Below are 119,216 nucleotides of genomic sequence, written 5' to 3' on the forward strand. Positions count from 1 at the left end.
AAATCAGATGGTAATGTGGAGCGGTATAAAGCTCGGTTAGTGGCCGAAGGATATACTCAAGAGGAGGGATTGGATTACATTGAAACATTCTCTCCTGTAGCAAAGCTAATTACAGTGCGGTGTTTAATGGCTGTTGCTACGGCTAAAAGTTAGGAATTACATCAACTTGATGTGAATAATGCCTTTCTCCATGGTGATTTACATGAGGAAATATACATGATCCCTCCCCCTGGATATTTACCATCTGGTGACAAGAAGGTTTGTCGACTTCGTAAATCTCTCAATGGTCTTAAACAGGCATCCAGGGAGTGGTTTTCTAAATTAACTCTTGCTCTCAAACAATATGGTTTTATTCAGTCTCAAACAGATACTACTTTATTTATCCGGAAGACTAATACCAGTTTTCTTGCAGTTTTGGTGTTTGTCGATGATATGATAATTGCAGGAAATGATTCCTTTCAATGCCAAAAATTTAAACAATTCTTGCATGGACAGTTCCATTTGAAAGATCTTGGCCCCTTAAATTCTTTCTTGGCCTTGAAGTTGCTAGGAATCCTGAAGGAATTTTTTTGAGTCAGCGGAAATATGCTCTAGATATTTTAACGGATACTGGTCTTAGTGGTGTAAAACCTAGTTCGATTCGAATGTCTCAACAACATCAATTGGGGGGTTCAACCAGTACACCCTTGGCTGATCCCTCGTCTTATCGTCGTCTTGTGGGTCGACTTTTGTACCTCACTATCACACTACCAGATATTCTGTATGCTGTTAATATTTTGAGTTAGTACATGCATTCCCCTACATTAGATCATCATGATGCAGCAATGAAGGTTCTTCGATATATTAAGAATTCTTCAGGCCAGGGATTATTTTTTCCTTCTCAGAACAATTTTCCAACTCACAGGTTATTGTGATGCTGATTGGGGTGCTTGTCCTACGACGCGACGCTCTATCACGGGTTATTATATTTCTCTTGGGAACGCTCCTATCTCCTGGCGTACTAAGAAACAACCAATTGTGAGCCGCTCGTCTACTAAAGCCGAATATCGTGCCATGGCTGGTACCACTAGTGAATTGTTATGGTTACGAGCTTTATTATTTGATCTCACCATTCCTCATTCGCAGCCGATGCATCTGTTTTGTGACAACCAAGCTGCACTTCATATTGCTGCCAATCCTGTCTTCCACGAGCGTACCAAACATATTGAAATGGATTGTCACTTTGTTCGTGAACGGATTCAGTCCAATGAGCTTTGTACCCATTTCATTCGTTCAGAGGATCAACCTGCTGACTTGTTCACCAAAGCGCTTGGTTTTAGTTCTTTTCAACGATTGTTGCGCAAGCTTGGTGTTTCGTTCCTTCACACTCCAGCTTGAGGAGGGCTGTTAGCGTACCTCATCCGAATTAGTCTTTGTGTTCTTATATAAAACTAGTTGTACAATAATACTCCAGTACGTCTAGGAGAATTAGTCTAGGAGTCTATTGCTTAGACTAGTAGTCTGCTACTAATTTTATATATCTTCCGATTGTACCAGAGGACAAATTGGGGTTCTTCAATGAATAAGATTACCGTTTCTTGACAATTATTCTTAACACTTTCACAATTCTTACGATTTATAATTCATAAATTTGAAAACAAGATTAATAAGGTTTTGCAAATATTCTTAGCCCTTTTTTACTATATACTCAAGCAATTAGATCATAAATCATGAAAAGAGTTCATATTTCATGATTCATGAATCATGAATAGAGTTCTTGCTTTCTACTCCGCAAAACTACATATTGAATCCATGAATTTGTAATTATTCTTACCAATTATTGTTAACACTTTTGCGATTCTTACACAATATTTGATTTTTTTTTGCAATGATTCTTGGTCCTTTTCTTTGCAACTATACCTGATACTATAGGATGAAGTTACGTGATAAGCAGCAATACATTAGAAAATGAAAAGTTAGCCCTGATACATGATCATTTCCTTACAATATCTTGTTCTATTAATTTTATCATATATTTGCAATACTTTTTAAAATTATAAAAGAAATGTAAATTATCTATTCATGACTTTGTTTGTCCAACATGCAAAGTTATAATCTTGTATTCGTCCCTACTAAAAATTGTTCTTAATTGTGTCATGATAGTCTAACCAATACCAGTTCTTAAATTTAAGCATGTATACATCAATACTGTATTTGTGCAGCATTATTGGGTATGATACTTGCAGCATTATTGGGTATGATACTTTCTTCTTCTTCTTTTTATGCAATCATAACTAGCAATAATTATAACTGCATAGTTAATTAGCCTTGAACTTATTGAATGAAAATACTAATTTCTCAATTTAATGAATGCTACGTAGTTTTCTTAGTACAAATTACAATAAATCCTTTATAAATTAACAATCTAGGAGTTATACAAATTCTATTAATTTAAAATTAATTAATAAATTAGTAATTTATTAATTTATTGAGTGTGCTTACAATTCAAATAAACACTCGTTTAATCAACTAAAGTTTTATTTTATTTTTATAAACATATGAATTATTCTAGTAATAAAAAGATGTTAAAAGTCTAAATATGCAAACTAGCTATTGGATTATCCAGATGATGAAAATGAGACAAGTTTAGAGGTCTCCAGTTTAAAAGAGATTATTGTTGGCATTACTGAAATTCATGCTAATGATGAAAGTTAGAGATGATATAGTAACTTTGGAGCCTATTACAGAAAACGAAGCACTTAAAGCATTGTTAACTCTTCATAATTTATTGCAATATGAGAATTCATGTCCAAAACAGTTAGATACAATAAGGAAAATTAGGAATGAGGTTTGGATAGATTTAAATTTCAAGATAAAACAAACAACAATAGACTTATGTTTCATAAATTTTTATCTCCTTTTTCCTAAAAATATGTTCAAGTTCAGGAGTACCAACTGTAAAAGTTTTTTATGTTATTTGAAAGAAAATTATTCATTCATTAGTAAATTCGGGCATGTCATCTTGTATTATATTATCCATGAAAGTATATGGAATACTTTTAGTGTGAAGATTGTTTGTTGTCCTACTTTTAGAATAGACAATGAGAAATTATGTTTATGTATTTACTCTTATTAAAAATATTCTTAATTGTATCACTACATAGTCCAATCAATACGAATATTTGATTTCAAGCATGTATACATTAGTACAGATACCATTAGTATTACTAGTGATAAAGAGCACACTCAATCTATGCGTAATTTAAAACAGTCACTGTTTATATGGAAGAAATTGGTATAAAATTTTAATAAAAAAAACCTTTGATAGAAAATTTGAGAGAAAATTTATGGCTGGTTATCGATGAAAGTTAGTTGTGCTATTGGATGACAATAGATAGAAATATGCTAATCAAATAATAAAAATATAATTAAGTGATTATGATGATAATGTTGAAAATTTAAAAGTGACAAGTATGGTCTAATTAAATTTCACCTATTTGCACTCCGGTTATTATGTCATCAATTCATTCTCATTAATTTGGACTAATACCATTACGAATGCATTTTTTAAACATTTCTCTATGTTCTACCCGCAAATATAATAAAAGAATCATATTAATTACTTATCATATAATAAAACAACATATTACTTCTCCTACAAATATTCCATCTCAACTAATTAATTAACCATTCATTTACTCCTTTACAATTATTAATTCCTATTATTGGTTTAATTAATTGTACATATTATTCCAAAATTTCTTCCAAAATATTTAAATTATCTACTCTTTTGTCAATTTATGTAATTAAATGAATCAAAATTTATCTAATTCTGCACATACATATATCATTTATTTTTTCTAATTTCTTTTCAGTTATGTATCTAACTTTGCATGTTCTTTTTTTTTTTTTTTAAGATCCGAAATGAAATTCATTGCTAAGTCATAAGTTACAATGATCTAGTTTCGCACGCCAGTACATGAGCTTTCGTTACTAGTGTTCTCTCAACCCTAACAATCTGGACTGCAAAAAAGAACTGACCAATACATAAAATGTCTTCGATTATTGAGCGAACCTGTGGAGGACAATTGTCTGGTTTAGCTAGAGCGTGAAGTAGAAGGAGAGAATCAGTTCTAACAAGAACAGGTTGGCAGGAAACGGTGCACAGGTGCCTGAGAGCCAACAAACATGCTAGAGCCTCCGTCTGCAAAGATGTCAACGCATGAACTTTAGTGGAGTGCTGAAAAATCACATTACAAGTTCTATCTTCAACCACCCATGCTATGGCTGCCTTATGTATCTGAGTTGTTGCTTTAAATGATCCGTCAATGGTTAGTACCAGCTGACAGTTGTGATGATTTGTCTGTATTCCATCAAAAAATAGCTCTAGATTCCTTATATTGATTGGCTTCTTGCAAGCGTTAAAGTTTGAACCGTGTTGGAATTGACTCTCCTCTTGCCATGGCAAACCCTTTCGATTCATGCTCTGCACTGCCTGCAGTATCTGCTCTGGGCTAGATTGTACACCTTCCCATATAAATTTATTTCGCTCCAGCCAGATATTCCATAAGATGTGGATAGATAAGATTAAGTCCTCGTCCTCAGGGGTCTCTATTATCCATTGTTGCAGCCAAATAGATAATCCATTGTTGCAGCCAAATAGATAAAGGAATTGGCCGGCACACCTGTCTCGAAGTTAAATCCCAGCCGTGATGCTCTCCATAGTCTAATTGAAGTTTGACAATGCAGGAATAAGTGGGAAGACGTTTCTTTATGCTCGCCACAACGCAGATAAACCGGGGACGGACAGGAATTTCTTTGGAACAAAGCCGAATTAATAGGACAAGCATTATGCAATAATCGCCACACAAAGAACTGGATACGCGAAGGAATGCTTGAGCTCCAAAGCCTCTTCCAAACCCTATGTGGAATCGATGGCCCATCAGATGATGAGGATGATGACGCACTCTGGCTTTGAGCTATAGTTTGGGCCAAATGATAACCTGACTTAACTGAATAATCCCCGCTTCTTTCGAACTCCCATATCATATGATCTTCTCCTCCAGACTGTGGGATATAAATGGTGAGAATTTTACGGGCTATCTGATTAGGGAACAACACTTTAATCAATGACTCCCTCCAGTTCCTAGAAGAGTCAATCAAGTCCGCAACTTTCATATTTAGCAATTGGGGCAGATTGGAAATGTCGCAAAGGGGGTTTTGGCAATCAGGAATCCAGTTGTCCTCCAACTTTATTTTTGTTCCATTTACCACTCGCCACTTTAGCCCCAGCTTTAGTAGGTCTCTTCCCCACAGGATGCTTCGCCATCCCCATGTTGCATTAGTTGCACAACGCACACTTAGAAAGTCAGTTTGTCGACAGTACTTGGCTACAAACAAACGGCTAAACAGATTCTCCGGCTGAGAAAGTATTCGCCAAGCTGTTTTGGCAACTAAGGCACTGTTCATTTCTTCTGTGGACCTCATTCCTAACGCCCCTCTGAATTTGGACCGAGTTAGAATAGACCATGCTTTCCAATGAATTCCACGCCCATCAACATCCCCCGTCCAAATGAATCGCCCTATATATTTATCAATTGACTTGGCTATAGTGCGCGGAACACGGAACATTGAAAGGGTGTACTGTGACAGTGCACTTAGCACATGTTTTGCTAACACGATTCTGCCCAAAACTGAAAGATTGGATGACCTCCATTTCCCAATGCGCTTGGAGATTTGTGATTTGAGATGAGCAAACAACTGAGATTTTTCTTGGGAAAAATCCATATTGAGCCCTAGGTATCTTCCCATTCCTTCTACCACTTGAATATGAAGTATTCTTGAAATGGCCATTTTGATTTCAGCGGGCGTGTTGGGGCTAACAGCAAGGCTAGACTTAGCAAGGTTAATTTCCTGCCCTGAAACATCTCGGTATATATCAAGCGCATCTTTTAACTTCCCAGCCACCTCTATGGTACATTTAAAATATACCGTAGTGTCATCTGCAAATATCAAGTGGGATAGAGGGGGACCACCATGACAAATCCGTAGCGGCGGGCATGAGTTCGTCTCTGCAAGATTTGTTAGGAGAGAGGACAGAGCTTGTTGGCATATAATGAATAAATAAGGAGATAACGGACAGCCTTGACGGAGACCTCGAGTGGGATAAATGATAGGTGAAGGCACCCCATTAACAATAATTGGGTAAGAGACTAAGGATATGCATTGTGAAATGATCCTGATCCAAGAATCTGGCAAGCCCATTTTATGAAGCATTGCTACTAAAAATTGCCAAGATACCCTGTCATAGGCTTTGCTGATATCGAACTTTAAGGCCGCTAAATAGGTATTACCCTGCTTCCTCTTCCTTATAAACTCCAGCACCTCATGAGCTATAAGGACATTATCCGAGATTAGTCTTCCTGGGACAAAAGCATTTTGATAGGGGGCCACCAACTTTGTGATCTTATGCCTTAGCCGATTGACCAACATTTTGGTGACAATTTTGTACAAAACATTACAGAGGCTTATCGGTCGAAAGTCTGAAACCTTTGTGGGACACGGTGATTTTGGGATGAGGACAACATTTGTGTGATTCAAACCTTCTGATGCCAGCCCCGTATGGCAAAACTGTAAGACTGCTTTGGTGACCACTGGACCAACTATGTCCCAGTAATGTTGAAAAAATCCCGCCGGAAACCCATCTGGTCCTGCGCCTTACATTTGCCCATTTCGAAAACTGCCGCTTGAACCTCATCTTCAGTAAACTCCTGTTGTAAGAAACTTCTGTCTTCATCATTTAAACAACCATTTACACTGGCTAAGATAGGCTCAAATTCAGCCAGTCTTTCCTGATTTAGGGAAAGGTCTATAGAACCTCTGGTTGTTTGGCCTCGATATAAATTCAGAAAGTAATGCGAGATGTGATTACTGATGGCAGTTGGGTCAGAAATCCAGTTACCGCCGTCATCTAACGAATTGGAGATATGCGTTTTAGCTCTTTTTTTGTCATCCATTGATGATAAAACTTTGTGTTACGGTCCCCTTGTGACGCCCATCTGACAGAAGATCTTTGAGCCCAGTAATCTTGTTTGCAATCCAATAAGAAATCCAGATATTTCCTCAAATGGCAGTCATACTGAATTGCCCTTGTATTGTTGATTTGACCCTGGAGCCATTGTAGGTGCAATTGGGTTTGATTGATCTTATAATCCAAATTACCGTATGACGACCTATGCCAACGGGTTAGATGTGTAATAGTATTCTGAAGGTTCTTAGTTACCCCTTGCATTTTATTGCCTGCATTTTGCACATCTGGGTTCCTCCATACCATGCTAACAATGGTTCTACATGCAGAATCTCTGGCCCAAAAGGATTCAAATTTTAAAATTCTATTCATTCTCTTAGATGCCTGTTTCGTATCAAGAATTAGTGGACCATGATCTGAACGCATGCAGAATCTGGGTTCAAATTTTAAAGGATTCAAATTTTAAAATTCTATTCATTCTCTTAGATGCCTGTTTCGTATCAAGAATTAGTGGACCATTTTATTGCCTGCATTTTGCACATCTGGGTTCCTCCATACCTTGCTAACAATGGTTTTACATGCAGAATCTCTGGCCCAAAAGGATTCAAATTTTAAAATTCTATTCATTCTCTTAGATGCCTGTTTCGTATCAAGAATTAGTGGACCATTTTATTGCCTGCATTTTGCACATCTGGGTTCCTCCATACCTTGCTAACAATGGTTTTACATGCAGAATCTCTGGCCCAAAAGGATTCAAATTTTAAAATTCTATTCATTCTCTTAGATGCCTGTTTCGTATCAAGAATTAGTGGACCATGATCTGAACGCATAATTGGGAGATTTCGAAGCATTGGATTGGGAAATAATTGCAGTCATGACTGAGTGACAAAAGCCCTATCTAATCGTTCAAAGGTGGCATGAGAACCTGACCTTGAATTTGTCCATGTATACCAGACGCCCAGGTGTTGTAACTCTGACAGCCCCAAGTCGGACAAAAAGGAGCGAAATTGGTGCGAACCCTTTGGAGATCTTTTGGAAAAGCTGAGTCTATCTTGATCATTTAAAATCTGATTAAAGTCTCCCACAATGGCAAACGGTTGATTACAAGGGAAAAGTTTTGACTTTACTTCTTGCCAGACATTGTGCCTTTTTTGCAAATTAGGATGACCATAAAAAAGAAACAGGACCCATTGGAGGCCAGAGAGCTCAGTTACCTGTACACAGAAATAATTAACATGCTTTGAAATAACTTGGACCTTAACTGAGTCACACCAAGCTAAACACAAACCGCCACCACCTGCAGTAGTGGGAGGTACCAAATCCCAAAAGGAGAAATAAGAGGCGTCTAACCAACTAACAAGCCTTTTAGTCGTGCATTTGGTTTCCATGAGAAATAAAACGTTAGGTGCATGAACCCGGGGCAAGTTTGACAGAAATTGAAGTGTAAGGGGTTGACCCATCCCCCTACAGTTCCAGCTTAAAATCCTCATGGGGCATGAGGTTGGTGTTCTGGGACAACCACTTGCAAACCCATAGCAGATTAGTCAAAATGGCCCAGAGTGAGACTGTCCAGATTAGAGCCAAGTTCACCAGATAGACAGGCATGCCCAATTGGAGCCTGACAAATTGTGAGCGAAGACTAGAAATTAGGCAAGGGATCCAACAGCAATTAGATTCTGCCTCCGCTTGAGCTTTCCTCTTCGTGCCTCGAAGAGTTGGGAGTTCAGCTTGGTGACCGAGCACTTGGAAAGTGGCATCCGGTGGACATGAAGACCCCCGTTAGGAGCATTTTCTTCATTATGTCTATTGTTCATAAATTAGAAAACAATATTAATAATGTCTTGGGTCTTTTCATCTGGGTTAACGATGAGTGAACCCATAGTGAAGGTGAAGGGATACCTTTATGGTGGAACCTGCCTATGGTAGGAAGACGGAGACGTTAAATTGTTGTACAGCGCGTGGAGAGGAAATATACGAGAACTGTCTGCGGATGCAACCAAAAAGTACACTGACTTCCGTACGAGTTGGGGCAGGAAGTGTTTTTGCATGTTAAAACCAGAGGCATTTATGTATTTGTAAATGTACCCATTACGACTGGAAAAATGTTACAAATGCCTTGGACAAAAAATTTGCATAAAGAAGGTACCGAAATTTTAAGAAATAATACATGATTATCGCACACGCGTGGGGGATAATAATTTGGAAGAAGGAAAAGTAGAGGTAAACGAAAGGATTCAAGCCTTCATTATATTTATATACATATATAAATTTAGTGACCAAGTGTTCAGCTTAAGTATCCGGAAAAATGGTCCCATGACTATCGTTATGGTAAAAAAACTTATTATAATAGGTTATAATAAATTTAGCAACCATTTGATTACCTGTTGGACTTATCCACTTGAATAGGATTATGCGTAAAAATAAGGAAGTAAGTTTGTCATCTAAAATAGTAAGTTAACGTAATAAACTAGTAATTTTTGCAGCCCAAAACGTGAATTGAAAGTATTACGAAACATAGTTTTTAAAGAGATAAATTACAATTTTTATCCTCAATATACTTTTGAGGGAGTAAGTTTATTCGAAGTAATAGTATGTTTTTATACATAAATAATCATTTTTACTTATAACATAGTAAATTTCATTAATGACAAAAACATGCTAATTTATGGCAAAAATTCTCTATTATACTTAAAAAACTTATGCCAAGCCCATATTTTATTGTTATTTAAAATAACACTAAAATGTTTTATTAATGATTAAAACTGAGTACCTTACTTAGTAAGTAATGTTAATATACTTGTATAAATACTTGATAGTATGTGAAAAAATTAGTATTTTTGAAATTTATACATAATTAAATTTTTTCTATTGTAGTTTAAAAAAAAAGTAAGCGAAATTTTTTTTGCGCAGAGCACCAAAATCCACAAGTCAAAATAGTTGGTCTGAAAGGGAAAGATACAGCTGATTAGCATTGTTTAAAGCACCAAATAAATAGATGTAAAATGCTGGTTAAAAGCTGGTACTTTGACATATAATAAAGGAAAGTCATAAAAATCAGGCCATTTATGGAAAAAGTTTTCATTAATAAAAATTCCAGCTCTTCACGGCTTTCTTACCAGTCCTCCAAAGCATGAGCAAAGTGCCAATAATTGAAATAGTAATTTTTTCGATTTATACAGAATTAATTTATTTTTTGCAAATAAAAAAATAATTGAAATTTTTTATCAAAAAGCACATAAGTCAAAAGTATTGGTCTAAAAGGGAAAGGAATAGCAGATATGTACAGTACTTGTATTTCACGTTCGAAGGACTACAGTGCTGTTTTTGACAATACCCCGAAAAATATGTAATGCAAACGGAACTGATTCTTCATTATTTAAAATACCAAATCTGTGATTGTGTTTTAACTGTTATCCATTGGTATTCTAAAGTATCATTTTTTCATCCAATATCACCTTTTTAACACCCGTTTTCCCTTAAAAATTTTATTTATTGGATGAAAAAAAATAAACCTTTTATGCAATAAAACACTAGCTCTTTGTAGCTTTCCTCCATTATAAGAACAGAGTACCCATTTTTTTATAAAAAAATTTATTTATCAGATAAGATAAAAATTAACTCGTTTTTCAATAAAACACTAGTTATTTATGGTTTTCGTCTATTATAAGAACAGAGTACCCATTTATAAACAAAAAAATTTATTTATCGAATAAAATAAAAATAAATCCATTTTCCAATAAAACACTAACTCTTTATGACTTTCCTTCATTATAAGAACAGAGTACCCATTTTTGCATAAACAAAATTTATTTATCGGCTAAACTAAAATTAAATCCATTTTTCAATAAAACACTAGCTCTTTATGACTTTTCTCCATTATAAGAACAAAGTACCATAACAAAATTTGTGGATAAAATAAAATAAAATAAATCTATTTTTTAATAAAACACTAGCTCTTTATGACTTTCCTCCATTATAAGAACACAGTACCTACCTTTCCATTAAAAAGTGTAGTTATCGAATAAAATAAAAATAAACCTGTTTTCTAATAAAACACTAGCTCTTTATGACTTTTCTCCATTATAAGAACAAATAATCCATTTTCGTATAAAAGAATTTATTGGATAAAATAAAAATAAATCCATTTTTCAATAAAGCACCAGCTACTTATGGCTTTCCTCCATAAATTATCTATTTTCATACGTTAATTTATTAGTTAGATAAAATCAGAATGAAATTAGGTTGAACAACAAATTACCCTTTACGATGAAATTGAAATACAGAAAAGTAACCCATAGCAAGTTTTAACTTCATTTCCAATACAAAAATATGCTACAAATTCTTTTGGCAAACGCAAGACACCTCATTCATAAAGTCTCAAGAAACCTTTCCAACCATTATGCAAAAGCAACTTATTCATTCTAAATTTTTAGCATCAATTTGATTATCAGTTGGACGTATCCACCTGAATAGGATAATATGTATTTTCTGGGACACGAGACATAATAGGAATTAAACTTGTATTAATGTAGACCTAACAAAATGAGAAAAATAGCATAACAATTAATAAGAATAACAGAGTTGGTATAACAAAATTAGTTTAGTCTACAAATTTATTTTTTTCTGCAGATAGTTCGCGAATATGACATTCAACCACTAAACAAAAGACATCTATATCTGTCTATATGTATTGCAGAGAGAATTTTAGATAAGGAGCTTTTCAAATTGTCAAAAGTTCGAATACTATTTTATTACAATTTTGCATTTCTAAAATTAAGAAATGTTTATCTCACAACTAATCCTTTAACTGCTCGTACAAATCCTATAATCGTGCTCATGTTTTTCCCACATTTCCCTCACATTTTCCCCACTAACCAATAAAATTAAAACTCCCAAATTTTAACTAACAGATAATAACCAACCATGTCAAATTAATATCTTTAAATTCCAATTAACATCTCACATTTACTGCTGACTTTACTGATAGTATTAACTAACAGTTATTTCTGACATTCACATCTCACACTTACCACATTACTCATAGTAATAACTAACTGTTAATTTAAGATATTCGCAACAACGAAAGTCACATATCCAAAATTTAGGAGCATGTTGAAATTATAATTTTCACAATTCAATGTATTTTATTGCCATAATATAGTTAACTCTCGGAATCATTCACAAAACTGCTGCACACTAATCCAATTGACCCCATTTAATTTGCCATCATATAAATTCAATACAGTGAAAAAATTACGTATCATACATTTTTTCACTAAGGATAAATCTCAGTTACAAACATTTCAGTCAGTGACAAAGCCAAGATTTTTTTTCTAGTGAGGCTAAAATGGGTACTCAGTTTTTATAATGGAGAAAAGCCATAAAGAGTTAGTGTTTTATTGAACAATGGATTTATTTTTATTTCATCCAATAAATAGATTTGTTTATGCAAAAATGGGTACTCTGTTCTTATAATGGCGGAAAGCCATAAAGAGCTAGTGTTTTATTGAAAAATCGAATTTTCATGTATTTTATCCGACAAATAAATTGGTTTATGGGAAAATTGGTGTTAAAGAGGAGGAATTTCTCTAGAGGGGTTGAAATGGGTACTCTGTTTTTATTTTTATTTCATCCGATAAATAAATTTGTTTATGCAAAAATGGGTACTCTGTTCTTATAAAGGAGGAAAGCCATAAACAACTACTATTTTATTCAAAACCGAATTTTCATGTATTTTATCCGATAAATAAATTGGTTTATGGGAAAATTGGTGTTAAAGAGGTAAAATTTTATGGGAAAATGATACTTTAAGATACCAATGGATAACAGTTATAACACAATCACAGATTTGACATTTTAAATAGTGAAGAATCGGTTCCATTTCGATTACATATTTTTCGGGATATTTTTCAAAAATAGCACTATAGTCCTTCGAACATAAACTATAGGTACTGTACGTATATGCTATTCTTTTCCCTTTTACACCATTCCTTTGACTTATGTGCTTTCTCATAAAAGATTCTCATTCATTTTTTTAAATGGAAAAAAATTAATGAAATATGTATAATTCGAATAAAATAGTATTTTAATTATTGCCATTTTGCTCATATGTTGCAAGACTGATAAGAAAACCGTAAAGCGTTGCTATTTTTATGAATGGCAACTTTTCTCGTAAATGGCCTGCTCTTTATGTCTTTCCTTTATTATATGTCAACGCACCTGTTTTTAACGAGCATTTTACATCTAATTTATTTAGTACTGTAAACAATGATATTCAGAATGTTTCTTTCCCCTTTAGACCAAGAACTTTGACTTGTGGATTTTTGTGCTCTGAGAAAAAAGATTTTCGCTTACCTTTTTTTTTAATTGCAAAAGAAAAAATCAATTTCCCCATAAATCTCAAAAATGCTTATTTATACACAAACCATCAAGTATGTATACAAGTATAATAACCGTACTGACTAAGTAACGTACTCAGTTTTAATCAGTAATAATACATTTTTGTGTTATTTCAAATAACTCTAAAATATGGGTTTCGTATAAGTTTTTTAAGCATAATACAATATTATGGCCATAAATTAGCATGTTTTTGTCATTAATCAAATTTACTATGTTATAACTAAAACTCATTATTTCTGTATAAAAACATATTTTTACTTCAAATAAACTTACTCCCTCAAAAGTATATTTGGGATATACTATTGTAATTTATCTCTTTAAAAAGTATGTTTCATATTACTTACAATTTACCTTTTCGACTGCAAAAGTTACTAATTTATTACGCTAACTTACTATTTTGAATGACAAATTTACTCCCTTATTTTTACCCATAATCCTATTCAAGTGGATAGGTCTAACGGGTAATCAAATGGTCGCTAAAATTTTTAGAACCTATTATATCATATCTAAAACTGTGTTGTTTACCATATCGATAGTTATGGGACCATTTTCCTGGATGCTTCAGCTGAACACTTGGGTACTAAATTTATATATGTATATAAATATAATGAAGGCTTGAGTCTTTTCGTTTACCTCCACTTTTCCTTCTTCCAAATTATTATCCCCCACGCGTATGCGATAATCATTTATTATTTCTTAAAATTTCAGTACCTTCTTTACACACATTTTTTGTCCAAGGCATTTGCAATATTTTTCCATTGGTAATGGGTACATTTACAAATACATAAATGCCTCTGATTTTAACATGCAATAACACTTCCTGGTCCAACTCGTACGGAAGTCAGTGTGCTTTCTGGTTGCATCCGCAGACGATTCTCGTGTATTTCCTCTTCACGCGCTATGCAACAATTTAATGTCTCCATTTGGACTGTATATAACATCAACACGTATCGGTCTCTGCCGACCTTCCTACCATAGGCAGGTTCCCACCATAAAGGTTTCCCGAAGGATGAACCCATGGACCAGGGGCCTGGACGGTTGTCAGACAACCGTCCAGAAACTTTTCATGGCCAAGATGTGATGGCCCATCATCAACGGCCAAAACGAAGCCATGTCAAAAATTTATATCAGCTGAAGAAGACGGCATCGTTTTATTGAGTGGCAATTTAAAAAATAAAAATTTTGGAAACAGATGGAGCATCATCGTCAAACAGCATTTGCATATAACAAATTTATCCCGCCCAAATTATTAATGAAAAGTTCATTTTTATCAGAAATCCCCATTTCACTTTCCCCATTTCCCAAACTCTTTCCCCGTTGTCTGCTAATGCAAAAAATCATTCCACAAAAGAACTGCCATTTCACTCCACAAAATCACTCCCATTTCACTCCCCGTTGTCTGCTAATTTCCAAAACAACTGCCTGAATTCCTCCTAAAGAAGACCCACGGTGTTTTTTGGAGGAGGAGAAACTGCATAATCCAAGGCCCTGGGGTGTTGCAATAGTTGGAGATTTCAGATTTAATCGAGGACAACTGGTGGCACAAGATCAACGAATCCGTTGAATGGCAAGATGGGATCTTTTACACTCTCTGCGCTGCCTATGCCCTTGTCTCCTCTGTTGCCCTTGTAATGTTTATCCGCAACATTGATACTCTTCATTTCTTTACATTTTTTTTAATTCATTGGGGTCAAAATTTTCTAGAATTTTCGAGTTAATTTCTTATTTTAGTGAGTCTTGAAGTTTCACATTAGTTTTCGTGGGATGGATTGAAGAAATTTTGGAGCTTTGTTTATTTCAAGCTGGGTAGCTCAGCTGAGCAGTTAAAAGTGTTGAAATTATACTTGTAAAAAAGTTATCTTTTTTATTTTTCTTCTTTAGGTTGCAAGCTTAGTTAGTTTGCGTACAACATATATATCAGTTTGTACACATAAAACAACAACATGTAAATACTATTAAATCAAGAGATTGCCATAATGTGTACCAACTAAAATACACCGTGTACCAGAATAATAACATGATGTCAAAACTAAACAACGGGTGATAAATAATTGTAACTTGTACGATTTAAAAAATAAATGTGAGCAAATAACCCTTTTGAGGAGGTTCGTTGTTTCAAGAGAAAAGAACTAGTAATTTCTCTGTAATGTCTCCTAGTGGAACAGCACAGGCTTCTGCAAAAGAACTTATTAATTCCATTGTGGAAACTATTGTTAGGATTTTTGGTTAGATATGAGTACCTCTCTTTTCTTTAATTTAATGCCTGTAATTACTTCACTACTTTCTGAACAAATCATTATGATTGCAGAGAACCATGTTATTGTTGGAGAGCTTCTTGAGACAAAAGCTGCCCAGTAGGTTGACTTGAATACACCCAAATCCATAGTTGGAGATTCCAATTGGAACCCTGATCCTGAGGCATCACATGATACTGGTGGTTATAGCATTGGCTTCTCGCTGACTGTTTTACAGGTAGGTCTCTTATGCTTGTGATTTTTTTTTTTTTTGTTAAGGTTGAATTTCTTACTCTAGTGAAGTGCTTCTGCAATCTTTGCAAGAGCAAAGTTTGTATCTTATCTTCATTTGTCTTGACTGAATAGTATCTGTCATCAAATTGGAGTTAGTTGCAGTTCATCTACTTCTCATCTCTCCTCGCCTATGTAGAGTTTGTTTTTATTCGCAATTTGCATCATGAAAAAATCAATTGGACCATGCGGTCTTGCATAACTTAAGGCCAGTATACGAGTCATGAAAAGTGTGTGATTGTTAAAAGTTCTTAACTCATAATCTAGTGGAGGAATAAAATTCAGACAGTTTTATTTTAAATCTGTACAAAACTTCTGTTGCAACCACAATTTCCCAGTCTTATTTAGATAATTTTACCATTGAATGCCTGTAAGGCATTATATTTGTCACTGGTATCAAACTCCACAGTCCTCTTTCTCGGTGTTTTCCACATACTTCCCTTCAATCTTGACACTCTTGTACCACTTAGCACAGGCCATGTAGACTGCCAAATCTATTATGGTTAGACCAGCCAAGAGGAAGTAAAACCTGTCTAAATGACCGTTGTTAAGGTTTATTGGGATCCAACCAGGCATGTCATCTTTGGCAGATATTCTCATGACCATGCTCAATAGAAAAGACTGCTAACATAGTTTCTCAGGGAAATCGAGATCATGCAAAGTGCACTGCCAAAGCTTTTAAGTCCATCAGGAGCTTGATCGTTAAAGAACTCCAGTTGGCCTACGTACATGAAAACTTCTGAAGCACCTATTAAAGCATATTAAGGGACCTGCCAGACGATGCTCAATGAGCTTGAGCCTTCACAGTTTGTGCAATCTATTCTAGCATATTTTCGCCTATAATTCTTCACAGTTCCAGCCGAAAGCATTGCCATTACTGCTATTGCGAATCCAATCCCCATCCTTTGAAGCTCTGTGAGCCCTTTGGAATCTTTAGTCTCAGTGAGGTCTTTAGCACCACTCTTCTTAATTCTGATTACTATTGGATCGAGGACTCTCCTATAGAAAAATATGACAACTGCCACGCTCAATATGTCAAAGCTAGACATGCTCGCAGGAGGGATCTTGAAGTTCCACATCTTTGTCTTCATGGCTGCACCTTACTCAATAAATATGGATGCCATCTGAGTCAATACCACTGAATAAATTATAGTACATAGCCAAATTGGCAGTAGTCTCAGTATGCACTTAACTTCTTCAACTTGAGAAATAGGGCATAGACGCCACCAGTTATGATATCCCTGTTTCTCATTGAAATCTCTTGAAGCAATGAATGCAGCTATATCCAAGAACCTGTGGTACACAAGGCAATCCTGACTTATGATTTGATCAAACAAATTCTATAAAGCTAGGAGCAGACTTGTTGTTAGATTGGCTTCTATTGGGCATCAAAAGCTTTTAGAACTTACTTGAAACCATAGGTGTGAACATCTTTCTCGAACCAGTTACAGAACTTTCCTTTCCTTCAACTTCAAATAATTCATCATCACTTTGTGGCCCATGCACTCTTCAGTTCCTTATTACTGCTACTATTACTTGGGTAAACCTGAAAATAGGATTTCCATAGGAGCTGAAATGCCTGTATCTTGTGGTGCCTGCGAGGAAGAGTACCAATGCTGCCAAGGCAGATGCAGTAGATGCCCAAAACCCTATTGCCCACATTCCTGAATTCTCATAGTAGCCCAAAATGATGTTGAAACCTGCATGCCTATTTGTTTAATGTCCTTTCTGACCCAATCAATGGTAAGCTACGATTTGTTGATGTCTAATTGTTTAAATTGTTTAAGCTTTTCTTTGATTGAAATGACTAAAATATACTTTCCTTTACTAATTGCAACAATCTTAATTTATGGTTTTACTGTAATTGAAATAATTTCACGTGATAATTAGCTGCATAAGTAACTCATAGGGGGTGATTTATATGCTGCAGTGATTCAATTTTGGAACGGCCAACCACTGAAGATGCTGAATATTCCATAAAATTGTCCATGTGTTTGAGCACTAAACATAGTTACCTGATGATTTTTAAAAGCATGATCGATTGTGAGAAATTCTTATTTGTGAGATATTCTTATTTGCCTGAAAATTTCATCATACACAATTTTCTCATTATCATATTTTGTTCACATGAAAGTTAAAATTCTGTGATGGAATACTCAGTTAATTGGGGATGAATGGAATATAGGTGACCATAAATGTCTCTTATTTGAAATCACAAAATTGATTGATAGTTAATGTTAAGTTACAACTGGTGCAATTAGGTTGGCACACCACGATTAATATATACTCATTTGACTCACAATTGGGTTTGTATACTCATTTGATATTGCACAAGGCATTGTTCATCTCCTTGACTCACGAGTTGATTCGTCACGGGTTCGAGAGACTAATATCTTACGACGACTGGTGAAATCTAAATACTATTTATAACTTGCATTTTTAATGCATCTGTTCCATGGCTTTAAATTATATAACTAGTGTGAAAGTGTAATCAGTAAAATTATATTTATATGTTGCATAAGCAAACCTTGGGATTAATAATGACAAAATAATTTGATAAGTCGGTGGATTTCAAGGAATTTATATTGCAAGTCACAGATGTGCCTCAACAGTCTCCACACAATAGGTATATGTACTGTAAATAAGAGTTTATTTATATTCTATCTTGGAATATAACTAAATACTAAGTTATATTATTAGGATGGTTAGGTAAAACTTGTATGTCCAATTATCTGGTTCTCATGACAATGTATACCTCGTGTTTCAGCTATGATTGTGGTGTGTTCATAATGAAATTTCTGGAGCACTGGAATGGAAGATTAGGCATACGCATTACGGAGGTATATATATTATTTTGATTTATAGAAATTTTTTGGAAGCAAGTATTTTGATGATGACTTATGTATAACATGTGGTGCTGATTATTTCAATGTTTGGATAGGACAATATGTGGAAGTATCGAGTGCAATATGTGTCTATAATGGTTGCAACTGAGCATAACGAATGGGCCGAATCCATCCTTGAGTTGTTAATATCCCTCCCCGACGAAAAAATCAGTTGTAATAAATGATTGACAAATATCTAGTAATTTATAGTTGTGTTACGTAGAAATTTGTACTTGTGTTGTGTAGAATTATCTCCTTTTGGGATTACTGTTGGGAGCAAAGTTCATTAGTTATGAAGTTTTTACTACTAGTGGGACATGTAGAATTTTTTGTTGGGAGCAAAGTTCATTACTGTTAGTACATGTAGAATTTTTTGTTTGCGGTAGACAGGATTGGCATACCACGATTAATATATAATTTCTTGTACTCAATTAAAGAGATGTATATGGTCTAGAACTATTCTGCATTGATTGCAATTGTCAAACTACTATCTAATATAAAAATAAAACAATCATTTTAGTATTACATTGATCCAATCCAGTTCCAAAAAAGTCACAAGATTTGACATCTTAGCATACATATTCATGGAATGCAATTAGTTTCTACCAATTTATATCATAGGTAGTTGCACTTCTTTGTCGCTAATATGTATGGGAGTACTGCTCTTTGACCTTTCCACAGAAGCCACAATGGGGGTCTGGCAATCATTGAAACAAGCAATAAATTATTTAAATCAAATATTCAGTGTTTATAAAAGTATGCCCTACAATAGTCTTGTAGCAAGGTATGAATAATTCTAAATAATAACCTTAAATAAATTTTTTTAAAGAATTACTGACTATTAAGAATTCGGTGAATGAGCTGTACTTTGTCTTGCTCACAGGATTGTTAGGAATCAAAAGTGGGAGATTGGATCTTGAATACGGATATTATGAGCAGCCAGTATTTGAGGAGTGATTTCAGGTTCACCGGGTTAGATTTCAGTATTGTACTGAATAAGATACTGTAAATTTGTCCAAAATCTTGATTATCCACACAAGTGCAATATCTCACTTACTATCCTACAAGACTGCATATCTGAGTGAATAACTGTGGATGATCCAAAATTTGTTCACTGAATGACTGTTATCACGAGTAGCACATTACATTAGTTGCAAAGTCATGCTAACACTGTGTATAACAGTAAAATAACTAATTTGTAAAAATTAAATACACATTGTGTCCAAAATTTAAGATGCTATGATGTACGAAAATTATGATGCAAATGTGTACATAATGTATAACAACGTGCTCAACTGAATTAACAATATGTAAACAAAAATCAACCGAAAGTAATCTAAACAAAAATCAAAATTCGGTACATACGTGACCATAAATGAATACATTGTAAAGTTATACTACAAACTTATGGGTTACTATGAATATAACACATAACCAATGCATTAAATTGAAGTAACTATGCAACAAATTTGAAAAGGTCTTTTTGTAGTGTGTACCAACTAAAATACACCGTGTACCAGAATAATAACATGATGTCAAAACTAAACAACGGGTGATAAATAATTGTAACTTGTACGATTTAAAAAATAAATGTGAACAAATAAATTAATAATCTGTAAAAAATTTTGTCCAAAGGTGTAATCATGTGTCCAAATGATATAGTTATTTCAAAACAAAATAACCAGTGGTACATGGTATCAATCAATGCGTACAACATATATATCAGTTTGTACACGTAAAACAACAACATGTAAGTGCTATTAAATCAAGAGATCGCCGTAATGTGTACCAACTAAAATACATCGTGTACCAGAATAATAACATGATGTCAAAAATAAACAATGGGTGACAAATAATTGTAACTTGTACGATTTTAAAAAGTAAATGTGAGCAAATAAATTAATAATCTGTAAAAAATTTTATCCAAAAGTGTAATCATGTGTCCAAATAATATAGTTATTTCAAAACAAAGTAACCAGTGGTACAAGGTATCAATCAATGCGTATAACATATATATCAGTTTGTACACATAAAACAACAACATGTAAATGCTATTAAATCAAAAGATCGCCATAATGTGTACCAGCTAAAATACACCGTGTATCAGAATAATAACACGATGTCAAAACTAAACAACGGGTAATAAATAATTGTAACTTGTACGATTTAAAAAATAAATGGGAGCAAATAAATTAATAATCTGTAAAAAATTTTATCCAAAGGTGTAATCATGTGTCCAAATACAATAACGATATTTCAAAACAAAATAACCAGTGGTACATGGTATCAATCAATGCGTACAACATATATATCAGTTTGTACACATAAAACAACAACATGTAAATACTATTAAATCAAGAGATCGTCGTAATGTGTACCAACTAAAATACACCATGTACCAGAATAATAACATGATGTTAAAACTAAACAATGGGTGATAAATAATTGTAACTTGTACGATTTAAAAATAAATGTCAGCAAATAAATTACTAATCTGTAAAAAATTTTATCCAAAGATGTAATCATGTGTCCAAATGCAATAACGATATTTCAAAATAAAGTAACCAGCGGTACATGGTATCAATCAATACGTACAACATATATATATATGTTTGTACACATAAAATAATAACATGTAAATGCTATTAAATCAAGAGATCGTCGTAATGTGTACCAACTAATACGTACAAAATGTGATATTACTATGTCAAAAATAAATAACATGTGATGAACATCCTATCACTAATATGTACACCTTAATAACCAATGTGTACAAGTAAAACATTAATTTGTAACAACTAAATAACTAACAGTGAACTATAATGCACATTATGTAAAGTATAAAACCCTCTCTCTTTTTGTTCGTAAATAGCGTTTTAAGTGACTGATACGGATCAGCCCAAAATATATTTGTAATTTGTTCTTCACAATCAAGCTGCTCTGCGTGGAAGAATGACGGATTTTCCAATTTTTGTTCTTCAAAGTATCGTAGCATTGCACCAGTTTCACCATACTTTAATCCCCTCTCTCTTTTTGTTCGTAGATAGCGTTTTAAGTTATCACGAGTGTAGGCAATATTGCCTAATCCACCTGCCTCTTTTCCCATGAGTTCATGGGATTGTTTCAAGGATATTCCTGCATCATTTGCAATCTCAGCTTGGGTTCCTTGAGAAATACTTACTTTTCTTTGCGAACGCATCATATGAGCACATTCTGAAATGTGTAGTGTGTGATTATGCTCGATTACCAGATCTCGAACCTGATACTTCATTGTTTCTCTGTTCAAAATTATCCCCATTTTAGCTTCACATCCGGTTTTTGTTTCAGCCCGAGTTCTCTTTGGTTTTACATCTCTTTCGTACCGTGGTTTGAAACCTTCTTTGCAACATGTGTACCTTCTCGATGTAACTACACCGTCTTTATCCTTGTTCAAGTAGTCTTTCCGAACACTGAACCCAACAACTAATCCGTACTTATTGTAGAAGTTGTATGCCTCATCTTCTGACTGAAACTCCATGCCGATCTTAGGACACAATGCTTCCTCCATTGTACTGTATTCGACAAAAGCATTTTTTGCTATTATTTTTCAAGACAAACAATTATTTTTATTTTTATTTCTTTATTCACATCATAAGCACTTAATTATTTGTATTCACATATGTACATACTTTATAACGACGTGTACACATCTTACAACATTTTGTAAAATAATTTTTATGGATGTGTATCTTCTCTGTAATAGGTAATCACATAACTCTAATAATTTGCATAGCATATTTCACTATATAATATATACATTTCAAACAAATATTATAACCAATTTGTGTATAATATCAGTATTTACATACTTTACAATCATATGTACACACTTTATAACAATGTGTACACCTTTTATATCAACTTGTAACATAACAAATGCATGTATGCCTCATACACTTTTACATAGCGTAAGGTTTGACAGAATTCTCAAAATCTGTACATTGTCATCTATATCGTTTATGTATTTATTTAAGTTGGTCATATTGTTAAGTTATTTTTACGCTTATGTTATTTTATTTGTACACATCCTCATTTATATTTTGAAATTCTGTACGGGATCTTTATTGTACAAGTTAACCATTCTCTCTAAAAGGATAATGACATACTTCTTATAATTTTTAAATCATGCTTCACTAAATAACACATTTATTACAATCAAATTACATATAATATTAGCGTTTACCTTGGACAGAGTTCACCATGCAGTAAATTTCAGATGGGCCGCTCACAAGTCTCGGCTATGCATTTGTTACTCGATGAATATCTATCTCAGTCATCCACTACTTAAATCGGCGTGTATTGTTGCTGCAGCGGATCTTCACAATTATCTTGTGCACACCTCAGACAAGATGCCCGTTTTGATAGGGTTTATTTAAGAGTTGGAAGAGAAGAAGACAAAAATTTATGTCTATGTTATGCGAAATAATTTGTTGAGAGGAGAAGAACAGAAGGAGCTACAGCGACAATGTATTGTGTTCAGAGAAAATCCACTACCGCCATTTTCTTCCCACATCTTTTAAGTTGAAAGAGTTTTAAAACCCGCCGATTGTACCAAAAGTTGATTTTCAAATTTTGATTTTGAATTTTTCATACCCTTAACGGCCAGACCAAACGGAGTTAAAAGTTAAGCTTGTATTAAAGCAACAATCCTCTACACTCATCTCCATTTTGTTCGATTTCGTTTTGGCCGTTGATGATGGGCCCACCACATCTTGGCCATGAAAAGTTTATGAGCGGTTGTCTGACAACCGCTCCAGCCCCTCGTCCTGAACCCATGTGGCTGACAAATTGTCTTAGGTCATTTCAATCTGGAGCCCACCATCACAACACTCATTTAAGTTCCCGTAGCCTTAACCCACACCAAAAACAACCTTGAATTTTGCTTTTCCTAACGTGTCTTGCTCCTATTACATCCGTACCACATCAAACCACTTTACCAATGCATTGGTACAAGTCACTATACCAATTCTTAGAATTTTCATATTTTCCATCTAACTTTGTGATAAATAACTCACCTAATGCAGCAGAAAAAAGTTTCATATGTGCAAGTTTCTGGAATGGTTATTGAATGCGTTACCGTAGGGGCAAATTTTCCAGCATATGCTGATTGACCATGTCTACCATGTATTGCAATGCCTTCCGTCTCACTTCTCAATGTCGTATACGGGGCGTTTAGTGCTTTCTTTCCTTTACTCTGTATTCTGAGATAAATCGGTCAATATTACCTTTCTTTGTTTTTGTCAACCATCATGTGAGGGGTATAATGTACATTTTCTTTCATTTCCATTAAAGGCGGATTAGAAAGTTCTCAGGCTAACAGGCACCTCCCCGGAGGAAAATCTTATGAAGCCGAATATTTGTCAGGATATAAATCTCTTGTGCAAGTACTACTTACACATGTAGTTATGCAAAAATTGTATCATGGGACTTGAAATCTCCACCTGATTGAATGCTTAAAACTTCCTAAGCCACCCATGTTTCTTTGGGATTTGAGACAGGTACCGTTGAGATTTTTGTGCGATTATTGTATTTTTTTTACATGATTTGATAGTAAATTTTATTCAAATACACAAACTCCATATATCAGTACAACCATATCTCTAAGCAAATATTGAAAAGAAAACAACAAACGCATCAATTACATCAAAAGCCATCTGTATAGGTAACAATTAACATAGCTAAGCTGATCTTTTAATTGTGAACCCGAGTGATGCAGAGAGCTGAAAGTCTTCGGCAACATGCACTGAGATGTTTTACACCTCCAGGCATTGGTTCATATAAGTTCCACAGAAAAAGTTAAGTTAGGACCATCACATTATATAGCCCAGCACATGTTCTTATCAGATTTGTCTCTGATTTTGTTTCATTTGGAGTAATCCAAAGAGTAGTTCTTAGCCACTTACGCATGGAATGGTTGCAAGTGTTTCTCGTAAGATAGGAAAGCAACTTGATATAGAGCAGGGGCGGATTTACACTGGGGGCTGTGGGGGCCTTAAATTTCTATAATACCCATAAAAATTTGATATAATTTCGAATGTGCCTCTGGAGTTTTGTATATTCATTACTTTTTATACTCCTAAAGTTGTCTTTGATTTTACCTGTTACTACAGCTACCGTAGAAAGGGTTTTTTCAGTTATGAATATGGTGAAAAATTGGTTATGAAATAGAATAGAAGACACTTGGATGAATGATTGTTTAGTTACTTTTATTGAGAAAAATATGTTTCGTGAAGTTCAAAATGAAAAGGTTGTAAACTTGTATTAATATGAAAACTTGTCATGAGCAATTGTAAATGGTTTAGTTTGTTTTTTGAAATAAAATTATTATTGCATTAATAATTTTGAATTTGCCTTTTTATGTTTTTCATAGAGTATATGCATCATTTGTACTTGTTGGTGAATATTTTTTTCTTATAAAACTAGAAAAAGAGTAGGTAAAAAATTTTAAAGTTATTTTGCCCTCACTGAAAATTTTTTCTGGCTCCGTCACTGATATAGAGTATCTTTGTTGAGCTGCTATAGCGGAGCAAAGGACAAGTGGAAAACCTACAAACATTTTTTGTAGTGGTCGGCACTATACATCCATGCACATCAGAAGCTGCTGCCAGGCTAACACTGATACAACTGGCTGCCAGACTGACACAACTGGTAGTGATGTCAGACCGGCAACAATAGTTTAATATCACACCATTGTCAAAGCCGTAAATGTCTGATTTTTTTTTTTTTTGCAATATTCTGAGTAATTAGCCTCTAAAGTATTTTGACTTATAATCTTGGGATAATTTTAGAAACCTCCATTGAAATTTCTAACAATTTCACTGGTCTCCTCTGAAATTTATAAAATAATAATTACCTCCCATTTGTAAAATTGTGGGCCCAATTACTTACATTATATGGGTAAAAATTACTCATATACCCTAAGACATTATATTTTATTAGAAACTAAAATCTGACTATTGAATAATTAAAACACTAATTAACTATTGGTAACGGATGTAACTATCAGAAATTTCTTTTAATGATGAATGGTGACTTGCAATTATAAAATAATGCCAATTGATATACTAAATAACACTATTTTGGTGACTGATAATGACCAAAAATCAATTTTATGCAATGTGAAAAGAGGAGTTTTAATAGAAGGAAAAAAAATATAGGGGAAAAGAAAGTTGTTCATAAGAAATTTTTTTTGAAACTCTTAAATCTGTGGTAGTTGTAAACTAATTCCGTGGAAGTAAAAAAAAAAGGAGGGAAACCTCATATTATGTGATATGACTGATCTATTTTTGCTGAATCTTGTGATCATTAGTATAGTTTTGTTATTGTCTAATGCAATGAATGTGAACTTTTTGAATAGTAAAATATGTGTGTTAATTGTTTCTAACTTCTAAGTATTTTTATTCTTTTACTAATACAACTTATATACATGCAAAAGGGGTATTTATGGAATAAAAGTTTCATATCTTTTCTTAAGGCATTTTTTTTAATGCTACTTTTTATGACTTGGACTAATTTCATTACAAAAATCTTAACCTTATGGGAGATTTGTGTAATTTTCAAACCTCAAGGAAGGATAATGAAATTGTTAGAAACTCAAGGGAGGTTTCTGAAATTATCCTATAATCTAATCTAAAACCTACCTGTGTTTTAGATGATTGGTTCTTTAATTTGTTGTTGAATGAGAATTGGCAAGACAAAAAGATAAAAATAAAGAAATAAAAAATTTTCCCTTATGAGCCCTTGTTAGATGAGAAAAAAGGAACCGATTAAAGTGCACATCTTTACAATGCGAACCTTAAAATTTGTGGCAGCTTTTGAGAAAAATTTTCCGAAATAAATACTTGTAAAAAACCAGTCATGTAATTGTAAAAAAAAAGATTAAGATGATTCTTACTAAAATTGAGTCTCATGGTCTTCCTTTTTCTCCATAAAATAAAAAAAGTCAAATTTTTGAACACCTAGAGAGTTGATTTTCTTAGCGTAAATCATAGTCAACCATTGATTAGATATCATAGTGTTTGGATAGGAGATTATTTACCCAAAAAAATAATAATAATGCACCTAGCATGCCCTTCCGACCAATTTTCTTTGGTATCTATCAGGCAGTAGGGTAGATGCTCGAGGAAAGCTAAAACATTATATTTATTTCAAAATTATTCATGTTTATGCACTACTTTTTTTAAATCTCGAGCCATATTGAGAGAGCTGCTAATGAAAATTCTGCCCTCTTTCTCTGATTGTTTATGCACTTTACTTGTTTCAGCTGTGTATAATGCAGCAGGGCTATCAAGAACGATGTAAGAACATTGAGCTCAAGTTCCAGACATGGTTGGAATTCTTTACCTCTAATTAGATTGATAAAAGGAGAAGATCAAAGTTGATTTCTTATTAAATGTCGACATTTGTTGTGTTAGGACCGATTGAGAAGAATCCAACCTGATCCAATCAATAGCTATTAGAGGTTAGCTAATTTGAAGATTGTAATTTATAAAAATAGCCATTGTTCTCTGAAATAGCGGCAAGGAAGCAACCGCTCCAAAAGGTTTTTACTAGTGTGTTTTAATAGTAAATTATTTGAAAATTTTCTTTATGTTGTATTATAAACACGTTTTTTAAAATCTTTTTAATTTTTCAACCAATTTTAAGTATTATATATCTGGCATTTCAAAAAAATACTATAATATTATTATAAAAACTTTTCCAAACAATCTTCAATGAAAATAATCTAAAATATTGGCTTTTGGTGAACACAACTATTCCAACTTTGGATATGGGGCACAAACGGTCATCAGATGGACTGTTCAGGAGCAGTCCTCTCACCTGCTCCAACAAGAGGCTCGGTAAGAGCCACGTCGCAAGGGAATAAGTAGGAGACAAAACGACCTCGTTTCAATTAGTAAGGCCAAAAAAAAATAAAAAAGGATGTTTTACTTTAACAGATTCCATCACAAAGCTTTAGGACTCCGTTCCATAGAATCCGGCCCAAATGAATAAGAAGCAGTCATTGAAACAAAAAAAAAAGTCCCTTGCATTCCCTCCAAAATAATTGCCAATATTCATTCATCCATGACTCTAGAAAATAGGGCAAGATAGCATATGGCAAAATAACATCGTAGAATAGGAAAGTGGCAGACCAAGGGCAAAGAAGAAAAATGGTGGAAATGCACTGTCACCTAATAGAAATTACAATGAGGAGAAGGAAGAGATAGTGGCAAAAAGGGATAGTCTCGGAAGTGTGAAATCTAAAAAAGTTTAGGGAAGATGAACCCGAATTGGAAAATGGGAGATGAGGGATCCGGAGCAAAGACTAAGCAGAGACATACCCAAGTAATAATATTGCAAGCTTATCACATAATTTGCATATTTTGACAATGATGTGGAACAAATTTACTTGTACTTGTTTTAAGTACACAACTTGATTGAAACACTATAAAAAAAATAAAATAGAAAGTTTGTTCAGAAAACTATATGAATACTAGGAGTTAAACACTACAACAAAAATGGTCTTTCCTGACATATCTATAAGGACATTTGCTGGTTTGTGCCATTATAAAACTTCTATCATGACACTAGTTATCAACTCAATAATATATACTCTAATTTTTTTTATTTTATTTGATATAAAAATAATAATGTAACTTTAGACTCCCTATTATGACACTTACGAAAATGTGAGATACACCAAAAAAAATTAAAACACAAAACGACGTCGTTGGATTTTGGCGGAAGATTCCTTTGCCAAAACACTTAGTGAAGTCTCAAAACTTCATTTTGCCTCCCAGTGAAATTTTGCTTCTTCTTTATCTCTCGCACAAAGTCTTTCTCTCGGCAAACTGTCTCTCAAAACTCTTGGCCAAAATTTTGCTTTCCCACAAAGTTTTTCCTGTTGAATCTCTCCGCAATCAAACTATCCTTGCTTTCCCATTGAAGGGATGTAATTCCATGATAAATTTTTGCCCTAAATTGATTTCTCTCGGTTGCCTAAATTTTTGCCCTCTGCCTCTCTCGGCCACTTTCCTCTCCTCTGCTCCCTACCTCTGCCGTCCCGTCGCCCCTACTCTTTCCCTCTCATCATCAGGTTTAGGTTCGTCAAAACCAGAAAATGGAACAACATGACATTGAAAAGGACGAGTTTGAATTCTCCAAAAACAACGAAGCCCTAATTTTTGGTCCCGCTTCTCAAATCTCGCGGTTTCGCAATGTCGTCGACATCGGCTGCTGCAGCTTCTTCTTCATCCTCAACGGCGTCGTCTCAATTCACCTACACTACCGGCACGTACTTTCCGACTCCGTTTCACCTACAACAGCCGCAAACCTATGTGGCTGCTGCCGCTGCCGCTTCAATTCTGCAATTTCCTGCTCCTCCTCCTGCGGTTCCCCACGTTTATCCTGCTCCCGCTACAATCCCTACCGTGTACTCCCTCCCTCAGTATCAACAGGTACGAACTTTTCTATATCCAATCATTAAGCCACGTTGTTTTTTTTATATGAATTTTGGATGGAATATTTTTGGAGAGATTTAGGGCAATGATTTCGGCTCTTTTTCCTCTTCCCCTGACATTTGAATTCCCTTGTCAGCAGCTATGATGAGAAACTATTGATCTTTTTAATTATTGGTAGGAGTCGAGATATGTATACCATTGTTGTCTATGTGAGTGGAGGAACCAGGAAGTCCAATTTTTCGGTAAAATACCCGGTCTGTTCATTTATATATATGGCTTAATTCATTTAGGAAGAACTTCCTAAATTGATTTAGGAAGTTGAATTTAGGCATTAGAAGAACTTTAGGTTAATGTTTTTCTTCTAAAATTATTGACCTTCTTTATTGTTGAGGTGTGATTATTTACTTAAGTTGATATGATAGTGGTGGAGATTTTAGTTTTTAGAAAAGAGGGAGGGGGGCAATGTAGAAGGTGAAGGGGATTTCACAAATTTTAGGGTGCAAAGGTGGGCCAAATAAAATATTGGGGAAACTTGTCGCGTGCACCCAGGGGTTTTGTATGTGTGGGCAGAATTGCAGACTTGCTGAGTATTCATTTTGCTAGCTTCTGATGGGCTTCGTTTCTTTATGAACTAGTAGAGTGGGAACTGAAGTGTGGAAGTAGTATACTCTCACAGCTTCACAGTAGAATGTCTTGTCCTTCAATTTCTATACACCATCGCCTAAGAGAAACGGAAGCAAATGATTTTGAAACTTTCAATGTGTATAAGAGCTAATTATGAGCAGCAGACTTGAGAGTTACTGCAGAAATGAAATGAAATGAAATGAAGGAGTTCTCCTTCATGTTTGTTCTTGGATTACTGGCCAACACATTACTTGAGTAGCTATTGCATGACTACATTTCTGTATCCTAACTGCAGATTCTTTTTTTCTTTTTTTTTTATTCAGTCTTTGCATGGGGAGAAGCTGTACCTTAGATTATGCTGCTTTAGGACGCCCTGAAATCTAAACCAGATATATAGAAAAATTATTGGGACTTTGGGAAGTGTTATATTATCTTGTTCTAAACTTATAACAAGAAGCTGATGCTGCTGCTTGCACGCAAGGAAATTTGCCCGGTGACAACACTGAGGTAGACGTGCTCATTTCAATCCAAAAGGTGGAGTCTAATCATTCGACAGATTTTAGTTGCTACAGCCACTATTCTTTTCCCAAGTTACTAAGTTGATTGCTTCAATTAATTAATTTGTTAGGCATACTAGACTCGTCAGTGAATGTGTCTTCATACTTGAAACATGTTGTCAAAATTTGCTGCTCTAAAACAGTTTACTGCAGTACTTGATCAGCAAAACATCCCATCAAACCATACCGGCCCATTGTTGGGACATCAATCTGCCAATTATCTTCAATTTCAGCATTGAAACAAGAACAGAAAACTAGAAATTCATAAAGGTACGATATGAATTGGAAAAAGGTAATCGAAAAATTGGTCTTTCAATGTCGGATTTCCATTATCTGAGAATACAGAACTATAGTACATTACATTCTACTAAAAGTTACTGAAATTTTGCAGCCAATTTTACAGGGCACATGCTTATTACTTGCAATGATTTTATAAATACAGAGTTTTCATATTCGAACCTACTTTAAGTTAAGCGATATCTAATACTGAAAAAAATGTTAATGTTGATCAAATAGATAATCTTGGATAGCTTATCCAGACGCAGTGGTGTATTAGTATTTTTTTTGGGGCTGACTGTCGCAGTGGTGATATTATTGTGGAAGTTTGGTGACCCAGGGGTTTTGTATGTGTGGGCAAGAGTTCTTTTTTTTTGGGAGGGGGGGTTTATATTTGCATCTTAATTTAGGTATAAGTATAGTTTGAGGAAGAGGAATGATGGCAATATTTAAAGTTAAACCAGTCAGTTCTTAATATCTGAAGTTTTGGTGGACAGGCCCAGCAATTATTTCAGAGGGATGCACAAACAATAACACTTGAAGCGCTAGAGAGTGTGAAAGCTGCGCTTGCAAGTAGTGAGATTGAGCACAAGGCCGAGACTAAGAAGAAAGCAGTACCTCGTAAGGCAGCAGGGCAGGCATGGGAGGATCCTACACTTGCAGATTGGCCAGAGAGTGAGTTTCATGTACTCTACTCCTTGTGTGGTTGCATTCATCATTTTTTATGACAATTTTCGCCTGTCTTAATTCCTTCACTGATCTTGTTTTTGCTAGTATTAATGCCTTCAGTATTACTGTTTGTGTTGTGCAGATGATTCTCGTTTGTTCTGTGGTGATCTTGGTAATGAGGTGAATGATGATGTTCTATCCAAAGCATTTTCAAGATTTCCATCTTTTAACATGGCCAGGGTGAGTTATTTGAACTCGTCCACTTTTTATATGTCTCAACCTTCTCTTGTTCGAATTATCGAAACTTTAATTTGTCTCCTTGTCGTGGTTGCCTTTGGTGAGGTTCTGACCTGATTTTGCATGATCCCTTAATCTGATTTCGAAGAAGTGCTTTGATCTGATGTACGAGTTTAAAACTTTGAACTTGGACAACATCTATGGTTATGTTTGTGTGAAATAAGATTAAATTTTGCTAGCATATGATTCTTTAGCTTAAGGGATGCTTGGTATCGAACACTGTTCTGGCTGATCATACTGGTGCTTCTACCATTATTTTTATAAAAGAGAGAAATTTAAGAATCTCTCATGCCTCTGAGCTCTTGAATCTGTGCACTTTTGTGTCTGCATCCACACTCGTCCCTTTTGTCGTGACAAATGCCCCTTGTAGTTAGTCAAACATAATATATATTATCTGATGTTTAAAGGAGAATGATTAATCTGCTTAGTCATACTGTCTTTTGTTCAGTGCATTACTTGACAGTGTTGGTACTGTGATCACTACTATATGTAATGTTGCCTGGACGACGAGCTTTAGTTTCAGCTTGTTGACAATGTTGGCTGTTCAGGCACCAGTTAGTGATTGGGAGTACAATGCTACGCTCCCCAAAACTGCTTCAATGATTGATTTGGCTTCAAAAATAATGATGACTTGTTTAGCACTGACTTAAGTGAGGACCAGTTGAGACAGAGACTTGGACACATGTCCCACACACCTTGTCAAGTAGGAAATTGCAGTACATAGTTATGTCCAATATCTATAATTTTTTCCATCGCATTTGATAGACCAAAGGCTATATTTCTAGCATGACATGATTTCTAGTAGGTTGAATTGCTTGAACGCAAACTATTTCCTGGGGTGTTATTATATTATTATTGTTGCAATTTTTTTCCTATCATTTTCCAATCTCAAATGCTCAAGAATTGGAAAAAAAAATTCTGTTTCCCCAGATCACTGTATACACTTTTCTTCATCCCTTCAATTTCTCGGCTGTTTTCTCTTCTTCTGAAGGATTGGCACTAACCTCTACTAAAGCATAGCCGGACTGCTCCACCTAGAGATGGCTGAAGGAAGTGGAAATGAGGAGACAACTCTTGAGCATACATTAACATGGGCAGTGGTAGTTGTTTGTTTCATCTTGATGAGCCCAAACAATGTACTATATATATACTATACCTCTCGCGGATCGTTGCTAATATTGTACAATTACGTTACCTGACTTTTAGCATTTCTTTCAACTTGTTAGGGATGAGAGTCTTTTTGTTTGTGCACAAGAAAGTCTTTCAAGTTATTGTAAATGAGAATCTTTCGGTACTTTATTGGGATTTTAATACTTGCTTTGAGCACTTGTTTGCGATTTTAGTACTTGCTATGTTTGTACTTGTTATTGACTTTTAATTCAATGAATTATATTTGAGTATCGACTTCTTCTTTTAAATTGCTATATGCATTCTGCTCTTTGAGATAATTTTACAAGTCCCTTGGGATTCTGGTTGATGGAATGTACAGCAGGGAGGACTAATTGCAGGTTGCTTCCATATAAAAAAAAATAGGGGAAAAAGTCCTGGCAATTAAAAGTGTCAGCATAGCTTAACTTCGAAAAACACTAATGACAAATGGGCATGTCGTCCAAAGCAGTGTAAATTCACATGGCTACGTGTCCTTAAAGTCATATATTAAGACAACTAAAGATGCCTTCATAAATTGGATATACTACTGATCCGCTACTGATGTTCTAATGCTATACGGACACTTTCGATTATCACAAAAAAAAGTTTTTGTTGGCAGAGGGAATGCTATAGCAGCATGGTTTTCCTGACACGTTTGAATGTTGCTAAAGATTTGAGGCTATCCCCACATTGGAAGGGACAACACTCGCCCTAGGTGTGAGGATAGATAAAATGTCAGGTTAAATTGTCTATACTGACACTTTTAAATGCCGCTAAAGGCCATTTTTGTTGTAGTGAAATATGTTGATGGACCATATAAAGGAGGAAAGTGGAAGAAAATTTTGCACAACAAGCGTTTGTGAAAAAAGTAAAGAACAACTGTCCAACCAATTATTGGTAGGAATTGTTAGTAGAGGATAAATAGAAGCCATGAGTTTCCACAATAATAAGAATGGTATATTCATTATACGAACTATATGAGAAACTTTCACAATAAGTGAGGAGGTTTTGGGCAAGTAAAAGAATAGGAAAATTTAAAAGTTGTATTTTTTTTGGGTAAGCAAGCAAATCTTATGGTAAATATACTATTACTAGGTGTTTATGAGTGATCACTTTGAGATAAATTGAGACACATAGGAAGAGAAAAAGTAAACAAAATGGCTCGTCAAAAGTAGATATATATAGGAGAAGATGTTTAGATAAGTATGTCATAATATCATGTTTGATAGCAAATATTTTTTTAGATGAACTAATGATAGTAGAGAAATAGTGGGATGCAATGTAAATCAGTAATTGGAACTAATTGCTTTACAATTGATTACCATTACTATTGATTGGGATTTGCATGTGTTATGCTAAATTTACACAGTTTTCAATGTACCTCACCTACTGTTAAAAATTGGTTACAAGATTATTACGCGTGCCTATACATTTTGTTGGTTACGTATTACGTCATCTGTCTAATTAGTGACATTGGAGCAATGCTCTGACGCAATTGAAAATCAATAATCTATTAGCATAACAATATTAAAACAAGGTATGGAAGATTGACAATAGGACAAAAATTTAAAAAGAAAGGGGGAAGGAGATAGGGAAGTGCACACAATATACTAGCATTAACTGTTGTTATCTCATGTTTGTGAGTTGGTACCTATTCATATAGTAGCAATCTAGTTGAAATGGGTTGTTTCAAAATTGATTGCAATGAGCATAGATTCTAGGTTATGTGTATTAGTTCGAATGTACATATTATTCAGTATACATGACACAGTGAAAAAGAATGGTTACAATGTATTTTAGTAGTGTTCCTTTATATCATGTTGAATACCTATTGTGTGAACAAAGAGTGACAGTGTAGCAATACTCTCATACAGTTGTAAATTAGTAATCCATTAGCATAATTATATTTAAGCAAAATCAAGGAGATTGACAATAGAAGAGAAAAAATAAAAGCAAGGAGGGGGAAGGGAAGTGCAACACTATGAATCATTAATAGTTGTTACTTAATATTTGTCACTTGATACCTCTTTGTATAGTAGCAACCCAGTATTTGAATTTCATGAAGTTAAATTTGATTGGTATGAGTGTGGGTTATAGTATGTATGTGTTAGACTGAATATTCTTGACGTTGAGTGTTCCGAATATGCTAAATCATACTTAGTAATGCATTTAGAAAGTGTTTGATTATAACAGCATAAGCAGCAGCATCCCATAGCAACTGAGGGAGATGTGGCTGGTGAAGCACCCCTAACAAAGTCCACCATAGGTGATTTTGATTCACAATTAACCTTAGCAAGCTAGTCTGATCAAGTAATTACTATTGATGGCAATGTGATAGATATTTATGCAGCTGAATTAAAGGCTCTGAAATGCATTTCAGAGATCCCACTACCATTATAACTAGCCTTACATTCTGGTGGTCACGCTTATAGTGGTCAGATGGCACAAACACTAGCACAGTTGGCTTTGGGAAGCATAAAAAGGAAAGGTTAGTGTAAGTTGAGAATTTAAATATTCTGTGTGATAATTAATTGCAATTACTTTTTATTTTCCATTTGTAATCAATTTGGCTTAAACTATCGCTCACTAGATTAAGTACTGGCATTTACTGCTTTGGTTTAGCTGCCATCTCCTAAACAATTCAATATTTTGTCTATTTTGCTTACCAATGTGATAAATAGAACTCTGCACTTAGGTTGATCATGGCAACAAAGTTTCGAAGGGAAATTGACTTCAGTAGTTTCACCTTCAATGTTGTCGATATTCCTCACCTATCACCCAATGACGTGTAATTTTATGGCGACTTTAATATTCATGATGAAGTACCGAGATCACCGGAGCGAAAGGTTGGTTGTGCATCATTTAGATTTATTGAAATTGCTCATCTCCCATAACCTGCAAAGCTAGTTGTTTATATACTGAATACCTTTTGTGGAAAAATTTTTTTGCAGGAACGATACCAAGTATTGGTTGCTATACACAACTTAGCTATTTATTTCAGAGCACAATGCTAACTTCAAGGAAATCATAATGACCTTGCAGATTCTAAATAGAACGAGACTAACTCTTACCGATGCTTGAAGTTGAATGTACACTAAAATGACCGCTTGCAAGTTAACAAACAAATGACTATATTCAAATAGTTTTTGTTTTGTTAAGGTCATTAGATGGAAAAAGTTCATCCATGTTAGAAAAATAATAGCATTTTTTTTTGTAAATTTGTGAATGCAATAAAAATGAATAGTGTTGTAGTTGTGTACCTCTTTGTGGCAATTATTGGAGTTATTGTCCAGCACATATATTTGACTAATTATTGGATTTCAATTGATTCCATTAAACAAAATAAAAGTTCTTCTAATACACTAAATTAATTGGTGATATTTTGAACACTGTGTAGTACTTTTACATGAAAACAAATTGATCATGTCAAATTTAGTGCTTGTGTGCTTACATAACAGGAAATAAAGTGTTCCTAATCAGTGTAATGCCGTTTACACAAGTTATATATCCTTATTAATCACTTGTACAACCTCACAGCACAAGCGTCATAAATTTAGCACTACTTGAATTTTAGCAATTTAGAATTCCTAACATACCACGAAAGCAAACCATTCTTGATCGGTGTAATGCCATCTATACAATTTGTAACTCCTTATTTATTATTTATACAATTTCACAATACCAGTGTGATAAATTTAGAATTACCTAAGTTTTAGGAATTCGGGATTCCTAATGTAACACAAAATAATCTATTTTCAATCGGTATAACACCATCTACACAAGTTATACATCCTTATTAATAGCTTTCACAACCTTACAACACAAGCATCATAAATTTAGCACTACCTGAGTTCTAGCAATTTTGGATTCCTAGCACAATATGAAAATAAATCGTTCCTGATCAGTGTAGCACTATCAACATAGTTTGCAACTCCTTATTAATTGTTTGTGTAACCTTAAAACACAAGTTTAATAAATTTAGGACTACCTAAATTCTAGCAATTTTGGGCTCCTAATGTAACACAAAATAAACGATTCCTAATTAGTATAAACACTATCTACACAAGTTGTACATCTTCACTAATTGCTCGTGCAACTTCACAAGACAAGCACCATAATTTAGCACCACCTAAATTCTAGCAATTTAGGATTCTTGACACAATACCTGACCAGTGTAACATTGTCTACACAATTTGTAAGTTGTTAATTGCTTGTACAACCTCACAACACAAGTGTGATAAATTTAGAACTACCTAAATTCTAGCAATTTAGGATTCCTAACATAACACAAAATACACCTTTCTTGATCAGTATAATACTATTTACACAAGTTGTACATCCTTATTAATTGCATGTACAAGTTTACAATATAAGCGTCATAAATTTAGCACTGCCTAAGTTTTAGCAATTTAGGATTCCTAACATAACCTGAAAATAAACCGTTTCTAATCGGTGTGACATCATTTGCACAATTTGTAACTCCTTATTAATTGCTTGTACAATCTCACAACATAAGTGTGATAAATTTAGGACAACCTAAGTTCTAGCAATTTAGGATTCTTAATGTAACATGAAATAATTTGTTCTTGATCAATATAACACTGTCTACACAAGTTGTACCTCCTTAATAATTGCTTGTACAATCTCAAAATACAAGTGTGATAAATTTAGCAGCTGCTCAGGTAGACTCTAATCATAATAATTTTGTTTCTATTATGAAGTTATACAAATAGTGGAAACTATATTACAAGCCATTTCAAGAACATTACATCCATTCCTCGCTCTCTATGAACAATTTGCAAATCTGATTAAGATGAATATAAATAATTTCATGTTTTGTAATTCACTTTAAACTCTAAAAATTTACACAACTGATTTGTCGGTGCCACAAACAAAGATACATAAAAATTTATTGGTTGATGTTACAATGTTAACATTGTTCTTATGGCTAGCTGCATGCGATTTCTATTGTCTCCTAGCTGTGATGACAGTAATAAACCAGCATACACATTAAATAGATCACTGTCAATTAAACATGACAAAGGAGTAGAGTTGTACAAGCATAGCAATGGTACTCAAATCTTCTTCAACAAATACAATTATAGATTACTTGGACTAATAATAGGACTGCATTGCTTGCTTTTTCGTGTAAATTTGGCGAAATTGCCAAAGAGTTCTAATCTTTTCACAAAATGCAACAAAAATATTGTGAGTGAGAAAGGTTCATTTACAACAACTTATCAACTATAACAAGTACCTTGAATGATTGCAAAGAAAGCTATATAGTACCCTTGACAAAACTATAGTTGTTGTAAAATTTATAGGCATTATCTTCTGTGTCAAACTCCATTCCTAATTGTGGAGTTCCACCTTTTGTCCACTTGCTGCTTTCCATAATGCCAATTCCTAAAAATCACGCATGTATGTTAGTTATCACAATATGACCCATTTAATGTGCAAGTTGTGCAAAAAGATTTTACATGATTATCAATTACATATAGGGTATATCCAATCAGACGCCCATTGTACAACTATATGAACTCCATGTAGCCAATGAACAACAGTATAGTAAGTTCATTCTCACTTTATGTGTCATACACATGACATGACAGTACATAAGAGCCAATAACCAAATGCAAATTTAAGTAATAGGCTAACTGCTATAAATTTATGACTACGCCAACATACAAAACATACAACACTACACCATGCCCACTAACAATGTGCACACTTTACAGAAATATGCAAATATCAACTATACCAACGTTTCTAAAATGCAATCTAGCTCACATAGCTACATTCACTGCGCTATACAAACTATGTAAGGAAGAGAAAGGTGAAGACTTAATTAAACTCATACTGACAAATTAACAAATTGCAACTCACAAGGTCTACACTTCTAAAAACACCATATTCATAAAGTATATCGTGTAAATTAGCACTAAATTATGCAAAAACAAATCCAATCCAAGATGTTGCACGAGTTTGAGACTTCTACAACTAGTAAAAAGGTGTGCATATCAGTGCCCTCCATTTTACAATATACATACCGTAATTTTCACCTAATAAGATGTACACTATAGGAAACATATTGTACACAACCACACACCATGTGTACACTTAGTTCTTTATCGATGAGTAACAAATTACACACTCCAACAGACACAAAGTATATCACTTAGTTCTTTATATATGTCATGCCATCCACTTAATAGCTTATGATTTACTCATAAACCATATCTAGGCAATGCATACTCTCTAAGACCCGATGACAAAGTAACGAAATTTGCACATGTGCACTCATACCAAACTAGTGTAACTATTGCATTGCTTTTTGTACAAACACATAAACACAATGCTTGGCCAACACATAATTGCTCATCATTTTATCATATAGTCCACATACACAAACTTTACAAATGATTTCTTTCTTCGATTATGATTGTTTATTTTTTAGCCTACAAGTAACAACAATTCAATAAATGGGTCTGATACCAACTGTAACAACCCCACCTCCCCCTAAGGCGAACCAAAGGGTTCGGCGGACCGCCTGCCCAACTCTCGTCGGGACTCACTCACTCACTACAAACAAAATAAGATAAAATCTCCAGGAAAAGTAAAACAAAACCAATTCCAAAACTTGAAACGCATACTTACATTTATTTCTTTCTCGAAATAAAATACAACTCAAATAAAGTACACACTCGCCTAGCAAAACTCAATTTCAGCAATCATTGAAAACATTTAACAGTTAATCAACATCCACAATAAGTCACATAGTCAATGGAAACATAACGTACAAAGAGCACTCACCTATTTACGCAAAATAACGTCAAAAGTATTCGTCCGGGTGATACCCTCAATTACCAAGGAACCCTAATATAATCAAAAGAACACATTATGCTTCAACCATAAAAAACATAAGTGATTCAAAGAGAATCCAAATACGTACTAGTGCAATATAAAAATATGAGTTTTAAAGTGAAAAGAGTATATTTAGATCAGAGGACATGAGTAACTAAGAGTTTTTCCGAATCAAACACAAAACCATACTAAAAGGTTTTTAGAAAATTCCATTGAAAATAAATGAACAGTGCCACGTCAGAATCCAGCCAGAAAGTGGCCGGATATCCGGCCGAATTCAAGGCAGTGAGCATTCCAAATTTTTTCTTCTTCCCCTGTCAATCCGGCCAAGAGTTGGCCGGATATACGGCCGGATATGAAAAGTCAATTTTCTTCAAATTTTCGTAAAGTTTTTTGTTTGACTCGAAACTAACACATATGTAAAGAAATAACGTATAACAAGTGTCTTGGGTAAAATCATATGAAAAGGAAGCTAAACAAACCCTAAATGCACACCAAAAACCTCGCTTGATAAAATTAGGTTTGGCGGCCGAGAAACCCTAGGCAATTCTTCTTTGTTTCGGAGAGAAAATGAGTAAACATTTGAAGTTCAAAACTTGACATTTGTAACTAAGTATCATGCTTAAAATGGTTGTCGCATTCACCATGCGAAAAGGTACAAGTTCAAATGGAATCTAGTTCAAGTAACATCATTAAAGTAAGTCTAAGAAAAGTAAGTCCAACGCATCCCCAAATCACATTTCAAATCTCACTTTTACTTATTCAAACTTCAACAAAATAAACAGACAACATTTCCCCTTAATTTCTTCACTTTCCATCCTACAATCAAATACCAAATTTCATCCCAAATCAAATACAATTTCACATACAAATCATAGGCGATAAAACACCTTTCGGCATAACAACCACAACCGAAACTATACTTATCGGATTGAAATGAATCTTATGGCGTTTCGAAACCAAGACATATACCTAAATTCCTTATGAAGGCCTCCAAAGCCAAATCATGCAGTTTCATAGTAAAAAATGGAAATCCCAACGAAAACAGAAATTTGTCCGCGAAACAGGGCTCATAGGCAATCAAGGGTATTTCAGTCATTTCACATGCTACAGTGCTCGGATCAAGCTGAAATTTTGCAGGCAGCTAGTTAACACATTTGCTACAACTTTCATGTTTTAACCTAAGCCTGATTCGGTTTCTAACATGCACGAATAAAGCCAGTCAGAACATGGCAGATTGGAACCCTAAAACTGAAATTTTCGCACAAAACCAAAATTTTTCACAAACAACCACAACTAACATATAAAAGTTTCATTTTACACCATATCAAGCCATCATTCATGGCCAACCAATAACTATCATATAAAACAGAAAAATTCCCAAGAAAATCAGAAATTTATCTAACTCTACCTCAAACCATAAAATCTTTCATACAATAGCATATTTAACCACCAAAAGCCACTAATTTCACATTAGCATGAACAAAGAGGACATTTGTAAGCAAAGTACCTTGACACCTCAAGAAAGATGATAACTTAGGGTTTTTCTTTCACAAATCCCTCCACTAGAAGCTTTAATCCTCCTTAGTAAACAACTTTGATGGAGTAATTTACAATTTCAATGGTTGGAAATCGAGATTGAAGCAAGGGATTGAAGTTGAAGTTAAAAAGTTTCTCTTGTTTCTTCCTCTAAGAGGTTCGGCCAAGAAGGGTACAAAATGAAGATGATTTGGGTCGAAATTGATCTTTTAGTAAAGGTAAGAAAGTTAGGCAAGTCCACCATCCAATCGGGTCGCGACACATGGCACTTTTAATGGTTCAAGTTTATTTTCTTTCTTCCAATGGTTAATTCATCTAACTAATCTCTAATTATCATCTAACACCTTGTACAATAATAACACTTAGCACAGAACTCACTTAGTCACCTAAATTATATCGCACTTACCGTACTAGCGGGTCTCACGTCTATAACGCACTTCAAATTAACGTACACTAACTCATATTAGGAAAATGATTTTAAAATTGTACTTACTTACTTATAAAAATGCATAGAAAATTTAATATTTCCAAGGAAAGTATAAAATGTAGGCAAAGAAATAAAATAATACTGAGAAAATATGAAATTTTTTTTTTTGGGTTCTCACACTCTCTCCCCCTTAAGAAATTTCATCCTCAAAATTTTTACCTTCCGTTGCCTCAGATGACCCTGGAACTTGTTGCTGGTCTACGGCATAAATCTGTGCTGGTACTTTTGTTCGGTTTCCTCTTTCATTAGTTTGTTTCGATTTGGTTTCTTCCACTTGTTGAGTACTACTATCTTGTGGGTGTTTCTTCGGGCAATTGCTAAGTTGATGATTGCTACTCCCACAAATCAAACACTTTCCCCCTTTCCGCCAGCCATTGTTTTCAGTGTGATTTGTCTTTTCACAGTATCTACAGGCCAATCGAAGAGCTACTATTTGACCTTCTCGAGATATTTTCTTTGATTCGATCTGACATCCTTTCGTAGACCCTTCATCTAATGCTCTTAATGTCTAAGGTGGGCGAGGTAAATGGTTCACCTTTTGCACTTTGGAGGGCATTATCTTTTCTCCAGATTCCTCAAGTATGCTGCTAGATATGCCTCTTTTCTGCGTTTGAAAGGCTTTTACTTGTGCTTTCGCATCCTCAATTCTTTGAATCTTCTCAAGAGCCTCCGTAAAAGTTTAACTTGAACCGCCGCTAGAGCTTCCTGGATTTCCAAATTTAAGCCTTGTATGAACATCTTTATTCTCCTTCGCTCCGGGCCCACCAATTCGGTGGCGAATTTAGACAGTTTGGTAAATTTGGTCTCATATTCGGCCACACTCAGGGTTCCCTGACGCAACCCAATAAACTCATATTCTCTCATTTCTTGAACCAAAGATAGGAGGTACTTCTCATTAAATTCTCTTATAAAGTTCACCCATGTCCATGCAGTCTGTTCTCTCTCCCACTTTGCCCTAATAACGTTCCACTATGCTAGGGTCGGTCTTTCGAATTGGAATACAGCAAAGTTTACTTGTCTTTGCTCTGTGCAGTTCAAGGCCGCGAAAATGTTAATTACTGCCTCTAACCACTGTTCAGCTACATCTGGATCAGGTCCTCCAAGGAATTTAGAAGGTACAAATTTTTTAAAACGCTCCAAAGCCCTATCCTCTCTTATCTCGGGATTCTGGGGTTGATTTACTGGCATTTGGCCTTACTGATCTACCAATCGCACCAAAATATTTGTCATTTGCTGTATCGCCATCGCTACTTGGTCTCCGGCCTCAACCCTCGGTCCACGTTCTTGCCCAGTTACTGTCTCTCTTTCTTTTCTCGGTTCTTGAGTTTGCCTAGTCCCACGGTCATGACTAACTCCACGTCCACGACTACGTCTCCCTTCCATACCCTTTTCTCTTTTTTTTTTTCAAAAGGTGATTTAGTATGTGAGCAAAGTAAATCAACTAAAACAGTAAAATATAACACACCAAATTCACAAAAAGACATATCAAGTAGACAAAATCAAGTGCAACAAATATTATACATGAAAGGATGGACATACCACAAGCAATATACACACAGTAGCAGCTCAGAGGCAAAACATGAAGAAAACGCAACATGCCATCCCACACTCGGTTAAAGTATCCCTCGTCCGATCTCTCACTTCTCTTACTATCCGAACTAAACGTCCGTTGACCCCTTGCACTTGCTTTCACCAAACGGTAGCCCATTCCTATTTTTCGAAATAAAGATCACAAGTCCTTAGTATCGCCCTCAACTCCCGCATACTCGGGTACAGGAATCCGAGATAATTCACCACTCGAGTTGACCAGATCCAAAAGTAAATTATCTACAATTGAGATTCCTACCTGACGTACATATCTATCGTTCTCAAGTACCATGAAAAAGATTTAAGACCTATAATAATTCATGATTCATAACTTATGCTCAAAATAGCACTTAATCCTTCTTACTTACTCACGAAATCAGGACCATAACACCACTTGGTCCAAGCTCACTTCACGTAGAGACCACGCGAAGTGGGTCTGATACCAACAGTAACGACTCCACCTCCCCCTAAAGCTGTTAAACGAGCCGAGTCGAGCTCGAGCATAGGACAATCGAGCTCGACTCGAACCCCTAATCGAGCTAGCTCGAGCTCGCTCGATTACTAATTCGAGCTTCACAAGGTGCTCGAGCTCGACTCGATGTGGTGGTAAAAAACTCGAGCTCGAGCTCGAACTCGAGTTTGAAATCGAGCCGAGCTTGTAGAGCTCGAAACTCGAGCTCGAGCTCGCGAAAAACTCGAGCCAAGTTTTTTGAGCTCGAAGCTCGAGCTTGAGCTCGTTTACGGGAGACACCATATCAGACCCTGGCACACTATTATTCAACAAGTCCAAACCATCAAATTCAACAATACAAGCTCGAGCCAAATGACAATACAAGCCAAAAACCATCAAATGGAGAAATAAAATGTCCAAACTCGGATTACAATGTCCAAACCACATCAGATTACAACATATCAGTGACCAAAATATCCAAAACAGATTAGATAACAACATTTCCAAACCAAAATGTCCAAACTCGGATTACAATGTCCAAACCACATCAGATTACAAATATGTAGCATTTCCTTCATATGATCACAGGGGACTACCAAGAGCAATTCAATGAGTTTTCAGAAGCCATCATCTTCACTGCAAAATGCAAAACATGCAGCCCAACTACACTCTGCCATCAGTTGGAAAGGAATCAGGAAAAGAACAAATCATTCTTTTTCTTATTTGTCTGTTTTGAAATTATACAACCAAAAAATTGTATTGAAAATATAACTGCAGAGGTCTGCCCATGCACCCTAAGCATAGTTAGTGAACAAAGTATTGAAACGAAAATCGAGCGAGGAAAAGAAAGGAACAAGTTTGGGCATAGAAAGATAACCTAGATTCAGAACTAAACTATCAAGAACTTTAGATTCAAATTCTAAAGTTTGGGCACAAAATGGGATCAGTTTGCAAGAAATAGATAGACTCCAAGATTACCAATATCAATAATTTGTTTTTCATTTTGTAACAAAACATACTCATTCATCCCAAGTAATTCATCTTCAGCCCGCAAAGATTGAATCTTGAGCTGCATTTGACGTATAATCAGTAATTGAATTTTGATATTTTAAGCAGCATAAATCAAGTAAAATGTTAGGAGTTTACCTCCCCTGTCATGGGAAAATAATTTCCCAGCCCTCCCAAGTTTAATTAAAAAAAAAAGGGAATCACATTACACCATAATCTTCAAAAGTACAAAGTCACCATCTATTTTCAGGCTGGCATTAATCTTCCTGTGTCTGAGATCTCTTTAATTGCATTTGAAAGGGAAAAGGGCCAAAACAATAAATCCAAAAAAAAAACTGAACTGCTGGGTTAATTTCTAGACTAGGAAAACCAATTAATTATTACGTCTGCAATCTATGAACAGGAAATTGCAAAAATTGGAGAATAAATGGTTACTACTTACCAGAATGCAGTGAATTGGGGTATGGTAGAGGCCCCTGGCTCTACCGAGGTGGCTCCGTACGGCGCTGCTCACGAATTCACGAGCAGTGACGATGGCGAGAATGGAGGGTGCTCCGTATGGTGAGTCAGTGACGGTGGGTGCGGCTGCGGCTGTGGAAGGGAAAAAGAGTTGACAGAAATCAGAGGAAGCGCCTGGCCGTTGCTGCTGCGGCTGCGGCTGTGGATGGCACCTGGCGATGAGAATGGCAACTGCGGGGATTGGGGTGCGGCTGCGGGGTGACGGCTATGGGACAGGAAAACGAAGGACCAAAAGAGGAGAGGAAGAATTAGGGCTACACGGGAGATGACTTAGTTAGAGTACCACAAACACATTGAAATGACGAAAATACCCCTATCTTTCGAGCTTATCGAGCTTCTACGAGCCGAGCCTTACTCGGCTCGTGTTTTAAACGAGTATTGATTAGAACTCGAGCTCGGCTCGTTTCTCTCTGTAAACGAGCCGAGTCGAGCCCTTATCGAGCCGGGTCGAGCTCGGCTCGCGAGCTGCCCGGTTCGATTAACAGCTTTACCTCCCCCTAAGGCGAACCAAAGGGTTCGGCAGACCGCCTGCCCAACTCTCGCCGGGACTCACTCACTCACTACAGACAAAATAAGATAAAATCTCGAGGAAAAGTAAAACAAAACCAATTCCCAAACTTGAAATGCATACTTACATTCATTTCTTTCCCGAAATAAAATACAACCCAAATATAACAAGAGATTTAAGGTCCCATACTTCCAATCCCTATTCGAGCACTAGAGCGAGTACAAGTTGCAATAAAATTCAAAAGGACTAGACGATGCTATTCTATACAGGTCTCTCGCCCTTGCTCGCATCCCCTGTAAGAAAAACAAAACTAACGGAATGAGCTAAAAGCCCAATGAGGTCTCGTACGTATAATTAAAGCAATTAAACAAGACATTAATCAGATAATAACAAGTCATTTAGAAAATATTCACAATATAACGTAATGATAACACATTCATTAAAAGAATAAATGCTCACATGGAGCCCTTCGTACTTTCATTCACCTTTCATTTTCTTATTCCTCCAATCATTTTAAAATGCATTTTGTAAGTGAAAACCCCTCCATTGATATTGTCACTCGTTCATTCATTTCTTTCTTCCCCCTTCTGGACATTGGCCAGACTCCACCCGACAACGTGGTAATACTCGAGTATACCAAACTTTCACCCAGGGTCACCAAATCGCCCGACCGAATCCGCTTCTGGCTCAAGTCGACCGGTAACGAATGGGTAAGGGCCCAGTTCAGCCACAAGACTTACATTCATACACAACTAGCGTATAATCAAATAATCATTGAAAATTTCACATTTATTTTGGTCGAGTGCGAAAAAGTACACACTCGCCTAACAAAACTCAATTTGAGCAATCATTGAAAACATTTAGCAGTTAATCAACATCCACAATAAGTCACATAGTCAATGGAAACATAACGTACAAAGAGCACTCACCTATTTACGCAAAATAACGTCCAAAGTATTCTCCGGGTGATACTCTCAATTACCAAGGAACCCTAATATAATCAAAAGAACACATTATGTTTCAACCTAAGTGATTCAAAGAGAATCCAAATACGTATTAGTGCAATATATAAATATGAGTTTTAAAGTGAAAAGAGTATATTTAGATCAAAGGACATGAGTAACTAAAAGTTTTCCCGAATCAAACACAAAACCATACTAAAAGGTTTTTAGAAAATTCCATTGAAAATAAATGAACAGTGCCACGTCAGAATTCGACCGGATTTGCGGACGGAAATCCGGCCGGATTCAAGGCAGTGAGCATTCCATATTTTTTCTTCTTCCCCTGTCAATCTGGCCAAGAGTTGGCCAGATATACGACCGGATATGAAAAGTCAATTTTCTTCAAATTTTCGTAAAGCTTTTTGTTTGGCTCGAAACTAACACATATGTAAAGAAATAACGTATAACAAGTGTCTTGGGTAAAATCATATGAAAAGGAAGCTAAACAAACCCTAAATGCACACCAAAAACCTCGCTTGATAAAATTAGATTTTGCGGCCGAGAAACCCGAGGCAATTCTTTTTTGTTTCGAAGAGAAAATGAGTAAACATTTGAAGTTCAAAACTTGACATTTGTAACTAAGTATCATGCTTAAAACGGTTGTCGCATTCACCATGCGAAAAGGTACAAGTTCAAATGGAATCTAGTCCAAGTAACATCATTAAAGTGAACCTAAGTAAGTCTAAGAAAAGTAAGTCCAACGCATCCCCAAATCACATTTCAAATCTCACTTTTACTTATTCAAACTTCAAGAAAATAAACAGACAGCATTTTCCCTTAATTTCTTCACTTTCCATCCTACAATCAAATACCAAATCTCATCCCAAATCAAATACAATTTCACATACAAATCATAGACGATAAAACACCTTTCGGCATAACAACCACAACCGAAACTATACTTATCGGGTTAAAATGAATCTTATGGCGTTTCGAAACCAAGACATATACCTACATTCCTTATAAAGGCCTCCAAAACCAAATCATGCAATTTCATTGTCAAAAATGGAAATCCCCACGAAAACAGAAATCTATCCGCGAAACAGGGCTCATGAGCAGTCAAGGGTATTTCAATCATTTCACATGCTACAGTTCTCGGATCGAGCTGAAATTTTGCAGGCAGCTAGTTAACACATTTGCAACAACTTTCATGTTTTAACCAAAGCCTTATTCGGCCTCTAACATGCACGAATAAAACCGGTCAGAACAGGGCAGATTGAAACCCTAAAACTGAAATTTTCGTACAAAATCGAAATTTTCCGCAAACAACCACAACTAACATATAAAAGCTTCATTTTACACCATATCAAGCCATCATTCATGGCCGACCAATAACTATCATATAAAATAGAAAAATTTTCAAGAAAATCAGAAATTTATCTAATTCTACCTCAAACCGTAAAATCTTCCATACAATAGCATATTTAACCACCAAAAGCCACTAATTTCACATTAGCATGAACAAAGAGGAAGTTTGTAAGCAACGTACCTTGACATCTCAAGAAAGATGATAACTTAGGATTTTTCTTTCACAAATCCCTCAACTAGAAGCTTTAATCCTCCTTAGTAAACAACTTTGATGGTGTAATTTACAATTTCAATGGTTGGAAATCAAGATTGAAGCAAGGGATTGAAGTTGAAGTTGAAAAAGTTTCTCTTGTTTCTTCCTTTAAGAGGTTCGGCCAAGAAGGGTACAAAATGAAGATGATTTGGGTCAAAATTGATCTTTTAGTAAAGGTAAGAAAGTTAGGCAAGTCCACCATCCAATCGGGTCGCGACACATGGCACTTTTAATGGTTCAAACTTATCTTCTTTCTTCCAATGGTTAATCCATCTAACTAATCTCTAATTATCCTCTAACACCTTGTACCATAATAACACTTAGCACAGAACTCACTTAGTCACCCAAATTATATCGCACTTACCGTACTAGCGGGTCCCACGTCTATAACGCACTTCAAATTAACGTACACTAACTCATACTAGGAAAATGATTTTAAAACTGTACTTACTTACTTATAAAAATGCATAGAAAATTTAATATTTCCAAGGAAAGTATAAAATGTAGGCAAAAAAATTTAAAATAATGCTGAGAAAATATGAATTTTTTTTTTTTTTTGGGTTCTCACACTCTCTCCCCCTTAAGAAATTTCGTCCTCGAAATTTTTACCTTCCGTTGCCTCAGATGACCCCGGAACTTGTTGCTGGTCTACGGCATAAACTTGTGTTGGTACTTTTGTTCGGTTTCCTCTTTCATTAGTTTGTTTCGATTTGGTTTCTTTCACTTGTTGAGTACTACTCTCTTGTGGCTGTTTCTTCGGACAATTGCTAAGTTGATGATTGCTACTCCCACAAATCAAACACTTTCTCCCTTTCCGCCAGCAATCGTTCTCAGTGTGATTTGTCTTTCCACAGTATCTACAGGCCAATCGAGGAGCTACTGTTTGACATTCTCGAGAAATTTCTTTTGATCCGATCTAACTTCTTTTCGTAGACCCTTCACCTAATGCTCCTAATGTCCAAGGTGGGCGAGGTAAATGGTTCATCTTTTGCACTTTGGAGAGCATTATCTTTTCTCCCGATTCCTCAGGTATGCTGCTAGATGTACATTTTTTCCGCGTTTGAAAGGCTTTTACTTGTGCTTTCGCATCTTCAATTCTTTGAGTCTTCTCAAGAGCCACCGTAAAAGTATCAACTTGAACCGCCGCTAGAGTTTCATGAATTTCCAAAATTAAGCCTTGTATGAATCGCCTTATTCTCCTTCGCTCCGTACCCACCAATTCGGAAGCGAATTTAGACAGTCTGGTAAATTTGGTCTCATATTCGGCCACACTCAGGGTTCCCTGATGCAACCCAATAAACTCATTTTCTCTCCTTTCTTGAACCAAAGGTGAGAGGTACTTCTCATTAAATTCTCTTATAAAGTTCACCCATGTCCATGCAGTCTGTTCTCTCTCCCACTTTGCCCTAATAACGTTCCACCATGCTCGAGCCGGTCATTCGAATTGGAATACAACAAAGTTTACTTGTCTTTGTTCCGTGTAGTTCAAGGCCGCGAAAATGTTAATCACTGCCTCTAACCACTGTTCAGCTACATCTGGATCAGGTCCTCCAAGGAATTTAGGAGGTACAAATTTTTGAAAATGCTCCAAAGCCCTATCCTTTCCTATCTCAGGATTCTGGGGTTGATTCACTGGCATTTGGCCTTGTTGATCTACCAATCGCGCCAAAATATTTGTCATTTGCTGTATCGCCATCGCTACTTGGTCTCCGGCTTCAACCCTCGGTCCACGTTCTTGCCCAGCTACTGTCTCTCTTTCTTTTCTCGGTTCTTGAGCTTGCCTAGTCCCACGACCACGACTAGCTCCACGTCCACGACTACGTCTCCCTTCCATACCCTTTTCTCTCTTTTTTTTTTCAAAAGGTGATTTAGTATGTGAGCAAAGTAAATCAACTAAAACGGTAAAATATAACACACCAAATTCACAAAAAGACATATCAAGTAGACAAAATCAAGTGCAACAAATATTATACATGAAAGGATGGACATACCACAAGCAATATACACATAGTAGCAGCACAGAGGCAAAACATGAAGAAAACGCAACATGCCGTCCCACACTCGGTTAAAGTATCCCTCGTCCGATCTCTCACTTCTCTTACTATCCGAACTAAACGTCCGTTGACCCCTTGCACTTGCTTTCACCAAACGGTAGCCCATTCCTATTTTCCGAAATAAAGATCACAAGTCCTTAGTATCGCCCTCAACTCCCGCATACTCGGGTATAGGAATCCGAGATAATTCACCACTCGAGTTGGGCAGTCCCAAGCGTAAATTATCTACAATTGAGATTCCTACCTGACGTACATATCTATCGTCCTCAAGTACCATGAGAAAGATTTAAGACCTATAATAATTCATGATTCATAGCTTATGCTCAAAAGAGCACTTAGTCCTTCTTACTTACTCACGAAATCAGGACCATAACACCACTTGGCCCAATCTCACTCTGCCTAGAGACCACGCGAAGTGGGTCTGATACCAATTGTAACGGCTCCACCTCCCCCTAAGGCGAACCAAAGGGTTCGGCGGACCGCCTGCCCAACTCTCATCGGGACTCACTCACTCTCTACAGACAAAATAAGATAAAATCTCGAAGAAAAGTAAAACAAAACTAATTCCCAAACTTGAAATGCATACTTACATTCATTTCTTTCCCGAAATAAAATACAACCCAAATATAAGAAGAGATTTAAGTTCCCATACTTCCAATCCCTATTCGAGCACTAGAGCGAGTACAAGTTGCAATAAAATTCAAAAGGACTAGACAATGCTATTCTATACAGGTCTCTCGCCCTTGCTCGCATCCCCTATAAGGAAAACAAAACTAAAGGAATGAGCTAAAAACCCAGTGAGGTCTCGTACGTATAATTAAAACAATTAAACAAAACATTAAGCAGATAATAACAAGTCATTTAGAAAACATTCACAATATAAAGCAATGATAACACATTCATTAAAAGAATACATGCTCACATGGAGCCCTTCGTACTTTCATTCACCTTTCATTTCCTTATTCCTCCAATCATTTTAAAATGCATTTTGTAAGTGAAAATCCCTCCATTGATATTGTCACTCGTTCATTCATTTCTTTCTTCCCCCTTCTGGACATTGACCAGACTCTACCCGACAACGTGGTAATACTCGAGTATACCAAACTTTCACCTAGGGTCACCAAATCGCCCGACCGAATCCGCTTCTGCCTCGAGTCGACCGACAACGAAGGGCAAGGGCCCAATTCAGCCACGAGGCTTACATTCATGCACAACTAGCGTGTAATCAAATAATCATTGAAACTTTCATATTTATTTAGGTCGAGTGCGATAAAGTATACACTCGCCTAGCAAAACTCAATTTCAGAAATCATTGAAAACATTTAGCAGTTAATCAACATCCACAATAAGTCACATAGTCAATGGAAACATAACGTACAAAGAGCACTCGCCTATTTACGCAAAATAACGTCCAAAGTATTCGTCCGGGTGATACCCTCAATTACCAAGGAACCCTAATATAATCAAAAGAACATATTATGTTTCAACCATAAAAAACCTAAGTGATTCAAAGAGAATCCAAATACGTACTAGTGCAATATATAAAATGCGTTTTAAAGTGAAAATAGTATATTTAGATCAGAGGACATGAGTAACTAAGAGTTTTCCCGAATCAAACACAAAACCATACTAAAAGGTTTTTAGAAAATTCCATTGAAAATAAATGAACAGTGCCACGTCAGAATCCGGCCAGAAAGTGGCTAGATATTCGGCTGGATTTGCGGCCGGATTCAAGGCAGTGAGCATTCCAAGTTTTTTCTTCTTCCCCTGTCAATCCGGCCAGCAATCCGGCCAAGAGTTGGCCGGATATACGGTCGGATATGAAAAGTCAATTTTCTTCAAATTTTCGTAAAATTTTTTGTTTGGCTCGAAACTAACACATATGTAAAGAAATAACGTATAACAATTGTCTTGGGTAAAATCATATGAAAAGGAAGCTAAACAAACCCTAAATGCACACCAAAAACCTCGCTTGATAAAATTAGGTTTTGCGGCCCAGAAACCCTAGCAATTCTTCTTTGTTTCGGAAAGAAAATGAGTAAACATTTGAAGTTCAAAACTTGACATTTGTAACTAAGTATCATGCTTAAAACGGTTGTCACATTCACCATGCGAAAGGTACAAGTTCAAATGGAATCTAGTTCAAGTAATATCATTAAAGTAACACCTTTCGGCATAACAACCATAACCAAAGCTATACTTATCGGATTGAAATGAATCATATGGCGTTTCGAAGCCAAGACATATACCTACATTCCTTATGAAAGCCTCCAAAGCCAAATCATGCAGTTTCATAGTCAAAAATGGAAATCCCCACGAAAACAGAAATCTGTCCGCGAAACAGGGTTCATGGGCAGTCAAGGGTATTTCAGTCATTTCACATGCTACAGTGCTCGGATCGAGCTGAAATTTTGTAGGCAACTATTTAACATCATTTACTACAACTTTCATTTTTTAACCTAAGCCTGATTCGGCCTATAACATGCACGAATAAAGCCGGTCAGAACAGGGCAGATTGGAACCCTAAAACTGAAATTTCCGCACAAAACCGAAATTTTCCGCAAACAACCACAACTAACATATAAAAGCTTCATTTTACACCATATCAAGCCATCATTCATGGCCGACCAATAACTATCATATAAAATAGAAAATTTCCAAGAAAATCAGAAATTTATCTAACTCTACCTCAAACCATAAAATCTTCCGTACAATAGTATATTTAACCACCAAAAGCCACTAATTTCACATTAGCATGAACAAAGATGAAGTTTGTAAGCAAAGTACCTTGACACCTCAAGAAAGATGATAACTTAGGGTTTTCCTTTCACAAATCCCTCCACTAGAAGCTTTAATCCTCCTTAGTAAACAACTTTGATGGAGTAATTTACAATTTCAATGGTTGGAAATCAAGATTGAAGCAAGGGATTGAAGTTGAAGTTGAAAAGTTTCTCTTGTTTCTTCCTTTAAGAGGTTCGGCCAAGAAGGGTACAAAATGAAGATGATTTGGGTCAAAATTGATCTTTTAATAAAGGTAAGAAAGTTAGGCAAGTCCACCATCCAATCGGGTCGCGACACATGGCACTTTTAATGTTTCAAGCTTATCTTCTTTCTTCCAATGGTTAATCCATCTAACTAACCTCTAATTATCCTCTAACACCTTGTACAATAATAACACTTAGCATAGAACTCACTTAGTCACCCAAATTATATCGCACTTACCGCACTAGCGGGTCCCACGTCTATAACGCACTTCAAATTAATGTACACTAACTCATACTAGGAAAATGATTTTAAAACTGTACTTACTTACTTATAAAAATGCATAGAAAATTTAATATTTCCAAGGAAAGTATAAAATGTAGGAAAAGAAATAAAATAATGCTGAGAAAATGTGAATTTTTTTTTTTTGGGTTCTCACAGCCATTGATACGAACAAGAGGAGCCACTGGAGCCATGATACCAACCCTTGTTCATGTCATTCATTTCCATCCAGATTTGAGGACAAATCCTGCTCAAGTGGAGGGGACTGATGTGTGCACGGACCTTAGCCCAAGTAATGACCCAGTCCGAGTTCCATTGGGCCCAATCACACGTGCACGAGCCAAGCTCTTCAAAGAATCCCTCCAAGCCCTTGTTCGAATTGTCCAAAACCAACATGGAGTCCATAGAGATATTGAAGGCTTGAAGAATTTTAATCGAGTTATCTACACCATGACCCAAGTCCATGAAGACTCAAGTGGGCCTCCAAATGAGTTGGCCGAATAGGGCCTTAGGCCTTAGTAGTTATTTAGCAATTGATTAGTGTTTAAGTAAGAGCATGGGCCGGCCCATCTTGTCCCAAGACCATGGGCCGACTTTTCCCTTTCCTAGTCCCTTTAGGGTTTCAGTCACTTTAGCCTATAAATAGGCTTGCTTTGTAAGGTTTTAGGGTAGACGTTTTATCAATAAAGTTTTGCATATTTTCGATTCTTCTTGAGAGAGAGATTCGACCCCTTTACTTGCTTTGGCAAGTGTTTTGAGCAGTCTTGCGTCCTGTCCTAGATTGTTCTACCGACCTATTCCCCTGGAGTATTCACCTTCATCGGAGTGTCGTCCACCGTCTTGAATCAAATCGTGTCGTCCGTTTGGTTCTAGATCCCGCAACTCCAAGCGTTGGACGTCCTCGCTAGATCCTTGGGCAAACGTGCTACGTGTCTCGAAACGTGTTGATCGAGAAACGTATCAGTTGGCTTCAGAGCTTTGGTTGAGGTATCTTCCGTTATATCCGTAGTTGTCTTAGCTTTCCTTATTTCCGCTGCATTTGTCTCAAAAAAAAAAAAAATAATTCTGTTCGTGTGATTTCTTGTGTTGCAAATCTGTCCGCTGTTTAGTACGTCATTGTTGCGACCAATTCTTGGTCAAAGTTGTGCCTAATCTGTCCGTAGTTCTTGTTCTTGTTGCGCCTTTGTTAGTCACAAAATTCTGTTTACGTCGCTTGTCAAAAAAAAAAAAAAAAAAAAATTTCTGTCCGTTAGTTCTTGTCTTTTGGTCGCGTCGATTTCTGGTCAGTTGTGTGTTATTGTTGCTAGTCCCAATCTGCCCAGATTTCGTACTCTCGTGGCATCTATTCTGCCCAGCACTTAGCCATAGCCGAATCTGTACAAAAAAGAAAAAAAAAAAAACGTCACTGTTCATCGTTACTGTTCATCCGACACTGTTCACGTACTGTTCATCCGTTACTGTTCACGTTACTGTTCATCCGAACACAGAATCTGTTAGTGTGTTATCTCCTTTGTGTTGTGTCTAGTTTGTTGATAATTTCTGTCCACAACTTGTTTTTTGCGTTTGAGTCGTTTGTGCATCAAAAATTCTGGTTGTTGGTGTTTCAACGTTGCTCCCAAATCTGTCTCGTTAATTGGTTGTCGCTTGGGCAGCAAGAACAATAACGTGACGGCTGCTAGGGTTTCCTTATCTTGCTAGGGTTATCCTTGCAGCTAGGGTTTTCTACTTGCGGCTAGGATGTCTACTTGCGGCTAGGGTTTTTTTGTTTCACTTGGACACTCTCCTATATTCTCTCCTATATTTTGGGGCACTCTCCTACATTCTCTCCTACATTTTAGGAATACTCTCCTACATCCTCTCCTATATTTTAGGAATACTTTCTTACATTCTCTCCTAAATTTTAGGAACACTCTCCTACATTCTCTCCTACATTTTAGGTATACTCTCATACATTCTCTCCTACATTTTAGGAACATTGTCTCCTACATTTTAGGAACACTCTCCTACATTCTCTCCTACATTTTAGGAACACTCTCCTACATTCTCTCCTACATTCTCTCCTACATTTTAGGAACACTCTCCTACATTCTCTCCTACATTTTAGGAATACTCTCCTAGATTCTAGGAACCCACTCCTACATTTTAGGAAGCTAGGATTTCTTTCTTTTGTGTCCCCATTGGCGCACTTCCATTTCTGTCCGCCATTATTGGCCTTTCAAAGTCGTCCATTTCCGCTTCATTTTACACCCATATTTGTGTCTTACCTTCTTGGTTACTCTTGTGGAAAAAGTTGGCGACAATTATTGGACTTGAGCGGCCTTTCTCAACTACCTAACCCAACAGGTAAAGGTATTTGGTAAGTCCATTAGAGTGACATCCATATACACGAGTGCGAGTGGATACACGTAAGGGAGCGTGAAAGGCAATATCTTCGGTTTCGTTGCTAACTTTTTGCAGGTTCCCTCATACGTCATGGCGAATACAAGACGCATAAAAGCTAGCCCACAACATTGTCTTCCTGATCCTAAGGGAGTCAAAGAAGTGGCATTACGTGGTGTAGATGAGCAATTGGACATCGTCAAATCTCAGTTGCTTGGTTGGTTTTATACCCGTTGCGGTGTCAAAGATAAAATTTGTAGCTTGGCCATTGATGGGAGTTGTGAAGTCAACCTTGCAAGCGCTATCATGGTTGAGAAATTAAATCTTCCAACCATTGATCATCTTCAACCGTACAAGTTGACGAGCACTCATGGTGATGTTTGGGTTACTAAGCACACACTTGTACCTATTCACATCGGCAAATATGTGGATGAGGTGTTGTGTGATGTAGTCCCAATTCAAGTGACACATGTGTTGTTGGGCAAAGCATGGATGTCGAGGCGAGAAATTAAATATGACGGACATACTAATAAGTATTCCTTCTTATTTAATAGTCGTCGTCTTGCACTTGTATCACTTACTTATGACAAACTTTGTATTGATCTAGCATGCATGAAAAGTGAGCTTGAGCGTTATAGAATGGAGAAAAAGCTAGATGAGGGAATTGTGCCTGAAGAGGTAAAACCCGAGGGAGTTGAAAGTAATGAGATGAAAGGGTCAGCTGTTGAACTAGAAAAAGAGATGGAAAAATCTAATGAGATGGGTGGTAAAAAGGAAGAAAAGAGAGAAAGTGGGCTGATCTTGAGCAACCCGGTGAAGGCCTATTATTTTCCTAACGAACTTACCTTCGCTTTGTTTAGTGTTTCTACTTTTATACAGATCAAGCAAAGGCAAGTTGAGTTGATCTTGGTGTGTTCCATTCCAAAATCAATTGTAGACTTTGCAAGCCTCCATGGAGTTGGCACTCCAAGAGTTAAACCCCGTTGGTATCCATTCATGGAACAATGTCAACTCAAATCAGTCCACACCAAAGGGGAGTTGATTCGAGCTCGTCTTGAAGGGAACACTCCACACTTTGGGGATCGTTGTGTACCAAGGGTTCGTTTAAAGAACAAGTACCTCAATGACCATTATGATTTTCGTCTTGCTCTTAGTCCACATGAAGCTCCAACATCACCAAATCCGCCTTGGTGCCTTGCAAGTGTGTTCGATCCGGAGTTCGATTTCATGGGATACACTTCATACCACTTTGAGGACCCTTACCTCATGACCACAAACGATCAAGTTGAGCATACATTGAAGATGGTTTGTGAGATTCAAGGTTCGACAAGGGTTATGTTCCAACTTAGCCCATGGGCTTTGCATTGGATGCCATCTGTAGCCATCATAACAAGATTGAGTCGAAGGCATGTAACTCGTCTTGTCACCATTCGTGCTTCAATTTGTGGGCAAATTACTTTCAAGAGGGGGGGAATGATACGAACAAGAGGAGCCACTGGAGCCATGATACTAACCCTTGTTCATGTCATTCATTTCCATCCAGATTTGAGGACAAATCCTGCTCAAGTGGAGGGGACTGATGTGTGCACGGACCTTAGCCCAAGTAATGACCCAGTCCGAGTTCCATTGGGCCCAGTCACACGTGCACGAGCCAAGCTCTTCAAAGAATCCCTCCAAGCCCTTGTTCGAATTGTCCAAAACTAACATGGAGTCCATAGAGATATTGAAGGCTTGAAGAATTTTAATCGAGTTATCTACACCATGACCCAAGCCCATGAAGACTCAAGTGGGCCTCCAAATGAGTTGGCCGAATAGGGCCTTAGGCCTTAGTAGTTATTTAGCAATTGATTAGTGTTTAAGTAAGAGCATGGGCCGGCCCATCTTGTCCCAAGACCATGGGCCGACTTTTCCCTTTCCTAGTCCCTTTAGGGTTTCAGTCACTTTAGCCTATAAATAAGCTTGCTTTGTAAGGTTTTAGGGTAGACGTTTTATCAATAAAGTTTTGCATATTTTCGATTCTTCTTGAGAGAGAGATTCGACCCCTTTACTTGCTTTGGCAAGGGTTTTGAGCAGTCTTGCGTCCTGTCCTAGATTGTTCTACCGACCTATTCCCCTGGAGTATTCACCTTCATCGGAGTGTCGTCTACCGTCTTGAATCAAATCGTGTCGTCCGTTTGGTTCTAGATCCCGCAACTCCAAGCGTTGGACGTCCTCGCTAGATCCTTGGGCAAACGTGCTACGTGTCTCAAAACGTGTTGATCGAGGAACGTATCAGCCATTATCTTCGTCGGACTCCGACATTGCGTTTGACCACCATGCTGTATATGGTTTGCTTCAAATCGCTGTGCACTTTACCGAATTTGCCAGAGATGGATATAGCCATATTTGGCCTCTTCTCTATTTCATATCACCCTCATTATGCTTGGTGGTCAGAATATTGTGTGGTACAAAGTTACTGTACCTTTCTTCTCGATGATTCCATAGTTGAAATCCACCACTAACATAAGAAAGACAAAGTGCACCTTCCTTCTTCAGTTCAAATTACCCCACACATCTCCTTCCAATAGATTCTGCCCTTCTCCCCAAAACTTAATGTATGCAAGTTTATCTTTTTACTGATTTTTCCTTTCCTAGCTAGACAGAGAATGGTGTTTTGTTCAATATTATGGTAGGTGATTTTTCCCGAGTTTCATTTCAAAGTCACGAACCAAATCACAAATTCATTTCAAATTTTGAAAATTTGAAAAGCCCGTTTGGCTCTAACAGAGTCTGTTAGGGTAAGCAATCCCTTTTATTTATTTTTATTGGCCTAACTAACTGAAACGAGGTCATTTTGGCTTTGCTTATTCCTTGGCGAAGTGGCTATTGCTGGACCTCTTGTTTCGTAATGTGAGAGGACCGCTCCTAAACGGTTCTTGTGATGACTGTTTGTGCCCCTTATCCGAAAAACTTTCCATTGGTCCATAGCGATGGACAGCACCACCTACTGCGCTATATTAAATTTTAATGTCGTGTTTTCTGCTACAAGTGCTACGCAAAGGTTGTGGAACCTCCAAACAGTGCATACTCAAATTTCTTGGTTACAGCAATTGATGGAAACTCACAGAGCTCATTGCCTGCTATTGCCATATCCCGTCCAAGGTCACTTAAACCCAATGCTCCAATTTGCTAAGCGTTTGCAACATGAGGGCGTCAAAATCACGTTTGCTATAACCAAGTTCTTGTTTGAAACCGTGGATGAAGTCTCAGCTTCTATCTCAGTGGAGACCATCTCTGATGGATATGATGAGGGTGCAAATGGAATTGCAATGGAAATATACTTTCCTAGGTTTCAAAAGGTTGGCTCAGAAACTCTGACTGAGCTAGTCTTGAAGCTTCAAGATTCGGGCCGTCCTGTTGATTGTATCATTTATGATGCATTCTTGCCTTGGTGTCTAGATGTAGCCAAGGATCTTGGCGTACGTGCGGGTGTGTTCTTCACTCAATCCTGTGCTGTCAATAACATCTACAACCATGTCCACAAAGGACTTTTGAAGCTTCCTCTAGAGGAGAGTGGAGTGGACATTCCCGGTTTGCCACCATTATTAGCTTCAGATCTGCCCTCTTTTGTGTCTAATCCTGGTCTATATCCAGCAAGTGCACAGATGTTTGTACATGACCAAATCGAAAATTTTGAAGAAGCTGACTGGATCTTTTTCAACACATTTTACGGGTTGGAGGAAGAGGTAAGCGTACTTCAATACGTCTTTTTTTATTTTCTTATTTTAATAGGGAAATTATTAGATTTAAGAAGCCCGGGAGGGAGAAGGAGAGTTTGAATTTAAGATTTCTAATTTTTGAGAGCTGAATTTTAAGCACTAGATCAAGATTCCCTCCGGCCAATATATCTAATAATACCTATACATATTACAGTCGAGAACCTAAGTCCTGAATGACCATTTAGGTGTTTGTTAACTAAAAACTAAAAAAGTGGCATTTTGTCTACTTCTATGAATTTTATTGGTTTTGTATTACATATTGCTTAGGTGATTCACTGGATGGCAAAAATCCTACCGGTAAAGACAATTGGACCAACTATTCCATCCATGTACTTAGAAAAGCGCCTTGAAGATGACAAGCAGTATTGTCTCAATCTTTTTAAGCCAATGACTAATGCTTGCATGTCATGGCTAAATGAAAGGTCAATCAGTTCAGTTGTTTATGTATCATTTGGAAGTTTGGCAGAACTTGAAGTTAAGCAGATGGAAGAATTAGCATGGGGCTTGAGAGCTAGCAGCTATTATTTTCTCTGGGTGGTTAGAGAATCAGAGTCAAAGAAGCTGCCAAAAGACTTTGTTAAAGAAACATTTGGCAAAGGACTAATAATCTCATGGTGTCCTCAGCTTGACGTTTTAGCCCACAAATCTATAGGGTGCTTTATAACTCATTGTGGGTGGAATTCAACATTGGAGGCCTTAAGTTTGGGAGTCCCGATGATAGCAATGCCACAATGGACAGATCAAAGCACAAATGCCAAGTTTGTAATGGACGTTTGGAAAATGGGAATCAAAGCTGGGCCAGATGAAGCTGGAATTGTCAGAAGAGATGCGATTAGTCAATGCATAAAGCTAGTGATGGACGGGAAGAAAGGACAAGAGATTAGTAAGCATGCAAAAAAGTGGAAGGATTTAGCACGACAGGCTTTTGATGAAGGGGGAAGTTCAGACAAAAATATTAAAGACTTTGTCTCCAAATTGATTCAATCTTGGAGAGATTGAAACAGTGTATTTTCTCTTCTTTTGGATGGTGCTTTTTTGAAAGTTTGTAATAAACTTTACTTCGCTTATTGTAGAATTTATAAAAAAAAAAAAAAAAAAACTTTTATGTAGTAGAAAATTTGGAGAAAAATTTTTTATTTTCTTTTCCTTTATTTTCTTTCCTTTCTTCTTCTTTCTCTCCACACCATCACTGCTTTTCCTTCCCCCTCTCTCTCTCTCCTATCCCCCACTATCGCCACCATACTTTCCCCTCTTTTTTTTTAAAAAAAAAATTTTCCTCTCCTTCCCTCTCCTCCTTCTCCTCCTCTCTTTTTCTTTCTCCTCCTTCTCTCCCTTGTCCTGCTTTCCCTAATCCCATCCTCCTACCCTTTTCCCTAGTAGGCAACCAAAGATCTGATCGCACGCAAAGAGATCTAGTCGTCAATCAGGGGAAGGGGTTGGAGATGGGGTTAGGGAAAGGAGGGAGGAAAGAGGAGAAGAGGGGAAAGGACAGGGAGGGGAAAAACAAAAGATGCCAACCGGCGGTGTTGTCGACTAGTAGTGGTGAGTTGAGATAGGAGAGAAGGAAAAAAAAAAAGAAGGAAAGGAAAGAAAAAAGTTTGCGTATTTTTAAGTATTTTTGGGGTATTTTAAAAAAATTTAGAATATTTTTAGAAGATTGCTATAGATAAAGTTGTAAAAGAGTTTATTTATTACAAATCAGGCAAAAAAAACTTGCACTCAAACATAGTCTTGGGTTTATGCCAATCGTGGCCAGTTAAAATAAGCACTTCAAATCCTTTGTTCCAAAATCACCATTTGTCCTGTCTATTTTGTGTTTATATAGTTGTCACGTACATTGATGCATTGATAACTCAAACAAATTAGTGGGATAGACGGATAGAGGATTTAAAGTGTAAAATAAGAGCGGAAGCAAGCACGGACGAGAGGAATCTTTTCTAATAATAATATTTGGCCCGTAGAAAAAGCAAAGAAAATGATTGTGTTTCACTCCAACGGGTTGCCTAGCGTTCACTTTTACGGCTTGCAATTTGCACAAACTCTTAACCTCTTATTACCGACAAAGAAAAGGAATTACAATTTGCATAGTAGCAATGCTAGTGGATAATTCCTTAGATTATAGCTCGAAAAAAAAAAGTTCTCAATTGTAGTTCTGACAAGTTGGTCTTCCTAAACTATGCTTGCCTAACTTACTAAGCACGGCAGCACAGAAATTTTTAAAAAACTGTGGACGGCCATGATTTGGCCTCAAAATTTTATGCGGTTCAAATCACGTCTTGTAACTTGATTTTCACGTCAAGTGTGAGGCCCACAAAAATTTGTTCTAAAGTTACGTCGTGTGCAAAGAAAGTTACACCGTGTGCAATTGATGTTACTCACAGTGCAAAATGCACACAACCTGCACAAACGGTTGCACCTGCAACCGTTTGTGCCCCTTGTCCGTTGTTTGCAAAGCTTGTCATTGTTTTGCAGGTATAGGATAGAAGAGGATAGCTTTGTAGGATAAAAACACATGCCTTCCTCCCTATCCATGTCCGCCCTTTCTCTCTCTTAGGCTAATGCTGGTAGTACTTCGCATTAAAATACAAGTATTTCTTTTCCATTTTACCTGAAACAATTTAGCAAATCTTTAGCTATACCCTTTTTTTTGGGGTAGATTTTTTTTTTTTTTTTGTAAGTAAGTATTTTCTTTCCATTTTAAATATAACGTTTACCAAATATTTATTTAAATTTTTTTATAAAAAAAAAGTTTGGGAAATAATTACTATAATAGTTTTTTTTAAGATGTAATATATCCAAGATAAAAAGATGATTAAAAAATTATGTAAAAGAAATATTCAAGAAAAATGTAAATTTTTTTCACAAAAATTAACAATCCAAATAAGGACTAAGCCATTGGATAAGTACTAGAAGTCAACACATGTTGGCTCACTTAATAAGAAATGATAACATCTTTTGAGAAATTGAGTACTTAAATTTTGCTACTGAAAATGTGAGAAATATGTTGATAGATAATATATAAATATTCAAACTATTTTTGCAAAATGAAAAAGGAATAAGTATTGATAACGTTTCATGTAAAATTTGAAATATTCAAGCAATAAGCTAAACTCTTGCATGACATTACAAGAAAAATAGAATTTGTTTGCTTGTTTTGGAATCTATTAGTTGAAAAAAATTTTGGGAATAGCTTAGCCAGGTTTTTTCGCACATTCTCAACTCCTAGGTTCCCAACACATGTTGCCCATTCTTTCCAATTTAGCCATCGGGAAGCCTTTGCAAAAGGTTTAGCAAATGGGAAGATTGCCTGCCGTGCTTAGCCTTTACCTTTTCAAAAAAAAAAAAAAACTTAAGGCTACCGTGCTTTGTAAGCATGGCAGGACTGGTTGTTTCAATTATTGGTTACCGTACTGACTAAGCACAGTAGCCTTGACCTGTTTTATTAAAAAAAAAAATGTGTGGATCACCTACTATCCTTAGTTAACACGGTAGGTATAGTATGAGAATATACATTTGTCAGAACAACATTTCACCGAATTTTCTTTTCGGCTATAATCTAAGAAATTAGCCAATGCTACTGGGGTTATTGATAAATTCCAATCTTCCTCTTATCACAAACACCAAAAAGAAAAAAAAAAAAAAAAAAAAAAAGGAACTCTATTGATGCCTTTTGTAGGTTTTTATAATGGGATAATTTCAGATACCTCCCCTGAGGTTTCTGACAGTTTCACTCCCCTCCCCTGTGGTTTCTGAAATTCCACAAACCTCCCCTAAAACTAAATAGGCAATGTCAAAATAGACCCAATTTAAAAATGAAAACAATAAAAAATCAGTAGCTGAAGAGAGAAACAAGTGTATACCACAAATGCCCTCATTATCTTGGGTTAGAAAGCTAATCTGATGTGAAGAAAAAGGAGGGAATTCAAGAAGAATGAAACTTGAGGGGATGTAAGTGAGACCAATGCATTCATTGAGGTGTGAACGTCAGTAGTGAACAAAATGGAAGGCAACGGCTCTTTCTGGTAGTCAGTTCATCTTCCTTCTTTGTACGTCTCTTCTTAGGCTTGGCACTGGATGAATTGTGTTCAACTGAATCCTTTCCATTTGTTCCTTCTGAGTCATAATTTGAAGATTTAGTCATTCCATCCACCTTAACTTCAACTTCATCACCAATATGCTTATTAGCTATCTCAATGTCTAAAAATGAAAATCTCCTGAAATTGCATAAAAACCTGTTGATTGAACCAGAAAGTTGTCTTCTTTGGGATGCAAACAATCAAGAGCAGTAACAAGGAGTTCAGAGAGTATTTCAGCCGAAGACGCCTTAATATCCTTCACTTTGCCAAGCATAACAGAGCAATTAGTAGATCTATGTGGCCCAGCTTTCCACGATTTCTTATCACCATTTGATTGTCCTACTCCTCCACCCCATAAGGAAGAAGCGCAGCAGCCACAATCCTTCCTTCTTCATTCAAAATATTATATGTTGATGCAGCATTTCTCTGCAATATGAGGAAAATAAGAAACTAGAAAAACTTATGCCAGGCCAACACAAGTGCAGAAGAGAAGCAAAAATCGACAAAAAATGCTTCACCAAAATTTGCTGTCTAAGAATAAACTACTGCCGGTTCAAGTAGATTGAGATACACAAAAGGCTAAGTCATCAAGGTATGAGCCAAATCTCTATGTCCACAGACAGCACTGCTATGCATGTTACAGATATTAAGACATCAAGGAAGCACAAAACTCACACTGGAAGGCACTGTAGAATGCAAGCAAAACATCCAGATAGAATCTTGTTAAAAGATGTAGATATAAACACATGAAATCTGGAAGGGTGCTGGTTGTATGAATGAACGTTTGAAGAAATTCATGAGTTATAATGAGTTTGCATTAAGCCTGATTGTATAATCTTTATCAATCATTGATTAAATCCATCTGCATTTAATATGAAACCAGAACACGTTTACAAACAGTAATTTACCATCTGTAAGAAAACCAAAGCAGTACACTTACCGAATCAATTGCTTCAAGTTTCATGCCCATAGACCGAATAAATTGCCGAAGGTCAGGACTTACTGGCTGGATATGCCTCCCACAACCAAGAATTAATATTCCTGATATCATCAGCAGATATAGAAATTAACAACTGAATGAAAAAAGCTTATGGCAAAAAAGTGATTCACTGAAACTAATTTACTACTACTACTTCAATAGGATCACATCTGTCGACAGGTTCACCAAATCTGTCAAAAGCTGCGCACAAGACACTAGTGTGTAAATCTTGTTTCCAGTTCAGAACTAGTACAAGAGCTGATCAAAGATTAAAAAAAAAAAAGCTGCTCAACCCCAACATTAAAATAAATTTGTGGTTTGTAACAATGAGTGCACGCTTTGTTCAATGTCAATAGAAGGAAAGGGCTATAGGCCCAATGAAAGATTTCAGGAAAACCAAAACTAAGCCAAAAAAAAATGTCTGAGAGGCATTCCTTTGGCGAAATTCTTCAAGAAAGGCCCTGAGAGACTGAACAAACTCTGGAAAATCTATCTCCTCAAGCGCCTTGAAAACATCCTCAGCATTTATTATCTGCCTATTCGACTCCTTGCATATATCATTTGCAGCTGCGGTGAGGTAGTGGATGAAGATGCGACCACTTTCAGAGAAGGCCTGCAGGGCTTCGCGGAAAACGGAGATTTCAGACTCGGCAGAGAGCTGAGAGAGCTTATCTTTCACCAGCCGCAGGACAATTGTCTTCGGCAGCTCCTCTAATTCCCTAGCCGTCGATTCTGTCACCGTCGTCACTTCACCATTCTCCTTCGCTTTCTCTTTCTCTTTCTCTTTTTCCACCATTCCTACATAAACGTATTACACACGTGCTCTCTGCTACTCTAATTTATTATTAATTACATTAATTGTGTTTATAACTAACTTAGCTAAATTTTTTGAGATAATCACGAAATATTAGCAAACTTGTGAGGGTATTTAAGTCTTTTTGACACCAATGATGTAAGAAATGGGACCTACTAATCTGACAAGGGAGGTTTGTGGAATTTCAGAAACTACAGGGGATGGGAGTGAAACTGTCAGAAACCTCAGGGGAGGTATCTGAAATTATCCCTTTTATAATTGGTATCATGAGTTTGACTCTAAATTGCTTTCTGGTTGTTTTGATGAACAATTGTGCCATGATCTGCTCTTGATTCATTTAACCAATTTTTGGTGCAAACACGACGAAGTTGGGGCATCCATGGAATTTAATTATGGCCCATATTATCTTCTACTTTTAGCCTTGACTGCATTTAAATTTATCTCAAATTCGGCATTTCCCTCTCAATTAAGTCCAAGAACAGATACCAGTTTTCTGTTGTACTTTAAAAAATAAGAGAGATCTTAGAACAAGTAAAAGTTCATAGATATATGATTCAAGTGGATTAATTTGTAAACTTATTAATGTGTTTGTTACCAAAAAGAAAATGATCAAATTTACCCCTCCTAATTCAAAATCCTCTCATGGTCTCATGTTGACCAACTTTCTTAGTAAATGAATTAGTTTTCATTAAGTGAAGAATTAAAATAAACTAACAACTCACCTTATTCAAAAATGCATTTAAATGAATTACTATATTTTTCTTGTTCTAGTTTAGGGGTGTGCATTCGGTGCAAATTCGGTAATTCGGTGCACTGAATTCGGTGAATTCGGTTATTCTACCTGTAAAAATTTAAACCGTTTTCAATTCCGAATTGGGCATAACCGAATTCATTCCGCAACCGATTTCAAATTCGAAAACGGTAATGAATTCGGTTTAACCGAATTCATCTATTAAAAAAAAAAAGATAAAAATACCCTGTTATCAGCTTAAGTTTGCAACGCTGCTTCCGTACAACTTACAGGCTATGAGGCTAATTGCAAACTAATTCTAATTGCAAACTTACAGGCTACAAGCCTACAACACCAATTCAAAGGAAATCAACATCCAAATTATTACACACACATTACAAATGCCAAAATCCATCAAATACAAATCTGGAGTACCAAGTACCAACTGCCAATATACAATACAACTACAAGTTATTCAAAGTAACACTAACACACACTTTTCAAGAAACACATAAAAAGTGATTAACTTAAATTAGAATAAACCTTAGACTATACAATGATTGGTGATAATTTATGAATTTATAATTTACAATGATTAATAATAAGCAATATTAGTTAGTAGTTACAATGAATTTATAATTTACACTGATTAATAATAAGTATTATTAGTTACAAACTTACAAATTACAATGATTAGTGATAAGTTATATTAGTTACAAACTTATAATTTATTTCAAATCAAAATAAAAACTTATTTACTTACACATGTTATTGTGAAAGTCAATACACTAATACATTGATTTGCAATTCACTTACAGTCTTACACTGCTTAGTTGTTTTGTCTATACTTAAAACCTTAAGATTAGTAAATAGATAATATGAATTTTAACTTATTTGATAACTTATGCCTAAAATCATTAGTCTATGATTTAAGGAACACATAAAAAGTGATTAATTTAAACTAGAATAAACCTTAGACTGTACAATAATTAGTGATAATTTATGAATTTATAATTTACAATGATTAATAATAAGTAATATTAGTTACAAACTTACAAATTACAATGAGTAATGATAAGTTATATTACTTACAAACTTATAATTTATTTCAAATCAAAATAAAGCTTATTTACTTACATATATTATTGTGAAAGTCAATACGCTAGTACATTGATTTGCAATTCATATGCATTCACTTACACTGCTAACTACTTAGTTGTCTTATCTATACTTAAAGTCTTAAGAATTAAGATTAGTGAATAGATAATATGAATTTTTATGTTAAATATGTAGAGTACACTAATACTTGCAAGTTAGAGATTACGCATTCAAATATTCAATAATTCAAACATGAATGATGTATCAAATTACCAATATCTAAATTTAATTACTAATTATGTTTATTGTTTAATATTTAGTATTATACATATATGTGTTAATTATTATCTAATTCTAGTCATGTTACTCATGTATAAAATAATAAGTATTATAGTTATCTTATATTGTTATGTATTACTATATATTTGTATTATTATAGTCATATAACAATTAAGAAATACTAAAATAATATATTGTACATTATTATATATTATTATTATTATAAGTACATGATATGATGATAAATTGATAATACCATATACTAATTATTATTAATAGCATTTACCTATATAATATAATAAAGTATTAGTAGTATATACTAATACTAAATAGCATTTATCTATATATTATATAATTTTATATACCAATTTGGTAATTCGAATGCGGTAATGCGGTACCCGATTTCAATTACCGAATTTGAATGCGAAATCGGTTATTACCTAATTCATAATCTCATTACCTATTTCATACCATATTAGAATTCGGTGAATTTGGTACGTACCGAATTTGTACCAAATTACCAAATTCCCGATTTCAAATTACCGAATTGAATTTGAAATCGGTTATGAATTCGGTAAGAACCGAATTTGCTCACCCCTATTCTAGTTACTAGTTCATGTAAGCAAAATTTTGCATCCTAAATTAAAATTTGATAATATTTAACTAACATACATTCAGTCATGTGCACAAGACCTTAGAATTAGAATACATGTACAGATATATTTTAGCATTTTGGCCAACATGGTGTCTAACTATGGGATCAATGAAATGTCGATTTTGATAAATGATCTAAAACGTAATGCTCGTTGCTTCCCTCTAAACTAAAGTTGGCAAAGAAACCCAACAACCCACCGAACTCCTCCACCAATTTTAAAGGATGGGATGGGTCAGTTGGATTATTGGTTTTGTTGAGTTGGGCAAGAACAATCTAACTTATTCATTAGACGGATTGAATTTTTTATTTGGGCACTCAATACCCAATTTGTTTAACAATAATTCAAAATAATAAATACAAGATTCAATATACATATGCCAACCACGTGCATTTGGACATGTGTTAACAATTTATTGACCAATTTGTATTCACAATTCTCATATATATGTTTTCAATAATTTTTATTTAAAAGAAAAAATGAAAGTTGAATTAAAAGCTCATACTTATTTTACTTTTACAACAATAGTTAAACTTGCTCGACTTCTATAATGATTTATTATGCTTGTTTTCCTCCCTTTTTTTTCTTTTTTTTCCTTTTGGTTATTGTTCTCAAGTTGCTACTTGCTTCTATTTGTTAATATTTCACGTAAATAGAATAGAGTTTTAAATTTGTTCTAATTGCATTTTTTTACTTTTTTTTCTGACTTGGTTTATTTTATTGTTAATAATTCCTCACAACAAAGTATATGTCTCTGAATTACATTTTCACGCATAATATAATCTAGCATTCAATAATTTAAATACATAGAATATTAAAACTTACAATAAAGCATATATGAATAGTAAAAGTGTTAAATAAGTTGTGATGAAAATAAGCTTTAATCAATTAGTAGTATTAAAAAATATAAAGTAAACAAATTTTTTAGCTAATATATTTAAATGTACAGTTTATTATCCAAAACTCACAACACAAGCAATATAAAATATTATTCTATTTATGATGTGTTTCCAAGAAGTTTAAGCAGTGAGTGTATGTTTGTGTGTGTGAAAGTGTGTGAAAATATGTTTATGTGTGTGAAAAATTATTTTGTGTATTAAAATACATGTGCGAAAGTTTATATATCAACATGTATTAATTAATATATTGGATCATGAGTTTAAAATAACTCAATATAAATCAACCCAAAATCAACCCAATTTAAAGTTGGACGAGTTGAATATAATCCATTTAAATGAAAATATAATATCAACCCATCCAAAACCTGTCAAACGCGTCCAATTACCAGGTATACTTTAGACTAAGATGTTGTGGATGCTGCAGTATTTAAGGAGTAATAGTTATAGCGTTAATCGTATGGAATATTAGTTACAGGAAAATGAAAGATCAACAATGTCCTCCTCCTTCTATTCGAAGGGCATCATTGCTTTCTTGGTTGCAAAATTCTATACGCTGGCCATACTGGAAGGAAACAAAATAATGCATTGTCGGGATAGGGCACTTGTTTGTCCCCGGATTGGTAAATCTCACGTGCCCATTTATTCCATCGGTATCCAATTGCCAATAATTGCGAGCTATCACATCAGCCAACAGTTTTTCACCAATAATTCTAAGCTATCATATCAAACAATTTTTTTTCACGCCTTTAGCCCTGATTGTATTGCTATTTTTAGGATTTTTTAAAAAAAATATAAAATAACAATTTGATATACATGAAATAAAAAAATAATTAAAAAATATGTTAAGAAAAAATATAAATTTTTGTTTATAAAAAATCACAATTTAGTTTGGAACGGGGCCTCTCCAGTTGTGTAATGGGTTTAACATTCAGTATAAATGTGTATAATTTGAATATAAATGTAAATGTTATACTAAATTGATGTAAAACTCACGATTCCACTAAAATTATACTAATTTATATCAAAGTTATTTCAAACTCGTAAGTGAAAAAAGGCATCGTTCACCTCCTTCTTAAAATATTTGAATAATTTGTTCTCCTCAATAAAATATTGAACTATTCAATAGCACTATCAATTTACAGCACCATATGGACCTTGCCTATTTAATGGAAGTCACAAGGGACCCAATTTCATTTACCACTAATCAGATTCCGTGCACCACCTTCTTAAACAGCCTTCATAAGAAAATGGCACCAACTTTTGATGATGGCAACTCTTTGTTTGATTTTGTTGTGAAAGATGGCAACGGAGTCAAGGGTCTGGTGGATTCAGGAATTACAAAAGTACCAGAAAGATTCATCCAACCACCATCTGAGCGAATTGAGAAAGTTGTCCAAAGCTCCAAAGATCACTTCGCATCAGTCCCAATTGATTTATCAAAGCTTGATGGTCCCGACCATGATCAAGTGGTCGAGGCCATTGTTAGAGCTGCCGAGACACTAGGGTTCTTTCAGGTGATCAACCATGGTGTGTCTTTCGACCTGCTGGAGTCCCTGAAAAATGCTGCACAGCGGTTTTTTGCACAGCCAGCAGATGCTAAAGCTGTTTATCTGAAGAGGGTCAGTCCCAGTCCCTTTGTGAAGTATGGTACAAGCTTTGCACCCGAGCAAGAAAAGGCTCTGGAATGGAAAGATTTTGTTAGCATGGTTTACACCAATGATGGTGATGCACAACAGCATTGGCCTAAAGTGTGCAAGTAAGCTTTCTTGATTATCTCAATTAGCCAATTAGGGAGAGAGCTACGACCCCAAGATTTCCTTTTTTTTTTGGGGGGAAGCACAAGGGATATAATTATAGTAGAATTAAGATCAATGAACAGGTTTAATTATGTTAAAAGTACACTTTTTTTATGCTTTCAAGCTAAATGGTGCTTAAATTTAGAAGTATAAACCTCAAAACTAGCTTGGGTGGGATTTAGATAGATTTTGAAAACCTTGCTAAGAACTACAAATTGAAACATTATTACTTTAAGAAGTCATCAATTATAGATCCACTTTGAATTGATGTTACATAAATTTAAATGCTAGGGCTCTCTGGCTTATAATGGTGGATTTTACATGTTACCAATTTTAGTAGTATCAGCATGATTTTAGTTTCTCAATAAAGGATTCACCATATACTTTGTCCATCCATAGTCACTCTTTAAATATTACTTGTCGCCCTGTTAATTATATTTAAAGGGTACTTATATATCTTTTGGCCTTGGGATTATTTCCTCAGGGAAGAGGCACTTGAATACTTGAAGTTATCTTCTAAGATGGTGAGAAGGCTGTTGGAAATCTTAATTGGAAATCTTGGGGTGACCCTTGATGACTCTAGACTGGAATCACTAATTGGCAATAAGATAGTCAACATGAACTTCTATCCAATTTGCCCAAATCCGGAACTGACTATTGGTGTGGGGCGCCACTCTGATATGAGCATCTTGACTGTGCTTTTGCAAGATAATGTTGGAGGTTTATATGTAAAGCTTGAAGAAGATATACTTGATGGCAGAAAGGAAGAGTGGATGGAGATTCCGCCAATCCCAGGTGCTTTAGTTATTAATGCTGGGGATTCATTACAGGTTTGTTCGTACTCAATGATGACCATATTCATTGCTTCTTTTGAGCATGTTAAATTAAGGGCAAATTACACTTTGCTCTAATTTTTACATAACCTCCTCTAGTTTTGAAAAATATATATAACCCCCTCATAATTTGGATTAAAGTGTCAAAGTGACGGAAATGATTATCCGTGACGGAACCTAAGAAAATGTCGAAATTATCTTTGTTTAAAAACTAAAATGGCTTAAGTGATCATACTATATAAACATAATATGTATGACACTCTAGCCCTTGTATAATTTTATATTTTGTCATATAACCCCTTTATACTTTAATGTTTTATCATTCAACCCCATTATGATTTTCAATATATGTGCATAACCCCCATGTGATTAATAAATAATTTTTTACTTTACATAGGGGTATTTTTTACATTTTAGTTGATTCCGTTATGAATTGCAAATTCCGTCACTTTAACACTTTAATTCAAATCATGAGAGGGTTATGTATAGCTTTTGAAACCATAGGGAGATTATGTAATAAAACACTAAACCACATGGGGGTAAATTGTAATTTGCCCTTAAATTAATACAATTCACAAAGATCTGCTGTTCAGTTAACTAATTAGGTTAAGTTGGCTGTTTTCCTGGATCAACCGAACATATATGTTTGCACAATTATCTATTTTAGTATTGCTCGTATGTTTGCTTGTTATTATGCTCTAAATTTCATTGAGATGTAGAAATGGAAATTTTAGTTCGTTATTGGAGCAGAAGTACTATAAGACGACCAATATGTAGCCATATATGTAGTAAAACTGAACTGGAATTCATTTGCTTGATCAAAACCAGATCCATTTTTGCAGATTTTCCCAGCTCAATGACTTATTGGAGGTTGGCTAAAACAAACAACGATTCGATTGCTATCTTGATTACGAATCTTAACATTTTTTTTTTGTACTTTTACCTTCTTATCTTTTGCTGCACCTTAGATCCTAAGCAATGGAAGGTACAAAAGTGCTGAGCATGGAGTGCGTACCACAAGCAAAAAATCAAGAATTTCTATTCCAGTTTTCAATCTCCCAAGGCCAACTGAGAAGATAGGTCCGCTCCCTCATGTTGCAGAGGTTGATGGTGGAGCTGTCTACCGAGAAGTTATGTTTCAAGAGTACATGAGCAATCATGTTGGACATGCTCATGAAGGAAAGAAATCCCTTGACTTTGTCAAAGTAAAAGCCAATTAGAACGAAGCATATGGAGCTTCTTTAATTACTTTTTTTTTTATCGTTGACAAGGGAATCCAGCCGCTACTTGAGAGTACGCACTGGATTGCAATTTATCTTGATTGTTGAAAGACACTGAAAAACCATTATATTGTGGGTTAGGTTTTGATGTTCTCTTCTTGTACAATTCTTCATGCTATGCTAGATAGATAGCTCTTTGGGGAACCTGAATAACTTGACTAGCTTTTTTGTTAGAGGGAAATACAGATATACATTTTTTGAGTTTTATGTGAGAAGAATACTGGTACTACTTTGCTTTATACCCATGATAATAGATAAGATTGGCATTTCTTTTGGAGTACAATTCTAGAATCTCAAATTTACTGTTAAAATGTCTGCAAATTGTCCATCAAAAGAAGTGAAATTATTGAACAAGTTGCGCAAATTGAACAAGTTACAAATGGAATGTTTGACTTGAATCCAACCCAGAATCCAGCCATGGATTCATGGTAGGATTCAATCCGGCTTAGAGTCCTGCCATGGATTCTACCAAGGATTATGTTTCAAGATTTCAGCATACAAAATTACTTGTTTGTAGAAACGAAAATATTGCATAGTTATTGGGTAATATTAAAGATGCAACTTTGTGATTAATTAATAATTTTTTTGAGCAACGAATTAGTAATTTGAAGAAAGACAAATTGAAAATATTGACCATTTTTCAAATCCAAATTCGAATGTTTCCCGTAATAATAGGAATCTACTTTTAAAATATATTCCAATAACTTCTTTTTGTAACTATTAATTTTTATATATTTTTTATGAAATTCAAAAAAAAAAATTTGTATTTGCACGCCCATAGGGCGTGCTTTCTCAGTAATCTTTCTAAAACAACTACTACCCATTATCCGGCCCAAATTGGGGAAATAATTTCACAAACTTGGGCTAAGTAGTTGGCCACAGAACTAGCCCATGAATATCTCTTTGCTTAAACACACTTTCTGTAACCGGGAGTTAGTTCAAAACAAGCCCAATCACCGGAAAATAGAGTGATCTCTTTACCAACGACGTCGTTTTGAAAAAGAACCCAAAGCCAAATCCTGCAAGACAGTACGGCGACTGAAACCTCTCAGCTCTGCTCCACCGCCACCGCCTTCACCACCGCCGCCTCTTCCCTCTCGTTGAAGTTCCAGGGAGAAGCAAAGCCACACTTTTAGCTCCTCTATTGCATATCATAATCAGGTAAAAGATCCTGTCTTGTTGATTTGTCCAATTACTAGCTTTTCATTGCATTTGATCAAAAAGTTAAAAAACAGAAAAGTATTTCAATAGCCGATCAGGTTTTCTTGCAAAGCAATATATATTCTCGAATAAAGGGCCAAAACCCATTTCCAGAAGCTCTAATCATTGCTAATTTTCAATAACTTTTGCATCATGGATGTAGTGAATTTGTAGTTCTTATGCAATCTTGACGTGTCAAGGTGACAATTGTAATTCTGGGATTTATTTTTTGTCTTTTAGTTTGAGTTGCATTCGGCTGTTAGTGGTTATGTGGACGGTACTACATGATTGTTCTTCAAAAAATCAATTTTTTTGATAGAAGTTTTTTCTCCCTGAAATTTAGTTGCTTGGATAAGTCAGTGATCTTAAGTTATAACATAGTTAGTGTAAGAAACAAGCATATTGTGAAGTCCATTGAGAGGGCAGAACAGATGGACTGGATTCATTAGAATTATTTTTTGATAGGGAAAATAGTTAGGAGGACTCTGTTTAAGCTCTCCCTCGACAATGCAATTCACATGGTACTTTATTCTCTGTTTTGAGATCGCACGCCAAGGATGTGGTTCAATTTGGTCTGGTCATAGCTGGTAGGCTAGGAAGTTGATTACAGATTTCTATCTTGAAACGCTTCGGTTTTTTTCTGAATGTAGGGACGAAGAATATATGACATGATGAATAGGGACATTAATGGTGAAGGGAGAAAATTCAATAGAGGTGAAGAAGAAGAGGAGGAAGATGAAGATGAGGAAAGTGGGAGGGGCCGTGATGCGTGGGAGAGGACTTATGCAGATGAGAGGTCATGGGAGTCTCTACAAGAGGATGAATCTGGCCTTCTTAGGCCTATAGACAACAAAGCTCTCCACCATGCTCAATATCGCAGACGCCTTCGGACTGCAACTACTGCTGGAATTCAGAAGGGCCTTATTCGCTATCTCTACATTGTCATCGATCTTTCCCGAGTAAGGCTATAATCATTTTGTACTTGCATGTGTTGGACCTGTGCTTTTTAATGAAATCTTTAATTGTACCATGAATTTGAAAGAGGTGTAATATTCACATTTTACTGGTTACCTCCTTTTACAGTTCTCAAAGATAACATTGACGAAAGCTTTTACTAGCATATTTATAACATTGACGAAAGCTTTTAGTAGTATATTTATTAGTTAAAGATGCGAAACAGAAATAGTAAAAGAATTGTACACGGTAAACATGTTAAAGGCACCATCACAAATCCATTAATTTTGGGATCAAATAATTCCTTTAATGAATGACCTTCGGTGGAGTTCAGAGAGTTCTTTTTGCCCTGACAATATCCAAATGATCTCAGAAAGTTAATTATCCTAGATAAGATTGTAGTAATTAAGAAGGCTTTATAAACACCTGTTTACCTGGTAGTCCAAACAACTGGAAAGTTAAGAGCTCATTCATTGGTCTTGTGTCGGTTGATGACTGACTTTCACTGATTAATGAACAGCTTAAATTCTGTTATCTAGGCAGCTGGAGAGATGGATTATAAACCAAGCCGGATGGTTGTGGTGGCACGACAAGTGGAGGCTTTCATTAGGGAGTTCTTTGATCAGAATCCTTTGAGCCAAATTGGCTTGGTAACATTAAAAGATGGGGTGGCACAATGCTTGACTGATCTTGGTGGCAGTCCTGAGTCTCATATCAAAGCTTTGATGGGTAAGTTGGAGTGCTCGGGTGACTCTTCTCTCCAGAATGGGCTTGATCTTGTGCATGACCTTCTAAACCAAATCCCATCATATGGTCATCGCGAAGTTCTTATTTTGTATTCGGCTCTTAGTACTTGTGATCCAGGGGATATTATGGAAACCATCCAGAAATGCAAAAGTGCCAAGATAAGGTGCTCAATCATTGGTCTATCAGCTGAACTGTATATATGCAAATACCTATGTCAAGAAACTGGTGGATTGTACTCAGTTGCATTGGATGAGGTGAGTAATTATTTTGAAAAATCTGCCATTACATATTGAAGTACATCACCAAAATTGTTAAAACCTGCTGTCAGTGCAAATGATAAATTTGAAGCATAGAATGGAACAGGGAATAAAGCTCAAAACTTTATTTCTAATTCCTCTAATTGTAGTGATAGTCAAGGAAACTCATAGTTAAATCTGCTGAATGAGGAGCACGTCAAGTATGAAACTAGTCAATTATCTCCAAGACCTGGTTTAGCTGGCAGGGACATTAGCCAGGAGACAGTGAGACCCCTGGTTCAACTCTCATGCCCTCCGCTTTTCCCCCTTCCCCTTTGTAAGGGTTGGAGCCTTTTCTTGAACGAAAAACTAGTCATTGTCTAATACATAAATTCCTTTCTGTGCCAGCCACACTTGAAAGAGTTAGTATTGGAACATGCACCACCACCTCCGGCAATAGCTGAATTTGCAATTGCCAATCTAATCAAGATGGGTTTTCCCCAGAGGGCTGCAGAAGGTGTCATCTCAATCTGTTCATGTCATAAAGAGGCTAAGTTTGGTGGAGGCTACACTTGTCCAAGATGCAAAGCCCGTGTATGTGAGCTGCCTACTGAGTGTCGTATATGTGGGCTGACTCTTGTTTCATCTCCACATTTGGCAAGGTCATACCATCACTTATTTCCTATAACACCTTTTGATGATGTGTCGCCATCAATTACAAACATTTCACATAAGCTGCCAAAGAGTTGTTTTGGTTGCCAGCAAAGTCTACTAAATCCTGGTAAGAACTTAAACTTTGTTGATGCATTCTGTGAATGCACTGCTGTTTTTCTTTCATGAGTTTTCCAGGTTGTCATGATGGCTTTTGTTGATATGAACTGTTTGAGCTTCACGTGATCTTCTAAACTGACTGTTTATGTACTTTAATTCCAGTTGGAAGATTAGAAGCCTGTATAGAACTAGTATTTATAACTACTCTCAAATTCCACTCATTTCCACACCAAAGCAAGAAGAAGTTAAGGAAAATACTGTATTGAACAACTTTGGGAACTTTGACAACTTAAGTCGCATTATATGAAAGGAAGAATTTCGAACATTTTACTGTTGATTGATAGACGTAACAACTCCCGCTTGGCTTTTCAACTTTAAACTAGGATTGAAGGTGCTGTAAAAACACTGAGAAGAGAATATTGATCATGTGTTGTTCCATGTTTTTGGGAGCCTGGTCATTATGATTCTCTTCTTGGTGTCTGATGGATGGACATGGACTATGCCCAAGAATTGTAAGCTGAAGTTAGTGACCACTGACCTTAAGACTGTAATGGTTGTGAATTGCCTAAGCAGTCAGTAAGGCATGGCTTAGCATGGTCCATGCCCATGCCTTTTTTTTTTTTAGACTTAATTTTTTATGGCTTGTGCTGCACTTGAGATAAACTCACAGCCAATGGTACTGCTTTACAATTTGCAAGCTTCTTTATGAGTTGTGAAGGTCATATAAATTGAAAGATCCTTTTTTGGCTCTCTCTTTAGCCCTATGTCTCTTATCCCTAGGAGGCCTTCCAGACAGAAGAAGATTATGTAAACACTTACTCAAAATCTCACTTATCAGATTCCATTGAAACTTAAGCATTTGTTTGCCGTGCAGGTAATCTGCCAGGGCCTTGGGTTGCTTGTCCCAAATGCAAACAACACTTCTGCCTTGATTGCGATATCTACATTCACGAGAGCTTGCACAATTGTCCTGGTTGTGAGAGCTTCAAGCAGTCTAATTCAGTCACCAACATGGAAGTATGATATTTGTTGATGTTGACCATCTCCATTTTTCCTTCCTTTACTTATTGGTGCACATCATTTAGTCACAGAAGTAGGAAGTTTTGGCTCCATTGACATATAACATCTTGGCACAAAACATAGTTTACAGTGTAACAGTGTGTTATTTTGAAAGTAGTGTTAACGCACAGACAGAGTGGTTCAAAACCATTTTTTTTTTTTGAGAATTTTGATACTGAGAAAAGGTTGAATAATACTAGTTCGAGTTCAACCCTTAAAAATTTGACCAATTCCTACACATTGTTAAGAACCTTTTTGCATTTGTGCAGCCTCAATCAAGCATGTAACGTTCCAAGAAGTTAGAGCATGAAGAAAAAAAAATAACAAAATGACAAAATCTCTTAGTAGTATCAGTAATTGGTCGTGCAGGTGTAGAATAGTTGCCTCGAACTAAAATCCAGAATAATTACGAGAAAAGGTGATCAAACACTGGCTTTTTTTTTTTTTTTTTGGGCTTTATCCATCTCAACTAGCTTGGTGAGTGGATGCAAGTGAGCAACCTTGAAATTGAGATCATCATCATCATGAAGCATCCAATGACCCGTTTGCAATTCCTCTCTCATGGAAATTGGAAGGCTTTGTTCACCATGCAGGTGGCTAAAAGCTCAGTCCTTCTCCAACCAACCAAGGTTCTCTAATTATGAAAGATAAATAAAGAAAAAGGGACAATATTTACAAAAAAAAAAGATATAGAGATAAAAAGTTCAATTCAAGTGATGAAATAGGCCATCTTGCTTGTAGTTTTTTTTTTGCAAGGGAACGTTATAAACATGTTATAATATGCACACGAACATAACAATGTATAATAAGTGACTATGGATCTTTTGTTACACACTAATGTGTAACACCTATAATACACATCCTGTTCTTCTTAAAAGTTCAACTTAATTAAGATTATAAAGATGACATGTATCAATATATTAGAGTGTGTAACATAGATATTACACCCTGTTGTGTAATAGAAAGATTTTGTTGCCCTAACGGATGATGAAAAGATCAAACGTTCTAACACAAATAACAGCATTGGATCAACGGCTGATTGTAAACGGATAATCACACCGTTTGAACCAGCCAATGGATAGAATAAGAAACGGCACTCATCCTTGTGGATATTGGTCCTTGAGAGCGTCCGTTGAGAAATGGTGCCTTTAAAGTTGCCACTTCAAATGGTCATGTAGAAATTGCTCCTTAATTGACATGGTAATTTTAAAGTCCTTATAACTGCTAGCAACTTTTTTATTAAAAAAATTCACTAAACTTATTTTTCTTCATGTCATTTTAAAATTTTTTTTCTAATAGCGGAGGAAGTAGGTGATTAAAACTTTAAAAACTCTAATTTCTGAAATCTTCATTTTTCTTCATGTTATATTCCATTGTTATGTTGGATTTTCTTCTATCATTTTTTTACTTAAATGCCTTCCGTGATATAGTTAAATTTTTATTCCTTCATATTCTTAGACCCTGTTTGATAACCTAATTTAGCACTTAAACTCAATGGATGCAGATCTTAACATATTAAAATCATTTGATAATCAAAACTTGAACATCTAAATTAATTAAATAGCACTGAATTTTCTAAGCAAAATTTGCTCCCAAAATTAAGTGATTAGCTAGTCACTTATAACTGAATGTGATATACACTTAAATGTATTAGATTTAATACTTAACAATTTAATAATTTAATGGATTCAAACTTCAAATTTCATATTTCAGTTTTATTAAACACACCCTTAGTCTCTTTGCTTGGCTTTTATTGGTTTGCAATGGCATGATACATGCAAACATGCAAAGAGAGATGAGTATTCCCTGAAATATTATCTTACTTATATCATAAATACAATTTCTAATCACTTTTTTTTTATTTATCATATATCACATCATAAAAAGTGTTATAATATTATTTTAAATAATTTTTTTCCAAATAATCTTATATTCAAACACACTTATCTAAGTCACTACTGATTGAAGTAGTGAGTATTAAGTCACCATTTTAGATACCAAAGTCTTTGTATTTTGGATACTGCAATATGTTGAATTAGTTAGTATATGATAATGAATAGTAACAAATTATGTTCATTAATTTATCAAACCAGGTCATTTTCAAATAAACTTCATTAAACCACGTCGTTTTGCTAATTTTTCACAGAACACAACGACGGCGTTTTTGTTGAAATCGACTTCTACGGTTCTCCACCTGCCTAGTACAGAAGTACAATTATCAACTTCAAGGCTGCAACTCAAATCTCAGAAGCACCAATTATCTGCATACTATAATATTTCAGGTAAAGAATCTTGTCTCGTTGGTTTCTCTAGCTACTAAATTTTCTATGCATTTGATGAAAAGAAGTATTTCAATTACATGCACAAGAATGTACACTCAATTAAAGGGCCAATTATTCCTAGTTTTCTAATAGCTTCTGTGTGAGTTTGTACTTCTTATGCAATGTTCAAATGCTATGTGGCAATTATAATATCTGGGATTTCTTCCTTTTGTTGGAATTTTTGTTGCTTTACTTGTTACTGGTTAGGTGTGGATGATGCTAATTGGTTTTTTTTTTCCCAAGAATTGTTTGCTGATGAGGAGAACTTTAACATCAGTGCCTGTGTAATGAAGAAGTTTAATCTCGATGAAAAAAAGATCCATTTTAGTTTTAAGCCTCAGAATTGCACAATCTGTGCTTGAGCTGCTGAATATGTATATATTCTGAGAAATTTGAAAGAAAAAGGAAAAAAAAAAAAGAAGAATTACAGATGGCTGATCCTCCTCCAGAAAAGAAGGTTCGTGGAGAGAAGTCTGATGAGGATAATATTGATAGGTTGAGTGCACTTCCGGACTGTGTTCTGCTCCACATCCTTTCAAGTTTTAAGACAAAAGATGCTGCTGCCACCTCAATTCTGTCTAGGAGATGGAGAGATCTTTTCATTTCACTTCCTGATATTCATCTCAGTATTTGTATGGATAATGATGCTTCTGACCGTGATAGACTGTTCTCTGATTTTATAGATTTCTCCAATAGAGTGTTTCGACAGCGAAATAATGCTCCCATTAGAAAAATCCGACTCTTTGTGAAGCATTTTGTTGAAAGGTACTGTTTGGCCTTTGAGTCATGGTTGCTATCTGCTGCAGCTGCAATTTCTTTGTCTAGCATCCAAGAACTTGAGATTTCGGTGCTAATTAATGAAACAACCATGCCATTTCTAATATCTATTCCACCTGAATTTCTCTCATGTAAAACACTAGTTTCTCTATCACTAAACCTTGGGGCGGATTGGATTGTTCCTGATTCAGTGTCGCTGCCAACTCTCAAGTTCCTTAACTTGTCGGGATTCAAACTGGTAGATGAAGATTGCTTTGTGAGGTTTCTTCGGGGTTGTCCTTTGCTTGAAGAATTGATGTTGCATTTGCGGCCTTTCTCTGATGAGAGGGAGAGTGGAGAAGGTATTGAGGTTGAAGTTCTTGATATTTCAAATCCTTCGTTGAAAAAACTGATACTCTGCTGGCATGAGAAAGTTGAACTCGAGTTCACTATCATCACAAAGTCAAACAATCTTGTATATTTGCTCTGCTTCCTTGAGGGACAGCATAAAGTTACTATAGATGCTCCAAAAATTACATCTTTGGACATCGTCGGTCGTGTACTTGAAGTAAACATCATTCAAGACCTGATGTCTCTAGATACTGCAGGAGTGCAATCTGATTTTCTTTATTATATAACAACTGAAAGCGACTTATTTTTACGTGGTTGGCATGCTTTTAAGTTTATGAGTAGGGGTAAATATAAAAGAATGACATATAAGTAGAGCAGACAATTGTACATCAGGTTTTGAAAAGATTTAAGTTTGATTTTATATAGAGGATAGAGTAGAAAATGGTACGGGCGTGGAAAACCCTTGGTTTTGTACTTAATAGCTACAATTTTATAAGGATGAAGGAATTGAATAATGAGTCATAAACATGATAAAGAAGAAGACATAAGCGCTGAGGTCGGAGAACAAGGGCACTTCTTGGTCCCACCAAAGCATGAATTGTCAACTCAACAAGGCCAATAGTAAGTGCAAGGCTGATAACAGGTCATAAGAAATAATTCTACACTTATTTTTTCCTATTTTTTGGGTACAACAAAACGTAAGTCATTGTTCACTTTTTTAGCATACTTACTATGATTTTATTCTCCATCATGTTAGCTCAGTATGAATTAGTGTAGTTTTGTTTATTGTATCTTGTCCTCATATGTTGGTTCGGAATTGGCATGAATGCAGACGTAATGCAACCCGGCGGCCTAGTTCGTGCTGTTCAGTGTTCCCCAGCCCTGCCCTGCTCCCAGAGTAAACTATGTAAAAGTCAGATATTCTGGGTAGGTAAAATAGTTCGTTATCTGGACCCAAATTTTTGATAATCTGACTCTTTTAAAGGTTGACCTTGGGTGAGTGGGGAAGGACAGTCTACTCTGAACTCTGAAGCCTGAACCAGAGAAACAGAAGAGTAGTGCGGAGACTGCAGAGTCTGTAGGCGCAATGTTTTGGCATCTCTTAACAGTTTTTGCAGCAACGGCTCTTCACTTCAGTGCGACTGGTGAAGCTTCTGAATGTTTGACCGATGGCAAGTTTATACTTCTCAGGATTCCAACTCGTGTTTCTTTTCATTTAGCTTTCTTATTGAGTTGTTTTTGTTCAACAAAATGATTGAAATATTATGTGGATCATGATAAAAGGTTTTCCATTAGTGAGAAATGTTAGCAAGCTTCCACAAGGTAGCTTCGGGATTCCCGGTTTGTCTCACACCACCCTTGCGGGTTCAGTCTTGCATGGCATGAAAGAGGCAAGACACTATTTTGTCGGTATTTTTACAGCATGCTTTACATCTCAAGTCCTTAAATTTTTACAGCATGTTTTACATCTCAAGGTCGTGCTTCTCCCGCTTCCTCTCTCTTTGCTAAAGTTCGATCAGTAGCAGCAGCTTCAGCTTTATGATTGTCCGTACATGTCTAATTCAGCCAAATTGTTAACAATTAAGCTATGGCATCCTACTAATTCCTGATGCATGTTTGTTTGGAAAAGTAGGCAGATTGAGTATTAAAAGAATAGAAAGGAAAGAAAAAGAGTAAATTGTTGAACTAGTTACTTCTGATTTAAACTTATAGGTTGAGGTATGGCTGCAAACATTGGCTCCGGGAGCTCGCACCCCAATCCATAGACACTCATGTGAGGAGGCATTCCTGGTCCTAAAGGGGAGTGGCACTCTCTATCTTACGACAAATATGCACCCCGAATTCCCTGGGAATCCACATGAGTTCCGTATCTTCTCAAATAGCACATTCCTTGTCCCTATGGATGATGTTCATCAGGCAAATTCTCCTCTCTATTCCCCTCTATTTTTTATTTTTATTTTTTTGGAGGAGGTAGCCAAGTTACATACTCTGTTTCTTATACTGACATCAAAATTAGTAGTCTGTTATATTTGTATTTAACAAATTTTCGAAGATCACAACTTTGTGTCAGTGCCTTAACATCACGGTACTTCAATTACAATTGATACCAGGTCTGGAACACAAATGAGCAGGAGGATTTACAAATTTTGGTTATTATATCTCGTCCACCTGTGAAAGTGTAAGCATATTATCCTCTTTCATCCACCTGTGAAAGTGTTAGTGTATTATCCTCCTTTACGGCAGATAGCTAACAGTCCATCTTGAATCCTGAAAGCTGAAGATCTAAAGACAACAGCAATATATTTTTTACATGTATTGTGCAAAATCATCTTCACTTGGCTTTTTCCAACATAAAGTTCGTTCACTCTCAGCAAATAACTGTCCATCAAATCAATCATCAATACGTTTCCCTCCGATGCATACCGAGTTTTGACGGGTAGTATATATTGAACTTGTCATCCGGGTTCTTCCTTTCAGGTTCACATATGATGACTGGTTTATGCCACATACAGCTGCCAAACTACTCTTCCCTATCTTCTGGGATGCAGTGTGTTACCAGACGCCTTTGGAAAGAGACGAGCTTTAACTTTCCAATACAAAAATCACTTGGATTCTGCTACACATTGGGTTCAAAAAACACTTAGAAATATATCCCAGTATAACGCGTGCTGTATCATGATTTTACTTGTGTATTTTGTAAACCTTCCTTTTCTGCTGAAATTGGGGTTTGAAACTCTGAGTTCGGCACAAACTGAGGTCCATTTGATTTCCACCTGTATGTTTCCATGCTTGCAGAAGTACTTTTTTTTTTTGTCAAAAACTACATGTGATGAAAATTTTACAGTCATGAATGAAGTATTAGATAAATTTCCTGCAGAAAGTTACTGGCATGGAAAAAGAGATAGGTTTTGCTGCAAAGGGGTTTTGACTAATAATTAAGCAAGGCCATATTAAAACTCACTTAAAAGTGGATTTGCCCTCAGCAGCCGCGTTCACCTTTTCCCATTTGCCTCGTTTTAGAAGTTTCCCTCGCAAGAATGACATACGATTACTGTCTACAGCAAAACAATAACGCATCATATTACCCAAAATGAAAAAATAAATACAACAATAACGCATCATTTTACCCAAAACAAATAAATAAATAAATATATTCTATGCATCGACAATTTGGCATCACATTTTAAAAGATGTGCCATTGACTCTCTATAGATGATAGGAGTGGACAAGTAGTAACGTGAGTATCCAATCCATATATATAAAAGGAGTTTCTAGGGTGATGGTTTATGTGCCTCATGGAAGGGGTAATTTAGTGATTTAAGGTTTGCTTTACTAAATTGGCTGAACAGATTGTATAATAGCTTAATGCATGGGAAGTGGTAGACTTTATGGTCTTTATCAGCCTTATCAGCTTTTAATTACAAAGTACAAACTATTATACAAACTACTATGAAAAGGTGGTTTAATTGCAAACTTTTAATCATATTCCTGAATTAAGACACATTTAACGGGAAATAAGTGGAGGAGTTGTGTTTTTTTGCCGTTACTATAGTAACCTCCATCTGCTGGAATTCTTCTCATTTAATTATAGTTTTCACGGACAGCAATTATGCTGTGTATTAGATTGGGATTTTGCTTCCATTTTGCAGCAGTTTTCTGAACAGGTACGTTTTGTTGAGGCCATCCATTTTTTGGTTTTTAGCATTAGGTATTTTTGTGTTTTTGTTTTTCTACAAGCAATCTATAACCTTTGTATGTGTTGTAATGTTCCACCGTTTGAGTTGAGTTGTCCATGTCAAATTTCTAAAATTGATAAAATGTTTTAATGTTTTCTGTTGCTGCAATTTGTGGATAAAAGTATTCTTCAACTGTATATAGTCGATAATTACTATCTTTATGTAGATAGTTATTGGATTTGTTTTCCCATCTGTTTAGTTATCTGCTTTGAATCAAATTATTTAGCATGCAAATTATGTTTATATGTAATTACTCATTTTGTGTTGGACCAACAACAAGGAGAATACTAGGTAATGGCTGCAAAACTAACTAGAAAATGGTTTCAAATCGTGATTACAAATCACTTTCCTTAAGGCTTTATTCATCCACTGTAATGTGCAAAAGACCAAGGATGAATATCCTTTACGATAATATGAAGTTTGGTTACAAAAACTCTACTCTAAGTTGTTATAACCCCCAAAAAACAAAGAAGAGAAGAGCAGAAATTTTTCTAGAACTTGTAGATCTTGTCTGCAGCCAAAAGACCACAAATTGATCCATATAAATAAGATTTCATGTCCCTTAGATGGTTATTGAATGTTAGAAATTTGTCTAGAGATGCATCCCTTCAAATGGCGGTTGAATCATTTGAAACTCGAAAGGTTGCAAGCACAATAGCAGAAAGCTGAAAATTTGAAATTTTCAATAATTGAAAATTCTTTAACAATCCCCAGCAATTTTCAATATATTGAAAATTTGTTTATAGATCACTGAAAAATTCTGATAATCTATGCATAAACAATGATGTCTTTCGATTGAACCACCATTTTCGTGTTAATTGAGTATAACTTGTTAATACTACTTGGTAGACAAGTTTTGAGTCTCGAGTATATGCAACAAACCACATAAATTAACATACACAGATTCACTTCTCTTCAATTTGTTTATACAAATGATACATTAGGTCTTGTATCCCTATCCTTTCATGAACCTGTTCAAAGTTAAGTTCTAACTTTGTGGATGCCATCAATCCAACATTCATACAGGCAAGCTCTTAATGCTCCCGCCATTTATAGCATTTTACAAGACTTGTTAAGAACTCTAAGTTCAACCTTCCAATTTCAAGCGGGAAAAATCACGCTACACCTTCTGGGATGTTAGGCTGGTTGTTATAACTAGTGTTGAATCAAGGTTCCATTGTTAGTGATTCATGGAGTGGACTTCAATCCCATCTCATTAGATGTTTTAATTATCACTTCCTTTGTTAATCCCTTAGTTAAAGGATCAGCTAGGTTCTCTTTTGATCTTACAAAATCTATGGTTATCACACCATTTTTTATCAAATCTCTTACTAGACTATGCCTTAATCCAACATGTCTAGATTTGCCATTGTACACTTGGCTATAAGCTTTAGCAAGCATAGCAGCACTATCACAATATATGGAGATTGGTGAAATTGGCTTTGGCCACATAGGTATCTCTGATAGTAAATTTCGTAACCATTCAGCTTCCTTGCTAGTTGATGCCAAAGTTATAAATTCAGCTGCCATGGTGGAGATGGTTATGCATGTTTACTTCTTGGATGCCTAAGAAATTGCTCCTTCACCTAACATAAAGACCCATCCACTTGTAGAAGAATGATCATCTTTATTTGTCATCCAACTACCATCTGAATAACTTTCTAATACTAAAGGATAGCCACCATAGCAAATGTTATAGTCTTTGGTATGTTTTAAATACCTCAAGACTCTAGTTACACCTAACTAATGCTATTTGTTTGGATTACTTGTGTATTCACTTAACACGCCTACAGCCAACGCTATATCTGGCCTTGTACATTTCATTGCATACATCAAACATCCAATCACTTTGGTATAAGCCAATTGAGACACAAGATCACCAACATATTTAACAAAGTCAATTTTTGGGTCAATGGAAATTAAGGCAGGCTTACAATCTGTGAAAGCAAAATTTGTCCTTGTTTGCTCTTGATTCTTATTCCTAGGATAACATCGGCCTCTCCCATATCGTTCATTTCAAACTTGCATCATAGCAACTTTTTGGTCTCATTGACTTGTTTTAAGTCAATACCAAAGATTAACATATCATCTGTGAGAACCCTCACTTTAAAATATAATTTTCCTAAATTACATGCCCTGTCCTAAGATTTAAACCACTCATTATATTCCCTAGCATTGTATTTTACATATGTTACAACAATTCCCTTGTATTGACCCTCACTTTAAAACACAATTTTTTTCTTATCTACATGCCTTATTCTAAGACTTAGACCACTTATAAGATGCCCTTGCATCATATTCCCTATGTGTCATAACATTTCCCATGCATTATGTGACGACCCCACTTCTCCTTAAGGCGAACCAGAGGTTTGGCGGGTCGCCTGTCTAGCTCTCGCCAGGACTCACGTAAGGAAACCGACTAAACCCTTCCGACGTAAAACTTAAACCAAAACAAAATTCGTCACCCGAACAAGCCAACCATTAAAACGACTACAATACTAAGAACACATTAACTTCAGAGATAACATTACAAACCACAAAGTGAAACCATAAAATTCAAATACATTCATACAAGTCAAACAAAACTCAGGGCTTGCACTTTTTCAGCTTCAAGTGGCAACCCAAGACGAAAGGTACATAGACTGACTCAAAATAACATTCATAAAAGGTAAAGGCAACTTCAGGTCTCTCAAATGCTAGAACCTGTTAAGGAAAACAAGTAACGTGGGGTGAGCTAAAATTCAGCGGTGCCCAAACATGCAATCATATAAACAAATAGTGAACAATAACACCAAACTTAAATCCATCAAGTAGGAAAGCGTATAACAGCACAGGGTAGGATACAGGGGCTCTCAGGAGCCATTTTTCTACGAACTTGATCAAAATTAACCGCAGTTGACCCCTCCGTCAACTTTCACTATCTAAAGTCCATGTAGATTTTTTTTTTTATCTTAACACGCTCCAACCAACTTACTCCCACCAGGCCCGTTCTTCTCACGAGAGGGTTTGGTATTACTCGAGTATACCTTTTTAAAGCCTAGTCGAGGGATTCACCCAACAACGTCACAACAAGTGGTTACCAAGTCAGGATAAGAGGCCCTCCCACCCTAAGGTGTGGTACATTCCCCTGCCTGGTAGTTGAGTTGACGAGTTCACGCTCCAGTCAACAATTGCAAGATTTTGGTACTTGAGTTAGGATAAGAGGCCCTCCCACCCTAAGGTGTGGTACATTCCCCCACTCAGTACTTAACTAGTGCAAGCAAGATATTCGAGAAAACATTTCAAGCAATTCACCACTCGAAAGGCTAGTGCGATAAAGTACACACTGCCCACTTCGATGGATCAGGAAAACCACTTTCCAATTATCACATAACAAGTCAAGAAAGCACTTTAACAAGATAAACATAGAACAAGCAAGGACACTTACCAAAAGTCAAGCTCAAAAGTCAAGCTGGGAATCGAAATCCACGTCCTCGCTAAACCCTAAAAGACCAAGTTTTAAAACTATAAGTTTTACTATACAAGTTCTTGATTTATATATAAAAGATTATCTGGTATATAACTAGTTTATTTCCTCGAAATAAATCAACAATTCTCTTAAAATTAAAACTAGTAAAAGTGATAAAATATTTCGTATGGATTCTTTAAAGGTACTTCCTTTCTAGAGGTGCAAACTAGAACCCACTCACTTCAAATAAGTTTTCTTGCCGAACAAGTTTTATCCGCCTTTTATTTAAAGTTATTAAAATCTCATGTTTTTGACAATTTTCCTCTAAAACAACTAGCTAGGGTCAGTTTTACGAAAAATTTTAGAGTTTGAAAGTTAGTGCAATCATTTCCTAAAAGTAATAAGGCTAGTTTAAGCAAAGGAAAGAATTAACTAGTTGGCAAGGTTTTAAAAGTCCCGACACTCGAATTTTAGCATTATCGCACTATACACAAATTCCATAGCTTGATACTAGGACAAAATATTCCAACAAAGCTTGGTTAACAAGTATTCGAATTCAAAGGACCAAAACGGACTTCCCGATTCCAATTTACTTATACACTATATTCCAAGTTGCCAATATAGAAAAAAAATCACAATTCAAACATCAATTTCACTAGGGCTTCATCAATCATTAGCCCTAGGACTCAACAGGTTCAATTCTAATCAAAATTAAACAAAGGAAGTCCAAGACATCAAAACAATTCCAAACCACAAGTCATGGACTTTCCAAGTGCATTTCAGCCAAATCACTTAAACAATTCTACCAAAAATTTAATTCTTGTAAAAATTATTCAAATGGCCAAGAGCTTCATCAATCATTAGCTCTTGACAACAAACAATCACTTCCTACTACAATTCAACCGGAATTTCAACCCAAAACAGAAAGGAAAGTCACGTCCAACTTAACTCACAAAAAACTCTAGAAATTCAGATTTTCTTTTCTCTTTTTTTTTTTTATATCCACGGCTCATTTCAGCTACATGCATGACCAAATAATCAGTTAACTATCAGTTTTAATCCAAAGCCAAGTTCGGCACCATCAAAAGTCACCATCCCACCAGAAATTCATCCAAGTCTTCTCGGTTGGCTTGCATGCAAGCAGATTCTGCATCCCTTCAATTTTCTTACTCACTCACGGCTGATTAACCTCATGCAAAGCATAATCATCCAGTTTTTAGTTAGCTAAACACACATCTAATCTCAGATTACCACAAATTGAACAATTAAAGCTGCAATTTCCAGCTCAAACTCTCGGCAACTCCAATTTCTTTCAAAATCAGATTTCTTGTGACTTAATTTATCCTCCAACCGCACCACCCTCACATGCATGCCCATAAACAACTTCATCTACCTATAATTAACTAGTCCAAGACCAGAATTTACCTCAGCTTGAAGCTCAACTCACGCGACAAGCAGCTGCAATTTTTTTCTCTCTCGGCTTGCTAAGGAGCTTGGTACGGCTGGACTGAGCTTGGTTAGTGCAGGCTGTGGTGTTGGTTGTTGGGTTGATCACAACTGGTTGCAGATGAGAAAGGAAATGGATAGCTCGACAGTGATGAAGGAGATGAAGACAGATAACTCGCACAACTACCTCTTGCTCTCTCTCTCTCGGACAGTTCAGAAATGCAGCTCACCGACTCTCCCTCTCTCCCTTGCTCAAGCTTACGAACAAAATGGAGGAAGTTTGGCTCTCGGTCCTCTTCACCAGCTCACAGATGGAGTGGAGGAAGAATGGCAAGTCTCCCTCTTTTCCCTCTAGCTTACGGATAGAAAGAAAAGGAAATAAAGAGCTCGGCTCTCTCCCACTTTACTCTCGGACAGTTCATGGCAGACAAAGGAAATGGAAATGAGATGCTGTGGTGATTTGGGGTTGGTAGAATGGAATGCGTATAGTAGAATGTTTATAGTGAAGTGTGTCTAGTGGAGCTGAGCCGGCAATATGAATGGTGGAGTGCTGGGGTGAAAAAAAAATGGAACCAGCAAGATGAAATGCTGGGATTTAAAGCTTGTCCAAGAAGGTTCCATGGCTGCATAGTTAATTTGAGATGGAGGAAGGCTATTTTGGTCTTTTAATATCTTGTTCGACCCTCCACTTAAATCCTCATTTGTAACTAATTCCAAAATTTTACCCCCAAATGAAATTCGATAGCCTATTAGTATACTAATCTCGCAAAATTCAATTATCGAGATTTAAAGTCCTAAGTGCAGTTATAAGGGTTTTGACCTAAAACGGTTTCGTCTTAATTCTAGGTTCCCGTTGACACTTAACAATTATAAATACTTAAATTAGCTATCGGAATTCAAAGACTACAAAAGCAAATAAATTAAACTACATCAAGAAATATTATATTGGCTTGGCAAAATCAAATAATTTAATATTTTGCACAATTAAGTTATTTGTAACATAAAAATTATTTTTACATACTTATTTAAGAGCAAATAATGGTAAAATTCATTAAAAGTCTAAAATGCAAATGCAATATGTCTATATATATATATATATTTATTATTTTCTTATATTTTTTTAAGTTTCTTACACATTACATTTTATTTCCTTTTATTTGAATTAAAACAATTTCTTGAGTTGGTTTTAAATATTTCACCACTTATATTTTGCCAAGTGGCTTTTATTTGTGGTAGGGACTTCATATGAGAGATTAGAGGTATTAAATAGGTATTGGTACATTTGGAAAGGTTAAAATATCATTAGTCAAAGATTAAGGGAGGATTGGACAAGAATGGGGCCAAGTGGCAAAGCCCTAGCCATGAATCTTGTTTGACCAAAGGTTAGAAGATAATTTAAACCATCTTGGAGCTTTCTTTCCCTTAGGTTGGCTGAACTTCATAGCTCCAAAAAGAAAGAGAGAGAGCTCCATATTCTTGCTTTCTAACCCTAGATGATCAAGAGCAAAAACCAAAAGAGAAAGATCTTGAGTTAGTGAGAAACTTTCCTCCAACCCTAAGTGCTTGATTCAAGCTTGAAGCTTTCATTTTGGTGGATTGATTTGGTGGTTCAAGCTTCCTACAAGAAAGGTAAATATTCTTTAAATGATAGTTTTATGGTGTTTTATCATGTACTTTAAGTTTTAATGGCAAACTACAAGTTGTTTGGTTGAGATTCGGGGTTAATCTCTTAGATTAAACAAGTAATAGTTGAGTTAGTTAGTATGCCTACCAAGTGTTTGATGAAATGTTTGAACCTTGTTCATGGTTGTTTATGAAGTATTTACATGTTTTAAACCTCTTTTGAGTTAGATTTAACACTTGATATGTTGTTTAAGTGAAAATCATTAAAGGATGAAGGTTGGATGAATAGAGGAAATTTTGGACTGTTTTCATCTCCTTGGCTGACCGGTTTGAGAAGGAAGGGTTTCTTCTTGATTTTTGTGATTTATTTACACCTTCATCATGCCTAAGAAACTGGGCTAGAGATTGGTTAAGCTCATGTGTGAATTGGAATGAAATTTGGGCAAGTAAAGTAGTGGTTTGGTCTATATAGTGGACTGGTTTGGTTTTCTTGATAGCTAGGCTGCTATGGTCATTCTTATTCATGTTGATGTATTATATTTTGAACTCCAATGGTCCTAGGAGTTGTGATCCCCTGTATATGAACATTTGAGGACTGATTTGGGTGAATTTGGACCAAAACAAATGAAGATAGCACCAAGAACTAATGTAGTTTTGCTTGAGGTTAGGGCTGATCCAGGGTTGGAAAAACAGCTGAATTGTCTGAGCTACTGGTACTTCTAGGAGATGAACTAGAGTGTGTAATTGGTACCGTTGGAAATCCCTTCGAGTCTAGTTTCCAACGTCACTGACGGAACCTAATTCCGACCTTCCTACAGTGAGATATAGCCGTTTTACCGAGACTGCGCGGGCGCGACTGTTTTACCCGCGAAGAACATTTTAACCTTGAATGAAACTTTTCTTTTGCCCAACTTTCATGCACTTATTGAATTTGTTTTCTCATGAAATTTTACTGCATTTTGGACCAAATTTGCATGATGAATTGTGTGGCTTTAACCACTCACTTGATCTCTTAATGAACCTACAATTGAGTGAGAAATGAATCCAATTTGTTAACGATTTCACTCGTTGCCCTAGAATTGGGAAACGAAGGTGGTCGTAACCGAGATACTTGACGTTTGACTACTGCTTTGCTTAACAGGTGAGTGTTCCACTACCTGCTACCTGTTATGTGAAATATTTGAATATCTGAAATACTTGATTTATGACTGTTGGAGCCAAATACTGTTTTGATAAAATGGAGGCGAGCGTGTACTTTATCGCACTCGACCTCCCTTTGTTTTCCAATAATGCTCTGTATACTGTTATTATGAGATGTGATTTCTCTATATATGACTGTGTTTGAGTTGTTTGGGTGATATCCCATCAACTACTGCTATTGTTTGGGTACCCAACCTCTTAGGTGAGTCTAGGGATGGCAACGGGGCGGGGTTGGGGCGGGGGACCCCTCCCCCATCCCCCGCCCCGCTACCTACAAACTCCCTCCACCCCCCGCCCCGTCCCCCGCCTCCCACCCCCCGCCCCGCCCCCGCCCCCCCCCGCCCCCGCTGGGTTAATAAAATTTTATTATAGTTAAATTTTAATAAATAATCAAGTACTAAAATATCAACACATCATCAAGTTATTATTTATTTTAATTTTACTATTGAAACTCATAAAAACAATCAAACAAAAATTATTTGAATACAATCCAACATGATGAAATAAATACAACTAAAATAGTTAAGTTTTCACTTTTGGTACAAATACAATCACTAATTCATTATTGTGTTTGTGCTTTTTTTTTTGAGAAAAAAGTGTTATTCTATTAAGTGTAATTAGAAATTTAGTATAAATGTATTAGTAAATTTAATATAACTAATTAATAAATTCTATTAGTAGACATGTCTAATTATTCGTATAATTGATAATATTAATTATATTACATACACTATTATACATTATATAATACATCTAATTAATAATATCATTATCATAAATTTATAACTAATTAAATTACATATTATATATAATTATATATATATAATTTTTTTTTGCGGGTAGCGGGGCGGGGGATGGGGCGGGGGTATACTCCCCCGCCCCCCGCCCCGTTTCTAAACGGGGGGAAAAAATACCCCCCGCCCCCGCCCCATCCCCCGCCCCGAGAGCCCCCCGCGGGGCACCCGCCCCCATTGCCATCCCTAGGTGAGTCGGTTGTATTGAGCCAGCAAAGGCTTGGTCGAGAAGGCCGATAAACCTTGGGGACTGATGTTTGGAGGTCCCTGATGAAGTATAGCCATTGTGCTTGCTTGTTGTGTTGCCCAGCACCACCAGTGGTAAATTCTCGACTTGATCCTATTTCTTTGGAATCTTGGATTCCTGGTATACTCGAACTACTGTTTGTGGCGTGCGGGCCCGGTAGGGGGTTGAATGGTGGACGGAGATCGGTGAAAGTGGTGTCCTACGGACTTGATATTCTGTGTATACAAGTGTTGACGGAGAATCAACGGAGACATTTATGATCAAGTTCAAGGGGATTTTGGCTTTTGAAAGCCACCCGTATCCTTGAATTAAACTGTGTTTAAACTACCTTTCCATTGTATGGTTTATTTGATTATTTTGTGCCCCTATTTGGGTATGTGATTATTTGTTTTACTTGGAACCTCACTGGACTTTAGCTCATCCCACTCCCTTTGTTTTCCTTAACAAATCGGGGACGGACTAACGGTCAAGAGCTTTCTTAGCTTTATTTTGCTTGAACTTGTAACCTTTTGTTTGAGTAGACCTTACTTTTGACTCCTATAAGTTCGACTCATGTTATGTAAGTTTATGTGTGGAGTGGTAAGTTGACATTTGGCTATATGTATACTAAGCTTTTGGATTGTTGGTGAAGTGATTATGTTTTAAATTAGGGTTGCACTCCCTTGCATGGAAGATATTTCATCCGCTTCATTTGAGTTATTAGTACTTTGATCGACTGAGCCCCGGCAAGAGTTGGGCAGGCAGTCCGCTGATACCCTAGGGTTCGCTCTAGTGAGAGGTGGGGCTGTCACAGTTGGTATCAGAGTTTAGGTTTTAGATCTTTGTAGTGTATTCTAGACTTAAAAGTTAGAATGCTAGCCTGTGGGATTTGGTTTGAAAGCTGAGTGACCGCTAGTAGGGATAAAACTTAGAGCCTAAGTTTGAATTGGTCTGAGTGAATTAGAAATTTTGACTTGAGGATTATATTAGATTATTTCCTCTTAAGAGTATTTATGATATTAAATCTGATGCTATTCTTGATGCTGTTATGATGCACTGATAAGCACATCATTTAGTTGCAGGGAAGTTCTGGCTTAATGTATATAAAATCTTGCAGCAATATGTAGTGTAACTGGATTGTGATTTCAAAGTTAGTATTAATGCACCGGGGAAAAGAATAACAGCTGGGGAGATTTATGGCCTCAATTAGAATTTTCAAGTTGGGGAGTTTTGTTAAATCAGTCTATTACTCTTTTTTCACGATTTTTGATGATCCCTGGCTATGAAAATGTTAGCAAGCTTACTAGAAAATGCCCCTAATCTTGAATTGCTAATCTTTCTTTCATCAAGTAAGTTACCACAAGTTTTTAACATCATAGAGTTGATTCCAGATTCTGCTGTCCTTTAATCTAAAGATGGTTGAACTTGTGCTTAGCATCATATCTGAATGCAATTTTTTTTTTTTATTTTTTTTTGACAAACGATATCTGAATGCAATTGCTGGTGCTTTTTTGTTGAACTGAGTAGTAGATCAGTTGATCATAAGTAGAAGTTTTGGTTCTGGGATATGATAGTTAGGAGCAAAAATTAATATGGTTATGTGGTCAAAGATAGCACTAAAGCACCAGGCAAAAGAATCACGGCTAAGCCGTGAACGATCATTTTGCCTGCACTTTGCGATGTTTTACTTTCTGCAGATATGTATTTCGCCATCTTACTCTGCCGTCCTAAATTTGAAGCTTGTTCTTTCAATTATTGGGTAAATGAACTTTATGATTATAAGCATTGAGTTGTTTTAGATCTTCTTCTCATCTGTCTGAAGGCAATTTATGAAAGATATTCCCAAGCTGACTTCATGCTACTTCTAATCTTGAAGTGCTTATCTTTCATTTGGTGAGTATGATTATCTATTTTGGTGTAGAATCAATTTTAGTTCGTTTTCCAGTGCCTAAGGCAATTAGGAGCAGCTACAAGAGGGACCTGGGAGCTTTGAGTTTATTCTGCCAATGGCTAGATCGAAAGAGCTGTAGTAAACGTCATAGGGAGATGGAAATGACCAAATCTAGAGAAGGGAACATGAACTTATGCTAGTAAAGCCTTTTAAATCTCCATAAGCATGTGGTATCACCATTCAAGAAAAGCTCTTAGGATCACCAATAGTGTTCAATAGGCAGAAAAGATAGGATTCAACCAGCATTTGTTTCTTATTCTGTTGCAACTGGTCTGACTTGTATGGTGGAATGGCTTGACAACATTCTTAAGAGGTTTATATTGTTGGACCACTTATGTTGAATTTTCTTAGTGAAGATCGGATTGAAAAGGTGCAAATTCAGACCCCTGAAATGTTGGGATGGCCAAAATCAGAATTTGATGTAATATTGCTAGTTCTGGAAAACAAATCAGGCAAAGGAGGACCAAATATACCATAGCTTTCCAAAATAAGGGTCGTTTATGGAAATAGTCCTATTTGTATCAACACCCAATTAAGAAGAACTCAAGAGATTTTAAAGAATACCTAGTCCACAGGCTATTGAGTATCAGTGAAGGACTAGATTCTACCTGTCGAATGGAAAGACTGTAAAGTTAAATTCAGTTCTTGGTGCAAAGGACAAGCCTTGACAAGGCTAGATAGAAACGGACTGGTCATCCAGTGGTGACCACTCAAGCAAGTGCAGCACCTTAAGATTAGGCAAATAAATTGAATAAACTGAATCTTGATGACCCAAATCCACCTTACCATTGATTGCTTTCAAAGTAACTAACGCGTTGCAAGAGAATATTTTAGTACGAGATAATTTCCAATTTTCATAACTAGCCACCAAAAGATCATGTTCTTGGAGGTTACATGAAAGTGCAGCAAATATCAACGAGGCAATCGCCAAACACATGGATGGGGTATATTCCCACACATGGAGTTTAAATTTTCTTATCGGAGCCCCGTGTCATAGTGTAATCATATGAAGCCAATGAAGGGTAAAACACAAAATAGTTACAGCACAAATCGTGGCTCCTAACAGCAGATCCCACCTGTCGTACAGTGTTTAGAGCATTGAAGATGAATTTCAGGAAGCCGAATAAAAAGGTATCTCCACCTGGTGGTGGACAGAACTGAAGTTTTTGCAGCTGTTTGTGTACAGAAAAGTGACAACAGACTGTGAAGAAGAGTGTCATCAGGAAGAGCACTCAACTCAACCTACCAGTACAATAATCTGAAGGATGATGATGATGATCAGTCATTGTCACTGAGTTTGATTACTGCTTCCTAATCCAAGAAAATGGTTTTTTTTTTTGCCAAATAATTTCAAAATCGTTCAAGAAATTATTAGAATTAGCAAGGGCTGAACTGAGAATCAGTTCTGTTCATAACTATTACAGAACATGAAAGTAACAACTGATGAGGAAAGCCAAAGATAGAGAGAGCAGAAACAAAAGAGAGCCTGCACTGCAGATTTAATCTCTGAGGATCAATGTAGGAAAATTAGAGTAATTTTTTAATATACTGTCAATGTACACACGAGTGAACGATTTTTATTCGGACCTAAGCCATAGGGCCTTTAAATGGTTAATAGAAATTTTACTTTCAAGAGTCAATTGGTTAATATATGTAAGGAATTGTATCTGCCCAACTCTATGTATATGTACTGTATGTATTGTGGCTTATGGTCAAAGATTAGAGAAGGATTCCACAGGTTTACAGTTTGTAAGGTTTGCTTCAATTATAAAGCATTGTTTGGAATTATAAAGCATTGGGTAATGCTTTCGGTTGCTTAGTTGCAAGATCGGGTTGTGATTCACTCTCTTTTTTTTTTTTAGCCATCGGTACTCAACCTGGTTCATGTGTAAGGGTATAATCGATTTTTCATCCTTAATAGGGCTAACACCAATGGGTTCCATTTCTATTTGTCTGAAATTGCTGTCTAATATTTTCTAGGTGCTCTATTGCTTATTGTGAATCTTTCCAATTCGAAAATTGTTGGTGATTGTAATGTAATAGCTTGGTGCTATTAACGAATAGATGGTGATGTAATGTAATAGTTTTGCTAGAGATGGCAATTTCTAATATGACGTTGTAACACAACTCAAACACGATTATAATTAAGAAGTATAAATACAATCCAAACTTAAACGAGTGATTGTTGAATCAACCTGTTAGCATTAACGACAAGAATATAAACAAGTTTGATTGGATCAACTTGTAGATTGACATCCTAACCGAATAAAATAGCTTTTCTTTATAATAATAAAAAAAACAGCTTTTTTTAAATAATATAAACGGATGATTGGATCAATTAAACGAGGGATTGTTGAATTAACCTGCATGATTTTCTGTACTAACAAAGGGAAATAGAATAAACTAACCCACTTTGGTCGAAAAAACTAGGGCATTGAACCAGTTTCGATTGGGTTGGGTAATGGTTTGGCTTGCTCAATTATAAGATTGGGTTGTGATTCACCCCTTTTTTTTTGTTTTGAGCCATAGTACTCGACCTAGTTCATGTGTAAGTGTATAATAGACTTTTCATCCTTAGGGCTAACACTAATGGATTCCATTTCTATTTGGTTGGATCAATTTGCCTATTGACTCACTAACCTGATAAAGTAGCTTTTTTCTTATAGTAGCTAAACATTACAAACCCCATTTTGAGTAATTAACAACAATTAAAAATGATCAAATTTGGCTTGAATATTTCAATTAGAAATTTTAAAGATGTGTAAGTTTCATATCTAATTGTATATGGAATTGTTAGACTGTGTTTCTGTAAAATACATAAGATCTGTAATTTATGTCATGCTTGAAAAGTTTAGTTATGTATTATACTTTCGAAGATTTTGAAAACTCTAAATTTTGTGTTTTACTATGTATTGCACATTTAAACATTTTTTTAACGAAAACTTTAACTTTTGAATTTTTGGACTTTGTTTTATGATTTGGAGGCTTTATTCTGCATTTTAACAACATCAACATTGAATAGATACATGATTAAATGGGTTAAAATATGTCATATAAAGGTCTCTCCACCTGCCGGACAGGCTGAAGTTCTTGCAGCATTTTGTGTATAGTAAAGGAACAACAGAATGTGAAGAAGAGTATCATCAGGAAGGGGACTCAACCTATCAGCACAATAATCTGAAGGATGATGATGATGATGATGATGATCAGTCATTGTTAATCAGTTTGATTGCGGCTTCCTAATCCAAGAAAATGGTTTTTTGACCAAATGATATTGAAATCGTTCAAGAGATTAGAATTAGCAAGGCTGAACCAAGAATCAGTTTTTGTTTATAACTATTACAGAACATAGAAGTATAAACAACTGAAGAGGAAGGCCAGAAATACAGAGAGCAGAAACAGAAGAGAACCTGTGCTGCAGAATCAATCCTGAGTTGCAGTTCTCTGAGGATATCAATGCAGGAAATTAACCCACCTAAGTTGACAAATAAAGCTACAAAAAAAGGAAATTGGTCGTGAACAAGATAGCAAGCAAGAAAGACAAAATAAACTATGAAGAAGAGAAAAGAAGGAGCAGAACTGAGTCATAGGCCCTTTAAATAGACCAAGCAAACTCCTAATTTCTAGACGGAATAAAACTACCAAACTGACCAGTCAGAACCATCATACCTAAATCCTATTGTGGCTTAAGTACCAAAACGCAAAGGGACTCAATGACTAACAATTAAACACAAATGTATTCAGAAAGAAGAGTACAGACTTGCACAGAAATATCTGTAAAAATATAATTGTAAAGAACTCAGTAACTTTTTGAGCCGAGACAATAATCTTACTGAGCTATTCTTTCCCCGGGAGTTTCAATGCCATCTTCCAATATATTATCATTCAAAATATGATCATTCAGATATTTTTCTTCTAATGTCATACCAATGCTAAATCAAAAAGGAAAGAAAAAACGATAGGTGCAAATATCTTTCTCCTGTACACGAGAAAAAAAAAATCAAATTCTGCAATTGAATGATCAACTTCAGAAAGAATCAATTCATCCCAATAGCTTCAACAATGGCGTCAAAACATATGATTAGAAATTTAGATGCAAAACTAACAAGAGATGATCACCCTATCATATAGGCAATCGTCAAATCCTGTTTGAATCGAGTTCTTTGAACAAAATTTGGCAATCCTCAGAGCATTTCCAGAATGACAGTATCCTTCTGCAGGATTCTGATGAAGGTTTCATAACTCCGCAAAGAGTCATCTTCGTTAAAGAAATCCCGTTCTTCAAAAAGTACCCTACTACCTCGAATTCGTGTTCCTCGCCGTTGAATTTTTTGATTTCCATCTCCTTAAGATGGTGAACGGAGCATATTGGAATTGCGTCTGGCAGAATACACTCAAATTTCTCAGATGCGCTAAAGCTGTTCCTAAACACCTGTGCCAATTGGAAGAAAGTTACAGACTACAAAATCTAATGTAACTAGTTCAACAAGAGAAAAGCTCGCAAACAACTCACTTGATCAAAGATCAGAACTTCAAGATTAGGGGCGTTTTTCAGTAAGCTAGGTAACACTTTCCATAAACAGGTATGATCATAATTCGTAAGAAACAAATCATTGGAAGGATCAAGAGACAGAGTAGTCAAATTTTTGAAAGTCGGCAGCAACTCACGACAAAGGTAGAGAGCCTTCAAGCAAATCAGAAAAAGTAAGTGAATACACATGAAGTTCCATATTGTTACAACTCAAAGGAAAAGCTCCAGAACGAGAAACCAATAGTAGAATGAGATGTAAACTTACCTGCAGACTAGAATGATATAGATAGAGTGACTTCACACTTTCCAGTCCTTTAACAAAAGCATGCAAATCATTCAATGAGAAGCCTCTTTCAGTTGGATAACTGGAGCAGTGAACTCTGATTTTGGCTTCAACAAGAGACTTCAAGTTTTGAATCAAGTTTATACTGTCAAGACTACTGTAGATCAAATACTTAACATTTGGGGCATCTAGACTAATTTGTTGCGTTTGCCGGGCACGATATTCCAAATACTCAAGATTCTTTGCCTCAATAATATAAGAACACCCAGCCAAGCGACCACAGAGTATCAGTTTCTTCAGTGAAGGACTAGATAAATTGACTGCTCTAGTTAAAAGCCTTTTACTCAAATTGTGTGATTCTATACCTAACTCCAGTTCTTCAAGCAAAGGACAGGCGTTGATAAGCCTAGTAATGGACTGAGCATCTACTGGTGCCAATTCAAGCAAGTGCAGTGCCTTAAGATTTGGTAAATAAACTGAATCTGGCAGAACCAAATCCACTTCACCACCGATTACTTTCAAAGTAACTAACGTTTTGCAAGAGAATAATCCAGCACGAGCTAATTTCCAATTTTTATCACTATAAATAAATATACCAACTTCTTGGAGTGTACACGAAAGTGCAGCAAATATCAACGAATCAATTGTCACGCTATTACCTGGGATAACGGAAGCCAAAAAGAGTTTCAATTTTCTTATAGGAGCCCCTTTTCGTAGCATAATCACTCGATTGGCAAAATTGATAAATTTTATGGACTTACAGAGCAACATGTCACGCTTATTTAGGGCATGACAGCACAATGTGCGACGCTTATCCATGAAATTACACGTGTATGCTTCAGAGAAAGTAAGATCAACATCAGGAAGCCAAATAAAAAGGTCTCTCCACCTGGTGGACAGAACTGACGTTCTTGCAGCATCTTTCGTGCAGAAAAATGACAGGATATGAAGAAGAATTTCATCAGGAAGGGCACTCAATCTGTCATCTGGGGTGGTTTTTCTTCTAAAAGCCCTTCTGGGTTCCGAAGGATGATCGTAATCATGATCAGTCATCGTTAATCAACTTGATTACTATTTTCCCAACCCAAGAAGATGGTTAATTTTTTTCACTAATAACTCGGAAAGGGTTCAAGGAATTACAATTAGAGAGCCTGCACCAAAAACTAACAAAACAAAACGACTGAAGGGCAGAAGCATAACAGAACCTGCGTTGCAGGAAACCTTTTCCAAAAACTCACAAAACAAAATCAATGTGTCGGAGAGAATATTAGGAAATCAACAAATAAAGCCACAGAAGCAAAATGAGCAGGGGAGCAAGATCATAATCTGCAATGGCTCAAATAAAAGAGAAAAAGAAACGAAGGCAGAACGAAAACAAAACACTATCCCAAAACGAAAAAGGAAAAAAAAAACATTAGAAAACTAACTACAATCAGGGTTTTGCTTATATTTGCCTAGATATTCTGTGATAATCATCAACATTTCTCAAGCTTGCTTCCCTTTCCATACTGGAATGTGGGAACCTAGGCTTTTCTTCTTTTTCTTCTTTTTCCTCCCGTTCACTTTTGACAGAAGGGTGAGTCTAGGGCCCAAATATATCTCCAATAAAAACCCCGAGCCTTGCATTACCGAAGGCACCGTTTGGATTGAGGGAATGGGAGGAAAAGGAAAGGAGAGGAATTGGAGGGGTTTAGTTTTTATTGTTTGAATTGACTTTTGAGAACGGAAAGTAAATGATAGGGAGGGATTTAGTTATTTTGTTGAATTATGATTTTCACCTATAATTGGGCGAAAACAGAGGGAAATTAAACTAGATTAATTGAAATAATTTGAATTTTTTTAAAGGATCATTTTTCTCTATTTTTTTAGTAAGTTAAGATTTGATCTTTTCCTTTCCTTTCTTTTCCTTCATCAATCTAAACAAAAATTCAGTATTTCCTTTCTTTTCCTTACATAATCCATACAAAATGGATGGAAATCACTTTCTGCTACTTTTTATTATTATTATTATTGGTATCATTTCCTTTCTTTTCCATTCATTTCCTTCAATCCAAACAATGCCTAAATCAAAATGTGGATTCAGCCCACTACTCAGGATGCAAAAAAAAAAAAAAAAAAAAAAAAAAATTGTTGTAGTCTCATCATGTGTATATGGTATGCATACAAGTGTAATTGTACTTAAATTAATATTTAATTTTTTAAAAAAATCCTAGTAGGGAAGGATTAGATTTAAGAAATAGGAAGGGATAAGAGGATTTGAACCTTTGTTTTATTAGTTGAACAGAAGTATTTTTACTACCTAACATCGATATAGATGTTGCTAAAGGAAAAAAAAAAAAAGAAAAAACATTTGTTTGGATGATTTCATTTCCCTAAGTTCTTTAATTCTTCAATTCGATTCCTTTAATTGCATTTTAGATGATTTCATCTGCTTTTTCAAAAGGATTTTTTGCTCTTAATTGGTCCATCCAAGCAATATAAAAAGCCAATATGTGCGTGTTATATGTATGAAAGCATGTTAGTGTATGTTTTAGTGTGTTTATATGTGTGAAAATGATGTATTTCTATCCAAGAAACTTAAGAAAGTGAGTATTTGTTTGTATGTATGGAAGTAATTTAGTGTGTCAAAATATGTTTATGTACATGAAAATGTGTTCATATGTGTTAAAAAAAACATTTTGTGTGTGTAAATATGTGTGAAAGAGTACTATGTATCAAAACATATAAAATGCCATGTAAAGTCATATTTAGGTCATGAGTTTGAATTGATCCAATATAATCTAATACAATATCAACTGATTTCCTAAGGTTGCTGCCAAACGGTTGAGTTCTAGAAAGAATCATCCATGTGTTGAGCTTGATAATGTGGTATGTTGTACGATTCTTTAGGAAGCAAAAAGCAAATTTAGCAACCATTGTACAAAAACAGTTGTAAGAGTTTACATAATCGCAACAAGTCAGGAGTACCCGGATTTGGGGCAGGGACGGTCATACTGATGACCGTCCCTGCACGGTTAAGGGCCAAGATTTGCCCTCAAAATTTTGTGCGGCTGAGATTACACCATGTAACTCGATTTCCGCGCCAAGTGTGGGGCCCACCACTATCTGTTCTGAAAATACATCCTGTGAAAAAAAAGTTACATCGTGTTTAACCAATGTTACGCGCAGTACAAAATGAGGACAACCTTCACAAACGGTTGCAGGAGTACCCTTTTCGTCCTAGTACTAATCACATCCCTATAACTATCTAGCATTTCCAGAGCAAAACACAGAGGACTACAGTAGATAGGACAGCTAGCTGCAAAAGGCCTCGTAACAGTCCACTGATAAGAGTATAAAATCTGTCGAAATTTCGCCTTCTTGATGGTAAGAACACATCTGAACTTCCTGAAAATACTCCAGCAGTTTCAACAGTCCTGAACTCGTACTTTCTGCGTCTGCAGGTGTTCTGGTTCCAGCATAGATCTTCAACAAGGGTCCATACTAACCAGCAAGATGACTAAATTGTTGAATGGTTTGCATTGGTTCCATGCAATATCTTGTGATTTCCGTCTCCTGTCAAACAGCTTGTAATAGTTCTGCAATTACAGTAAACTTTTTGAATAAAAATGTTCCAATTTTCAGAAAGAAGACTGCAAATTACTTGCAAAGAAACCGTATACAACTAAACCAAACAAATATGTCTAGAGATATAAGATTTAAACGTTAAAACTTCCTAATTAACTTTTGAAACTGAAAAAATAATAAGTTTTCCAAGCTAATCTTTCCTATGGAGCTTTGATGCTACCTTTCAATATATGATCATTTCATACCTTTTACTCCTTAATGCTATCTCTCAACATAAGATTATTCAAGTATTATTTTCTAATGTTACACCCATGCTCTTCTTGGAAACACAACACCCTTGAATCTGCTTAGGCCATTAAGCTAGATACCTTCTGGGTAGAAAATTGATATGTAGGATTTTGACCTTTAAACATTGTAGGGGTGCTTTATTAACATTTTTTAACATGTCAATTTACAAATGTCATGTGACCAGAATATTATCATTCACATGCGGGTTTTGAAATTTGTCAATATTATTCTAGTTCTGCTATTAATTGTTGTACCAGTTTAAGATCCACTTCAAAAGACCAAAAGACAGCACCACAAAAACCAATTTTTTTAGAAGCACATATGCACATCAAATGAACCATCAATCTGGACTTCACCAAGAAAAACCGACATAAATGGGTCATCAAGAAGCATATCAAGGATAATACACCTCTTATCAATGATATCAAGTGTGCCACTCCAGCATATCATTCAGGCTAAATGCAACAGACCAAGAACCACCCTATTCCCACCAAAACAAATAAATAAATAAATGAAACATAAAAAGAAAAAAAGGACCATCAAGCTCAAATTGGTTTAAGTAATGATTCAATCCAGATGTTTCTTACTATCCAATGCTTTTCCGCAATTCTTAGAGCTTTTCTTTAAGGACAATATCCTGTTGTAACATTTCTCATGAAGACTTGAAAGGCTCTAAACTCCACCAAAAGTTATGTTTTAATAAGAATGTTAATTTTCCAAACATGATCCACCAGCTTGGAATCATAGTTGTCAAAGTTTTTGATTTCCAACTCCATATGATTTTTAGTGAACCCTACCGTAATAGCCTTTGACAAAATATACATAAAACTCCTTGGTACCTCTAAAGTTGTGCAATAGGCTATCATATCCTCAAAACCAAAACTTAATGTTGTGCAATTGAATTATCTATTAATCACTTCTACTGAAAACCATTACCAAATGCATTCAAAGAGGTGCTAATGATCAGTTCGACCATCTTTAACATCTATTCAAGCTCATAATTACTTGCATAACATAAGATGAACACTTCAAGATTCAGGGCATTTTCTGGTAAGCTTTGCTGCATAATGACTGACTTAGTAGAACTGCCAAAACAAAGGTTCTACTGAAAACTGTAAATCTCCCCAGCTATTATTATTTCCCTGGGTGCATTTATACCAACTTTTGGCATATGATCCTATTATCCAATATCCTATTTTATGAAGCCAAAACTTCCTATTCTGCAGCCAATTGATATGCTTACCAGTCACAATAGAGCATCAACAGTGGCATCAGATATGATTTGTACTACAAGTTCAAGCACTGTCTTTACTTGCTCAAGAAATTGTTGAAGATTTAATCAAGTCTTCACCCAAAAAATAAGAAACAGGTGGTCATAAAGCAAAAAAATAACTAATTAGACAAAAATAAAACAAGAAGAGAAGGAACATCCAAGAAAATACTATTTAAAGGGAGAGTTTCAGCGCCTTTTGTAGTCATGAGCGAAAAAACCAGTTCCATTGCGCTTTTGACACAATCTGGCAATCGTCTGAGCACTTTTTGAATGACAATATCCTGTCTAGACCTTTTGATAAAGACACACCAGCATGACCAAAGAGAGTCATCTTCTTTAAAGATTTCCCACTCTCCAAAAAAAATTCTACCAGCTTCAATTCATGTTCCTCCCCTTTAAAATTTCCGATTTCTATTTCCTTAAGACATTCAACCAACACTAGTGGAAGAGCCTCATGGAAAACAGAATTAAGTTCTTCATCTTTGCTAAAGTAGTTCTTGGACACCTGTGCATTTGACGTACGTAAGGGACTGCATAATACAACTGAAATAAGCCTGCAATATAAGTGTCCATTATAACTTACTTCACTGAAGATAAGCACTTCAAGGTTCGGAGAACTTTCAAATAAGCTTGATAATATGTCAGACATGCATTCACGAGGAAAAGCAGGGCAATCAAAAGGATCAAGCTGTAATTTGATCAAGTTTCTGAATGTTGGCAAAACCCTTTGAGAAAGATAGAGAGCCTTCATAGAGAAGAATTTAGTAAGAATAAACGTTCAATTCTACAACTATAATTTGAAGGATAAGCTCTGAAATGAAGCCAGATGAAGAATTATGAAAATAAAAAATAAATAAAAAATAAATAAAACTTACAATAAGGAAGCTCTCTGAGAAAGAAATTGATTTCACATATTGCAATCCTCTAAAAAACTTAAAAGCACGCTCACTGCATGAAATTATGGCGCTTCTGGTTCTCATATGACACAGAAAATCAATTTCCAGTAATGCATTGTCAAGAGAAATCATGTTTTGAATGATATCAACTTCAAGTAAATCGCCATCAAGTTTCAAAGACCTGAGATTTGGGGCATCTATAGCAACTTTATGCTGTCCATCAAGGAAGAAGCACAAATGTTCAAGACTGTTGGACTCAACAACAGTAGTAAACTCAGATTCAACTCCCTGGAAACAGAGGATCACTCTCTTTAACACAGGACTTGAGATTTTAACAAAATTGACTTCAATATGTTCGTCAGCGTCATGCTCATGGTTGAAAGGTCGCATAGATAACTTCAACTGTTCAAGCAAAGGACAACCCTGAAGAAACTTCCCAATACAAGCTTCATCTACCAATTTGAACATGTCCATGTCAAGTACCTTGAGATTAGGCAAGCACACCAAATCCGGAACCGTCCAATCCACCCCAAGGTTTAGTGATAAAGAAACTAGTGTTTTACATGTAAAAATTACAGGCGGAACAGCTATTGAAGATGGCTTAGTTGTTCTGTCAATCAAGATTGAAATCTTAAGTTCTTGGATAATCGACAAAGAAAATGCAGCAGCAACAGATATCAACAGCCACTCAAAGAGCATCCGGTGCCTTTCCGAAAAATGGCTCACAAGGAGTCGAATTCTTCTAATTGGAGCTTCATTTCGCTGTCGGATCACCCTATTTGTGAAATTTATAAAATCTGAGTAGAGTCTATCACGGTCAGAAACATCCTCGTCCACAAAGAAATATAGATCAATTTCAGGAAGCAAAACGAAAAGGTTTCTCCATCTTTTGGACAATACCGAGGTGGCTGCTGCACTTTTTGTGCAGAAACAGAAACGTGAGAGGATATAGAGCAGTACACAGTCCGGAAGTGCACTCAACCTATCAACGTTACCATCATCTTCTTGGGTGGTCTTGAGCACCTTGTTGTCTGGAGGATCGGCCATATGGGCGTTTATCTTTTCTTTCTTCCTTTTTCTTTTCCCTTTTTCAAATTTCTCAGAGATTATGAAACTGTAAGGCTTAAAACCAGAAGGGATCTTTTCTTTTATTCAGAGAACACAGGTACCAAAATCATCCAGTCTATAAATGCACAATTTTGCGGAAAGATACCAAAGCAATCCTAAAGAAAATTGACACCAAAAAGATCAAGAAAAACCTGGTTTTCTGCTGGGTTTTGTCAAACACCCTCCTTACAACCTAGCTTCTGTAAGCATCAACTGAGAGTTGTGATGTTCTTCTCCCTGAAGATTAGAAATTTAGAAATGCTGTTGCTTCCAAATACCTGCAGTGCTAAAGATTTTCCACCCCATTAAAAGGCCCGCACTTGTCCCAAGGTTTCTTGCATCTGCAGGTGTTCAAGCCTTAAGGGTTCGTTTGGAAGTTGGGTTTTGGACAAATCATTCCAAATACCCTTTTATCAATTGTCTGTTTAATATGGGAGAAATTAATTGGAGAAACAGAAAGTAGCAAAATGTCGAGTACAAGGGCTAACCCAATACCCTAATGGTTATTTTTCTTTAAATTCCCAATTTTTCAATCTAAAAATGCCTACTCTTACCTTCCTTTCCCGTACCCCATTGCCCAATTTGGAGCATAGGGAATAATACTAGTGAGAAAATATATGCCTAAAATAGTCCCTAAATTATTATCAGAAGTTGATATAGTTTTTAAACTTTTTAATTGTGACCAATTTCAGTCCCTCAACTGCATATGCCTAGTCAATGCAGCTTGTTTTTGGATTGAGCCAACGATCTCACGAAAACTGCAGGTGGACAGAGGGGTAAAAAAGGAAACCCACATTCCAACCCTCATTAAAATCATTTAAAAAAAAAAAGTTTTGGTGGGACAAATTTTTTTTGAAAATTTTGACAAAGTTTGGCCCGTATTACAAGCATTCCAAGATAACAATCCAACACACAATGTCTCTAAATTAAAATATTTAACAATAATTATGAAAAATAATTGCATCAACCACCAAATTTGGTATATAATTCATTCAACAATAAAATAATTGATAAAACATAAAATTCTAGTTACCTAAAAACAAATCTATATGCCATCAAAATAAAGTTTACATTCAATTTCAATCAAAAGCCACCAAAAATATGCATGACTATGACGAGTTATAAGCAATGTTTTAAAAACCGGACCGTTAATTGAACCGGTGAAGTGAAAGGGTCGAGGTTCAACCGATCGGACCGGTTCAACCTCGGTTCAATGAATTTTTTAAAAAATAATTTATATAAATATATATATGTACAAAATAAGACATGTAATGGACTAATTTAATATTTTATATGATGAAAAGTTTACTATTTTTTAATAACTTGGATTTTTAAAAATAAATTTTTTAAATTATAAGTTAAAACAAATAAATTTCATCTCAATTTCAATTATATCTAAATCCAACCCCAAAATATCACAATATTTTGAAATTATACAAAATTCATGTCTCTGAGAATTTAGATATTATGAACTTAAATTTTAATTTACGTTTTGGAATTTAGAGATTGCAATTTAAAAAAGAAAATTTGGAATTCGAAGGAAGTCAAGAAAATTCAAAATAGAAATGTAAACTTGATAAGAAACAAAAAATAAGATAAAAGTGAGTGGTTGTGGCATTAAATAATTTGGGTTAAAAAAAATTCTTTTTTAACTTTTTTCAATTTAATGGACAAAAACAAAATTAAAAGATGGAAGAAAACATCAATAAATTAAAAATAAAGAGGTTTGATTAAAAAGGGAGTGACAAAAGAAAAGAGGATAGAGAGAGAGAGAGAGAGAGTTGAAAATTAAAAAGAAAGAGCCATGAGAGCCCGGTTCAATCCGGTTCGGCGGTTTTCACGGTTCAACCGGTCTTTGACCGGTTTTCTAGCAAAGTCAACAATGTCATTGAACCGGACCGGTGCCATGGCCGGTTCGCGGTTCAACCGGTCGAACCGGCCGGTCCGGTCCGATTTTCAAAACACTGCCCACATCTTTTTCTCCCAATTTCCTTTTTTTAGGTTCTAGGAGTTTTACAACAGCCCTATAACCCCAAACTTTCAAATAGTTTAGGTTGGGTTTCTTTTTATTCCAAATTCGTAAGGGTTATAGAACTCCTTTTATTAGGAATTCTATTTAGGATATGACAAACCGTTAACAAGGTTTCACCCCAAAATTCTTGACTTAGTCCAAACTTTGACAAAAGTGCATTAATCATTTCTATCAATACATGATTTTTCTTTTCGGTTACACCATTTTGTTGTGGTGTATAAAGAGCAGTCACCTCTGATTTTATTCCAATAGACTCAAAATAGGTAACATCATAATATTCTCTACCTCTGTCTGTTCTTAGACATTTGATAAATGCTTCACAATAAAGTTCAACTTCTGATTTGCATGTCTTGAATTTTTGCATTGTTTCATCTTTTGAGTGTAATAAGTAAACATGACAATATCTACTATAATCATCAATAAAAGTCACAAAATATTTTTTACCACCCAAAGTAGGAATGCCATGCAAATCACACACATCGCTATGAATAAGATCCAAGATTTTAGATAATCTTTCAACTTTAGGAAATAAATTTCTTGTGATTTTCGTTAGCATGCATGTTTTGTCTTTTCCTTCAATCTTATCACAATATGGCAGCAAATCAAGTCTCATCATTTCATGCATTCTTTTGTAATTAACATGGTCAATCCTATTATGCCACAATTCAAAAGAAGACTCAACCAAATATATAAAAACAATATCAATCTTATTATTTCTAATAGCAAGTACATTCAACTTAAACATCTTATTGCAATGATAACCCTTGCCTACAAACATACCACCCTTAGACAAAATAAATTTGTCAGTTTCAAACACCAGTCTAAAGCAAAATTTATTTAACAAATTAGGCAACACCAAGTTCTTCCTAACTTCTGGTACACAAAAAATATTTGTCAAGGTTACAACATTGCTAGAAGTAAATTTTAATTTTACTTCTCCAATGTTTTGAATTGGAATTATAGCAGAATTTTCTATGTAAACAACAGTGCTTTCATCTATTGGTTTCATGGACTTGAAGAACATTTTATTGTTGCATACGTGTCACGTAGTTCCAGAATCAACCCACCAAGTAAAATCATCTTCAATCATATTGATCTCGGAGATAATTGCCACAAGATTTTTGCTTGTGTTTTTGGAAGACTGTTGTTTCTCCTTTTTATTTTTAAGAATCTTGCACTCGGACTTGTAATGTCCCTCTTTCTTGCAATAGAAGCATTGTCTTTTCTTCCTTTTCTTGGATTGGTTCTTGGGTTGTTGGTCGTTCTTGCTTCCTTGAGACATCTTAGTTTGTCTTTTTTCAATCACATGCACTTTTGAAGTAGAATCTTTGTTTTCTTCAAAGATTTGAGTATTTTTCTTTTCTTGCATGCGAATTTCCTCTTCTACTCGAAGAGATTTATTAAGAATCTCAAGAGAGATATCCTTTTTTTTATGTTTAAAATCTCTCTCGAAATCTTTCCAAGAAGATGGTAATTTATTTATTATAGAGCAAACAATAATGACTTCATCCATGTGCAGATTGTATTGTGTGAAGTGATTAAGAAACCTTTCAATTTCACTAAATTGCTCCATAACAGACCTATTATCTACCATTTTATAATTATTAAAAGATGAGACAAGAAACTTTTTACTCGTAGCATCTTCTTGCATGTACTTGGACTCCAAACGATCCCAAAATTCCTTTGCGGTAATAATTGAATGGTAGACATCAAATAGGCTGTCACTCATGATATTGAAAATGTGATCACGATATATTTCATCGTCGTTCTCCCATTTCTGATGTTTTCGAATGTCTTCAAGAGTTTCTTCCTCAGGATTGATGTTCAATGGCTTTGGTGTAGTCAAAACATAGACCACGTGGAGTGTAGTGAGAAGGAAATGAACACATTTTTGCCAACGAATGAAATTTCCTCCATCAAACCTCTTGACTTTGACAATGTTGAATGTCAACTCTTTCAAGATACTTGCCATTGTAGAATACAAGATAAAGCCTAAAGATTGTTGAGAATATTGCAATGAATTGGGAAATATCGTAACAAGAATTTGCTTCAAATCGTGATAGAATATCACTTTCATTTAGACTTTATTTGTCTGGTATAATGTGCAATATCCTTGGACAACTATCCTTTAGGATAAAATGAAGTTTATTTGTCTTAGATTTTTGCACAAAGTAAGACAAACCTTCTTGAACTAAGGAGTGCTTTTTGAGAAAATTCAAAGTAGTAGGAAAGTGATTTTCTGTAACAAATCATTCTCTACTTAATCTCTTTATATAGGAGAAATTGTTTAAAAAATAAAAGAACTTATTAAATACTTATATATATAGATTCAAGGTATTGTATACAAATTCATGTATCTCATGATTTTAAGATCAACGACATGAATCTATCCTTACATTCAAGGATTCCCACATACATGAATATATTCATGAATGAATATACATAATGTATGTACATTTTAGAATTATTCACAATACAATACATGTATGTACATCAAAGGGGAGCCTAGGCATCTTGTTTCCATATTTTTCCATACAACTACAGATGCCGTAGTGTCATTTTGTCCCTCCAAGCTAATAGTATAAATTTGTACTTATTGTATACCAACGATCAATTTTAACTGTACTCAACTAAAGAGGAGCAATGATGAAGGAAGTAAAGAGCCAAATGAAGGTTGGGGTCGCAATTGAAGTGCTATGGAGGAAGTATGCAAAAGAAATAAGCTTTGTCCTTCCAAAACTTGCTCCCAATTTAGTGCGTAGTATTGAAGTTATTGAAGGAGATGGTGGCCTTGGTACTGTTTATCTGATCAACCTTGGCTCTGGTGAGTTCCAGCTTCCAACTTCAGTTGGACAGTTCAACCAGTATTTCCTGCCCTGTGCTATTTTTTTTTTCATTCCTACAGTACTAATTAGTTTTTAGCCTACCATCTGACCATCTTGATGCTGCAATTTTCAACTAATGCTTTCAGAGAAATCAAGTCTCGGGTACCAGAAGGAGAAAGTTACAGTATTCAACGAGTCCCTGCATCAGATTGGGATGCAAGTGATCGAAGGGGGACACCTGAATCATGGGTTCACTTCTTACACAACTGTTATACAATTTAATGCAGTTGGAGAATCAGAGACTGGTGTGGATGTTAAGGTTCTATACGAAACTGAAGCAGAAGAAACTCGCATGCCAGAGGAAACTGCAAAAGCAATACTTGCTTTCATAAAACGCCTTGAGGATTATCTGTTAAAACAAGGCTCTTAGACTTGTTTTTAGCAAACGCCTTGAACATTTACATGTATTGAAACGAGGATCCTGTTGAGCATTCAGCTCTCACAGAAGTAATAATGAATTGACAAAGTAGCTCTTACATTATGTTGTCTAGTACCCATACAAAATCTCGAACACGTTTACCATTTCAGAGAGAGAGGGATATTCATTTTCTTGACTCGTCTCCTCGGCCTGCATATTATTCGATAAGAAACACTTTGTCCTTGTCCCAATGAATAAAACTTTTCTATAAGATCCCTCCAAAACCAAAGGCAGAACAAAAATAGTTTATATACAGAATCAATTAACAAACCACCTATATACACAAACCATAAAACAGTCCAGGAAAGGTACACAAATCGGAATCTGCCTAATAATTCCAACACTAAAAATAAACGCTACGAATCAAGCTCACAAAGAAATTCATGTAAAGGATTGGGCCTGCATGTGAAAGAAGGAAATAGTATAACGTGTTGAATATTTTCTATACGTTTTTTGTTTAGTATGATCATCAAAAAATGAATGGCATGCATCTAGAATACGGCATCCCTTAGTTGAACTTCTGCAAAGTCCTACTTATGTAAATCCATCCTCAAATTCCTTCATTTACATCTATTATACTGCATCCAATTCCAATCACGAGGCTTCTGAAAACCCTTTAGAACTTCGAGTTCAAAGACCCTAGTGGATCCATTTTCCACATCACATTGACATTATTATGCATTCAATCAGATGGGACTTTTACAAAAACGCTGGCCTTTTGGTGGAAAAAAATCGGAAGACAGGATTGACAAGATTACAGTACAGATCAAGGATTGCAGAAGGTGGCTTCCTAATCTTTGCAGAAGATAGTGGAAAATTTCGGCGAAACCGAAACTTCCACTCGGCAAAATGGTCACCTAAGGCCAATTCTGAGAAGAGTAGTGGTGGGTATATAGTAAGTATTAGTACTAAGATTAAATTTAATATAGTCTATTACTATTTATTGCCAAAGTTATCTACTTTAGCAAGGGTTCTGATCTTTCAAATGCAAACGGATAATAGAAAAAAAATGCAAAAGGGAAAAAAAATTAAATGAGACAATGGCAAATGGCAAATAATATTAGAATTAAAGGGATAATAATAGTAAGAGAAGGTATTGGATGAATTACGTGCAGCCCTTGGTGTATTAGTATCAATCACTATAATTGGTAACTGGTGCCACAATACTTTATTTTAATTGATACTCGTATATTGTCACGTGGAACACAAGGTGCACATAATTTTTTTGAGGTGGTAATCTTATTGATCAGAATTTTGAAATATAAGATTACTTAACGGTAATTTTCACCAATTTGCAAAGTTGGAAATTAGGCTTAATTTTCCTCTTGTTGTAAGCTTGTAAGCATGTATATCAAAATTAATAAATTAGTTAGTCTATTGTTAAGTGAAAACTACAGCGCTCTTGCAACAACGCAACACATGGTGAGGAATATAATTGTAGTTTTTTTTTTTTGGGTATAGGAAGTATAGGATTTTAGAATAGGTGATTGAAGAAAAGCTAAAGAAATTTTGTATTGAAATTCTAGAACAACTTGGTATTTGATAATTGGACTACAACTGTGACAACCATATCCTCCAGTCAAAATAGTTATGATGATTTCTTTCTGCTGCTGATAAAATGGAAGGTGCAGAGGGAACACATTTCTTACAGACGATTCAGAACTTTGTTCAGGTATTTCTGTATATCAACCAAAAGTTTCACTGCCTTCCAATTATATAATGCAGTTTAGTTACGTTGGTCTTCTATGTATACTATGAAACTAAATGTATCAGATACATAGAAGAGATCAACACAAGTATTAACTTGAAAGAATAATGTAGATTCATACACAAAATATAACTATACATAGTTCATACTTCAAAGGAGATTCACAACATAAACAGGTAAACAGGTAGATACTTGCGGAATTGGTCTACTTCATAAACAAGTTAATCCTAAGGTTTCTTTCAAAATGATATAACCATGCACTTCATCTGGTTTCCAGACAAAAAGCAAAAGGACTCGACTATGTCGCATATCATCCTTCCAACATTCAGGATTCTGGTGGATGGCATTCTGTAGGGACCAGAAGTAAAAAGTCTAGTAGAGGGGCTTCTCCATGTCGTGTGAGATATTCTTCTGCAAACAGAAAATTAAAAATGCAGTGGACTCACCATAAAATCAGCGAAACAGAGAATTAAAAAGAATGCAGTGGAATCCCCATAAAATCAGTGAAGAAGTCAAAAGTAATCTTGATTATTTATCACACCATAGATGACTTTGTATCAGTGGACCAGTAAAATTTACAATGACAATCCTTTTCTTTTCTTTCCTCGCAAGATACTTCAAAGATTTCCTGATAGATTTGAAGCCATTGTGGAGCACATTGGGTCCTGCAACCTAAGTTCTAAACTTGCAGTTCCCTAGGCTCATCACAAACGGAAAACTTTCTTTCAGCTAAGTAGTTGTTCGTGGACTCTATCAGATTACCGAATAAATTCTATTTAATGCTGCTATAGGAATACAAATTATTGAAAACATTTATGAAACTTCCAGCCAATAGAGGGTGAGAAAAATTGTGAAGGGCTACTAACCTAATCAAAATCTTGTTTCAAATGCATTTGAATTCTATAGTAACATGATAAAACACGCATGAAAGTGTAAAGAATAAACTATGTTAAGAATCACAAGTCAGAACAGTTTTGGCGTCTATTAAGAATAGGGACCTTGAAAATGCAAATACTGGTCTTATTCCTCAATCTCAACCAAAAAAAGAAAAAATGGCATAATTAAGAAGGGGGAGGAAAAACCCAGGAAGAGGGGCCGGCACAGGTAAAGACAAATAGGAAGTGATGTTCAACTAACATCGTTCAGATTACATGTTCACTTCTGACCAGGAATCAGGCAAGCCAATATAGTTCATGCATTTCATTTGGTAAATGGGTCATGATGCAGCTTTTATTTCACCAGTTTTCTTTGTCAGAACTACTTGATCTTGGCAGCCCAAATTCCTTTTTGATCGGTCAACTTGATATTTTACATGAAAACTACAAGCTTGCTATCCTTAGACAAATATAATTCTCTTGGTAGTTTCCAAATTTGTATCATAGAAGTTCTTTATGAGGAAACGGACATGTTGAGAACCGATATTATAAAGGCTCTTTCTTATTTCCCACACTTACAACCTTTGATCCAGATAGACAAGCTGAAACGTGTTATTGAGCGGATAGTTCCACAAATAGGCAACAATTTCATTGTAATATGTTGTGTGTGCTAGCCTTGACGAACTTTATTCCTTTTTCACTTTTGGCTTTACAAATTGTATCTCTACTCGTGTATAGACAAGTGTTTATTATACTTCCTGAATTACTGTAGCATTTTCCAGAGTTGGTTACATTAATATCCTTGGTTCCTTTTCTGCGTAGATTGGAAACACAATGCAAATTTTATTTTTGGAAGTCGCAGCATTAGTTGGTTGATGACTCCGGCTCTTACATTAGTCATTGACAGCAAAAGGATCCAGAAAGAAGCATCAACAATCCGACGGCGTTTTGCATCTCCATTTCTTTTCTTAATTTCTATATTAAGCTTGTCAGTTCACTCTTCTTATTTGTTGACAAAACCTTGCCCCAATTCTTTCACTTTGCTCTGGCCCTTCAGCATTCTTTAGATACTATTTCCATGTGAAATTTTCACTTAAAATTACAGAACCATACAAATCAAACTAATCAAATCTCTTGTTGGTGCACATGAATGTACCATTGTGTCTTGCTGATCAACCTAGCTATGGTAATGGGTGAAACAGACAGTTGGTTATAGACACTTCATAAGGATGAAGGATCCAATAGCGGTCTGAGCAATCAGGGTCCAACCAAGGGAAAAACTCCATTTTCTAGATTCAGTTGAAGGCAGTACAAAGCACAACTGCTACAGCCTATCTGTTTGAGCAAAATTGGGCCGAGGATTCCGTGATGACAAAATCACAGGTGATTACATCTATTCTGATGGCAGGAATAATTATAATTTAATTAATTAGTCTTTCTTTCACCTGAAATAGTAGGAAGAGGCAGCCATGGTAATTGTTCTCTAATTCCTGCTGATAGTTCAGCCAATCTGTCAAACACTCAAGTCTGCTAGGACAAGGACACATCTTAGGATGACAAAAATGATTCATAAGGATGGTAGTCACCTAATGTTTCAGCTTTCACTCTCCCGGTAAGTTTCCTCATTTAGCAGTTTTTACCCATCTCAAGCATAGCACGATTCAATTCCCATCTATTATTAGAGAAAGGATGGACATTTCTCTTTCATACCATAGGAAATGCAAAACAAAAAGTCTGTCAAAACACAGACACATTTATATGACAATTAAAAATTGTTCATCAGTATTAATTGAGCATCATGGGTCCAGGACAGAGACAAAAACCCAAACAGTCCCCAGCTATTTTTAGATATCAATGGACAAGTGTTATGTGCATAATTGTTACATGTAAAATTACTTACTGAATGCATGAATATAAAGCAATGAAAAGAGCAGGATGAGAACCACCATGCAAGGGCATCCTTTAAGAGTAAAGACATAATTTTCAGAAGCAGGCTTACTTGCTAGAAATGGTGTTCAACCTCTTTCAGTTAGTTTCAGCAATAATTTAGTGGTCACTTGCGTCTGTTCCTGGCAACTCAACGCTTTCTGCTTCCATCTACATCAGTGAACCTGGCATTTTGCCTTGCAGATCCTACCTGATTCTCATCTCTCTCACTGTTGTTATCAGCTGGTTGTTGTTCCCCTGGATTAGATTCCACATCTTCCTTTGATACAGCAGTTTTAGGACCCTCTCCTCCTATCTCTGAATTATGCTTGACATTATCATACTCCTGGCTAAAACTTGTGTTGGAAACCACATCGCCACCGAGATCATTCTTCCTTTCTCGTTCTGTCTCGCTATTATTTTTCTCCTTCTACCTCACTATTATTTTTCACCTTATCATACTTTTGGTTATAAATCCAGTTAGCAACCACATCACCACTGAGATACTTCTTGCTTTCTCCTTCTATCTCTGCTTCATCCTTGACCTTAGCATACTCCTGGCTAAAACTCACATTGGCAACCACATCTCCACCGAGATCCTTTTTGCTTTCTCCTTCTATATTTGCATTATCCTTGGCCTTAACATACTCTTGGCTAATACTTGTTTTCCCAACCACATGACCACTGAGATCCTTCTTCCTTTTTCTAGAGTGAAACAGACTAAATTGCTGCAGTCATAATAAGCTAGTGATGATCTGGCAGTCAAAGAGTCATTCAAACACTAGAAGGCCTCTCCAAGCAAAACTAATCAAGTAACACAAAATCAGAATGTCTTCAAAGCAACTCTCAAATTCTGAGGCTACTGTACAAAGTTAAAGTGAAAAAGAATGCTCCAACCTCTGTTCCCTAATGGACATAAAAAGAACAAAAATACTTTTGACCGCAAATAAAGACTGAAGGAGTTCACAGGATTTCTGAAAAGAAGGGATCTGATATATCAGAACAGTGGAATGCTGGGATTTTCAGTTTTACTGCTATTGCTAACACAAGATTTAGTATCAAATCTCACAAAGAAAGATACTGATATTCGGATCCCCGAACGATACTGATTTCAGTGTAAAAGATTGCATGATCTTGAACCTTAAGAACTTAATCCAAAGGATCCTGAATTTCAACAATATTGAATTTTTTACAGCTCCTATGATAAAATTCGTGTCTAAAGAACGGAGTACTTGACAACAGAGTAAACCATAGACGTGGGCAAAGAAGCACGACAATGTAATAGACAACGACTCATCTAAAAACTCGTTCGCTAAACGAAC

The 119,216-nt window shown here is 35.7% G+C and overlaps 9 protein-coding genes, 1 long non-coding RNA gene and 1 pseudogene across 10 annotated transcripts; 7 read left to right on the top strand and 4 right to left on the bottom strand.

Annotated features, from left to right (window-relative positions):
- Window positions 1-16,326: 16,326 nt before the first annotated feature.
- On the bottom strand, window positions 16,327-22,362 carry LOC113765577 (annotated as a pseudogene).
- Window positions 22,363-29,053: 6,691 nt separating this feature from the next.
- LOC113765587 (RNA-binding protein 42-like) lies at window positions 29,054-32,754 on the top strand. Its single transcript, XM_027309817.1, has 4 exons — window positions 29,054-29,293; window positions 31,251-31,428; window positions 31,565-31,662; window positions 32,650-32,754. Exons 1-4 carry the CDS (start codon window positions 29,054-29,056, stop codon window positions 32,737-32,739), a joined length of 606 nt encoding a protein of 201 aa, XP_027165618.1. The 3' UTR covers window positions 32,740-32,754.
- Window positions 32,755-44,175: 11,421 nt separating this feature from the next.
- Window positions 44,176-45,334, bottom strand: LOC113751750. The gene is made up of 2 exons (XR_003464856.1): window positions 45,247-45,334; window positions 44,176-44,466 (listed from the first exon to the last, which is right to left on the bottom strand). It is a non-coding gene; the product is annotated as an uncharacterized LOC113751750 (long non-coding RNA).
- Window positions 45,335-58,762: 13,428 nt separating this feature from the next.
- On the top strand, window positions 58,763-60,929 carry LOC113764746 (UDP-glycosyltransferase 74G1-like). The gene is made up of 2 exons (XM_027308726.1): window positions 58,763-59,815; window positions 60,116-60,929. The coding sequence occupies exons 1-2, from the start codon at window positions 59,060-59,062 to the stop codon at window positions 60,845-60,847; spliced, it is 1,488 nt and encodes a 495-aa protein (XP_027164527.1). The 5' UTR covers window positions 58,763-59,059; the 3' UTR covers window positions 60,848-60,929.
- Window positions 60,930-65,105: 4,176 nt separating this feature from the next.
- Window positions 65,106-66,036, bottom strand: LOC113765595 (DNA polymerase epsilon subunit 3-like). The gene is made up of 2 exons (XM_027309828.1): window positions 65,931-66,036; window positions 65,106-65,701 (listed from the first exon to the last, which is right to left on the bottom strand). Exons 1-2 carry the CDS (start codon window positions 66,034-66,036, stop codon window positions 65,253-65,255), a joined length of 555 nt encoding a protein of 184 aa, XP_027165629.1. The 3' UTR covers window positions 65,106-65,252.
- Window positions 66,037-70,590: 4,554 nt separating this feature from the next.
- On the top strand, window positions 70,591-73,524 carry LOC113782748 (feruloyl CoA ortho-hydroxylase 1-like). Its single transcript, XM_027328664.1, has 3 exons — window positions 70,591-71,132; window positions 71,657-72,002; window positions 72,974-73,524. The coding sequence occupies exons 1-3, from the start codon at window positions 70,624-70,626 to the stop codon at window positions 73,223-73,225; spliced, it is 1,107 nt and encodes a 368-aa protein (XP_027184465.1). The 5' UTR covers window positions 70,591-70,623; the 3' UTR covers window positions 73,226-73,524.
- A 772-nt stretch (window positions 73,525-74,296) lies between these two features.
- On the top strand, window positions 74,297-78,482 carry LOC113778366 (general transcription factor IIH subunit 2). The gene is made up of 5 exons (XM_027323760.1): window positions 74,297-74,446; window positions 75,136-75,444; window positions 75,979-76,440; window positions 76,831-77,203; window positions 78,068-78,482. Exons 2-5 carry the CDS (start codon window positions 75,154-75,156, stop codon window positions 78,214-78,216), a joined length of 1,275 nt encoding a protein of 424 aa, XP_027179561.1. The 5' UTR covers window positions 74,297-74,446; window positions 75,136-75,153; the 3' UTR covers window positions 78,217-78,482.
- Window positions 78,483-80,521: 2,039 nt separating this feature from the next.
- LOC113765604 (F-box/LRR-repeat protein At4g14103-like) lies at window positions 80,522-82,053 on the top strand. Its single transcript, XM_027309837.1, has one exon. The coding sequence runs from the start codon at window positions 81,004-81,006 to the stop codon at window positions 82,051-82,053; it is 1,050 nt and encodes a 349-aa protein (XP_027165638.1). The 5' UTR covers window positions 80,522-81,003.
- A 464-nt stretch (window positions 82,054-82,517) lies between these two features.
- Window positions 82,518-84,461, top strand: LOC113765612 (auxin-binding protein T85-like). Its single transcript, XM_027309846.1, has 6 exons — window positions 82,518-82,607; window positions 82,714-82,852; window positions 82,965-83,071; window positions 83,394-83,597; window positions 83,792-83,859; window positions 84,159-84,461. The coding sequence occupies exons 1-6, from the start codon at window positions 82,518-82,520 to the stop codon at window positions 84,265-84,267; spliced, it is 717 nt and encodes a 238-aa protein (XP_027165647.1). The 3' UTR covers window positions 84,268-84,461.
- Window positions 84,462-100,123: 15,662 nt separating this feature from the next.
- LOC113765620 lies at window positions 100,124-108,476 on the bottom strand. The gene is made up of 7 exons (XM_027309859.1): window positions 106,923-108,476; window positions 106,631-106,792; window positions 106,253-106,552; window positions 104,408-104,497; window positions 100,902-101,978; window positions 100,619-100,789; window positions 100,124-100,537 (listed from the first exon to the last, which is right to left on the bottom strand). Exons 1-7 carry the CDS (start codon window positions 107,988-107,990, stop codon window positions 100,244-100,246), a joined length of 3,162 nt encoding a protein of 1,053 aa, XP_027165660.1. The 5' UTR covers window positions 107,991-108,476; the 3' UTR covers window positions 100,124-100,243.
- Window positions 108,477-112,725: 4,249 nt separating this feature from the next.
- Window positions 112,726-113,337, top strand: LOC113765639 (phytohormone-binding protein-like). Its single transcript, XM_027309875.1, has 2 exons — window positions 112,726-112,906; window positions 113,054-113,337. The coding sequence occupies exons 1-2, from the start codon at window positions 112,726-112,728 to the stop codon at window positions 113,335-113,337; spliced, it is 465 nt and encodes a 154-aa protein (XP_027165676.1).
- The last annotated feature ends 5,879 nt before the right edge of the window (window positions 113,338-119,216 follow it).

Source organism: Coffea eugenioides, chromosome 1, assembly GCF_003713205.1.
Source record: "Coffea eugenioides isolate CCC68of chromosome 1, Ceug_1.0, whole genome shotgun sequence".
Classification (NCBI taxonomy): Eukaryota; Viridiplantae; Streptophyta; class Magnoliopsida; order Gentianales; family Rubiaceae; genus Coffea; species Coffea eugenioides.

What these genes read in the sequence shown, in the direction of transcription:
- LOC113765587 (XM_027309817.1), top strand. Translation starts at nt 29,054, where the DNA reads ATGTCGTCGACATCGGCTGCTGCAGCTTCTTCTTCATCCTCAACGGCG. An exon ending in ACTTGCAGATTGGCCAGAGA is followed by an intron (nt 31,429 to 31,564) that starts GTGAGTTTCATG and finishes TGTGTTGTGCAG; the next exon opens with ATGATTCTCGTTTGTTCTGT. An exon ending in CATCTTTTAACATGGCCAGG is followed by an intron (nt 31,663 to 32,649) that starts GTGAGTTATTTG and finishes CTGTTTCCCCAG; the next exon opens with ATCACTGTATACACTTTTCT.
- LOC113764746 (XM_027308726.1), top strand. Translation starts at nt 59,060, where the DNA reads ATGGACAGCACCACCTACTGCGCTATATTAAATTTTAATGTCGTGTTT. An exon ending in TTTACGGGTTGGAGGAAGAG is followed by an intron (nt 59,816 to 60,115) that starts GTAAGCGTACTT and finishes CATATTGCTTAG; the next exon opens with GTGATTCACTGGATGGCAAA.
- LOC113765595 (XM_027309828.1), bottom strand. Translation starts at nt 66,036, where the DNA reads ATGGCACAATTGTTCATCAAAACAACCAGAAAGCAATTTAGAGTCAAA. An exon ending in CTCCCCTGAGGTTTCTGACA is followed by an intron (nt 65,702 to 65,930) that starts GTTTCACTCCCA and finishes ACGTTTATGTAG; the next exon opens with GAATGGTGGAAAAAGAGAAA.
- LOC113782748 (XM_027328664.1), top strand. Translation starts at nt 70,624, where the DNA reads ATGGCACCAACTTTTGATGATGGCAACTCTTTGTTTGATTTTGTTGTG. An exon ending in CATTGGCCTAAAGTGTGCAA is followed by an intron (nt 71,133 to 71,656) that starts GTAAGCTTTCTT and finishes TTATTTCCTCAG; the next exon opens with GGAAGAGGCACTTGAATACT. An exon ending in ATGCTGGGGATTCATTACAG is followed by an intron (nt 72,003 to 72,973) that starts GTTTGTTCGTAC and finishes GCTGCACCTTAG; the next exon opens with ATCCTAAGCAATGGAAGGTA.
- LOC113778366 (XM_027323760.1), top strand. Translation starts at nt 75,154, where the DNA reads ATGATGAATAGGGACATTAATGGTGAAGGGAGAAAATTCAATAGAGGT. An exon ending in TTGTCATCGATCTTTCCCGA is followed by an intron (nt 75,445 to 75,978) that starts GTAAGGCTATAA and finishes TCTGTTATCTAG; the next exon opens with GCAGCTGGAGAGATGGATTA. An exon ending in GCAAAGTCTACTAAATCCTG is followed by an intron (nt 77,204 to 78,067) that starts GTAAGAACTTAA and finishes TTTGCCGTGCAG; the next exon opens with GTAATCTGCCAGGGCCTTGG.
- LOC113765604 (XM_027309837.1), top strand. Translation starts at nt 81,004, where the DNA reads ATGGCTGATCCTCCTCCAGAAAAGAAGGTTCGTGGAGAGAAGTCTGAT.
- LOC113765612 (XM_027309846.1), top strand. Translation starts at nt 82,518, where the DNA reads ATGCAACCCGGCGGCCTAGTTCGTGCTGTTCAGTGTTCCCCAGCCCTG. An exon ending in GTAAAAGTCAGATATTCTGG is followed by an intron (nt 82,608 to 82,713) that starts GTAGGTAAAATA and finishes TGAACTCTGAAG; the next exon opens with CCTGAACCAGAGAAACAGAA. An exon ending in TCTCGTCCACCTGTGAAAGT is followed by an intron (nt 83,860 to 84,158) that starts GTAAGCATATTA and finishes TCTTCCTTTCAG; the next exon opens with GTTCACATATGATGACTGGT.
- LOC113765620 (XM_027309859.1), bottom strand. Translation starts at nt 107,990, where the DNA reads ATGGCCGATCCTCCAGACAACAAGGTGCTCAAGACCACCCAAGAAGAT. An exon ending in TATATCATTCTAGTCTGCAG is followed by an intron (nt 100,790 to 100,901) that starts GTAAGTTTACAT and finishes ATTTGCTTGAAG; the next exon opens with GCTCTCTACCTTTGTCGTGA. An exon ending in AAGTTCTGATCTTTGATCAA is followed by an intron (nt 100,538 to 100,618) that starts GTGAGTTGTTTG and finishes CAATTGGCACAG; the next exon opens with GTGTTTAGGAACAGCTTTAG.
- LOC113765639 (XM_027309875.1), top strand. Translation starts at nt 112,726, where the DNA reads ATGATGAAGGAAGTAAAGAGCCAAATGAAGGTTGGGGTCGCAATTGAA. An exon ending in TCTGATCAACCTTGGCTCTG is followed by an intron (nt 112,907 to 113,053) that starts GTGAGTTCCAGC and finishes TAATGCTTTCAG; the next exon opens with AGAAATCAAGTCTCGGGTAC.